At 42.5% G+C, this 115,419-nt stretch overlaps 1 protein-coding gene across 1 annotated transcript; it reads right to left on the reverse strand.

The window, feature by feature from the left end:
* Nucleotides 1-16,585: 16,585 nt before the first annotated feature.
* On the reverse strand, nt 16,586-102,877 carry LOC308244174 (maestro heat-like repeat-containing protein family member 1; the record flags this gene model as incomplete). Its single annotated transcript, XM_080660160.1, has 41 exons — nt 16,586-16,857; nt 21,800-21,865; nt 24,369-24,474; nt 25,353-25,475; nt 25,829-25,987; nt 38,012-38,185; nt 38,500-38,640; nt 39,401-39,548; nt 39,742-39,879; nt 40,697-40,881; nt 41,558-41,690; nt 41,945-42,099; nt 43,188-43,337; nt 43,903-44,000; nt 44,444-44,579; nt 45,331-45,435; nt 48,602-48,691; nt 50,151-50,286; nt 50,839-50,918; nt 51,278-51,403; nt 52,123-52,275; nt 52,601-52,723; nt 56,352-56,468; nt 59,737-59,844; nt 60,427-60,479; nt 60,964-61,123; nt 61,857-61,900; nt 62,579-62,723; nt 63,583-63,627; nt 63,855-63,971; nt 66,559-66,632; nt 67,826-67,936; nt 68,480-68,558; nt 69,110-69,208; nt 77,898-78,038; nt 78,411-78,559; nt 79,004-79,096; nt 80,206-80,368; nt 81,298-81,420; nt 81,769-81,881; nt 102,571-102,877. 41 exons carry the CDS (start codon nt 102,875-102,877, stop codon nt 16,586-16,588), a joined length of 5,238 nt encoding a protein of 1,745 aa, XP_080516286.1.
* Between the last annotated feature and the right edge of the window lie 12,542 nt (nt 102,878-115,419).

The following is a 115,419-nucleotide window of genomic DNA, read 5'->3' on the forward strand; positions in this document are numbered from 1 at the left end:
ATATTTCATTTTTGTTTATGTGGTGTATCATATTAATTGATTTGCAGATATTAAAACAGCCTGATGGATTAAATCCCACTTGATCATGTTGTATGAACTTTTTAATGTATTGCTGAATTCTGTTTGCTAATATTTTGTTGAGAATTTTTGTATCTATGCTCATCAGGGATATTAGCCTTTAATTTTCTTTTCTTTTCTTTTTTTGTAATGTTTTTGTCTGGTTTTGGTATCAGGGTAATGCTGTCCTCATAAAATGAGTTTAGACGCCTTCCCTGCTCTTTGAGTTTTTGGAATAGTTTATGAGGGATAGGTATTAATTCTTCTTTGAATATTTGGTAAAATTTATCTGTGAAGCCATCTGGTCCAGGGCTTTTGTTTGTTGGAAATTTTTGGTTACTGATTTGATTTTGTAGTTATCAGTCTGTTAAGATTTTCTGTTTCTTCCTGATTCAGCCTTGGAAGATTGTATGTGTCTAGGAATTTGTAATTTCTTCCAGGTTGTCCAATTTGTTGACATAAAATTGTTCATAGTATTTCCTTATATTACTTTATTTCTCTGTGGTGTGGATTATCACTTCGCTTTCATTTCTAATTTTACTTATTTGGGCCCTCTTTTTTTCTTGATGAGTCTGGCAAAGGTTTATCAATTTTATTTATCTTTTCAAAGAACCAACTCTTGGTATTATTGATATTTTCTTTTTTTTTTTAGACTTTATTTCCACTCTGATCTTTATTATTTCTATTCTTCTATTTACTTTGGGCTTTGTTTCTTCTTGTTTTTCTAGTTCCTTTAGATGTAATGTTAGATTGTTTTATTGAGATTTTTCTTGTTTCTTGAGATAGGCTTGTATTGCTGTAAGTTTCCCTGTTAGAACTGCTTTGGCTATGTCCCATAGATTTTAGGTTGTTTTGTTTTCATTTTCACTTGTCTTAAGGTCTCTTCTGATTTCTTCTTGGGTCTCATTGTTAACCCATTCATTGTTTAGTATCATATTATTTAGTCTCTACATGTTTATATTTTTCAGTTTTCGTCTTGTAATTGATTTCAGTTTCATACCATTGTAATTGGAGAAGATGGTTGATATGATTTCAGTCTTCTCAGATTTATTGAGACTTGTTTTGTTACCTAACATGTGATCTATTCTGGAAAATGTGCACTTGAAAAGAATGTATATTCTGCTGCTTGGGGTAAACTGTCCTAAAAATATCAACTAAGTCCATCTGGTCTAATGTGTCATTTAAAGACACTCTTTCCTTTTTTATTTTCTGACTGATTGATCTATCCACTGATTTCAATGGGGTGTTAAAGTCCCCTCCTGTTACTGTATTACTGTCGATATCTTCCTTAATGTCTGTCAATATTTGCTTTATATATTCAGGTGCTCCCACATTGGGTATACATAGTTACAAGAATTTTGTCCTCTTGTTGGATTGATCCCTTTATCATTATGAAATGCCTTAGTCACTTGTTACAGCCCTTGGATCAAAGTCTGTTTTATCTGACATAAGTATTACTAATCCATCTTTTTTTCATTTCATTTCCACTTTTATGAAATACCATTTTCCCCTACCCCTTTATCTTTAGTCTGTGTGTATCTTTCAATCTAAAGTGGATCTCCTGTAGACAATATATATGAGTCATTTTTTTTGTTCATTCAGTCACCCTATCTCTTTGATTGGAGCATTTAGTCCATTTACATTTAGAGTAATTACTGATAGGTACGTAGTTATTGCCATTTTATTCATTGTTTTCTAATTGTTTTTGTTGTTCTTCTCTGTTTGCTTTTATGCCCTTGCTTTCTCTCTTGCATGTTGTTGACTTTCAATAGTGTCCTACTTGGATTTCTTTATTATTTTTCATATCTCTTCTCAATTTTTGGTTTGTGGTTCGTATGTGCTATACCAAGCTATGTTTATAGCAGTCTAGCAGTCTATTTTAAGGTGATAGTAACTTAAGTTCAAACACATTTTAGAATCACTACAATTTTTACTCATGCTCTTTACATTTATGTTTTTGTCATTATTTTTAGTTCTTGTATGTCTTTTAATTTATTGTTGTAATTATACATGATCTTCCTACGTTTACCTTTTAACCTTTGTACTAGCTGTATAGTTGATTGATCCACTGCTTTTACTGTTTGCCTTTGTCAGCTTTTTCTTATCTATATTTTCTTTTTTTAAATTTTTTATTTTATCCTCACCTGAGGACATGTTTTTGTTGTTTGTTGTTTTGTTTGTGGAGTGTTTTTTTTGTTTATTTGTTTTGTTTTGTTTTTTAGAGCGAGAAGGAGAGAGAGAAACATCAATTGGTTGCCTCCTGAACAGGGCTGGGACTGAACCCACAACCTAGGTACTAGTATGTGCCCTGACTGGGAATCAAAGCCATGACCTTTTGGTGTATGGGACATTGCTCTAACCAACTGAGTCATACCAGCCAGGGCTTCCCTATATTTTCTCATTCATATTTTTGATCTTTTCTTTTCTTCTTAAAGAAGTCCCTTTAGCCCAGCCAGTGTGACTATAGAAGAAATGGGCTCAGGAAAAAAAAAAATAGGCAATAGACAGGCTCAATTAAGGGAAAGACTGACTTTTGTCAGGGAAGATTCTAGCCTAAGACATGACTACCTGCCATGAATTGCTTTTGCTTAGAGTTTTAATTTCAGACCATCCTATGTGATTACTTCAGGTCTCTGAGTTTGTAAGGCCTCCCCGAAGGCTTCCCCTGCGCTTGTCAGGTTTAGATGTGGCTCCTTTTTGTCCACATAATGTACAAATATGCTTTCTATAACTCAACAGTGAGAGCTGTTTAACCCTGTTATATATTCCTCTCTGCCTTTTTTGCTAGTAATCACAGAGCTAAATATTGTGTGTTGTTTAAGTTATTCATTGGCCAGCATTTTTTTTTTATGCTTTTTTTTTTTCCTGTTCTCATTACTTCTTGCTAATTTTAAGTATATGCCCTAGTAAAGTCACACTGCTTGGATGCAGATCCCTCCTCTACTATTAACTAGTTGGGTGGCCTTGGAATGTTGTTTAAAGCCTCTGAGCCTCAGTTTTCTTAGTTATGAAATGGAGATAATGACAGGACCTATCCTGGAGATCTCCCTCCTGGGAGCACACCTGTGGCTTTCCCCGCCCCTTCCCTCCTCCCTCTTCTTCCCCCCAGGCCGGTTCTCCTTGCCTCTCTCTTTCTCCTAAGTTCGAAGGGTCCTTTTCTTTTGCCCCTGTAACTTGTTTCTGGAGCCCATTTCTTCTATTGCTCATTTCTTCTACCTCTGCGACTTTTGAAATAAATTTCCTTTTACAGTTTTGGGGGGAAAGGACCTATCCTATGGGCTTTTTGTGAGATCATTGAAATCCTCTTGGTAACATAAAGGGCTTAGCACCTTGCATGCTGCATTATACAAGCCTAAAAAAGTTTAACCATTACTAATATTAATTGGAGTTAATTTAGTTACTGGACAGAGAGAGGGCCCACAGCAGTCTGCCTCAGGCAGGCCAGTAGTGTGTGGGTTCTTGACTTCCTGCAGGAAAGATTTCACAACACAAGTCCAGGTAATTTCAAGAGTATGTTTATTAACACTGGGGAAAGTGAAACAGGAAGGGCTTAGGATAGAAGAAGCAACAGGAGACCTAGGTGGTCTGCTTTGGCCTCTGGAAATGTTATAGGAAAGAAATTAGCTGAGGCAGGGCTACTTTGGCTCAGAGAACAGGGGCCTTGGAGACAGATTCAGGGGTTAGCCCAGGATGAGCTGCCGCTGTCCATTGCTCCCCTGGTTGCAAGTCTCATGGGGGCCCCTTAGAGTTTGGGATTTGCACGCCTGTGGGGAATGAAGGGAAAGGCACAGCACACTCCCTGGGAGCTGGGTCCTTGTCTTGAGGGTTTTAAAGGCTGGGAGTTTAGGGGAGTTCTTAGAAAAGGATCTCAATAGAATATTCATCAGCTTTTCCAGGTATATCCTTTCAGGGTCATGGTCTCCACTGATTGGTCAATGCCAGGGAAGGGGGTCATTAGGTAGCTGGTCCTGGCTTGCCCCCCACCCCCACCCTTGTTTTGCTGCTTTTCTGCCTGTAATTGAAATAAAACTGAGGCCTAGATGTTTTGTCTAGAGAGGAAAGGGCAGGGTATCTAAACCACATGACCAGCTATAGGAAAGGTCATTAACTGAGCATCAGTCCAGAAACTGAATTATCTTAGTAACTCAGAAAGTATCAGGCTCACTACAGATACATAATCACTGAATTTACATTTGCTAATGGATGTGTATTTATAAAGGAGCCCTTTCCAGTGAGCAAAAGCTAATTTTCTATTTGGGAAGTGGATGTGAATTGGAATTGCTTGGTGATCATAGACTCAAAACCAGGAAAACGTAGGGATTTGAGTGAGACATATTACCTAGGCACCAAGAAAGTCCCATGAAATGCGCCTGTCTTATAAGAGAAAACACCTTTCTAGAGACCAGTTGTTCCCAATCCCATGTGCCTCTCCCTGGAACAGTACAACGTGTACCCTAATAATACTTGTTTCTCTCAACCTCAGTTTATTTGATAACTGTCCAGTGTACATCTAATTATACTACTTTTGCTCATTAAGCCACACTGTAGTGGGCATGGGACATATTCTCTTTCCTCATCTAATAGTCAGTAATTAATCAAACTGAATTTCCTGGCTGCCCCACTTTCACTGACTCCAAGAGGTATTCCATAGTTTTGAAAATGGGGGACTAGAATTCAGGAAAGAGGCAGTCTGGATGTATGGATTTGATCACCCCTGGGAAAAGAACTAAACCTATGGTAAGTGATAGAATTTCTGAAGGAGTGAATAGTTAAAAAAAAAAAGGGGGGGGAGGTGATATCCACATGCAAAAGAATGAAGTTGGACCTTACACTATTTATAAAACTTAACTTAAAATGAATTTAAACATAACTATAAATTATAAAAATCTTAGAAGAAAAGGGGGGGAAACTTCATGATAGTGGGTGGCAATAATTTCTTGGATATAACAAACACAAAGGCTGAAAAAATAAAAATAGGTAAGTTGAACTACAACAAAATTTAAAACTTCTGCACATCAAAATAAACAACAGAGTGAAAAGACAACATATGGAATAGGAGAAAATATTTACAAATCATATATCCAATAAAAGGCTACTACCTAGAAAATATACAGAACTTCTACAACTCAACAACAAAATCAGATAACCCACTTAAAAAATGGGCAAAGTAGTTGAATAGATAATTCTCCAAAGGAGATATACAAATGGCCAACAAGCACATAAAAATGTGTTCAACATTACTAATCATAGGGCAGTGATCAGCAAACCGCGGCTCGCGAGCCACATGCGGTTCATTGGCCCCCTGACTGTGGCTCTTCCACAAAATACCACAGCCTGGGCGAGTCTATTTTGAAGAAGTGGTGTTAGAAGAAGTTTAAGTTTAAAAAATTCGGCTCTCAAAAGAAATTTCAATCGTACTGTTGATATTTGGCTCTGTTGACTAATGAGTTTGTTGACCACTGTCATAGGTGAATGGAAATCAAAACCATAATGAGATACCACCTCATGCTCATTAGGATGGCGAAAGAAAGAGAGAGAGAGAGAGAGAGAAAGAGAGAGAGAGAGAGAGAGAGAGAGAGAGAGAAGGAAGGATGGAAGGAAGGAAGGAAGGAAGGAAGGAAGGAAGGAAGGAAGGAAGGAAGGGGGAAAGGAAGGAAGGAGTGAGGAAGAAAAACAAGGGTAAGCAAGGATGTGGAGAAATTGGAACCTTTGTGTCTACTGGTGGGAATATAAAATGGTGCAGCCACTATGGGAAACAGCATGGAAGTTCCTCAAAAAATTAAAAATGGAATTACCATATGATCCAGCAATTCCACTTCTGGGTATATACTCAAAAGATGTGAAAGCAGGGAATTGAGCAGATATTTGAATCTCCCTGTTTTTAGATAAATTATTCACAATAGCTGAAAGGTGGAGGCAACCCAAGAGTCCATCAGTGGATGAATGAATAAACAAAATGTGGTATCTGCAAAGAGCCTTAAAATTGAAGGAAATTCTGACACATACTACAGCATGGATGAACCTTGAGGACATCATATGCATTCGTTAAGGTTCTTCAGAGGAACCGAACCAACAGGATATATATCCTGACAGATTTATTTTAAGAAATTGGCTCATACAATTATGGAGGCTTGGTTAGTCCAAAATCTGATGGGGTAGACTGGCATGCTGGAGACTCTAGGAACAGTTGCAGTTCAAGTACAAAAGCTTTCTCCTTGCAGAATCTCCTCTTGCTCTGGGGAGATCAGTCTTTGTTTTGTTCAGGCCTTCAACCGACTGAATGAGGCCCACTCAAGTTATCCTATCTAATAAAGAGGCAATATGCTAATTGACCATCACACCCTCACAAAGATGGTGGTGCCCACAGCCAAAAAGGAGGGAATATACTAATTGACTGCCATGCCCTCAATGATGGCGGGGCCCTCAGCCACAAGATGGCAGCGCCGAGTTCCCTCAGCCCCACCAGGGTGGCAGGCACGCGGCATGGCTGGGCCCACCCTGCGTGCCTGCCTCCGGAGTCCACCAGTTACCTCAGCCCCCCAGACACCCAGGGCCGGCCCGAGGCACAGGCAAGCCTCAGATGGTGGCTGCCCAGCTGCCCAGGGCTGGCCCAAGGCACAGGCAAGCCTCGGATGTTCACTGCCCAGCCGACGCCTGAGGCGCAGGCAAGCCTTGGATGTCAGCTGCCCAGCCACCCAGGGCTGGCCTGAGGGATGACCAAACGACTGAACAAGCAGGCTGCATGGGGCGACCAGGCCAGCAGGGGGGTTAGTGAGGGATGACCAAACGACTGAAAAATCAGGTTGTATGGGGCGACCAGGCCAGCAGGGGGGTTAGTGAGGGATGACCAAATGACTGAACAAGCAGGCTGTGTGGGGCGACCAGGCTGGCAGGAGGGCAGTTGGGGGGCGACCAGGCCGGAGGGGGGGGAAGTTGGGGGTGACCAGGCCAGCAGGGGGGGTGCAGTTGGGGGCAACCAGGCTGGCAGGGGCGGCAGTTGGGGGCAATTAGGCTGGCAATGGGGGCAGTGAGGGGTGACTAGGCCAGCAGAGGGGGCAGTTGGGGGTGACCAGGCCAGCGGGAGGGGGGGCAGTTAGAGGCAATCAGGCCAGCAAGGGGGGGCAATTAGGGGCAACCAGGCAGGCAAGCAGGTGAGCGATTAGAAGCCAGCGGTCCAGGATTGTAAGAGGGATCCTGGATTGGAGAGGGTGTTGGCTGGGTTGAGGGGACCCCCCCCCACCAATGCATGAATTTCATGCACCAGGCCCCTAGTAGAGAATAATCTGCTCTACTGAAAGTCCACTGATTTAAATGTTAATCTGATCCAAAAACCCTCACAGAAACATTTAGAATAGTGTTTGATCAAATATCTGGCACCATGGCCCAGCTGAGTTCACACATAAAATTAACCATCACACCTGGGTAATAACTATAGCCATTTATTTAGCACTTAGATATATCTAGTATATAGCACTATTTTGTTTAATTCTTTTTTTTTTTTTTTTTTTTTTTTTTTTTTTTTTTTTTTTTTACAGGCATACCTCATTTTATTGCGCTTTGCTTTTTTTTTTTTTTTTTTTTTTTTTTTTTTTTTTTTCAAATTTTTATTAAGGTATTATATGTGTACATATCTTACCATTGCCCCCCACCCCCACCCCACTCCCATACATGCCCTCACCCCCCAATGTTTTGTATCCGTTGCTTACTCTTATATACATGCATATAAGTCCTTCAGTTGATCTCTTATTTCCCCCACCTCTCCCTAACCTTACCACTGTAATTTGACAGTCTGTTTGATGCTTTACTGCCTCTGTAACTATTTTTTTGTTCATCAGTTTATAATGTTTTTCATTATCCCCAAATGAGTGGGATCATGTGGTATTTTTCTTTCATTGACTGGCTTATTTCACTTAGCATAATGTTCTCTAATTCCATCCAAGTGCCTACAAATGGTAGTAATTCCTTCTTTTTTACGGCAGCATAGTATTCCATTGTGTAGATGTACCATAGTTTTCTGATCCAGTCATCTGCTGATGGGCACCTAGGCTGTTTCCAAATCTTAGCTATTGTAGATTGTGCTGCTATGAACATAGGGGTGCATATATCCTTTCTGATTGGTGTTTCTGGTTTCTTAGGATATATTCCTAGGAGTGGGATTACTGGGTCAAATGGGAGTTCCATTTTCAGTTTTTTGAGGAAACTCCATACTGTTCTCCACAGTGGCTGCACCAGTCTGCATTCCCACCAGCAGTGCACGAGGGTTCCTTTTTCTCCGCATCCTCGCCAACACTTGTCGTTTGTTGATTTGTTGATGATAGCCATTCTGACAGGTGTGAGATGGTATCGCATTGTTGTTTTGATTTGCATCTCTCGGATAATTAGTGACTTTGAGCATGTTTTCATGTGTCTCTTGGCCTTCCTTCTGTCTTCTTTCGAAAAGATTCTATTTAGGTCCGTTGCCCATTTTTTTATTGGATCCTTTATCTTCCTTTTATTAAGTTGTATAAGCTGCCTGTAGATGTTGGAAATTAAACCTTTATCAGTGATACCATTTGCAAATATGTTCTCCCATACAGTGGGGTTTCTTGTTGTTTTGTTGATGGTTTCTTTTGCTGTGCAAAAGCTTTTTATTTTGATGTAGTCCCATTTGTTTATTTTCTGTTTGGCTTCCATTGCCCTAGGGGCAGTATCACTGAAAAAGTTCTTTTGGCATATGTCTGAGATTTTGCTGCCTGTGGATTCCTCTAGTATTTTTATGGTTTCCCGTCTTATATTTAAGTCCTGTACCCATTTTGAGTTTATTTTTGTGTATGGTGTAAGTTGGTGATCTAGTTTCATTTTTTTGCATGTATCTGTCCAATTTTCCCAACACCATTTATTAAAGAGACTGTCTTGACTCCATTGTATGCTCATGCCTCCTTTGTCAAATATTAAATGCGCATATTGGTTTGGGTCGATATCTGGATTCTCTATTCTGTTCCATTGATCTATATGTCTGTTCTTGTGCCAGTACCAGGCTGTTTTGAGGACAGTGGCTTTGTAATACAGCTTGATATCTGGTATTGAGATCCCTCCTACTTTATTCTTCTTTCTCAGGATTGCTGTGGCTATTCGGGGTCTTTTTTTATTCCAGATGAATTTTTGGAGAGTTCTTTCTAGGTCTGTGAAATACGCCGTTGGTATTTTAATGGGGAGTGCATTGAATCTATAGATTGCTTTGGGTAGTATGGACATTTTAATGATGTTGATTCTACCAATCCATGAACATGGTATGTTCTTCCATCTGTTTACATCTTCCTCTATCTCTTTTTTCAGGGTCCTGTAGTTTTCCGCATATAGGTCTTTTACCTCCTTGGTTAGGTTTATTCCTAAGTATCTTAATTTTTTTGGTGCAATGGAAAATGGGATTGCTTTTTTAGTCTCTCTTTCTGTAAGTTCATTGTTGGTGTATAGAAATGCCATAGATTTCTTGGCATTAATTTTGTATCCTGCTACATTGCCGAATTCATTTATTAAGTCTGTTAGTTTTTTGATGGAGTCTTTCGGGTTTTTTATGTACAATATCATGTCATCTGCAAATAAGGACAGCTTTACTTCTTCTTTTCCAATTTGGATGCCTTTTATTTCTTCTTCTTGTCTAATTGCAGTGGCTAATACTTCCAGTACTATGTCAAACAGGAGTGGTGAGAGTGGGCATCCCTGTCTTGTTCCTGTTCTTAGGGGAAATGGTTTTAGTTTTTGCCCATTGAGTATGATGTTAGCTGTGGGTTTATCATATATAGCTTTTATGATGTTGAGGTATGATCCTTCTATTCCCACCTTGTTGAGAGTTTTTATCAAGAAAGGGTGTTGGATTTTGTCAAATGCTTTTTCTGCATCAATTGATATGACTATGTGATTTTTATCTCTCAATTTGTTTATGTGATGTATCACATTTATTGATTTGCGGATATTGAACCATCCTTGCATTCCTGGGATAAATCCTACTTGGTCATGGTGTATGATCTTTCTGATGTACTGCTGGATCCTATTTGCTAGAATTTTATTGAGGATTTTGGCATCTACATTCATGAGGGATATTGGCCTGTAATTCTCCTTCATTGTGTTGTCTTTATCTGGTTTTGGTATTAGGGTGATGCTGGCTTCATAGAAGGAGCATGGAAGTGTTCCTTCCTCTTGAATTTTTTGGAATAGTCTGTGGAGGATAGGTTTTAGTTCTTCCTTGAATGTTTGGTAGAACTCTCCTGTGAAGCCGTCTGGCCCCGGGCTTTTGTTTGCCGGAAGCTCTTTGATGACTGCTTCAATTTCTTCCATAGTTACTGGCATGTTGAGCTGTTTAGATTCTTCCTGATTGAGTTTTGGAAGGTTATATTTTTCTAGGAATATGTCCATTTCCTCCAGGTTGTCCAGTTTGTTGGAATAGAGTTGTTCGTAGTATTTTTTAACAATCCTTTGTATTTCGGCGGGATCTGTTGTTATTTCACCTCTTTCATTTCTGATCTTGTTTATTTGGGTCCTCTCTCTTTGCTTCTTGGTGAGCCTGGCTAGAGGTTCATCAATCTTGTTTATCCTTTCAAAGAACCAGCTCTTGGTCTTGTTGATCTTTTGAATTGTTTCTTTGGTCTCTATGTCGTTTATCTGTGCTCTGATCTTTATTATTTCCTTCCTTCTGCTTACACTGGGCTTTTCTTGTTGCTCTTTTTCTAACTCTTTGAGTTGTTGGGTTAGGTAATTTATTACCCCTGTTTCTTGTTTTTTGCAGTAGGCTTGTAGAGCTATGAACTTCCCTCTCAAGACTGCTTTCGCTGTGTCCCATAGATTTTGGATTGTAGTGTTTTCATTGTCATTTGTTGTCATGATGTTTTTTATTTCTTCTTTGATCTCTCTGGTAACCCAGTCATGGTTTAATAGCATGCTGTTTAGTCTCCATGTGTTTGATTTCTTTGGGTTGTTTTTATTGTAGTTGATTTCCAGTTTTATGCCACTGTGGTCTGAGAAGATGCTTGATATGATTTCTATCTTCTTGAATTTGAAGAGACTTTGCCTGTGTCCCAACATATGGTCTATCTTTGAAAATGACCCATGTGCACTTGAGAAGAATGTATATTCTGTGGCTTTGGGGTGAAATGTTCTGAAGATGTCAATTAATTCCATCTGGTCTAGTGAGTCATTTAGGATTGATGTTTCTTTGCTGATTTTTTGTTTAGAGGATTTGTCCAATGGTGATAGTGGGGTATTAAAGTCTCCTACTATGATTGTATTGCTGTCAATCTCTCCCTTGATATCCTCCAGGAGTTTTTTTATGTATTTGGGTGCTCCTGTATTGGGTGCATATATGTTTACCAGAGTTATTTCTTCTTGTTGGATTGCTCCCTTTAGTATTATGAAATGGCCTTCCTTATCTCTTGTTATGTCCTTCAGTTTGAGATCTAATTTGTCAGAAATAAGTATTGCTACCCCAGCTTTTTTTTCAGTTCCATTTGCCTGGAAAACCTTTTTCCATCCCTTCACCCTCAGTCTGTGTGCGTCTTTTTTTCTGAGGTGGGTTTCTTGTAGACAGCAGATATATGGGTCGTGTTTTCTTATCCAATCCGTTACCCTATGTCTTTTGATTGGGGCATTTAATCCATTTACATTTAAAGTTATTATTGATAGGTACTTATTTGTCGCCATTCCTATTCTTTACCCCTGTGTTACTTCTTCACTTCCTATTTCTTTTTTTTTTACAGCAGACCCTTTAGCATTTCTTGCATTGCTGGTTTGGTGGTAATAAATTCCCTTAGTCCTTTTTTGTCTGTGAAGCTCCTGATTTCACCTTCAATTTTGATTGACAGCCTTGCTGGGTACAGTATTCTTGGATTCAGCCCCTTCCTTTGCATGACTTTGTATATTTCATTCCATTCCCTTCTGGCTTGATGAGTTTCTGTTGAGAAATCAGTTGCTAGTCTGATGGGGGTTCCTTTGTATGTAACTTTCTGTCTCTCTCTTGCTGCTTTTAAGATTCTTACTTTGTCGTTGTTGTTTGCCAATTTAATTATAATGTGCCTTGGCGTCGGTCTTTTGGGGTTCATTTTGCTTGGGACTCTGTGAGCTTCTTGGATTTGTGTGTGTTTTTTCTTCCCTATATCTGGGAAATTTTCTGTCATTATTTCTTCAAAGAGGTTTTCTATTCCTTGCTCAGCTTCCTTTCCTTCTGGAACCCCTATTATGCGGATGTTGTTTTGTTTCGTGTTGTCCCAAAGTTCCCTTAGACTCTCCTCTTGCCTTTTAATTTTTTTTTCTAGAAGTTGCTTTTCTTGGGTATTTTTTTCCATCTTGTCTTCTAGCTCACTGATGCGGTCCTCTGCTTCTTCTAGTCTACTCTTGATGCTTTCTATTGAGTTCTTTACAGCAGCGATGTCATTTTTCATTTCTTCTTGGTTCTTCTTCATTTCCTCTTGGTTCTTGCTCATATTGTCGAATTTGTCTTCCATTCTTTTCAGCCACCTTATGACCATTTCTCTGAATTCTTTTTCTGGAAGGTTGCCTGCCTCCATTTCGTTTACTTCCTTTTCTGGTGATGCCTGCTTTTCTTTCATATGCGGGCTGCCTCTTTGTCTCCCCATGGTCTCTCTTCTCTGGGTGTCTGGTTATGTAGTTCTCTCTCTCCTGGGTTGATTTAAAGGCACAAAATACAGCACTACCAGGTACAACTCACAAGGCACTGAACAGGAATGTATTCACGATATTAATAACCTCCAATAAAGGTGACCACCAGAAAAAGGCAAATTAGGTGATAGGAGAGAAAGAAGAAGAGGAAAAAAGAAAGAAAGAAAGAAAAAAAGAAAAAAGGAGTGTGAAAATGAAATTGGGAAAAGGGAAAGTAAAGAGAAGAAAAAAAAGAAAAAAAAAAAAAGTAAGAGAGACAAGAAAGTGACTAAGAGAGAAAGGGGAACAGACTATATATATTGGGGATAAAACTCCAATAGAACAATCACTAATCCCAGCAAATGCCAGCAACAAGTGCCTGGGGATTAGTACAAACTACAACACCAACTAATATGGAGTGAGGCAAGGGAAAGCTGAAGCACAAAACAAACAAAAAAATAAACAAAAGAAGAATAAGCAAAACAATCTCACAAAAAAGCATAAAAATTGGATATAATCTACATTCAAGCAAACAACAACAAAAGGACAGAGAGAAGGACAAGTTTATGGATAGCTCAGACAGCGAAGGGAGAGGTGTATGTGGACTTGGAGCAGGGGATTGGAGATTAGATATGTAAGTAGGGTGAAATTTTAACAAGGGGTAAACAGAAAGAATAGGGAGAATCTAAAGCAGTAAAAGGGTAAGATAAACAGGACACTGAAAAGGGGGAGGTTAGGAGGGGAGTGATGGCCTAAAGGTAGAGTTGAGATAGAGTAAAACGATGCTAAAGGAAAGATAGAAATAGAATGTAGAACCCTAATCCCAAAATAAAATGAAGAGAAAATAAAATGACACTTAAAAAAAAAAAAAAAAAAAAAAAAAAAAAAAAAAAAAAAAGATAAAATAGCAGTAGTAATAATACGGATTGAAAATAAAAATGTAATAATTAAAAAGGTAAAATCAAGTGATGAAAAAAGAGAAAAAAAAGTTTCTTGATTAAAAGATGCAAAAAATGAAAATAAAAAAGAATAAAAAAATAAAAGGTAAAAATAAAATGTGAAGTAGTGAAGGTCATTCACTTCCTCTGTTTTTCTGTTTGGCACGCCTGTTTCTCAGTCCAGACAGTATTGCAGTTCCCTGCGATCCACTGCTCTTCGGTGTTGTAAGCCAGTCCTGATTTTAAGCAGGCGGTGTGTCTTAATTTCTCGTATTCCTTTATTTTTGATTACACAAGAGTCAATTTGTGATTCAGCCCCTGGGTGGCAGTGTTTCTGGATTAACTTCCGGGTCTATCTATGGCCTCTCTAGGCAGTGTTAGAGCCTTCTTTCCCGCACTCGCCACTGGCCTGTGGGAGTGGTCTGCCTCAGAGCTGACTCTCTGATGGTCACGCCCAGCTCCGATCCCCAGGTTCCAGAAAAACAACCTTCCCCTGCAGTCTCCCAGGGTGTCCCCAACTGGGTGATTCTATGTATTGGGCTTAGTAATCAGAGGCCAGAATTTCAAGAGGAAAAAGCTCAGTTGTGCGAACTCCGGGACTCCGCGTAAGCCCAGGCACCCAGGGAACGCAGGGGCTGCGCGTAAGTCTGGACTGCCTGAAATTCTTAGGGTGTCCCTGCACTTCAGATCAAAATGGGTTGCTTTTTAGAGTGCCCTTCTCTTAGCAGCTCTGAGGACCCCTTTCCACAATCACAGATCACGCCAGCCCCTACAGCCACGGATTTTTCTAGGCACAGACTTCCCTGGTCCTCCAGCTCCCGCAAAACGCGCGTTCCTCTCTCCCTCCGGGACCAGAGACCTCACCTTATCCCAGGCGAAATCTGACCTTTCCGTGGTGGAGTGTAGAGCTCCTCTGAACCCGTGTGCTTGCGCCAGTTGGGGAGCGTTGTTCTGGGGCTCGCAGCTGTTCCTGGGGTGCCGCAGTTGTGGATTCTCAGGCTTCAGATAAGCTCCACTTTCCGGATCAAGATGGCGCAGACTCCGCGTCCAACCCCGCAGCTCCGGGAGGGGGCCCAGCCGCAGTTGGTGCTGCCAGGTCAGGGGAACCCCGTTCAGCAGTCCCCCACCTCCTTCTGGAATTCAGCTGTCTCCCAACCGGCCAACAAACACTCCTTGTGCGACCCTCAGCTGTTCTTTCTTTCTGCTCCGGGACAAGGCTCGGAACACGTCTGTCTATTCCGCCGCCATTATTCCCTTCTATCTATTTTGTTTAATTCTGTAAAGCCCATGAAGAAAGTTTTATTATTATCATTTTTATATGAGGAAACCAAGTTTCAAAAAGATTTTATCTAAAAGTTCATAAAATTTAGAAGCAATCAAAATCATTCTGATCACTGCTAACTTCAAAGAAGTAAAATTAGTGAATTTGACCAAAGTGGGAACTAGTTCTCTGGTCTTTTCACCCCTTTCAAAGTTCTCAGAACTAAGTTCCAATAGCCTAATAGTTTCATGACTTTGGAAAAAAAGTATTGCCTTCTTACTTCATGCCAGACAAACAGCTAAGCTCTTTATAGTCATTATCTCTTTTAATCCTTACAGCAATGTTGAAAGATTAAATCCATCAGGATTGGGTTTGGTGGTGACAGAAAACTCAAGATTGGTTAAAATAGATAAAATTTTATCTCTACCACATCCCCCAGATAAACAAAGTCTTCAGGGTAAGCTATCCAAACTGTAAAAGAGCTCTATTCTCATAACTGATCTAGGTTCTATCGTATCTTTTGGCTCTGCTATAACTTCCAATATATCACTTCCTCCTGATGGTCCAAGGCAGATGCTTAGTTCCAACCATGTCTACAGTCTACGCACCAGGAAAACAGGTGGTACAACAATGGATGTGCCCCTGCCCTTTAAGAACACTTCTTGGAAGTTGCATATGCCATTTTCCCTTACACCCACTTGGTCAGAACTTAGTTATATGGCCACGCCTAGCTGCAAGGGAGGATGGGATACATATTCTTTGTTCTGGGCAAACAAATGCACAGTTTTAAAAACAAACAAACAGGGAAGAAGGGAAGAATGGATACTGGAGGACAATACCCAGGAGGTATTATAATATCATGTTGTAGATGAAAAGTCAGGCACAAGGAATAATGAAACAGTATAGAGAACTAGTCAGTAACAATTGGTATGTGGTAGAGGGAGCAAGCATTCAAATCTAAGTTCTAGAATAATTTGAAAAATAAATTAGAATGGATTCAAAGTTATCTCAACAATAATGTGCTTTCGTGGCAATCTGATGTGCTTTTTGAATGAGAGAGTTATTGCTGCTCCACTGTATGTAACCCGAAGCCCACCTTTTATCTCTAACCTGAAATCTGAATACACCCGTGGAAATGTGTCAAGCATGTGAATTTCATGCAACCTTTGTAGAGGTGGGGGCGGGGGCGAAGATTGAAAACGAGGTACCGTGTGATTCTACCACCCTACTCCTCCCTTTTGTCATTTGAAACTTTACCTGAAGGTAGAAGGAACTGCTTCCAGAGCTGTTGCTGTCACTCAGGTTTACCCCCTAACCCCAAAAACTAGGAAGGAAGCCATTTTGTTTTAGGATGGAAAAACAACGTTTATTTACAAATGTATAGACTGATAGCTAACAATAGCCTAGGGGAGACAAAGAACAAGGAATATACTATATCGTCTAAGATCAAAACTACCTATTTGGGGTTAAACCAAAGTAGCCCATCCAGTTGGACAAAAGGTGGCAGAGACTACGGTAGAGTCAAGCACTGACATCTGGATAAACAGCTGGAAAAGACTTTAGCCACCAGTTCTAAATGTTCACAGTGACTCAGGAGCAACTTGTTTTTGGATCAATTCAGTTTCTTCAGGGGGGCTTTCAGACTTTGGTGCTTGTGACTGTGTTGACTTTTTTAAGTTGCCTATTATAAGGGGAGTATTTTTTACCCTCCCTTGCACCAGGTGCACAGTAAATTTAGAGGGCCTAGGAGCCAATTCCTCTGCCTATCGGTATCATTGTCTCCTTCCCGTCTGACAGTCTTAAATAGGTGCTTCTTTCTTTTTCGGGCTTTCCTGCCAGATAATCTGAAGAAGCGAGTAGTTATAATGGAAGTAGAGCTGTCCTCAGGATTAACATATTCCTCAATATTTTGCAGAAGAGTATTCACCAATATCTGGTTAGATTCCACAGGATCATTCTTCATACTTTCAAGAGCTGAAACCAGAAAGGAAGTCAACTCAGATTCTCACTCTCCAAAGACTGTTTACACAAACACCATTGTTTTCCACCCCACATGTCACATTATAACTTCATTTAGAATACTTTTTTGTCACTGTAAAAGTAATATTGTTTTATTGTAGAAAATGTTCAAATACAAATTGTTTTTTAAAAAGGAAAGGAAAAGAAAGCACTCAAACCCAGAAAAAAATGGTATTTTCATACCTGTCCTTGCAATATTTCTTAAATATCTAATATAGACACTTTTTTTTTACAAAAATAGGATTAACATTTTTTCTTCCCATAAAATATTACCCCATATAACATAATATCCAATCACATGATTCTACCATAATTTCTTTGATGAACACCTTATTAGTGAACAATAAGGCTGTTTGCCATTTTTCACTGTTATAAACTATAATCAACAACTATTAATTGAGATTTACTATCATCAAGCACTGTGCTATGTGCTGGAGATACAGTGGTGAATACGAAAGACAGATTCCCCACGGTCAAGAACTTAACATTCTAGCCCAGCTGGTGTAGCTCGGTAGTTGAGCATCAACTTATGAACCTGGAGGTCACGGTTCGGTTCCTGGTCAGGGCACCTGCTAGGGTTGCAGGCTGGATCCCCAGTGTGGGGTGTGCAGGAGGCAGTTGATCAATGATTCTCATCATTGATGTTTCTATCTCTCTCTCCCTCTCTCTTCCCCTTCCTCTCTGAAATCAATAAAAAATATATTTTTTAAAATAGAACTTAATATTCTAGTGGAGGAAAAAACAACAAGTAAACATAAATTAAGTGCAAAGAAGGAAATTTAACAGAATGATGAGAACAACTAACTGGGAAGGACCCCTTTAGATAGGCCAGTCAGGGAATGCCTCTCTGAGAAGGTGACATTTGAGCTGAGATGCAAAGAATGAGAGCCAGCCTCTAAGTCAGCCCCATGAAGATAAGGGCAGAAACTCTCCCAGTGGGAGGCAGGGATCCAGTCATAGTGCAGAAAATGGCCAGTGTGGCTGCCCCTTCTACTGAGGGGGGACATGATGTAGGGTAAGGGTGGAGGAAAGTCAGAAGCCAGATTTTTCAGGGCCTGTGGCCCAGGGTAAGGGACCAGACTTTGACCCAGAGAGCATTGGAAAGCCACTGAAGGAGTTTAAGCAACAGCGTGATATGATCCAGTGTACAGGTTTCAAGGGGAACTTGGCTGCTGCATGGAGAGTAGTGTAGAAAGAGTAATAGGATGTCGGGCTGCCAAAGTGGTGTAGTTAAGGAATGGGGGTGCATAGTTTAGAGTTGAGTGGGAACAGAGGGATGGAGACAGGAAATTACTTAGTGCAAAGGATAAAAGGGCAGGAAGAATGTTGGCTCAACAAATCTAAAAGCCAACCAGGCCCATCAAAGTCTATAGCTTCATGTTGATCGCATTTAGAACAGAAAAAAAGAGTTGGGCTTACACTATACAGAAAAACATACAATCCTTTAAAGAACCACTTCTCAGCCACAGGTTTGTTCGGCATTAGATATGGGTGAAAGTGTAATTAGAATTATTTTCATTGGGAAAAATTTCCTCCTATCTAGGTATTTGGGCATCTTTCTAGGAGGCTGGGTGGGAAGAGGAAGGCAAGGTGAGTTCTCTGATAGACGGAGGGGTCTAGGATTTCCATTCTGGATATGCTTTCCCTGAAATTGCCCTATGGTGGCTGGAATTGGTGTCTACTATACAGTAGAGACCTTAACTGTAAAACCTAAGAGAAGGTAGCCGACATACAAAATGTCAGAGTCGGAACTGAAGCCAGGGTTCAAGCCCTCAGAGGGCAGATGCTACTAGCTCATCGCTAATGTACTGGCAGTAGCATGGCTACTCTCTGGGAAGCAACAAACAAACCAATTTTTCCTTGACCATAGCGACAAGTATACTCCCTACCTGCCCTACCAAATACCGCCCCCTTCCCTGGCCCAGAAGCCTGAGTCAGTTCAGCACAGATGTTTTGTGGGACATCTATGTGCCCAGCAAAGCTCAGTGCTTCCCATGTTTTGTGTTCAATCTTCAAAACAATGTTTAAGATTAGCACCATTATCCTCATGATGCAAATGGAGAAACTGAGGCACAGAGGCAAAGTAACTGGCCCAAGTTCACATGGCTCATTAGCAAGAGATCTAGTATTTGAAACTGGTCTGCGTAAGGCTGACTTTGAGGAAGAAAGTACCCTTAGAAGTCATTTACCATTTTACTCTCTGGACAAAGAGCTGTAAAGACAACAAGGACTTGTTTATCTCCAGTTGTGTGCTAGGCATTTCCTCTGAGACAGGATTGCACCCTTTCTTCAAAAACAGCATTCCCAAAGTATTACCTCACACCAGGCACCAGGAAACTCTAATTGGGCTCAAACCAGAGGGCAAACCCCCTGAGGATAGGCATCTGCAACACCAGAACAGCAAACCTGTGGCATTCATGTCAGGACTTTCAGACAAACACATAACACTCTTAACTACAAAAGGGCTGAGGCATAGGAACAGGAGGTATAAAGGCAAACATTCTCTTCATCTTGTCTCTACACCAAGGAAGGAAACTGTGGTAAGAAAAATAGTGAAGAATAAATAATTCAAAAATCATTTCCATTTGGTACTGGAATGAATTATACCACCCACCATTGATCACAAGCAACCTAAACTCTTCTCACCGCCCATTAGCAGAGTTAAGAACTGTGTTCAATGCTGCACCCCTACACTCAAGTAAAACCCTAAATCTTTACCACGGCTAAAGGCCGCATGAATCTGGCCCCACTGCTGTTCTCTGATCTCCTCACCTCCTGCCATTCCTTTTGCTCACTCCATGCCATCACATTGATCTTCTTGTTCTTCCTTGAACATGCCAAGTGCTTTTCCCTCAGATAGTCATATGGCTGACTCCCTCATTTCCTCTGGCTCTCTGCTTAAATGTCCCATAGCGGAGGGGTACCCCTGTCCCCTCTCCGGCCCTTCTTACCCTTTGCCTATGGAGATAGTGACCTCCACAGTACTTATCTAACACCTATGTATTTGTGGAGGGTGTATTCCTCCCTTCCCCACTAGAATGAAGGCAAGGTTATCAGTTTTGTTCACTGCAGTATCCCATGCTTAGAATAGTGCATAGCATACAGTAGGTTTTCAATAATTAACATGTAATTACTAGAGAGCAATGGCAGGGAGTCAGCAGAAGTACATCCTCTATAAAACATAGGTGTGGCTATTCAGGGACTGAAGGAGACAAAGGGTATTGAAAGGTGAGGTAAAACTTTCTCTTCTGATAGACATTGGGAATAGCAGATCCTCTTTCTCCACACCACCAACTCCCATTCCCTACCTCTTTTTTAGGACTCTGGTAAGATTAAGAATAATGGAGCCCTGACCAGCATGGCTCAGTAGTTGAGCATTGACTCATGAACCAGGGGGTCACTGTTCCATTCCTGGTCAGGGCACATGCCTGCTTGTGAGCTCAATCCTCAGTAGGGAGCGTGCAGGAGGCAGCCTATTGATAATTCTCATCACTGATGTTTCTATCTCCCTACCCCTCTCCCTTCCTCTTTCTGAAAAATAAAACAACAACAGACCACATATTTTTAAAAAAAGAAAAGGTGACCGTGAGTTGCTACTTGTTGAAATTGGGGTATGGGTACCTGGTTATTATATTGTTCTCTATACTTTTAAATAACAAAAAATCTTAAAACAGCCAGAGGAAAAGGACAGATTACCTACAAAGGAAGAAAAACTAGAATAGCAGGCTTCTAGTTAGCCACAAAGAAAGCCAGGAAATGATAGTACAATGTCTTCAAAGTGCTGAGAGAAAATGACCGTTGGTCTAGAATTATGTAACTAGTAAAGCTATCTTGCAAGGATGAGGGTAACAAGAAATTCTTACAAACAAAACAAAATCCAAGAGAGTATATTACCAAGATACCAGCACTAGCCCTGGCCAGGTGGCTCAGTTGATTGGAGTGTCATTCCCAACACCAAAAGGTTGCAGGTTCCATCCCCTATAGGGGCATGTACAGGAGGCAACCGATGGATGTTTCTCTCTCCTCTCTCTCTCTCTCTCCCTTTGTCCCTCTGAAATCAATAAACATAGCCTCTAGTGAGGATTTTTAAAAAGGATACCAGCACTAAAGAAACCTCTAAAAGATTTACTTCTAGAAGGATGGAGAAAAATGACTCCTGAGGGATGGTCAGAGATACAAAAAGGAATGGTGAGCATGTAACACTTCATAAATCTATGGTTTGTATAAAATAACAATAATAATCATAGCCTATAAATTATGGGTTAAAAAAGAAACTAACCTATTGCCTAATAAAAGCCTGTAAATTGGGAGAGGTGGTGATTGAAATTCATGTCAACATAGTAGGAAAGGTTAAAATGTTGTTGTACTTTAAACTCCGTTAAGTTCAACATGCGTGATAAAAGTCTACTTTTGTAGTATCTAGTCTGGAGTAAAAATTACACTTGCATATAAGGAGGCATATATAGGATTGTTCATGGTAGCATTGTTTGAATAGCAAATAATTGGAAATAATATTAATATATCAAGTGTTCTATAAGTATAAATTAATTTTAAAATATTTTAAGGCAGTAAAACAGAACACAAAACTGCATGTTCTTCAGGTGGGAAGGAACCATGTCTGCCTTACACACCACTGCAGGGTCAGCCCAGAGCACGGGACGAAGGGACAGTGATGGGAACGTGTTGTTAGCAGTGCTTTTATCTAACTGGTATGATGATAAATAATGTTACCTTTCTCTTCTCTTCACTTAAACTTTTATATGTAACATTTATACTGATAAGAGTAAACTTTATTTAAAATAATGTGACATGTCCTTAAGGAATTCCCCCTTCCTCCTTTCTATCCTGCCCCATCCCCTAATGTAACCCAGAACCCAGGTGCGAGGCACAGACTCACCATTTCGTAACAGCTGCACATCATCCTCATGTATGTAATGCAGGTTTATCTTCTCAGCTATTAATCCTAAAGACAGAACAGATGTAAAGTCCTTCCAGAATTCCTGGGCCTTTGGGCCATCCCTTTCCCCAGGCTCAGTAGTGAACAAGGATTTATAAACCAATTTTAGCAAGGAATGCATGTGAGAGATGCCTTGCTGGCTACATGTCAGGGTCCTAGTGAAAGAACAACCCTCAGAGCAGCTGTGACCCAGGTGATAAGTGGAGCTTGCGCCAAGGATGTTAGACTTCATGGGGCTTCCACATCAATGGAAAGATGGACAGAGGGCACAAGGCAATAATTTACAAAAATAAAATATGGATTACCAATAAACAGGAAAAGATACAAAACCTAGCTGCTGATTAAAAAAAAATTAACCAAAACAACAAGCTTCTTTTTTTTTTTCACCTATCAATTGGTAATGATTTTAAAACCATATTACCTAGGGTTGTCAAATGTTTGGTGAAATGGATACTCATATACATACTGGTGACAAGAGAAAATGAATCTAACTTTTTAGAGGGCAGTTCCAACATCCTTAAAATTCTGCATATCCTTTGGGCCCAGCAATTCTACTTTTAAGAAATGTATCTTAACAAAATAATCATGATGACATGCAGAGATGTAACCACTGTGTCCCTGCCTATAAAAACAAAAGATGACACAGTCCCAATATTCAAAAATAAGAACTGGTTTCATAAATCCATCTATACAATAGTATTAATGTTATGCAGTCATTAAAAACAATGTTGATGAGTATGTAATGCATGTATTTGTGATACAGATGTGGACCAAAGTTTATTTTTTAAAAGTTTGCCCTAACTGGTTTGGCTCAGTGGATAGAGCATCGGCCTGTGGACTGAAGGGTTCCAGGTTCAATTCTGGTTAAGGGCATGTACCTTGGTTGTGGGCACACCCCCATAAGGGGGTGTGCAGGAGGCAGATGATCGATGTTTCTAACTCTCTATCCCTCTCCCATCCTCTCTGTAAAAAATCAATTATTATTAAAATATAATAAATATATTAAAATCAATCAATAAATAAAAGTTCTATAGCTCCGCTGGACTAAGTGTCCAGTGATTGAATGTCGACCCAGGAACCATAAGATCATGGTTCAATTCCCAGTCAAGGCACCTGCCTGGGTTGTGGGCTCAATCCCCAGTAAGGGACATGCAGGAGATAGCCAATCAAAGATTCTCTTTCTCCCTTCTTATCTCTCTAAAATCAATTAAAAACATATATATTTTTAAAGTGCTATATATATGTGAGTACATATAAGTGTGTGTGTGTGTGTGTGTGTGTGTGTGTGTCTGTGTCTGTGTAGCATATTTTTAAGAAAAAAAATTCTAGGGTGTTAGTAGTGGTTAAATCCAAATGACGTAAGTTCTGGCATTACTTATTGTCTTCTTTCAGGCAGTCTGAATATTTTATGCTTTCTAACATTAACACATACTGTTATCTATATACTTTATATAAAGGCCTAAGCAACCATCGCAACTGAACAGAAGACCAAATAGGCCGGCAGGGGGGTTAGTGAGGGGCGACCAAACAACTGAGCAGCAGGCTGCATGGGGCGACCAGGCCGGCAGGGGGGTTATTGAGGGGCGACAAAACAACTGAGCAGCAGGGGGCGCAGTTGGGAGCATCTAGGCTGGCAGGGGTGGGCAGTGAGGAGCAACCAGGCTGGCAGAAGAGGACAGTGAGGCGTGACCAGGCCAGTGGGGGGGAAGTTGGGGGTGACCAGGCCGGCATGGAGGCAGTAAGGAGAGACCAGGCCGGCAGTAGGGCAGTTAGGGGCAACCAGGCCGGGGGAGGGGGGGGCCAGTTAGGGGCGACCAGGCTGGCAGAGGGGGTAGTAAAGGGCAACCAGGATGGCGGGGGGGGGGGGGCGCAGTAAGGGGTGACCAGGCCAGTGTGGGGTGGGTAGTTTGGAGCAGCTGGGGGTGACCAGGCCAGCATCAGGGCAGTTAAGGGCAATCAGGCAGGCAGGCAGGTGAGCAGTTAGGAGCCAGTGGTCCCGGATTGTGAGAGGGATGTCTGACTGCTGGTTTAGGCCCGATCAGGATCAGACCTAAACTGGCAATCGGACATCCCCTGAGGGGTCCCGGATTGGAGAGGGTGCAGGCTGGGCTGAGGGGGATCCCCGCCCCCCCATGCATGAATTTCATGCACCGGGCCTGTAGTTATAGTTTAAAACAAATTATTTTGGGAAATCCATGGGGATTCAGTTGAAGCAATAGTTTTTTCCTTCCAAATGCATACATTTCTCTTCCTCACACAGCAGCATGCTGACAAAGTGGGTAGATGCACACAGAGCCAGGACAAAGGCAGATAGCTTCCTCTTCCTCCCTAGGCCTTTCTAACACAAAATCTGGGGTCTAACAGCCCAACATCTCTAATCAGGTCAGAGCTAGGAAAGGATGTGACTGACTTCATCATACCATGGTTCTGGCTTAGCCCTTTAGCAAAAGGTCAAGGAGAGCTTTCCTGCTGGAGAGAAGGGAGGAATCAACAGGAGGGACCACCTTACCTATGAAATGGACTGCAGCTGTCCGTAGGAAGGACTGCGAGCTCTTCAGGAAGCTGAAGCTCTGAAACAGTAACTCCCCCACTAATTGTCTTTTGCATGTGCTCACCTGTGAAGTCAAAGAGGAGTAATGCTGACAAGGAGAGGGGGGCTGCTGGGAACTCTACTGGAGACCTTCTTGCAGCCATGGCCCTTTCACCTTGCCCACAAGCAGCAGCATTTTCTATCTTCAATCAGCTTACACTATTTGAACCTGTACACTCAGAAAGCCCCACCCCAGCAAAAGTGCACACTCAGCAGGAAGTTCATAAAGAGAATTTTGCTCTTTGGTACCAACATGATAAAGGAGAAAACAAATGATGTGGAGCCAGGAGACCCAGGTTTGAATACTGGCCCTGATGCTGGCCTCAGTTTTTGCATCTGAAGTGTTGAAATAAAACCTGCCTAACCTACCAATGGCTCCAATGGGATAACGGATGTAAAAGTGTAAACTGTAAAGTGCTCTGTCTATGTAAGGCATTCCAATTCACAATACTAGAATTACTCATTTAGTTCCCAACCTACTTGCGCAGCCCTTAAATGTTTACTTTCAACAAGGATTCCTGTCTATGGCTTGTTCTTGACTTCACTGAGGTCACTGAAGCCACAGACCTTTACCACCATGACTGCTGATCTCAAGCCCTGAGGACTCCTGTCTATATCTCTCCCTCTAATCAGAAGGCTTCTATCCCATTGGCATTTACTAACCTTGCATGACGTCCCTAGCCACTGAAGGCAGAGTTTGGGATGCTAAGAGGATCAAATATGGAGAACCAGGGACTGGCATCCCAAATGTGGGTTCTCAGAGTTTGCTGATGAGAAAGAATGAGAATCAAGGAAAAGAAAGAATACATCTTCTGTCAGCCCTCTCCTCTTTACCCACCTAGCCTGCCAGTGAGTCCAAAGCATGCATATTGTAACCCGGCTTCCTCAGAGACTCTCACTCACCAGGTACTTGCATGTTTCTTCCAACACCTGGATGTGATCACTGAGGGTGGTATGCTGAAACATCTGTGTGAAGGATGACCAGCCAATCGCATTAGTCCACTCAGTAAGGGCTGCTCCACAGGCCTATGGGATGGAGACAAGGAAATCCTAAGTCTCCTACAACTCTGCAGAGCCAGGCCAGACCATGAAACTAGCCCATAAGGGGTTTGGTTGAGATTAGTAGCTGGGATCAGGGGCCTTGATCATGTCAAAGTACATAAATAGCTTCAGGGAGCAAAACCATATCAGCCTAAGACTGATGGCACCAAATAGAGGGTAAAAGTGCTCAGATTCAGCACAGAAGATGACAGCAATGAGGTGTAGAGTGAATGCAGACCCCAGACCAGGCTCATGAAAGAGGACTAAAGGGAAGGGGCTGTGCTCTAGCAGAAAGGGTTGAATCAAGCTGAAGTTGGCAGGACAGAGGTCACCAGTACCTTGACCACCTCGGTGTTGTTGTCCTGAAAGCTAAGCAGCAGCGGCACTAAAAAACTGTACAGATGTTTCTGGATGGCGTATCCAGGCTTGAATTGGTTGACTCTATGTAACATGTGCCCAAGGGCAGAGATGGCTGTGATCCTCACCTGGTCCCTCTCCTGCCATGAAGAGCAAAATGGAGATGAGGAGGCTATGGTTTCCCTCTGGCCCTGCCTGGCTTGGCTTTCATACACCCACATTTCATTTTTCATGTCCAAAGGACACTGTTTTTACATACTGTAAAGGCAACATGATTTGTGTAGCTGAGTAATTCTCTTTAGCCCCCTAGAGCTAATAAGCCTCCTAGAGATATGGCACTGTGCTCAGGAAACTAAGATTATAATTTCAGTTCTGCCATGGATCATATCTACAACATATCACTTTATTCTATTCCGGGGATTTAGCTCAAGAATGCCAAATTTAAAAAAAATTAATTGTTCTAGTTATGCTGTAATTGTTTAAATCTGTATTAGCTTGTGTCAATTAGCAATGATCACAAACAGCTAAACTTTACACACTTTCAAGAGTATAGTATTTATATATATATATTTTTAAAAAATATATTTTATTGATATTTTACAGAGAGGAAGGGAGAGGGATAGAGAGCTAGAAACATTGATGAGAGAGAAACATCGTTCAGCTGCCTCCTGCACACCTCCCACCAGGGATGTGCCCGCAACCAATGTACATGCCCTTGACCGGAATCGAACCCGGGACCCTTGAGTCCGCAGGCCGACGCTCTATCCACTGAGCCAAACCGGTTTCGGCGAGTATAGTATATATTAATTGTACTAATATTTATTGAGCATCTATCATGAGCTAGGCACAGTACTAAATAGAGGGATGATGGGACAAGACAGTTCCTGAATTTGTAGGATATGGAAAACAGATATTTTAACAAGTTGAATTATTTTTTGCACAAAACACATAATGGCTAAAAGAGAGATGATTCAATGTTAGTACTTTAATTAAAAAAAACAGGATCCAATACAGTGGTGGAGTAGGTGGAAGTTACACTCACCTCCTCCCAGGATCAAACCAGAACTAACTACAACTACAACTAAATTTTAGAACAATCAACCTAAATAACCAACTGAAGTCCAGCTGAACAGAAGTCTTATGACCAAGGATTTACAGAAGAAGCCACATGGAGACTGGCAGGAAGGACTGAGGCACAAAAAGAGCTGGCCCCACACGTGCAACAGTTAAGAATCTGGAGAGATATTTCACCTACAAAGGTCCACTCTCAGGAGCAACGGGCTCAACTCCACACAGGCTCCCCAGCCTGGAGCACCAGAACAGGAAGAGAAACCCACCTAAGACCTGGCTGTGAAATTCAGTGAAGATTCCATCTACTAGGGAGTGAAGGGAGTCTGCCAGAAACCCAGGAGTCCTCTTAAAAAGTCAGTGCAGAAAATGTCATTTGCAGCCACTCACCTTGGGCTCCAGTGGAGGGAAGGTGGCTCAGAGCAGACTGGAGTCATACAGGGAAAGACTGGGTTGTGTGGCTTCAGGGAGAGAGCTAAAGGGACAGCCACCAAGGTCCTTGTGTTGAATCCCTCTCCCACCACAGTCCACAGATGCCATACTCTTTTAGCCCTGACTGGGTTCTTGGGTTGAGCATTCCCCTCCACAGGGCATCAGCCTGTGGAATGCATTAGTACTGCCCTCCCAAATACCTGTATCCCTGCCCTGCCAAGCTGGCACCAGCCAGCCTGAGTTGGCAGTGCAGGCTTTCTTGGAGGGATCTTTAGGATGTCTAGGCAGACAAACAGGATGTCATAGACTGAGTTCTGTGGCTCTAGGGTGAGGGTCTTTTTCCCCTCACATGCGTGACTGGAGCCACCATTCCTGTGCAAAGCTGTCCATCCACATGACCAAATATTGGTCTGTTTTAGCCTGATAAACTCTGCTGGCCTTACCCTGATGACGCCTTCAGACCCCACCCCACCACAAATGTCTGCAGGCCCCATGCAGGTGGCAGCTGGCAGCTGGCAGCTGGTCTTGGTGTACCATGAGACCTTTGCTGAGTGGCCTCAGAGGCAGCACTGGCTCCAAGTCTGTACATGTATCAACCTGGTGAATACCACTTGCCCCTACCTGGTGACTCACTGAGAACCTACTTCAATTTGCATATTGCCAGAGGCAGTTTCAGTAATTGGGCCTAACAAGTAGCCAGCAGGCATTTTGGCTCCTCCCACATTCACCCTTTTCCTGCAGAGGCTGTCACAAAAGGTGGATTGTTTGTAGCTCCTAACAGGTAGCCCAGGGCCAGTCACAGGTAGCATGTGATATTCACCAGCACCAGAGTCCCTCCCAAGAGGCCTCAGAACCTGGTGGCAGGCTTCAGACCACATCAGAGCACAACCCTATTAGCTCCACAAGTGGCATATCGAAAGGGAGCTTTTGGCAGATACCAGACCTTGCTGGGGTGAATTCTACTTCATGGAGTTAGACATTGAAGTCAGGGTCAATCCTCACAGTCAGCCAGCCTGAAGGTTAACCCCACCCATGGATGGGCCATCAACAATGAAGACTCAAGACAACCCTGGCTAGTGTGCTTCAGTAGGATGGGTGTCATTCCGTGCGCTGAAAGATTGCCAGTTCAATTCTTGGTCAGGTCACATGCCCAGAATGTGGGCTCAGTCCCTATTAGGGGAGCATGCAGGAGGCAGCTGATCAATGCTGCTCTCATACTGATATTTCTCCCTCTCTTTCTCCCTTCATCTCTCTCTGTAAGAAGAAGTAAAAAATCTTTTTAAAAAAGACTCACCTACAACAGGAGGGCTCACGTAACACATTCCCGGAACACCTTGCTCGAGTGATGAGGGAGACAGCACTACCGAAACCCACAAGACACCTACTAAATAAAGCCACCATACCAAGATTGGGAGACATAGCAGATCTACCTAATACACTGAAACAAATACAGAGAGGTAGCCACCATGAGAATACAAGGAAATATGCCCCAAATAAAATAACAGAAGAAATCCCCAGAAAAAGAACTAAAAACAATAAAGGCAAGCAATATACCAAATATAGAGTTCAAAACAATGGTTATAAGGATGCTCAATAAACATACGGAAGAAAGATTGAACTCAGTGAAAAAAAAAAAAGAAAAGATAGTAATAGGACACAGAAACTATAAAAAAGAACTAGTCAAAAATAAAGAGTACTCTAGAAGGAACCAACAACAGACTAAATGAAGCAAAGGATTGAGTTATCAATTTGGATGATAAGGTAGCACAAAACAGCCAATCAGAGCACTGAAAAAAAAAAGAGAATTTTTGTTGTTAATCTTCACCAGAGGATATTTTTCCCTTTAATTTTTAGAGAGAGTGGAAGGGAGTGGGAGAGACAGAGGGAGAGAAACAACGATTAGTTGCTTCCCGCACACTCCCCAACCAGGGCCAGGGATTGAATCTTTGACCAGAATTGACCCTGTGACCCTTCAGTCCATGGGCCGATGCTCTAACCACTGAGTAAATCAGTCAGGGCTAAAGAAAATTTTAAAAAATGAGAATAGCAAAATTGGTCTCTCGGACAACATCAAGTATACCAATGTCTGCATTATCGGGGGCACCAGAAGGAGCAGAAAGAAAGCAAGGGATTAAAAACCTATTTGAGCCGAAACCGGTTTGGCTCAGTGGATAGAGCGTCGGCCTGCGGACTGAAAGGTCCCGGGTTCGATTCCGGTCAAGGGCATGTACCTTGGTTGCGGGCACATCCTCAGTGGGAGGTGTGCAGGAGGCAGCTGGTCGATGTTTCTCTCTCATCGATGTTTCTGGCTCTCTATCCCTCTCCCTTCCTCTCTGTGAAATATCAATAAAATATATTAAAAAAAAAAAGTAGGAAAAAAAAACCTATTTGAAGAAATAATGATGGAAAACTTCCCTAATTTTGTGAAGGAAAAAGACACACAAGTCCAGGAAGTGCAGAGAATCCTATACAAGATAATCCCAAAGAGAACCACGCCAAGACACATCAAAATTATGATTAAAAAAAAAAAAAACCTCTCAGCAATGTAGAAATAGAGTGAACATACCATAACATAATAAAGGCCATATATCACAAACATGCAACTAACATCAAACTCAACAGGGAAAAACTAAAAGATCAGAAACAAGACAGAGATGTCCACTTCCACCACTCTTACACAACATACTACTGGAAGTCATAGCCATAGCAATCAGACAAGACGATGAAATAAAAGGCATCCAAACTGGAAAGGAATAAAGCTGTCATTATTTGCTGATGACATGATACTCTATATTGAGAACCCTAAAGATTCCACCAAAAAAACTACTAGAATTTATAAATTAATTCAGTAAAGTATCAGGATACAAAATAAGTATTAGAAATTGATTGCTTTTTTTCTTTTCTTTTTGGTTGCAATTGTATACACCAATAATAACTATCGGAAAGGAAACCTTAGAGAACAATCCCATTTAAAACTGCGTGAAAATAAAATAAAATAAAATAAAATACATAGGAATAAATTTAATAGAGATAAAAGAACCATACTCAGAAAACTATGGAAGGCATTAAAGAAACACACTGAAGAAGGTACAAATAAATGGAAGCATATACTGTGTTCATGGAAAGAAAAAATTAATATAGTTAAAATGTCCATATTACCTAAAACAATCTATAAATTTAATGCAATTCCTATCATAATATCAATGGTTTATTTCACAGAACTAGAATAATCCAAAAATTTATATAGAACCAAAAAGACACCAAATAGCCAAAAACAATCTTGAGAAAGAAGAACAAAGTTGGAGGCATCACGCTACCTGATATCAAACTACTACAAGGCCATAGTAATCAAAACATCATGGTACTGGTAAAAAAATAAACAAAACAAACAAACAAACAAAAAACAACAACAACATAAAAATCAATGGAACAAAATGGAGAGCCCAGAAATAAATCCTTGCCTATATGGTCAAAGGAGTCAAGAACATACAATAGCGTAAAGACAGTCCATTCAATAAATGATGCTGAAAAAATTGGACAGACACATTAAAAAAAATGAAACTAGACCCTTCTTACACCATACATAAAAATAAATGGAAAGTGGATTAAAGACTTAAACCCATAAAACTTCTAGAAGAAAACATAGTAAAATCTCTGACACTTTTCTTAGCAATATTACTTTCCTGATATATCTCTTTGGGCAAAGGAAACAAGAAAAAATAAACAAATGAGACTACATCACTCTAAACAATTTTTGTACAGCAAAGAAAACCATCAAAAAAGTAAAAAGTCAGTCCAGCTGGCATGGCTCAGTGGTTGAGCATCAACCTCTGAACCAGGAGGTCACAGTTCGATTCCCATTCAGAGCACATGCGTGGGGTGCAGCCATGTGGACATGCAGGAGGCAGCCTAACAATGATTCTCTCATCATTGATGTTTCTATTTCTCTCTCCCTCTCCCTTCCTCTCTTTAGTCAATAAAAAATATTTTTTAAAAACACAACCTACTGGAAAGAGAGGAAGAAAAGATGGCGGCTGGCAGGACAGAGGTGAGGGAAAGAAAGTGAGTGAATGAGGGTATGAAAGGAGAGTGTGTGGATGTGTGTGGTGTGTGTGTGAGTGAGTAAGGGACAGTTAAATCTTGCAGGAACAGCACGGGCTGGCAGACCAGGCTCTCTCAGACAAGGAGAGACTACCACCGCTGCAGGCACTCCCTGGACTTCAGGACTCGGGCACGGAGCCCACGCCATCTTGAAGGGGACAGAGGCTTTTTCTAGGAACTCATCAGAACCACCACCCAGACAGGATTTTGACACTTCCCGCAACCCAGCAGCCACTCCAGCCAAAATCCTGCTACCCCAGCTGCAGACCCAGGGACCCTGGGACTGCCACCTCCAAAGGTGAACCTCTTGGCAGCCGTAAGTGCATCTTTCCCCTCCCCAGCTGCAGAACTCCGGACACCACTTTTGCACATTTCTAGCTGCCCTCAGGCATCCAGGGCACACCACTCCTTAGGCAGCCCCTCAGAGCCACGGGGAGCCCCTGCTGGGTGTGATTCTGTACAGACAAGGGTGTGCTGCCCCGCAGTAGAAATTCTGAACTCCCTTCTCCTGAATAACTGCCCCCATACACCCCAGATGCTTAACTTCAGCACCAGGGCCCCTCGAAGTGCATCAGAGCTCTGCGCCAAATGCACCATCAGCCCGCACATGCATTTCCAACGGGCAGGCAAGCAGAGCCCATCTATCCACAGGGCACTTGTGGGAGCTGCTGTGAGTCCTTGCTGGGTGTGATCTTGGACAAACAGGGACACACTCCCCTGGCAGTAGAAATTCTGAATTCACTCATCCTGGATACCTGCACACTGACACCTCAATTACGTGGCTTCAGTGCCAGGGCCTTTCAGAGTACTTCAGCGCCACTTGCTGGCAAACGCAATACGGGTGCCCCTGTGAACCTCCACTGGGAGCGTGCGCATATCCACCACAGGTGCAGCAGCAAAATCTGAGTCTGCCCACTCCACAACTACAGAACTCTGGACACCACAGTCATGCCTTTCCAGAACATAGGTCTCCTGAGACCCATCATCACAACAGACGGTTCCTGGGTGCCATTATGAGTCCCCGCTGGACACGCTTGATTTCAATCAAGGGCGCAAGACAGCAAAAATTGCGACACCCCTTTCCATTGCTGCTGACTTCTAGACACCACAATTGTACCTTTCCAGCTCACAGACCTACATCAAGAGAACCCAAATAGCTCAAGTAGGGAGCTACACTAGATTACCAGGCCAGGAGACCTGAGAGATCACACCAGTAGCACCATCTCCAAAAGAACCTGAGTATCAAACCAATCGGACCTACAATTAAAACGTTACAGCAAAACATGGGAAGACAAAAAAGCAATCCCCAAAGGAAAGAAAAAGAGGAATCACCAGAAAGGGAGTTAAATGAAATTGAGGCTAGCAGCATATCAGAGAAAGAAATCAGAGTAATGGTTATAAGGATGTTTAAATGGCTGGATGACAAATACATGCAACTTAATGACAAATACACACAACTCAATGAGAACTATAAGGAGCTGAATGAGAATGTCACCAACATGAAAAGGAACCAAGAGTAGATGAAGAACGACATAGCTGCAATAAAGAACACAATGGAAGGCTTAAACAGTAGACTAGAAGAGTCTGAGGACCGCATCAGCATATTAGAAGACAAGGTAGGAAAAAACACACAAACACATCAGCAACTGGAAAGAAGACTTAAAAAGCAAGAGGAGAGCCTAAGGGAGCTTTGGGACAACACAAAACAAAACAACATTTGCATAATAGGGGTAGCAGAAGGAGGGGAAGAGAAGCAAGGAATAGAAAACCTGTTTGAAGAAATAATGACAGAAAACTTCCCTGATATTGGCAAGAAAAAAACTATGCAAGTCCAAGAAGTACATAGAGTCCCAAACAAGTTGAACCCCAAAAGACCGACACCACGACACATCATAATTAAATTGGCGAACACCAACGACAAAGTAAAAATCTTAAAGGCTGCCAGAAAGGGACAGAAAGTTACCTACAAAGGATCTCAACAGAAACACACCAGGCCAGAAGGGAATGGGATGAAATATACAAAGTCATGCAAAGCAAGGGACTGAATCCAAGAATACTATACCCAGCAAGGCTAGCATTCAAAATTGAAGGTGGAATCAGGAGCTTCACAGACAAAAAGGACTAAGGGAGTTTATTACCACTAAACCAGCAATGAAAGAAATGCTAAAGGGGAGAAGGAAAAAATGGCGGCGGAATAGACAGACATGTCCCGAGCCTTGTCCTGGAGCAGATAGAAATAACAGCTGAGGTTCGCACGGGGAGTGTTTGTTGGTGAATTGAGAGACAGCTATACTCCAGGAGACGGTGCAGGACTGCTGGAAGAAGCTCCCCTGACCGGGCAGCCCCCACTGCTGCTGGGTTCCCTCCTGGAGCAACCGGTCAGACGCGGAGACCATGCCATCTTGAAGGGGAAAGTGGATGTTATCGGAAGCCTGAAAATCTACAACTGCGGCACCCACCGAACAGCTGTGAACCTCAGAGCACCGGTCCCCAATTGGCGTGAACACGCAGATTCAGAGGAGCTCTACTCTCCACGATGGAAAGGTCAGAACTCGTCTGGGATACGGTGAGGTCTCTGCTCTTGTACCATCTGAGTCTGCCCTTTGAGAGTGTCATTTGTGGGTGTAGTTGGGTGCTGTTCTGGTGTAGTCTGAGGCTGAACACTGGGTGTGTTGGTTCTGGGACCTATTGAGAGGTGCAGGTCAAGGTTATCTGCTGCTTGTGACGTGTCTGGGGTCACCTGGTATTAGCTACAAAGTGATCTGCAGATGTTTGCCACTTGTGGTGGACTTGGAGGTGCCTGGGAGAGGATAAGATGCAAACTGAGGCCAGATGCTGCTGGTGCGAGGCTTGGAGATGCTTGGTAAGCGGGACAGGGCATGCCAGGGCCAGATGCTGCTTGTTTGGGGTTTGTGAACCTTTGAGATATTTTTAGAAATGTTGCCATATGCCAAAACAAGCTCTTTGTATGAAACAGTGTTAACCAGGTTGAGGGAGACTCAGATCTGATGCTTGCCTACACATGCAGGGGGAGGAGGGCTTAGCAAAGGAACAGTAGCTTCTGCCAGCACTTCCTCTGGGAGACAGCTGCCCTTCTAGCTTTTCCCTGAAGCCAGATAAGTCAGTTCTACCTTTGGCACCTTTTGAGGTGCTGCCCCAGTGCTGGAGATCAGAGCAAGTGATCCATCAGCGAGTAATTCCATGCAAAGGCCTTTTAAGAGGAATGCCTGTGATTCCAGAAGCACCCTCCCTCCCCTTACTGAGCCACCATCTCTACTGGTTTTCATAGTCATAATTTATGGGGACTTCTCTTGTCAGCACTGGAACCCTGGGCTGGAGGGCCTGGTGTGGGGCTGGGACTCCTCACTCCACAGTGGGAGACCTCACAGCTGAGATATCTCTCTCCATCTTTAACCAGTACATGTGGGTGTGGGACCAGCCCATTCCATACCTCTGCCCCTCCTACTAGCCTTGATGTGGCTTCTTCTGTATATCCTTAGCTTTAGGGCTCTGTTCAGCTCGAATTCAGGCAGGTATCAATGATGGTTGCTCTGTAGCTTAGTGGGAATGTGGTCATGGGAGAAGGGGAGTACAGTGTTTACCTATGCTGCCATCTTGACTGGGAGTGAAAACTACAGAGTTTTAACTAAGTCAATTTATATGACTAGGTGAATGGGAAAGCAGCACCTAGAACCCAAATTTCACAGCCCTTGCCTGCGTCAGTGTTCTTTTCACTTTCTAGGATGCCATTGTGTAGATAATGACCACTTACTATTTCTCAGTTATACCATAAATCTTGATTTACCATTCCAGCAATATGGACGATAACCTGACAACCTTCCCGTTATAGACGTCTTAAAATGCAAAATAAAATATACCAAAAAAATTTAAATAACTACAATTTCAAGAAAGAGAAATTCCCAGTGCCAAAGATAAAGAGGCTGCTGACACTGCAGCTTCCATGGGGTAGGGGGATATCACTGGTTTCTATAGCCTAGGGGTCTGGCTTTTCATATCTATTGGTCTCCCCAACCTGCCCAGAAGGCAACCAGAACCTGTGAAGCAAGCACCATAGGCCGACAGAATGCTCCAAGAGAAGTCGTCTAGTTAACCTCAAAGAGCCAGAAAGGGAACTCACACTGCTCAAAGAGAGTGGGGAAATCCCTCAGTTTTTTTTCTCCTCCTGTTCTCTCATGCCACAGCCCCCACACAAACCCTAGTGGGAATCTATAGGAGCCAAAACTTGGAGGGAGGGAAACCTTACTCTCCATTTGAAGGAGCTGAGACCCCAAGAGGATGGACAAACCTCCATTTCTTCATTTCCTCTCTCTGCCTTCATGCCAGTTGGCCCAAATGTAGGCACAGTCACAGACGTCCCTGGCATTGCAGGGTAACTAAAGCCTCAGCTTTCTGGCCAAACAACTGGAAAAAGGGAGCCCCAGGGAACTGTAAAATCAGGGAGGTTATGGTGAGGGAGGAACTTGGGAAAGTGAACATTCAAAGGGGCAATGGCTCGATATTCAGACTCACATTGAAATTACACTGTGCACACAGAAGGCTAGTCAGAACTTGCAGCCTGAACTTAAGTAGGCCAGTTGCCTTCTAAAGCAAAACTATGAGCATCCTCCATAGGACTTCAATGAGACTCAGAGTCACATAACTTAATATTTATAAAGATGCAATCAAAAATCACTCTGGCCAGTTTTTCTCAATGGTTAGAGCATCAGCCTGTGGACTGAAGGGTCACAGGTTGAATTCCTGGTCAAGGGCATGTACCTCCGTTGCAGGTTCGGTCCTCTGCACGAGCAGGAGGCAACCAATCAATGTGTCTTACTCACATCCATATATCTCTCTCTCTTTTTCTCTTTCTCCCTTCTCCCCCTTCCACTCTCTTTAAAAAAATTATCAATAGAAAAAATATCCTCCGGTGAGGATTTAAAAAAAAATCACTCTATATGTGAAGAGCCTGGAAAATTTGACTCACATGGGAAAAGACAACTGATATGCCAGTTAAGATGAAACAGATGTTGGAATTATCTGTTATAAATCTTAAAGGAGTTATGATACAAAATACTCCAACAACAACACTGAATAGCCTTGTAATGAATACAGAAATAAAAGCCTCAGCAAAGGAATAGACAAGATAAAGAAAAATGGGAAATTTTTAAACTGATAAATACAAATTAGCAAAACAGAGATGTCAGAGGAAAGACTCAGTGAACTTGAAGACAGATCAATAAAAATTATCCAATCTGAACAACAATGAGGAAAATTATTGGAAATGAACTGAATCTTGGGACTGATGGGACAAGAGCAAAAGGTCCAACATTTCTGTCATCAGATTTCTAAAAGGAGAGGCAAAAGAATGTGCTGAAAACTTTTTGAAGAAATAATGGCTACAAACTTTTAAAGTATGGTAAAAGACATAAATATAGAGATTTCAAGAAATTCAGGCTAAACCTAAAAAAATTCATGCCAACACATCCTAAACTGCTGAAAACTAAAGACAAATGTGAGACAAAATAAAGACATTTTCAGACAAAGACTGAAAACTTTTGCTATTAACAGACCCTCACTGAAGAAGCCACAAAGAAAAAAGAAGAAAATCAATCTAGAAGGGAGGAGAGAGCTATAAGAAGGAAAGGTAAATGAAGAAATGTGTAAACAACATCTGGGTAAATCCCAATAAGTATTGACTGTATAAAATAACAACAATGGTGGTGATTATGTTAAACACCAAATTTGGGGATTTTAAAAGAATGTGAAACTAAAATACCAGACAATATTAATTAATAAAATGGGGGCAGTGTAATCAAGCTTCTAAGGTTCTTATATTGTTTGGATGAAGGGTAAAGGTTATCTTTTTGCTTTGTCAAGTCAAATATACATGTTGGACTTTAAAAGTAACAGAAAAATAGATGAATCATGGAGTGTTCAGGCTCTTAGAGATTATAAGACTGATACAAAAATAATTCAAATCCAAGGTTCAAATATTAAAAATTGATAGATGCCAGAACAGGAATACTGTAAGTAAGCATACATCTCTGATGTGAAGTCCCTTCAATTCAAAATGTCTCTGATCTGTAAAGAGGGTGAGAGATAGAGTGGGCTGTTATTGGCCTGGGAAATTCAGATTTCTGAGCCTTTGGGTTCTTGTAACAAGGCTCCTAGCATTCTAGGGTCCCTGTGTTGTTTGGAAGGAGGGTAGAAGTTATGAGTTCTTCCCCCACTCTTCAAGTCTGCAGGGGAAGATCATTGGAGTCAGAACCAATTTTACATCAGTATGTCACATTTTGCCCTTCAGTGGCTCTTTCAGGGAATATGTGGTAAAAGAGCAAGTGGATGAGTGCTACACCTGTATGTAATAGGGAGTGAATTTTGGACCTGTCTAATGTACTGCTTCAAGTAGCCAAGTCTCCTTTTATCTGCCCCTCAGTGATTTTACCCTTCCACCAAGTCCCATAGCCCTGCCCCAGTACCCTTAATTCAGCTTCCAGGGTTCACCTTCAGCCCCAGCCCATACTATACTGTTTCCAACTAATCCTAGGGATTTAGACCCATACATCATTGATGAGTGGACGCAGATGCTTCGAAATGCTGCAGAACACCGCCTTGACCTCCCCTCCTTGCCCATGGTAGATGATGTTCCGTAGGGCCTTCACTGCCTGAACTGTCACTCGCGCCTCACTCTTCAAGAAGTCACGCAAGAATGGAACCAGGCTCTTCAGAGACTCTGACTATTTGGAAGAAGGCAGAGATCACTTATCCTCTGGGGATCATGCAACACTTTAGGGATAGGGTTTTGAGAAAACAGGTGGTGCGTAAAAAAACACAGACCTAGGGAATCTAGGGGCTGGATGTGCAGAGGAAGTGGAAGGCTGGTGCTCAGGGTGTTTGGGAGGTTAGATGGCCAGGCTATGTAAGCCTATAAACTGGATGTTGTACTGCCTTAGGATGTGGGGTTGAGAAATATACTAAGCTCTGGGTAATTAAGAGACCCTAAGTGGTTCAGAGACTAACATTTGATTCCCATTGGGACCCCCACTTTTACTTGTCTTGGATGCAGTGCCAGGTTACTGATTCCACGGAGTCCAATTTCTTTCATGATGAGGTTGGGCTCCTTAATCCACTTGACTAGATTGCCCACAAAGTCTTGCCCCAGAGTCTGAGCCACTGATCGATGCCAGAGGAGCTGTGGAAGCAAGGATACTACAATGATGGATGGAGAAAAGGTCATGGGTACCTGATGTCTCTCTAGCTCCCCTCAGGCCCTATACTCAGGTAAGAACTGTGACCAGTTGAGAGCAGTGGTAGATCTGTGCACATGGGGTAGAGTCTAAGGCAGTGGTTCTCAACCTTTTTAATGCCGCGACCCTTTAATACAGTTCCTCATGTTGTGGTGACCCCCAACCATAAAATTATTTTCGTTGCTACTTCATAACTGTAATTTTGCTACTGTTATGAATTGTAATGTAAATATCTGTGTTTTCCGATGGTCTTAGGCAACCCACAGGTTGAGAGCCACTGCTATAGAGCCTAAGACCATTGGAAAACACAGATATTTACATTATGATTCATTAGCAGTAGCAAAATTACAGTTATGAAGTAGCAACAAAAATAACTTTATGGTTGGGGGTCACCACAACATGAGGAACTGTATTAAAGGGTCGCGGCATTAAAAAGGTTGAGAACCACAGGCAATGGATAACGCTGATAATGTTAGCATTTTGGGCCCAATCCTGGGATCCTAAAATCATTCTGGGGGGACTAATGTTGCTGTTCCCCTCCCAGGCAGGCTTTTTTTAACCAGGCTCTGAAATGGCAGGGAAGCAATCCACACTCAATTCTATTCTTTCCACTTTCTGGGGCAAGTTATTTAACATTTCTGTTAAATGTTCCTCAGCTACAGGAAATGAATGGCTAGGGCTGCGGTCCTCTCCCCAGGCTTTCACCTGTGCATAGATGGTCCTGGCCAAGATCTTCCGACGATAATCTACGCTGTCGAGGAGGTTCTTGGCAAGGTTCAGAATTCGGTGCAGCATGACTGGTTCACAGTTCTTCACAATGCCGCTGGGGTGGGGCAGAGGAAGCCAAGAGTTGCTGGGTGGGGAGTGGGCAGTGGTGGAGGGGAGGTGGCAAGGGAACAGTATGCACAGAACAGGGAAAATGTGAAGGCTGAGGTCTGGGAGATGAGGAAGGGAGGGTTAAAGGCTGCTATAGTTGAGTGCTGTGCCCTGGAAAATTGGGACTGGGGGCTAGAGTGGTATTAGGCATGCTGGGGAAATGGTCCCACCTTGTCAGTTCCATGATCCCTATGTAGTAAAATTTAGGGCAGGACAGAAGATCCCAGCACTTATGCTCATCTGCATAGACCACCACTCCATCATATGCAGCTGCGAACAACACCAGCTTCACCACCTCCAGGGCACAACTGAAGGCCAATCATCACAAGGTGTGTGAAAAGAAGGAACAGAAGGATGGACAAGGTGTTATGCCGTAGTTTGCATCCTTATCCTGGCAAGCCAGGAGTCAGTTCTCTAATCTGGTAGCTAGCTGGATCCTGCTTTCCAGCTGATGATAAACCATGGCAATATGAAACCCATCTCCAATTGTTTGTCTGCTCACCGCTTCAACCTTGGTGCTCATCCAACCACAGAGTCTTGTAAAGAGACTATAAAGATATGCTAGTGCCTCAGCTTTCAAATTCTGCTCTCCAGGTGTAAAAGGGTTAGGATATCTCTTCACCTCCACACCAACCTAACCACAATGTCTCTGGTTACTGGTTTTCTTTATTTTCTTACTGTAAGATTTCACTTGAGTAGAATATCCTGACTTTTAAAAAAAAGTCTGACAACCACTTATTTAGTAGTTCAACACCCATCTTACTGCAGAAAACTGCAGTAGTGACTTGCATGAGATGTCACAGCTAGTGACAAAGCTAAGCCAGAGATCATCCAGATTCGAATGGCTCAGCTGCATGGAGAGAATTCAATCTTTCATGTGCCGAGTCATGAACAGAGACGTGAACCGCTGAGTGAAGCAGAAGAGTGCATGCAGGGAAAAGAGTAATGAGAAACTTGAAAATATGTGCGAACATTCCAGCACATGATGCTGCAGCACCCACACCGACATTCTAGCTCTACTGCTGTCAGTCTCTTCTTCAGTATCCCTAGGGATTGGCATTTAGTTGTCCAGGGCCCTCTGGAGTTCACTAGTCTCATTTTCCATCACACCAGGGTTAGGCTTACCTAGTAGGGTCAAAGGTCTTGCCTGAGCCCCCATCCTTCCTGTAGACCACCATCTTCTGGGAGGCATTTTGCTCAATCACCCAGTAGAGATGACATAGCACAGCCAGCAATAGCCGGGGGTAGAGCTCCTGGATGGCCTCCCGGCACAGGGACCCGGATAGCATCTCACACAAGGCACACGCCGCCTGGGGAGGACACATGGAAAGGCGGAATCAGAATTGACTTGGTCTGGTAAAGACATAAATGGTCCCACAATCCCACACACTGAGTCCATCCCTCCATCCCCTCCCCGCCACCCCCCCCCCCCCGCCGCCGTCACTGTCCAAAGGTCACAGTTCACTCTGACTGAGGTTTTTAAGCAGCACCCAAAGACTGAAAGCCCACAGCTCATCCCTGGGGGAAATGAGGGGCCATACACATGTAATCTGCTCTCTCTTTATTCCCAAACATTAAAAACAAAAAGGGAACCAAGTCTAAATTTTCAGCAGAAAATAAATGGTCCACCCAATTTCAGGCAACCAAACTTCATCCTCTGCCCTCACCAGCCCATGCCCCTGGCCAGGCCCCAGGAAAATGGGTGCCAGACCCAAACACAGGAGACAGAAAAAGCTGATTAACTCTGAACATCAGTTTCCTTATCCATGAAATGGGATTGATTCCTGCACTTTCTACATCATGCAGTTCTTGGACGTACACGGTTAAAGTGCTAACCATATGTGCAGTATTAGTGAGTCCAGTGTTAACCATCTTCTCTTCACTGCTCCCTAATACCTGCTCGCACCCTCCAGGTGCCCTTTAATCTTCAGCTCTGCATGCAAGTCCCAGACATAAGTCCTCAGCCCCACCCCTCCCCATGCTCACCTCCACGGGCTGCAGGGCTATCTCAGTCATTCCCTCTGTGGAGTGGTTTTCCAGGATGCCTATTAGCAGCTGCAGGATGTTGATTGTGGTCTCTCGCTCAGTGCCGAACACTTTCCACAGGGCCAGAATAGTTCTGCAGGACCCAGGGACAGCTATGTCATGGGCCCTGGTAATCATATTCTAGTGCCCATCTGGTCTTGAGCCCATGAAGTGCCTGTTCTCAGGTTCTAGAGGGAGGGAGGCCCAAGAGGACTTGGCCAAAGAACATGAAGTTTGATTGGCATCAAGAAGAAAGCATCCTTGTGCAGTGATTTTTAACATGGGCTTGGGGTGGAGCAGGGGAGGGTTTACTGGGATGGAGTGTGCTCCTGGGTATGGGAGTGGTACCTATCCCAAGGGAGGGGCCTGTTGAGCAGCAGGGGCACAACACTGTGGGTGCTGTTGCCTGCCAGCAAGCACAGGGCCCGAAGGATCTCCTCCTTTGTGTTGGGCTCCAGCTGCAATTTGAGCCGTTCCAGGATGCCCGCCACAATTTCCTCAACCTGCAGGGGAGAGCCAGAAAAACCCCAGTCATTCCTTCTTTACTTCCTTCCTTCCTCCTCCCTCTCTACTAAGTCTTCAAACTCAAGGGGCCTAGTTGCAATCCTGTCAGTGACTCTTCTGAAGGCAGAGTTCTGGGGTGCGAAAGGCCAGACCAGCTGGGCCCACCAAAGGAAACTCGTGCCAAGGCCCACTAGAGCAAATGCCTGCCCACAGCCCCAACATCCAGAGAGGAGGTCTGAGGTTGCCCAGGAGACACAAGGCCCTCCAAAAGGAAGGCAAAAGCCCTGGACGCACTTCAGGGCTTTCCCTTCCAGCTAAGGTCAACTTCCACCCCTGAAACTGCAGGGACAGTGGCACTGGATGTGGAAAGACCATAGGGCTCTCATCTGGTGCTCAGCACTCTAAACTATGGACCTCTGGGAAGCCCATTTCACTGCAATGTCTCAAGGACACCATCATGGTGCCCTTCCATCTCTGGTACCTAAGCCAGGCCAGTCACATAAATGAGTGGAGGCAATGGGTGTCTGGGGATTCAGAGAGAGAAGGGGGTGGACAGCTTGTGACACATATAAAGAGGATGGTGGCCACTCAGAGAGTTGTCCTATGTGACACCATTTTAAAGTTGTTTTATTTTCTTAGTGAAGTGAGAAACACATTTTTAAATGCTAGGCCTTCCCATTTTTATGTTAGCTTAAAAGAAAATTTATGCAAAGTTCAGTCATTCTGTGATCTTCCTTGTTTGCAATTCACAGCCTTACCCCCTCACAGAGGTCTAAGCTCCTGACACCCCATGGGGTCGGGGTGAGTCCCCCAACAATGCCTACACCCCTGCACATGGCTGTCATTAACGGAGGAATCAGCCACCCAGATAGGAGGCACTGCAGTTACAAGCTCAGGATTACAAAGGTCAGAGCTCATGGGACCACAGAGGGAATCTAGTGCAAGCCTACATTTTAGAAGTGAAGGAATTAAAGCCAGCTGAGGAGAGGGATTTGGCTAAGGCCCTTTGGCTGGTTGGTAACAGAGCCAGGACAAGAGCCAGGGCTCCTGACATTCCAGGCAGAGCTCCCACCCAGCACCACACTACCTTTATCAAATCTGTGCCCCGCTTTTTCATGACAGCGCTCATCAACTGGGCTGCAGCCAGAGACACCTTTGCCCTGCTGCCAGTCAGCTCCTCCATGGCCGTCAGCACCAGGTTGGTGAGCTGGTTCTGGGTGAAGTACTCTGCAAAGGCCTGCAACAGGGTGGGATTAGATGGTGCTATCAGTCTGGACCCAGGGTCCCCCCTGCCTGAGACAGCCTGTGCCTTTCTTCTTGGTGAGGGAGGACTTCTCTTGGGAGCTTATGTGCTTCTGTCCTAGGCTTGTGCTGTCTGCCTAACTCCTAGAAGACCCTTTCACTGGGGACAGAGTCCTGGGGATGGAAGGGAGGAAACACTGGTCTCAAGTGCAATGTGGGGCTCAGAGGTCAGTGGGTGCAGAGGCAGAACCCCGGGAGAGGAGAACCGGGGCTAAGATCCTCAGTGACATCCCTTTGAGTCTACACATTGCTCACAAAGCAGCATTAGCATGAAGCAAATGCTTCTGGGGGGACGGGAAAAAGAAGGATTAGGACCCATGATGCTCAAGGGGGAACAAATCGTAGCATGTGATGGGAAAATTTCCCCCAAAGGAGAAGTTCACATCTAGTAATGGAATGGGAAGGGAGACAGGATAAGAGTCCCACCCCAGGAGTCTATAATAGAGTGTAAATGAGTGGCCCAGGCTTTCCCCACTTTGTCTCTGGTCCTGCTCTCTCACCTCGGCAATCTCAAAGGTGTTGTTATAGAACACATTGGCACTATATGCTTCATTCATGTCCCCTTCTTCCCACAAGCCCTGCATTTTCTTCTTCATCTCTGAAACAAAGACACACCACCCCACCCCTCAGACACTCAGAAGGCATGTCAAGCTCCCCCTTTGCCACCTTCTAGACCAAAACTCCCACTGAACTAAGTCAGCTTGGGGCTATGTATGTCCTGTGGGGCTGAGAGTAGAGGAATGGGCATTAAGATACGAAATGGTGGGAGCTGAGGTAAAAAACAAACAAACAATCTTGCCTGTCTCACAGGAGAGATAGAATTGGGTAAAAATATGGGGCTCAGCCAGAGGAGCAGAAACTAATTCAAAAGAAGTATTTCCTATGTAGGTATTTTGTCCCAAGAGATTATCTGTAGATGTTTGGGGGTCGGTTCCTCAATGGAAATGAGGTACTCAAGCAACTTCTTGGGACGAGTGTGTGGGGATGGCCAGGCCTAAGTGGGTGGTTGGAGGGGGAGTGGTAAGAGAAGGTTCCTCATACGTTTTTTCTTCAAGAGGATACAGTAGAGGTTGTATACAGCCTGGGAAGATAGGAAGCAGATGTTGTCCACTGGGTCCTGGCAGCGCATGGCCAGCAGCTTTACCAAGTGCCCCAGCCGGGTGAATTCAATTTCCATCTGGGGAAGGAAGCTGGAAGTCACAAGTTATCCCGGCCATTCCCTTAGGCTGAGTTATCACAGGAAGAACTCAGAGGAGGAAATGCATATGCCAGAGACATGAAAGGTGAGACTATGTGAGGTTAATGGGAATGGAATTAGATAGATGAATTGTGGCCATAAAGGACATAAGAGGTCATAGTTTTATAATTACCTTACTCTATCCCTCTTCTTTGCCCCTTGACACCCCACTCATCTGTCAAGTCTAGTTCAATGCCTTCTTCTTTATGAAGCTTTCCCTGCCCCCTCACTTGTAATCGTTTTGCTCTTTTAGTCCCACTATATTTGGCTTATATATTCATTATCACCTTCTACTTAAGTTTGTTCTATGCATGCCTCTCTCCCCAGTGGTCTGTAAGATTCATGAAGTCAGAAACTATCTTGGTCATCTGTGTATTCGCTATAGCACCTAACACAGTGCTTGGCACAAGGTGAGTATTTAGCAATTGCTTGTTCAGACAAATAGCATCAAACTGAACCAAGTGGGATGAAATAAAACTGATGGATGGAGAAAAAGAGCAAGTACTAGTAGAAGATGTCAGATGGAGAAAGGAGAGAACAGGACGGGATGTACAAGAGAAAACAGCATGGGCCAGGGAGAAGGAGGATGAGATTGAGTGAGTGAAGCTAGGTAATATATATGATGAAGGTAGGGATAAGGGCAACCAGACAGGGTATGAGGACTCAGACTCCAGGGCAGGCTGCCACTCACTTTGAAGTCCTCCATTTTTGCCGTAAATCCAAGAATCCGTGCAGTACACCACATGGCCCGTTCACGCTCATTGTCCTTCTGGGAATTAAGCCATGTGTCCATAAGCTGGAGGAAGAAGATAGTAAAAGGAGAGGCCCATTCATCTGTGTCCCAGAGAACAGGAAGATATTCTTGAACCTGGCTTTTACAAAGTATTAGGGCAAGAGTTCTGACAGCAGGACCTCTTTTGCCAAGAGGCAGGTTATATGTGGGTCTGGCACCAGAGGTTTCATTCTCTCCTCTCTCCTATCAAGTTTACAAGATATTATATCCTCCAGCCCCCAATTTTCCCTTCATCTAGGTGCTAGGAATCGCCTCAATTCCTACCCCTTTCAGGTTAAGCAGTGGCTCTCAAAATATATCAACTCTGATTCACTTCAGTGCTTCAACATAACCCCCGAGTTCCCCTACCCTCCTCTTCCCATTCTTCAGTAGAAAAAGAACTTGGTGATAAAAAGTAAGAGTCACCCTATTCACAGATTCCAGAGTAAAGTGTGTGTAAATCTACTTGAAAAATATAATTATAAATGGTTTCACTTGAAACACAATGTAAAAGTGTCTCACCTTTGGTAAATTATGGGTCCCAAATATGGGTCCTGCTACTTGTCAATCTACACTCATCAATCTGACAATGATGCAACCACACAGACAGTGATATATAATTGAAAAAGAAGAAGAGTAGCAGATGAAAAATCCACAGCCAACTCAAAAGAACACTGATGCTTCACTGATCAGAAGAAACACTTCCTGCCCTAGTCAGTTTGGCTCAGTGGATAGAGCGTCGGCCTGAGGAGGGTCCTGGGTTTGATTCTGGTCAAGGACACATGCCCAGGTTGCAGGCTTGATCCCCAGAAGGGGGTGTGCAGGAGGCAGCCAATTAATGATTCTCTCCCATCTTTGATGTTTCCATCTCTACTCTCTCCCTTCCACTCTGAAATCAATTTTAAAATATTGTTGAAAATTGAATAAAGTCTATGTCTTACAATAGTGTGTCAACATCAATTCCTCATTTTTTGTGTGTTTTTTTAAATATGATTGTATTGATTTTAGAGAGAGAGGAAAGGAGAGGGAGAGAGATAGAAACGTCCATCAGAGAGAAACATTGATCATCTGCCTCCTGCACATTGTCCCCCTGCCACACACACACACACACACACACACACACACACACACACACTGGGGATCAAGCCTGCAACCCAGGCATGTGGCCTGATCAGGAATTGAACCAGTGACCTCTTGGTGCATGGGCCAATGCTCAGCCACTGAGCCACACCAGCCAGGAAATTCCCTGGTTTTAATAGAGGCTCTATGTACTATTTATGCAACTCCCAGTGAATCTACAATCCTTTCAAATTTAAAAGTTAAGAAGAAAACCAGTAGCAAAATGATTACAAGCAGTCAAAATGTCCATCCATAGAGGACTGATTGAATAAACTATATTACATGCACAGCATATATGAAACCATAAAAAAATAAGGAGTATACCTGTGAAGTGATGTGGAAAAATGAAAAAAGCAAGGCCAAGAGCACTGAATAGAATGTGCTAACTACTGTGTAAAACAGAAAGGGAAATAAGAATATACCATAAAAAGAGATTTGCTTATTTTCAGAAAAGAAAAACAGGAATGACAAACCAGAAGTTAATGAAAATGGTTGTTGGGTAAGTGGGAATGAGGTTAAGAGGATCAGTTTGGAGCAAAAATTCTCCGAGTAAAACTTTACATGGTTTTGCTAGTAAGTTTTAAATTATGTAAATCTTTATATAATCAAGCGGGACTGGAGGAAGTTCCGTGCAGCCCCGGCCCCGTGGGGTGGGACTCCGGGACTCAGGGCAGTCCCACGCTGCGACAGCAGGGTACCGGGTCTCGCACAATTTTGCGTGCTGGGCCCCTAGTATTTTAATAACAACAGGAACTGCAAAGAAATCTTGAACTTCCTGTGGTAATTGGGGAATAGCAATTTCAGGAGAAAGCCAAAGTATCACAATGACATTAGCATAGAGTAAATCAAGTCCATAAAAAGACAATTTTAAAATGGACAAATCATTTGCACCTGCACCTCACTTCTTTGAGCCAAGCAGTTTGTGAACATCTCATTGGATTACCAAATGACTGTATTAACTAGGTACTATCTGTCATTCCATTTTCCGGGATAAACTGAGGCAAACAGAAGTTAAATAACTTCCCAAGACCATACAGCAAACATCAGAGCCACGATCTGGAACCATCGTGTATGGAAGTCCAAAGCCTGTGTTTTAAACTTTTAACTGCTATGAGGGAGCAGTGGGCAGCTGAGAGAGAAGCTGGCCACAGCTATGGCTGAAGGGGGAGAAGGAGGAAGTTCTCTCCTCTAAAGCCAAGACCAATATTAGCTATTAGATCTTAGCCCTTATTATCCTTTCCCTAAAACCTTTGCACCCAATCTTCATCAGCAGTTCTACCTCTTAGTTTTTCTTACTGTGAAAATAAACAGTCCCTAGCCTAGACTGTTTTCCTGGTCTGTTCCCAACTGTACTAGGTTGATGGTGTTCCCCCCACCCCAAATTCATGTCCATTCAGAACCTCAGACTGTGACCTTGTTTGAAAATAGGGTCTTTGCAGATGATTCAAATTAAGGTGAGTTCATACTGGATTTGTGGGTCCTACCCCAATGACTGCTGTCCTTATTAAGACCCCTAGCTGGTTGGGCTCAGTGGATAGACTGTGGCCTGCGGACTGAAGGGTGCAGGTTCGATTCCAGTTAAGGACACATGCCCGGGTTGTGGGATAAGTCCCCAGTGGGGGTTGTGCAGGAGGCAGTGGATCAATAATTCTCTCTCATCATTGGATGTTTCTATCTCTCTCTCCCTCTCCCTTCATCTCTGAAATCAATAAAAACATGTTTTTAAAAAGCACACACACATACACACACACACACACACACACACACACACACACACGTAAGAATGCCCTGTGAAAATAAATGGAGGCACAGATTAGAATGCTATGTCGACAAGCCAAGCAATACCATGGGTTGCCAGGAATTACCAGAAGCTAGGAGAGATGCATAAATCAGATTCTCCTTCACAGCTTCCAGTAGGAACCAAACCAGCCAATACTTTGATTTAGGACTTCTGTCCTTTATGACTGAGAGAGAATGTATTTCTGTTGTTTGAAGTCACTTCATGTGGTATTTATTTATGACAGTCCTAGGAAATGAATACACCAACGTTCGGGGGCTTCTTCCCACTGACCTGCAAGCAGTTCTGGATCCGGGTGGGCATCTCAACAATAAGTGTCTCCATTAGTCTTAGGAGGGATTGCATGGTCTCCTTAAACAGATCCTGAGGGGGGAAATGGAACTTAAACAAATGCCAACCTGTCAGCCCCAACCCTCCTTCTAAACTGTTCAGCATTCTGGCTCTCCCAGCCGTCCTTGAGAAAGCCTGCTCCAAAAACTTCCCCTACATTTCAAGCACTCCTGGCTCTTCATTCATTTGAATAAATCCCTCTGTCATTTCTGCAGAGCACAAATGTCTGCCTGGTTTGTAGTGTGTCCTGGAGTTCCCCTGCAACATAGCTACCCTGCCTTCTCCATCCCCACTCCCTGAACCCCTGGGATACAGCTTCAGTAAGCAGCCAAGACTGACAGGCTGGCTGGCTCCAGGTGGGAGGAGGACTGGCCTAGCTTTCTGTCTGCAGAGCAACTGATTCACAAAAGCTAGGACAGTGGGTTTCTCCCTCTGACCCTTTAATGAACCAAGTGGCCTTGCCCAAAGCCTTATAAAGAGAGTAGGTGATCTGCCAAGGAGGGCTTCTAAACGTAGGTCCTGCTGGGAGAACCAGAGCAACATTGTCGTAGATCTCAGCCACTAAAACCGAAAAGTAGGGGAAAGAAAAAGAAAGGCAGCTCTCACTGGAATAAAGTACTCAGAAGAAACCTACAAAGGTGTAAAGCTATTCTTCCTGGGCAGCTGGAATTCCCAGCTTGCTCCAAACACAAGGAAATCCTGTCAAAATACCCTCCTCATCCGAATCAGATTTACACCGAGGAAGGCCAGAGAAAACCCACCTCCACCTTTTCTATATGTACCAGTCTTTCCTACATAAAATAACTATGAACTAAAAAATAAGGATTACCAGAAATCTGATGAAAAGGATGCCCAAGGTGAACAAACCAACTGACCTTAAAGAAAATCAAGCTAATTCAGTAAATAGTAGAAACTTGTATTTTTAAATTCTTTTTAATAGCTTCAAAAAAAATTCAAGAGCCTAAGGCATCAATAAAAGAAGAACAACCAGGCAAGATAAAGGTGTAATCAGAACTCATGAAAGAATTCCTAGGAATTAAACATGTGAATGTAAATAAAAAAATTGAATCCCTCTTTTCTTGCTCAAGGAAACACTGCAGGCCCTATAAGAAATAGACTCTGATTTCTTGCTCCTGGGATTCCCTGGCTTTATTTACCTATAAAACTTTAGTCAAATCATATCTGAACCTTCTAGTGTGGTTTCAATCACATAGCAGTTACAAAGGGAAGGATCAAGTGTCTGCCTTTGGGCCAGAGTGTTAAAGTGGAGGCAGTGGTAATCAATGGGTAGAAGAAGGAAGTTAGATCTCAGGAGTAGAGTTCAGACTACATGATCCAGGAACCTCTTCTTCACAGGAGGGCTTCCAATGATTTCTTCTTTTTATTAAGGAAGGCAGAAGACTCTTACATAAAACTGCCAAACCTATCCTTCCCATCTTCTTAAAAAATTAAAAAATAAAACCAAAGAGACAAACATTGAAGAGTTACTTACCACATTGGCTTGGCCCTCCTTGGGACTAGATGCCTCCTTTTGCAAAACTTCTATGGAGGGCAGGCAGAACACACTCTTGAAGCATGTGCTGAGTAGCTCTACTCTTTCTTCTATCTCTAAGAGGGGCCTGAGCATCCTAAGATCCAGGGAGAAGAAGTGTAACCAGTGTTGTCAGGAATAACAACTGAGAAGGTTATAGAAAGAGAAGGTGGAGACAGAGGAATAAGTGGGAGCAAGAAAGAGGTAGATATCAGAAGGAAGGGTATTAAAAGAAGAAAGGGAGGAAACGTAAGTAAGGGTGAAAAGAGCCAGGAAGATGGAAAGAAAAGAACTAAGGGAAAGAGAAGAGGCATGACTATTGCAGGAAAGGGTACTGATATTTTGAGAGAATGGGACATCAGTGATGGAGATGGAGGTGCCTATCAGAGACAGCACTGAAAGCAAAGGACGCCTGGGGCAGAATTAACAGCAAGTGCCTATAGAGATAGGAGAGGCCATCTCTACCAGGTGCTTTGAAAATCCCATTAGAAATATTGGCAAAAAGAAGTGGCAGATATTGTCCAGTAAATGTCTACTATTCCCTTATGCTAGAAGATGAAGCAGAAAATAAGAGGAGGGGATCAACTAGGGAATAACGAGCTGCAATAGAACCAGGTCAAGGAAGACAGAGTGGGTGGTATGTTGTTACCTGAAGTTATTGATGATGTTCATTGCCTTCTGTCTAATAGGGCTGGAAATGGAGTTCAATGGCTCCTCCTTGATTAGATCCTGACACACACACACACACACACACACACACACACACACACACACGAGGGTGGTGAACATATTTTTCTTGTCTGCCTCTGCCTCCTCCCACTCCAGGCTATGTTCATAAGAAGGTGGAATTTAGAATTTTTAGTGACTTCCAAAGACTCTGAGGACAGCACCTCTCTCCTACTCCCAACCACACCTTCCCTACAGTACTCACCCCCGCCTTGAGGATGGGAAAGGGAACACTGAGGCAGGAAAAGGACACTGGACTTCTACCTTCAGGCCTAGCCTAGGAGTGCTACCAGTGCTTTCGATGTGGACCCATCCTCCCTCCTCTCTGCATTCCCTCCTCCATCCTCCTGCAAGATACTTACCGCCATGAAGGTTACAATTGCTAGCTTGTGGGGGAACTTGAATTGAAAGGCCACGTGCTGCTGACTGCCCAGGATTTTTGTCAGTATGATGAGGGCATTCAGGTAATCCAGCTTCAGGTCCTTATCCTGAATGAACCAGTATGCTCAGGGATCTCCAAGGTGGGAATGGATCTGGGCCAGGGCACACTATCTACACAGTCTGGGGGGTTAGGACCTAAGCCTTCTTTAGCCTTCCTTAGGCTGATGCTCTGCATCTTCCCTCTGATGGTAGACCAGTGCATCCCTGCGGTGGAGAGAGCCACCCCTCTCACCAACCCCCTTCTGAAGCCACCCTCATATAACTCTTAAATTAGCATAGATCAAGCTTCCTGGTCTCTCAAGGTATTGTCTTTCCCTTGAACAAGGTCTACCGAAGGATGTCTGAGTTGGGAATGGAAAGGTATCCTTCTCTGACCCTGGGGACCCATGTTTTGCACAAATAGCAAATGCAGGAAAACAGTATGGGGCTCCTCTGCCTCTCCTGAATGCTTCTTCCTATGAATACTAGGGAATTGAGGTTTTACTCATCCCTTCATCAGAGAGGGCAGTGAAGAGCTCAATGGCACGTTACGTAGCTATGTCAGCAGGGAAGGAGACACATTTCAACAGGCCTAAAGTTACTGTGGTCTCCTCCTTGGGCCAATTAGAGTCTCAGAGTAGGAGGATTAAGTGAAAGGATTAATATGTGGGAGAAGTCACTGCACTAGCCCCTGACTCCTATTTAAGGCCAGGCATCTTTTTCTTGGGCGGTAAGAGAGGAGATGGTAGAAATGGGATGTTGGAGAAGTAGAGTAAGCAGGAAGTACCTTTTCCAAAATGCAGTTGTGGTAGTGTTGCAGGATCAAGGCCAGGATGGCATCTAAATGCACGAAAATAGCTCCCTTGCTCCCTAAAATAATCTTGCTATAGCTTAAGTAGATGGTGTTACAGACAAGTACCCATTCCCTTTGCTGATGTTCCTGTAGGGGAAGGGGAAACCGAGGTTCAGGGAGGAAAAGGTTGCTCAGAGGATGTGGGGAAGAAGATGGGACTGTGGAATGGTGAGCATCTTGGGGGACAGGGTGGGCATGTAGCTGGTGATACCAGGGCCTGAAGTGCGGACACAAGGGAGCAAGAGAAAGGGAGCGAGAATGCAACTTTCCCACAGTTGTTTAAAGGGAAAGAGAAGCATTTACGGGTATAGATGACTCACAGGGCCTCAGAGAAATTGTAGGCTGGGGTGATGGGGATGCCTTGGAAGGCTTTGTATGGGAGGCTGGTAGAGCCCCCTGGGAGTGACATCACCTTTGCCAGTTTGAGGATGGACGATGAGTCCCTGTCAGTGAGTATAGCACTATACACTTGCAGTTGCTCCAGGACTGTCTTCAGATGTTTCCTGGACACGATGCTGAACGCCACAGCAATGCCCTGTAACATAGAGAGCCACAACCCCATGCCACAGGTCAGGGTGAGCCAGACTCCTGCTCTGTTCCCCCACGAGCAAGATATACAGTGAGGAAGGGGGAGGAAAAGGAGAGGAAAGAAATGGAAGGCAGATTTGGTCCTCCACATTTGAACTATTTAAAATCCAGGTGGAAAGGAACCCTCGTGCACTGCTGGTGGGAATGCAGACTGGTGCAGCCACTGTGGAGAACAGTATGGAGTTTCCTCAAAAAACTAAAAATGGAACTCCCATTTGACCCAGTGATCCCACTTCTAGGAATATATCCCAAGAAACTAGAAACACCAATCAGAAAGGATATATGCACCCCTATGTTCATAGCAGCACAATTCACCATAGCTAAGATTTGGAAACAGCCTAAATGCCCATCAGCAGATGAGTGGATTAGAAAACTATGGTACATCTATACAATGGAATACTACACTGCTATACAAAAGAAGGAATTCTTACCATTTACAGCAGCATGGATGGACCTGGAGAGCATTATGCTAAGTGAAATAAGCCAAACAATGAAAGAAAAATACCACATGATCTCACTCATTTATGGAAAATAAAGAACATTATAACCTGATGAACAAAAAGATAGATACAGAGGCAGTAAAGCATCAAACAGATGGTCAAATTACTGTGGGAAGGCTGGGGAGTGTTGGGGAAGGGGGGAAAGAGATCAGCCGAAGGACTTGTATGCATGCATACAAGCACAACCAATGGACACAAGACACTGGGCGGGGGGTGGGGTGGGATGAGGGCATGCGACAGGGGGTAGGGGAGGCTTGGGGAAGGTCAATGGGGGAAAAAAGGAGATATATGTACTACTATGTGTAATACTTTAAACAAAAAAAAATTAAAAAGAGTAAAAACTTCAAAAAAATCCAGGTGGAGAACCAAATATCTATGCAAGAAGTAATTCAAGAAGCAAATTATTAAGAAAAATCAGAGTCACAGATTTACAAAGTCTTGGTAATATCAAACCTAACTTTGCACAATAGAGAATACTTTACATGCACTACGAATTCAGAGAATGGTTGTGCTGAGGAGGGAACAGAGGAAAGAACAAATCCCAGGCACCTTACCAACAGGATTGGATAGCTAGTCAGAGAGGAGATGGAAGACAGGGAAGACTTATAGACAATGCCAATATTTCTAGTTTAGGAGAACAGGAAACAGCAGTAACTCTGACCAAAACAGGCAGGAGAAAAAGAGGCCTGTCTAAGTTGGCGAGAGAGAAAGGAGTGAGTTCCTGGATGTGATGAAGGGGAGGTCATGGCAAAACAACTAAGTGGAAATGTTCTCAGTGCCAGTGGGTCTTAACGTTGACGCTGGAAGCATAGATCTGGGAATCACAACCTAGAGAGAGTCAAAAGCATGAAGACTTGGGGATGCTGTGGTTCCTGCCAGTAACAGTTTTAACTTAACCCCTCTGCCTCATAGCAGGCCCTTTTGACTTCATTGTCAGCTGAGTTTCTCCCTAGAGCTTACTCAACAAGGATGGCTGGGCACAGAGCTAAGGAAACTCAAACAGACATGCAGGTGCCAGCTGTAGGCTAATTGGCTCATCTGTGCTGGAAGGGCCACCATTAAGTCTTTGCAGCAAGGTAAGACAGAGTGGAGGGAGCCTCAGGACAGTGACAGCCTCCAGGACACAGATCCTCGAGAGGGATGACATTTTAGTGGGACTTGTAGACTTTTAAACACCAAGTAGATAAAGGGAAAAGTTTACCTCTTCAGAAAAGAGGGACTAGTGGAGCATCAGAAGGGGGTTCTATTCTGTCCCTCTCCTTATGTCCTCCCTTAGCCATGCCTTCCACTCATTCTGGTCATCATCATCATCATCGTCATAACTGACAGCATCAGAACATTAGTGCTTAATGTTTACCAGCCTTATACATGTTACTTCATTAATCCTCACCCTAATGCACTGAGGTAAATATTATCATCCCCATTTTACAGACAGGGAAAATACGTTTCCCAAATCTAGACACCCAGCCCAGATTTGAGTTCCAGGTCTACATGCTACTGTACATCTCCATCTGACACTCCAACCCTTCCCAATCAAAAACTAAGTACATCTACTTCCTCACCCTTTTGTCCTGGGTTCCTGGTCTTAGGGAAGGATACCATTCTCCTCCCCCTTGGGCCAGAAACCCAAGAACCATCCCAGATGCCCTTTCCTCTCTTATCTTTATTTTCTGTATTCAATCTGTTCCCAAGTGCTAGCAAGAGGTCACTTTTACTTCCTTGTCAAAGAACTCTGTACTCTAGTCCCACTAGACCACTGACTGTTCTCTAGATGTGCTCCCCAACGTCTTGATCCTGAATCTTGACTCAAAATGTTATGTCAACTGGGAATACCTGCCTCCCACCTTCTCCTAAACTCTCCCCAACAAACCCAAGTCCCAGCACGCCCACACAGCCACGATGCCACAATGATTGCTCATGTAGCCTTTAGGAAGGCCATTGTGTATAGTTAGCTGTTTCCTTCCTGTACATGTCTTTCTCCTCATTGATACTGTTTGCCACTCAGGCTTAGTAAGTACCTGTTGCTCACCGTGGTGCTGATGGATGCTCTGAGAATCTGGCAGGAGAAGGGTCTTGGGGAGGGAGGCCTGAGGGCATGGACACCAGCACTACCAGTAATCAGCACTTAGAGAGTGCTTATGCACCAGCATTGCTCTAAGTGATTTTACATTTTAATCCTCAAAACCATCCTACAACACACATCACTTCTGTGGTATTCCACCAACAATGCACACTCTGAATCTAATCATGGGGAAATATGAGACAAACCAAAACCGAGGGACATTGTACAACATGAATGATCTGTACATTTTTTAAATGTCCAGGTCATGAAAGATAAAGATGAGGAATTTATTCCAGATTAAAGAAGAATAAAGAGAAATGACAACAAAATGCACAGTTTGATTCTGAATCAGATTCTGGACAAAAAAAAAAAAAAAAAAAAAAAGAAGAAGAATATTTTTCTTTTGCTCTAAAACACCTTGTTGGGACAATTGATGATTTTCAAACTGGGTCTATAAATAGATATCAGTGGTATAGCAATGTTAATTTCCTGATTTTGATCATTGCTCTGTGCTTATGTAAGAGAATATCTTTATTTTTAGCTAATAGACAGTGAAGTATTTAGTGGTAAATGAGCTTCATGACTGCAGCTTTCATTTCAGATTCAAAAAATAGAGTAATAATGTTAGTAAATAAATGAATTATGTAATTTATGTGTGAGAAGGAGAATGATAAAGCAAACATGGAAAAACATTAAGATGTTGGGGATCTGGGAGAAGTATCAATAGGAATTCTTTCGGATTTTTTTTTGCAACTTTTCTCTAACTATAAAATTATTTAAAATTAAAAAAAACTTTTAAAGAAATATTCTATTCAAAAGGTACCATAGCCTCATCTTAAAGAGGAGGAAACTGAGGCACAGAGAGGTTCAGTAACTTGCTCAAGGACACATAGTTAGTAAGTGGCTGAGCTGGAATTCTAACCCAGGTGCTCTGGTTTGCCAGGCCCAGGCTTTTAGCCACCTTGCCATCCTGACTCAACCTGAAAATGCTTTGCCAACGCACTCTGCCTCACCTCCCTCTCCTGCAGGTTTTCATGGGAAGTTTGAAGGATGGAGGAGAGCATCATCTTCACCAGTTTCTCGCTTCTTGAGGTCCACAGGGCGAAGCCAAAGAATTTATAGAGAAAAGCCTAGGAAAGGTAAGAGGCAGGGTCATGCATAGCTTGAAACGAGGTTAGGGCAGCATTTCCAATACTAGCTACCACCATTGCCCACAGCCCCATCCTCCACCCTGGCCCTTGCTGTCTAGAGGCATCTGGATAAGGCAGTGATCCTATGGAGCAGGGGTTCAAGTTAGAGGGAAGAGAAAGCTGCCTTTCCAATGTCCTAGCCTCTTAGGGATCATCCTTCAGGAACTTTCTCTGACCCACATACCTCCCAATAACAGCTAGGAAATAAAAAAGTTCCTTAAATTTGCATAATTTTAAAATCAAAATTGCATAATTGAAGAAGTACTTTCATGTAATTCTTCTTTCTCCCTCCTCTGAATTTCAGTGGCCTTTCTGCTTGCTTACTGCACACTGTCCTGTCTACCTTGCAATACCAGTCTGTGTGGACTCACCCACTCCCTACCTCAGGGTCTCTGCAGTCCCCATTTTCTCTGTCTAGAACCCTCTTCTCCAGGCTCTTCAAAATGTCTCATTCTCATCTTTCAGCTCTCACCTCAGTGAGCCTGCTCTGACCTCCTCAGTCCCTCTCCAGCTCATCACCCTGTTTCCTTCCTTCAGAGCTTCATCATAATCACTCATCCTGTCTGTGGATTTGTTCCGTTAGTTCCTAACTTGCCCCAATCCCACATCTCAGGTGAGAATGGAGTTCAGGAGTAGTGTCTACCCAGTTCATTGCTCTGCCCCATTGCTCTCAGTGCCTCAGGCAGTAGGCAAACAGGACATTCCAGCTGAATGCCTTAACTCCCCCTCCTATGGGTATCTTTTCCCCTCTAGCAGATGCTCAAGGTGCCTTGCCCAGACCTTAGGGTTCCTCCCCTTCAACTGGCTGCAGGAACTTTTCTGAACAGCTACTCACTGCAGCCTTTGGGGGAGAACTGTCCTGAGGTGACTGGGGCCTCCTTACCCCAGATGCCCGGGAGCTACATTGTTCTCTCTCCCCTCCCTGCACCGGACCAATGTTGGAAACCTGGAGCCAATGACAAACAAGCTGGGGGGCAGAGGGTACAAAAGCCCCCCTCACTTGTCTCCAGGCAGGATAGACTCTGCAGTGCAGTTTCCATCCAGGGCTCCCATGGGATCAGGCCACGTCCTTGTTTGGCTTCTCCTCTCCCCTATCCTGTGTCCTTCACTCTATCACAACTTCTGCGCAGAGCATTTCCTTGCTAAGCCACTGGACAAGAATCCTCACCTTAGGCTCTGCATCAGTTAAACCTGACCTAAGGCACCTACTTTTCTGCTTAACTGGCAAAGACTACTCATCTTCCCAGACTTATCCACTCCTCTGCAGGAGACTCATCTTCCCAGGCTGCCCAGGACTCAGGCAGTTCCCCGGACACTGAACTTTCAGCACTAAAATCAAAGCAGTCTTGAGCAAACCTAAACAGTGGATCGCCTCTGACAAAGCTTCTCTGCCCAGCCCCCTCAAGCCTCCTCCATGCTCCCAAGCACACAGTGCATATTTCCATCCTGACACTTACAACGCTTAGAATAATTGCCCATTTTCTTGGCTGTCCACTCAAGCAGATGATGGTTTCCTGAAGGCAGAGTCTGTTTTCACATGGATACCCTGTGCCCAGTCCAGTGTGTGTTCTGCTCTAGGCATTTAGTGCACTTTTTTTTAAATCCTCTCCTGAGGATATTTTTCCATTGATTTTTTAAAGAGAGAGTGGAAGAGAGAGGGAAAGACAGAGAGAAGTATCGATGTGAGAGAAACACATCAATTGTTGCCTCCTGCAGCGCCCTGACCAGGGCCCAGGCCAGGGTGGAGCCTGCCACCAAGGAATGTGGCCTTGACTGGAATCAAACCCCGGACCCCTTCGGTCTGCAAGTCGACACTCTATCCACTGAGCCAAACCGGCTAGGGCTAGTGCACATTTTAAATAACTGAGTTAATAAGATCAGAATTCTAGCTGCTTCATCTTGTACTCCTAATCTACCAACCACAAAGATGTACATACAGTAGGTGCTTCATAAGTACTGTTATTAATTAGAGAGCAAACAGTCTTGGAAATAAGGCCTCTTTCCTGGAAACCTCAAGAGCCCAAATAAAGTATTGCTCGGTGACAGGAAAGCAGGAATCTAAATCAAGAAACCTGGAACAGACCCTAGCCAGTTTTGCTCAGTGGATAGAGTGTCGGCCCGCGGACTGAAGGGTTCCGGGTATGATTCTAGTCAAGGCCACGTACCTCGGTAACAGGCTCCTCCCTGGCCTGGGCCCTAGTCAGGCCACATGCAGGAGGCAACCAATTGATGTGTTTCTCTCTCCCAGATATTTCTGTCTTTCTCTCTCTCTTCCACTCTCTCTGAAAAATCAATATAAAAATATCCTTGGGTGAGGAGAAAAAAAGAAAGGAAGGAAAGAAGGATGGAAGGAAGGAAGGAAAAGAAGGAAGGAAGGAAGGAAGGAAGGAAGGAAGGAAGGAAGGAAGGAAGGAAGGAAAGAAAGAAAGGAAGAAAGAAAGAAAGAGACAGAAAGAAAGAAAGAAAGAAAGAAAGAAAGAAAGAAAGAAAGAAAGAAAGAAAGAAAGAAAGAGAAAGAAACAAGGAAGGAAAGAAACCTGGATTCAGGTGCCAGTTTTCCCAATAATTTGCTTAAGATTCTAAATCCTCCTGGATTGTGTTTCTTCAGCTTCAAGGTAGAGATGACGACAGCTATAGGTTATTTAGGCTTTTTTAAAAAAAACCTTTATTGTTGACACTTTATCAAGACTAAACCAGGAGCATGTGGAAAAGCCAGGGCAGGACCCCAGGCCTTCACCACCACCAACCTTGCACTCTGTGAGGAAAGGAGCCCATATTTCTTCCTCAACTCTGTATCCCCAGCATGAAGCACAGTCCCTAATCTATGGGATGCCCTCAAATATTACTTGAATTAAGTGCTTAAATATGAGTCTAAAATCAATAGTCTTTCCACTGCACCAAGTACAAGCTCCATTCTGTTACAGAATACTGGGAGGTTCCGTGAAGACTACAGATGGCAAAGTTCTTGATAAAGCCTAACACGCTAAGCAAATGTAAGACCCTTTGATATTTTTGTCATGCCAGTGTGACCCAGTTTGTGGTCCTCTCCACCCCTTGATTCTCAGGACGCAGGAACACTGGTTTGTTCTTTCCCCAAGGCCTGTACTCAGACACATTTCTGCAGCCACCTGTGTGAGCCCCAGATTTCCTCCACACCACCCTCCACCCTGAACTTCCCCCCTTGCAACCACCACACACCCAGACACACCTTCTCATCACCATCATCAGTGAAATAACGTATCCTCTCCAAGATGACTCTGATGAGTTGTTCCTGCCAGCTGTCATCATCAATAGCCACTAATGACTGACTTAAAAACTGAGGAAGAAGAAGGGAGAAGAGGACCACAAAGGACAGTGGCAGGCTTTTCTGCCCCACAAAAATGTGGTCAAGAAGAAGCAAGAGACAGGGGTTATGGTCTGTAAATATGGAAAAAGAGGTGAAACACATGGTTGGAGTTGGGACTGAAGAATGAAAATACAGTGAAAATGATGGTAATGCCAATTACATGTGTGAAGCCCTTTCCAATTTACAAGGTCCTCTCCTATAGCATCCTTTTTAATTCTGGAAGGCAGGATTTACTTCCATTTTACAGATGAAGAACCTGAGGCATGCAAAGGCTAAATAACTTGCCCAAGGACATAGAACTAGCGCCCTTTCCCTTACTCCCCCTTGATATAGGGTTGTAAGGTATGGAAGGTGACTCAAGGCTTAGGACATAGTCAGATACTCTGATGCAAGGGCCAGGAGGCAAGGGGACCACAGAAAGAGGTTTGATTGAGCAGGGAGGCCCTTGATCATGGCCTCATTCTCTGGGGTCGTGGGGCTATCTTCCCTCAAGATCCTGAAGATGGGAAAGAAGGCAAATGTGGAGGAAGGGAGGTCTTGGGGGGTGCTTACCTGGAATAGCCTGTCCTCCCAGTCCTCCTGATTCAGGCTTTTCTCAGTATGATCTAGGAAAGGAGAGAGCATGGGGACCCACTCAACCGGAAGGTGCCAGCCAGGGAGAAGAAAACATTTAAGTACTATGTGGCGCTGAGCCTACAAGGTAACTGCTCTCCCACTTTACAGAGGCTCCAGAAGACAACTGACTTTCCAAAGGTCAAATATACACAGCTGTCCAGTGTCAGAGCAAGGATATAAAACTGGTCTGTCTGTTTCCAAAGCCCACAGTCTTCCCTGATCTTCTGCCCATAAGAAAGTGCAGGAGTCATTCTGGGAACCCTGAAGCCACAGAACTTTGGACTGTGTTTCTGCTCAGTTCAGAACATTGCCCCCAAAAGCAGACCCATCCATTAGCATCTCAAAGGGACAGAGAGACTGGCTCCAGTTCTCCTCACCCCAAGAAAGGTCCATCCTGCACCTCGGGACACCATCTTTTTTGGAGTCTGCCCACTGCCCCAGCTTCATTCCTCCCCCTCCTAACCAACCCCTTACCATCTAGTATCTGCAACATCTGTGGGATCACCTTCATCCACAGCTGGCCAACATTGTAGTGAATAACAGGATGCAAAGAAGTGATAGGATGCAGGGCAGATAGTAGCCTCAGAGAGCTTGTACCAAACTCCTTTTCCCTGTAGGGCTTCCGGGAAAACATCTGAGAAGCAAGCAGGAGGCAGAGAAAATATTTAAAAGAAGAGAAGAAAGACAATGAAAGCAAATCCATAGAATGGTAGAGCTGGAGCTTAGGGCCTGCCCATTCTTTGCCACCCGTTGAACTGCTACATCCTCCAAGATGCTCTCGAAACATCACCTCTTCTGTGATGCCTTCCTGACTCCTGGAGACCATGTCAGCCCGTTGCTCTTCTAAGATCCCATTGCACCTTATGTATTCATCTATTAGTACATTTGTCACACTGGAATATAGATAGCTGTTCCCAGACTTGTCTTTCCCACTAAGACTGCGAACACCTCAAGGGCAGGTCTACCTTTGTCATTCCAAGTGTTGATAATGTCTAGCACATAATGTCTGGGCTAAAAGAGAAAAACTCAAAACAGAGATCCAGAAAGGTGTGTGGGCTTGTCCAAGGTCAACAGAGAGCAGCTCACAATAAGGCCACATAGGAGACAGGCTAAGCCTTTCGCATGGCCACTTCCCATCTCCAGGCCTCACCACTATGCTCCCAGGTCCCTCCTCCATACTCTTTGGCCCCTGCGATCCTGGGCCCTATCTCATTATTCCATAGCCAGCATAATGCCTGAGTCAAAGTAGTAACCAGCTATTTGTGAAATGAGTGGATGGATGGATGGATGGATGGATGGATGGATGGATGGGCTAATGAGTGGATGGAAGAATGTATGACTATAGTACTCATTCTGGCATCACTTACCACAAGATGGGTCAGGAGTCTCTGTGGTGAAATGAACTGGGTAGCTAAGTTAAAGAGAGGATAAAAGAAGAGGACAGAGTCAGTGCACACTTCAGGATGCTCAACCCCCTGCCTCCACTGGCAGCTCCCCATCAGTACTTCAGAGGAGGAGAAAGAGCAAAGAGGACAGGGAACATCAGTGCCAATGCCATGGGAGCTGTGACATTTTGATTGATACTAAAACACAAACCATTACATTTTCAGCCTTTAAACACACACACACATACCATGTGATATGCTGAACAGACATCCTAACTCTAACCCTGACTCCCACTGGGGTTAGAGGTCAGGGATGGGGTAAGCACAGAGTGAGGCTCAGAGTTAGGGCAAAGGAAGAACTAAGGGTCAGGAATGTGTGTGTATTCATTACTTTGTAATTAACAATGTTTGTACATCTTGACTCGAGTGTTTTATAATGAGGAGTAAAGGCAAGAAGGAACTGTGACTTTGAGAGGCAAGCGCTTTTCATTCAAGAGGCCAAATGGCCTTAAGCTGCTTCCTTAACCCTTTGCCTTACTCTTCCCATCATGGCCCAAGCTTGGGACCTAAAACCCCCCACCTCTCCAGCATCCTCTGCACCCGCTCCCCAGCGATGTCTCAGCCAGCCCCCAACTCCAACACTCCATGCCCACAAACAGACTGAATGTTCACCTCTCCACAGGCTGCCCCACCCTTGTACTTACGATTGAAGTGAAAGCTGCTGAGGTAAGGAACCTGGCCCAGGGAACGGGCCTTCAGAGCCATTTGTGTGGCTGCCTTACACAGAGGCACGAAGGCCAAGGTGTTGTTGGGCTCACACACCAAATTGACCAGTTTGGGCAAAGATACCTGGCAGGAGATGTGGCAAGAATTTCAATGCCAAGCCCCAAATCAGCCCCAGTCATAAGTCTCCAACCCCATGACCTTGTCTCCCTTTCCTGGAGGGGTATTTGAGGCCGGTATACAGAGCCCCCTTAACCCATTCATATTCATTCTCTCCCTCCTCTCTCTCTCTCTCTCTCTCTTTCTCTCTCTCTCTCTCTCTCTCGCTCTCTCTCTCTCTCCCCGCCGCCCACCCCCACCCCTCACACCATGTTGGAAAAGTATAACCAAGGTCCTGATTAAAATTAGAGCAGGAAGAAGTTGACTTGATAGATGAGGGCTGCTTGAAATTTGGAATGTGTGACTTGTAATCACCTTCATTGAGGAACCTTCCAGAGTCAGAGACATGCTGAAAGTCAGGAGGCAGAGCTTACTGGGAGGGAGAATAAATCTTAAGTCCTTTTCCTCCCACAGCCCTTTCCTCAGCTTTGATGCAAATCAGTTCATATGAGCCTCCAAGAGTCCCTAGAGGTTGCTGAGAATAGTCAGGGAATATAATCACCCCCTCTTTTATCAAAGAAGAAACTGCAGCTGGGAGAACAAGTTATTCAAGATTTTACAGCTAGAAAACTGGCTGATCAGGACTCAGATTCTGGCTTCCAGATCCACAGCCAGTGACCCTCTTTTGCAGCACTGAGCACTTCTCAGTGGAACCCCAGGCACTTGTGTGGAATGAAATGGAGGTGGGTTGAGGTGAAAGACACAGCACAAGGCATTAGATGGAGGGGGAAGGTGGGATGCAGTCGGGGTGGGGGGTCAGGGTAGTGATCAGGGGAGCCAGGGGAGGAGGAAAGGGAGAGGCCTGTTTGGCCCTAGCTGTTTATACCATTTGTAGGATTCTGGAACACATTATTTGGATGTCCTCTTCATTCTAGAATAAGAAAAGGAAAGATTTAAATCCAAAACCAATGCTAGCTAGGTCTCTGGGTTCAAGGCTTTCCCTGGCTCACTGCTCAGGGTTTTAGAGGCCAAAGACCCTTCACATGTGCCAGGCGGACCCTTCTCTTTCCCTCCTGCTCCCAACCCTGCCTTCCTCTTGTTCCATCCCCTGAGGTGTGCTCCCATCCTTGGTCCCCTCCCTGCCCAGCCCCTGCTCACTGATGGGTCAGACTCCACGAGCTTGATGATATAGCTGATTATAGTGTTCCCCTGGGGCAAGGCCAAGTAGTTATGCTGGCCCAGCATCTCAATGAAGTGCACCAGGACCTTCGGCACCTGTGGAGTCACAGACCATCACATGACAAGACAGGAAGGAATGTCAGGGACTGTCAGTATGACCCTTCATATTCCAGGGGAGGACACAGAGGACCAAGGCAGGTGAGGGGATCAGATCTCCTGACACCAAACCCAGTGTAACTCTACAGCAGGTTCTAGATAATGACACACCAGCAGCCACTAAACCTGACCACTTCTGTACTTTGCCCTGAAGTTCTAACCACTTCAGCTCCCACCACCTTCCTGGTGAACTCTAAGTACTTACCTTGCCCTCACCTTATTTCCCCAGAGATATAAATATTAGCAGGAGTGTTGGATTGGGGGAGAATCTGAATCCAGGAAAGTCCCATGGTCTGGCCTTCCTAGGAAAAGCCAGGAACAAATCGCACAAGTCCTGAGGGCCCTTCATATTCCAGGTGAGGACACAGAGGTTTTGGCACCCCAAACCAATGCTCCCCTCCTCCCCTGTTCCCCTATCCTGTGTGATCCAGAACTGAAGCAGTCTGTGCTGTCTCCAGTCCTGTCTGAAGAGCTTGTTAAAAAATATGGTTTCTCCCAAAGTATTGAATCAGCAATTTGAAAGATAAGGTAGCAGAAAACACCTAATTAGAACAGCAAAAAGAAAACAGAATCCAAAAAAAAAAAAAAATGAGGATAGTTTAAGGGGCCTCTGAGACAACATCAAGCATAGAAATATTCATATCATGGAGTGCCAGCAGGACAAGAGAAATAGGAAGGAATTGAAAACTTATTTGAAAAAATAATGACAGAAATCTTCCCTCACCTGGTCAAGGAAATAGACATACAAGTTTAGGAAGTGCAGAGAGTTCCAAACAAGATGAACCCAAAGAGGCCCACAGTGAAACACATCACAATTAAATGCAGAAGGCTAAAGACAAAGAGGGAATCTTAAAAGCAGCAAGAGAAAAAAGTTAGTTACCCATAAGGGAGCTCCCCTAGACTGTCAGCTGATTTCTCAACAGGAACTTCGCTGGCCAGAAGGAACTGGCAAGATATATTCAAAGTCATGAAAAACAAAGCCCTACAACCAAAGTCACTCTAACCAGCAAGGCTATCATTTAGAACCGAAGGAGAGATAACGAGCTTCCAAGACAAGAAAAAGCTAAAGGAGTTCATCACCACCAAACCAATATTACACGAAATGTTAAAGGGTCTTCTTTAAGGAGAAGACGAAAGGAATATAAAAAATATGAATAATAAAATGGCAATAACTACATATCTACCAACAAATACTTAAAATGCAAATAAATTAAGTGCTCCAATCCAAAGACATAGGATGGTTGAATGGATAAGAAAACAAGATGCTTACATATGCTATCTGCAAGAGAGTCACTTCATGTCAAAAGACACACAGACTGAAAATAAAGGGATGGAAAAGGTATTTCATGAAAATGGTAACAAAACAAAAAAAGCTGGAGTAGCAAAATAGACTTTAAAACAAAGGCTACAAGGAGAGACAAAGAAGGACCCAGCAATTAAACTTTGGATATTTATCTGAAGAAACCCAAAATGCTAAATTGAAAAGACATATACATCCGTATGTTTATTGCAGCATTATTTACAATAGCCAAGATATGGAAGCAACCTAAGTGTCCATCAATAGAGGAATGGATAAAGAAGAAGTGGTACATATATACAATGGAATATGACTCAACCATAAAAAAAGAATGAAATCTTGCCATCTGCAGCATGGATAGAGCTAGAGGGTGTGGTGCTGAGTCAAATAAGTCAAACTGAGAAAGACAAATGCAGTATTATTTCACTTAGTTGTGGAATCTAAAAAACAAAATAAATGAACAAGCAGAACTGAGACAGACTCATAGACACAGAGAACATTTTGGTAGTTGGCAGATGGGAGGGGAGTGGGGGGATGGATGAAAAGGTGAAGGAATTAAGAAGCACAAATTGGTAATTATAGAATAGTCATGGGATGTAAAGTACAGCACAGGGAACATAGTCAATAATACTGTAATAACTATGCGGGGTGTGTACTAGATTTATTGGGGTGATCACTTCATAAGTTACATAAATAAATGTCTAATTACCAGGATGTACACCTGAAACTAATATAATATTGTATATCAACTGTAATTGAATAAAATTTTTAAAGAAAAGAATTTACATATATATATATATATATATATATATATATATATATATATATAAAGAAAAAATAAGAAAATATATATATACATATTTATCTTCTCAGACTCCATGCAAGATGTGTTGTTTCAGGACTTCTCTCGCTAAGCAAACTGTGAATTCTCGCGGGGCAGAATTAATATCTTTCAGAGCTTCATGTCCCCACTGGGCTCACCACAGTACTGCCCACCGAAAAGGCTCAGAAAATATGAAGGAACCACCTGTCCACTTCTCAAACCTTTCTCAGGTTTTGACAAGCCCAAATGTAACCCATGGTCAGAAGTCTGAGGTCAGAAGTAGCTTGGCAAGGGTGCCTTACCTGTCTCCTCATTCCCCCAAACCTTCCCCTCTTCACTTTACCAGACCTCAGGTTCTCAAAACAGCAATTGCCCTCCCAGCCCGAACATTCTGCCATTCTGCTCACTGGTTTGAGGTCCTCCTGAATCACCATAATGGTTGAATTCAGCACCACGCGCTGCAGCTTCTCTGTCTGAGGCACTAGAGGAAAGACAGACATACATGCGGGGGGGTGGTGTGGGGGGGTGGTGGAAAGGGGGGAGGTGTCAGTCTCCTCCCTCCCCCTTTGTTGCTTTGGGGGACATGAGAAGACAGACAGGTAGGAGGAATTTTAGATACAGTCTTTCTCTTCAAGGCCAGATCAATCCCGAGAGACTATCTCCCCTGTCCCTCTGCTTCAAACCAGACTAAAAAGTGACCTAAAACAGTATTTCATCAAGCTAGCGCTTGCGCCTCAGCTCTTGCCAGGCTCCCACGGCTGAGCACACAAGTCTGCCTCACTGTCCATGCTGTTCTGCTCACCCTCTGCGATCTCAACCTTTAGAAATGCCAGCACTGCTCTTTGTCTGTGTGAATTCCTTCTGCTGACTCGCAGTCTCCTTTCTGCTCTCAGCACAGCTCCTACATAGAGTCTATCCCATCTCCTGCTGACACCTTCTCTGCATTCCTGTTGCCCATCGCCATGCTCACATTTAAGTAACTTATCACATATTATCCTGTATCTGTTGCTGTGTGAACAGTCTCATCTTCCCTACTTGACAGTGAGCTCCTCAGAACAGGGACCATGTCTTATTTATGTGTGTATTTTCTATGCCTCGTTCTGTGTTAGGCACACAGCAAAGTTTTGATGGACACTTGAGTAGAATTAAAACCTATACTCCAAGATATGTTTTGTCCTTTCATTCTCACTAAAAATGCCTAAAGGTAGGAATTAATGTTACCTACATTTTTGTTTTTTATAATCCTCACCCAAGGATATGTTGTTTTTTATTTTAGAGAAAGAGAGGGGAGAGAGAGAGAGAGAGCGATAAACATCAATGTGAGAGAGAAACATTGATCAGTCACCTCCCATATGCCCCCGATCGAGGAACATACCAGCGACCTAGGTATGTGCCCTGACCGGGAATCGAACCCACAGTCTTGTGGTGTATAGGGTGACACTCCATCCAACTGAGCCACCCAGCCAAAGTACCTCCATTTCTCAAATGAGGAAATAGACTAAAAGTAATCTGTCCCAGTTTGCACAGCTAATAAGAGTCAAAACCAGGATTTGAACCCATTGAGTTTATATTGAGTTTAAAACTGTGCTTTTAACTACTACATGGGAGTGTCTGCCCAGAAAGGAGATTTCCTGAGCAAGGAGATCCCTAGGACCAGGCTCAGTTCCTACTCACATTCCTGGAACACGTCTGTGAACGCTTGAAGGGCTGATTCTATCTTGGCTGGCTCACTGGACTCCATGGCCGATAGTATTAGGAATACCATCTGATCCTGGTATAACTTGGCTATCAGAGGGCATGAATACAAGGGAGTCAGGGGTATGTTTAAGTGGGAGGTGGTGTGTAGAAGAAAATCATGCTCACAGCAAACCACTGATGCCATGAGCTGGGTAAATTAGGGTCTATTAGGTTGGAGAAAAGAAGGAGGAAGAAAGAGAGCCAGTGTTTGTCTAGCATTTACCATGAGCCCAGCATGGGGCAGATGCTTTTCCTGAGCTAGGCCTGTCCCTCCCCTGCCCCACCATGTGCTCTGCCATTAGGTCAGAACCTCATCAGTGCTGTAATCACATTATCACCTTTCTGAGCTAAGGATCACCAAAGGAGAACGGAAGCCAACCCCAGGGGAAGGGAGTGGTAACAAAAGGGATAGGGAGGGGAGGATGCCTATGCCCTTTGAGATTCATTGAATTTCAGGCAAACTTTACATGGATTACTTTGCATCTTGTCTGAAGGACAGAAGCCCATCTTGGGAACCAGGCGCCCCAAGGAGTACAAAGTCTTGAGTACCCAGGGACACATACCTGGGGCTGGGAAAATGTGTTAACTTACCCAGGATGTAGAAAGCCCTCAGGGCGAGGCTGCAGTTCTCCACAGAGTGAGGATCTGATGGGTTGACTTTTTCACTCAGCTGTGGGAAGACCAAGGCCATCAGACCCGGGAGCACTGAAAAATCAGGGGCTCTGGGCATGGATGGAGAAACTGAGGTATGCAGCCAGAAAAAGTGTTGCACTTGCCCATAAGGAGAACGTGAAAATAGAACCCAGGAATACACCTACACAGCCCCAAAGGAAAGAAGACGTGGCCAGCAAATACATGGAAGGTAACACCTTTTTGCAAAATGTTCAATTGTCCTCTTCCTACTCTAGGCTGCAACACAGAAGGCCTGCCATTTCCCACAGGCATAATGGGTCGGTTTGGACTCTCTGCCCTTAACCAGTTTGGAGGGAGCAACAATGGCCTCCACCCCAAGAAACAAACAGAAATGTATCCAATTTACCTCATAGAGAATATCCACTCTGTGACCAGAATCCAGGCAGTGAACCTGAGGTGTGTGCAGTTAAGGTCACCATGAGAAAACCCCAGGGCCGAGTGGAGGTTGTGACCTGGGCTGGGGTAACCATCACCTCCACAGAAGAGGGGAAGACCAAGCCCGGGATACTTCCAGCCTCCAGCACTCACCTGCTGGAACAGCATGCCTGTAATGTTTCCCAGCTGGGATTCCAAGTTTATACCTCCGCAGCCGCTGAACGCCAGAGCATTCACCAGTTGGCAGATACACTGTGTGTGTAAGGACAGAGTCAGCCACTCAGCCAGCCCTTGCCACAGCCTCAAGGGAAAGCCTCTGTCCTCAGATCTCCTCTCAGAGGGGGCCCAATATCATAGTTCACACTGCCCCCTTGGACCTTTTCAGGAAGGCTGAGAGGCTCGTTTTTCCATAGCCAAATACAGCCATGACCTGCTCCTCCACCTCACCCAAGAAGCTACACTTACTTTCAAATAACCTCATTATTCCACGGTAACTTTTAGAGCAACTCAACATTGCAGGTGTTGGCCGACTTCAAAGAAGTAGGATAAAGAAGTCATGGCCAAAGAAAGAACTGGTTCTATTGTTCTGACTTGCAAAATTTGGAAAACCACATTTAAAAGCCCAAATATCTGCCCTTTACCTAGTGGATTGTATTGTTTTATGGGTTTTTCTTCCCACTTGTGTGAGAGGCTACAAATGGCCTCAGTTTTCACATGTGTAAACAGTCCATTTTATTTTTTAAAAAGACAGCTTTATTGATGTCTAATCGTATGTAATAAAAGGGTAATAGGCACACCGACCGAACAGCAGAAGGACTGGTCACTATGATGTGCTCAACGCAGGAGCTGCCCCCTGGTGGTCAGTGTGCTCCCACAGGGGAAGTGCCGCTCATCCCGAAGCAGGGCTCATGGCTGGTGAGCACAGTGGCAGTGGCAGGAGCCTCTCCCACCTCCAGGCAGCCCTAAAGATGTCCGACTGCCGCCTTAGGCCAGCAGGGAACGGCCCTAATCTGGCAGTAGGACAACCCCCAAGGGCTCCTGGACTGCAAGAGGGCACAGGTTGGGCTGAGGGACCCCGTCCCCCCCACCTCTCCCTGCGCCGAGTGAATGAATCTTGTGCACTGGGCCTCTAGTTGATATATAATACAGTGCACATATTTTAAGTATACTATTTAATAAATGTAAACATCCTTGAAACCATCTCCACAATGAGATAATAAGCATATCTATCACCCCCAAAAGTTCCCTCTTGTCTCTTTATAACCCCTCTTGCCCTCCCCTCGGAACACTGTTCCTTTCCCCAGGCAACCACTGATCTGCATTCTGTCACTATAAATCTCTCACTTACTTTTTAAAAAACTGCCAAACTGTTTTCCAAAATGGTTGTGCCAATTTACAGATGTATAGTGGCATCTCAATGTAATTTTAAATTTTTCTAAATGATTTTTATCAACTTTTCCTGTGCTAATTTGATATCCCCATATCTATTCAAATTTTTTGCCAATTTTTAAAATATTTTTAAATTTATTTTAGAGAGGATGGAGGTGGGGGGAGAGGGAGAGAGAGAGAGAAACATCAATGTGAGAGAGAAATATCAATCAGTTGTCTTCCACAAGTGCTCTGACCAAGCCTAGGATCAAACCAAAACCTGGATATGTACCCTGAATGGGAATCAAACCCACAACCTTTTGGTGTACAGGACAACGCTCCAACCAACTGAGCCACACAGGCCTGGGCAGTTTTTTAAATTTTTTAAATTGCATTTTGAGAGTTCTTTATATTTTCTGGATACATATATATGATTTGCAAATATTTTCTTCCAGTCTTTGACCTGTCTTTTCCTTCTCTGAACTAGTTTCAAAGACCAGAAATTATTCACTTTCGGAGGGTAGAGAGGGTGAAGGGGGTGGAGGGATTGAACAAAAAATTTAAAATAGAGCAAAAAACTCATGAAAGGGACAACAGAGAGAAACCAAGATGGCGGCATAGGTAAGCACCTAAACTGCTGCCTCGCACAACAATTTCAAAACTACAACTAAAAGACAAAACAGACACCATCCAGAACCACAGGAAAGCTGGCTGAGTGGAAATACTACAACTAGAAGGAAAGAAGAAAGCACATTGAGACTCAGAGGAGCTGCAAAAGGCTGAGGTACGGAGATGCGTGCGCGGTGAGGACAGGCGGCTGAATGCATGGGTGGCTGAGTGCGCGGCTGGCTTTATAAAGCGGGAGGGAGACGGAATGAAACAACAGTGTGGGGACTGCTGAGGGATGGGGGACAGGGAGGTTGCGGAGGGTATAGGGATGATAAATGGTGATGGATGGAGACTTGACTTGGGATGGTGAACACACAATACAATGTTCAGGCGATGTGTTGTAGAATTGTGCACCTGAAACCTGTATAATTTTCTTAACCAATGTCATCTCAATAAATTCAATAAAAAGGGAAAATTTTTAAAATTATATTAAAATTAAAAAAGAAATTATTCACTTCGATGAAGTCTAATTTACTTATCCATTTAAAAAAAATCATGTTTTATTTTTCGCCCTGGCCAATGTGGCATTGTCCCAGGCACTGAAAGGTTGCGGGTTTGATTCCCGGTCAGGGCACATACCCAGGTTTTGGTCTTGTTCCCTGTTGGGGGGCTTGCAGGAGGCAGCCCATTGAAGGATCAATGTTTCGCTCCCATTGATGTTTCTCTCTCTTCTCTCTCTCTCTCTCTCTCTCTCTCTCTCTCTCTCTCTCTCTCTTCCTCTTTTTAAATATTTTAAAAATAAATAAATAAAATCATGTTTTATTTTTCAATTACAGTTCACAACCCAGTAATTAGACATTAAATAACTTACAAAGTGGTCACCTCAATAAATCTCGTAGCCATCTGACACCATACATAGTTATCACAGTATTACTGACTATATTCCCTATACTGTACTTTACTTCCCATGACTATTCTGTAACTGCCAATTTGTACTTCTTAATCCTTTCATCTTTTTCACCCATCCTCCACCTGCCTCCTATCTAGCAATCATCAAAATGTTCTCTGTATCTATGAGTCTGTTTCAATTCTGCTTATTCATTTTATTTTTCAGATTCCACAAATAAATGAGCTCATATGGCATTTGTCTTTCTCTGACTGACTTACTTCACTCAGCACAATACCCTCTCGGTCCATCCATGTTGTTGCAGATGTCAAGACTTCATTCTTTTTTATGGCTGACAGTATTTTTCTTTCAGTGTTTCAAAGGTGTTATTCCACTACTAGAGGCCAGATGCACGAAATTTGTGCAAGAGTAGGCCTTCCTTCCCCTGGCTGCCAGCACTGGCTTCCCTCTGGAACACGGGACCTGGTCTTTGCTCTGGCCGCCGGCAGGCACTCGGGACCCAGGCTTCCTTCCAGCCCTGGCTTCGTCCGAGGGACGTCCAGAATGATGTCCGGAAGGATATCCCGTCTAATTAGCATATTACCCTTTTATTACAGATCATCTCAGTTCCATTGTTTCCACTGAGAAATCTATTATTGTTATCTTTATTCCTCCATATGAAACATCATTTTGTGTACTTAAGATTTTCTGTTTTTCAAAACCTATCCTTCTCAAACTCTTCCAAAAATTTGAAGAAGAGGCAATACTTCCTAACACATTTTATAAGGCTAATATTACCTTGATACCAATACCTGGCAAAGATAATACAAAGAAAGAAAACTACAGACCAATATCTCTGATGAACACAGATGCAAAAATCCTAAACAAATCACTAGCAAATCAAATACAACAGTACACCCCCCCCAAAAAAAAAAAAAAAAGAATGTATCACGGTCAAGTGGGGTTCATTCCAGAAGCACAAGGATGGCTCAACATATGCAAATCAATCAATGTAATACATCACATGAGCAAAAGAAAGGATAAAAATCATATGATCTTATCAATAGATGCAGAAAAAGCATTTGATGAGATACAACATCCATTTATGATTAAAATACTCAATAGGATAGGAATAGAAGGAAAGTACCTCAACATAATAAAGCCATCTATGATAAAGCCTCAGCTAATATCATACTCAATGGTGAAAAACGAAAACTTTTCCTCTAAGATCAGGAACAAAACAAGGAAGTCCACTCTCACCATTCTTACTCAACATAGTGCTAGAAATCCTAAGCAGAGCAATAAGGCAAGAGAAAGAAATAAAAGACATCCAAATAGGGAAGGAAGAAATAAAAGTATCACTTTTTGCAGATGACATTTTTCTGTATACAGAAAACACTAAAAACTCCACACACACAAAAAAAAAACACAAAAACTATTAGAAACTAAACAAATACAGTGAAGTTGCAGGTTACAAAAATCAATGTGCAAAAATCCATTGCCTTCCTGTATACCAACAACAAAACTTCAGAAAAAGAAATAAAAAAACAATTCCTTCTGGAATTGCAATCAAAAGAATAAAATACCTAGGAATAAACGTAACAAAGAATGTGGGAGACCTATATACTGAAAATTACAAGGCATTATTAAAAGACGTTGAAAAAGACACAACAAAATGGAAAAAATATTCCATGTTCATGGATTGGAAGAATCAACATAGTTAAAATGGTCGTATTATGCAAAGCAATATACAGATTCCAATGTCATTTTTTAAAAGAAACAGAATGAGAAGTCATCAGATTTGTATGGAACCACAAAGGACCCCAAATAGCAAAGGCAATACTGAGAAAAAAGAACAAAGTTGGAGGTATCACGCTACCTGACTTCAAATTATACTACAGAGCTATGATCTCCAGAACAGCATGGTACTGGCAGAGAAACAGACACACAGATCAATGGAACAGAATAGAGAGCCAGGCTATAAAACCACAGGTATATGGACAGATAATTTTCGACAAAGGAGCCAGAAACACACAACAGAGTAAAGATAGTTTCTTCAATAAATGGTGCTGGGAAAACTGGAAAGCCACATGCAAATGAATGAAAGTGGATTACAGTTTGTCCCCACATACAAAAATTAATTCAACATGGATCAAAGCGGGTGGGGAGAGAAGAGGGAACTAATATATGGTGACACGAGATCTGACTTTGGGTAGGAGCACATGGAGCAATATGCGGATCTTGTAATACTGAAACTCACACCTGAAACCTATATGTTCATGTGGACCAATGTCACTCCAATAAATTTAATTTTAAAGAAATCATTTTTTCTTTTTCACTGGTTTTGAGAAATTTGATTGTGACATGATTTGGAGTAGTTTTTTTTTTCTCGTATTGGGTTCATTGAGTGTGTTGGTTCTGTAGGTTTACGCTTCCGATTTAAAAATTTTTCAACCATTATTTCTTCAAATATATATATATTTTTTAATATATTTTATTGATTTTTTACAGAGAGGAAGGAAGAAGGATAGATAGTCAGAAACATCGATGAGAGAGAAACATCGATCAGCTGCCTCTTGCACACCTCCTACTGGGGATGTGCCCGCAACTAAGTTACATGCCCTTGACCGGAATCGAACTGGGACCTTTCAGTCCACAGGCTGACGCTCTATCCACTGAGCCAAACCGGTTTTGGCTCTTCAAATATATTTTCTGTCTCTCCCTTTATGAGGGGACTCGAATTGCACATAAATTAGGCTGCTTAAAGTCGTCGCATGCCTCACTGATGTTTTCTTTTTTTAATTTATGTCTTTATTGACTTCAGAGAGAAAAGGAGAGGGAGAGGGAGATAGAAACATCAATGATGGAAGAGAATCATTGATGGGCTGCCTCCTGCATGCCCCCCACTGGGGATCAAGCCTGCAACCTGCGCATATGCCCTGACCCGGAATCAAACTGTGACCTCCTGGCTCATAGGTTGACGCTCAACCACTGAGCCACTCTCGCCAGGCTGATGCTTTCTTCTTTATTTATTTTTTCTGTTTCATTGTGTGTAATTTCTATTGCTATGTTCAATTAACCAGTTTTTTCTTTTGCAATGTCTAATCTGTCATTAATACTATCCAGTGTTTCTCATCACAGATATTCTAGTCTTTAACTCTAGAAATTCAATTTGGGTCCTTCTAAAAAATATTTTTCCTGGTTTTTACTTATTTACTTAATCTTTCCACTAGTTTTTTAATCCAATAGAATCAGTTTTAATGTCCTAGTCTGCTACTTCTAACATCTGTGTGAGTTCTGGGTCAGTTTTTATTTCTTTTTTCTCCTTATTATAGGCCATATTGTCCTGCTTCTTTGCATGCCTGGTGATCTTTTAAAAAAAATTTAATGCGACTCATTGTAACCTTACCTTATTGGGTATTGGATATTTTAGTATTCCTATAAATATTCTTGCGTTTTTCCTGGAACACAGTTAAAGTTACTTGAAAATAATTTGATCCTTTTGGGTCTTGCTTTTAAGATTGGTTAGACAGGACCAGAAAAGCATTCAGCCTACTGTTAATTTTGCTCCCCAACCCACCCATCTACCTAATGTCCTGTGAATTGTGAGTTTTTAAGACTGTTTGGTGGGAACAGGTATAAATCTTGGCCCTGTGTGAGTTCTGGCTACTATTCTTCCAAGTCTGGGGGTTTTTCCTCACCTGAAGCCATTTCCTCATACACATGGACTATCAAGTATTCCACCCAGTAAACTCCAGCTATGTTGGTCTCCCTGGTCTCTCATTGCTATCTTCTCAACTCAGAAAGTTCATCAACTTTCCCTGGGGTTTCTTTCCCTCTGCCACTGACTGGAAATTCTCTCAAGGAAGTAAACAGGGGCAATAGTAGAGCTTATGCCATGTCTCTCCTGTCTCTCAGGGACACTATTCTTTGTTGCCTGCTGTTCAATAGTTTGAGAACCATTATTTCATATATTTTGCATAGTGTTTTAGTTGTTTCAGAGAAGAGAGTAATTGTGGCCTCAGTTACTCCTTCTTTGCCAGAGCAGAAATCCCTCCACTGGATTTTAAATATTTAACATTTCTTCCCCTTTGGTTTGCCTGATGGACCCCCAAATAGGGCCAGCCTCCGTAAGGAGAGCTGGCTAGTACTAGTTAATGTCCAAACAAATTATACTATAGACTGACAAACATCTCAATTCTTAATCACTATCCCCTGGAGTGATAGAGAAGGGGAGAGAAGGAGGAAGTAGCCAAAACATTTCCACTGTCCGCCAAAATGTAGGGTAGAATCTCTACCCGCACAATCTGCAGACTAGCAGTTAGGTTACAAATTTTATCCTCTAACTGGCTAATTGATTACACAGAGCAAACCTCTGTCCCAGGTTCACAGACCTTCCCAAAGGCAACAATGCAGACACGTGACAGAAGGGTAAGTACTAGTAAATAAGAGACTGGCTGCTCCACTAAAGGAGAAAGCTCAGAGCACATACATGAGGAAGGTCAAATCTTCATATACCAAGGAAAGTGAATTTGACTTGGTAGTGCAATGGTAGACCACAAACAGTGATCCCTGGAAACTTGGTGCTAATGGGTGTTGCACTAAAAAAAAAAAATTCCTCTTGGAAATTTACAAATGCATATTAACATGTTGCGCAACCATGAAAAATGTGCCTTTCAGATGCCTATTCTGGAGGGCATAATTGATTAACATCTCCAACTTCTTTTATTTTATTTTATTTTTTTTAATTGTTTGAAGTATTACAAATAGTAGTACATATATCTCCTTTTTTTTTTTTCCCATTGACCTCCCCCCGGCCTCCCCTACCCCCCAGTACATGCCTTTACCTGCCCCCCCCCCAAGTGTCTTGTATCCATTGGTTATGCTTATATGCATGCGTACAAGTCCTTCGGTTGATCTCTTACAGTCCCCCCCGCCCCCATAACCTCCCCTGCCTTCCCGCTGTAGTTTGACAGTCTGTTCAATGCTAAGATCTCCAACTTCTTTACTCTAAAATCCATCACTGTTTAAAACTGAGGCTAGATTCCCAACGGTTTCTCCTGGCCAATGACTGGGTATGGCAGGTCCACTGAAGCAGGCCTACATAAGCAAGAAGTAGGACTTTTCTGATGGGTAACATTGGCTCAATGACTCCCTGTTGGCATTGAACTTCCTTAGAACTACACTATAATCTAAGACTCTCCTTTCTTCTTCCCTTTTCCCCTTTAGTCTCTCCTTCCCCTTCTCCTTATCAATGGTCACACCTGCTACTCAGTCTGATGGCTCTCCCAGCCTCCTCTGGCCCCTTCCCTGTTTTGTTTTTTTTTTCCTCACAGGTGTTCCTCCAATAAATCCCTTGCACCTCAATTCCATGCTGGTATCTGCTTCTTAGAGGACCAGACTAACCCACATATTGAAGACTTGGAGAAGTCCTACAGTTAAGAAACTTGTTTAATTTTAAACTCAGCATTTCCCACCCATTTTACTAAATAACACACCTTCTTTTTGTGGAATACTCATTAGAAGTTGGGGGAACTCGGTTTGAGAAATGCCACTGAATTAGAAGGGAGACTGATTCCTAACAATCAGAAAATTTGGGTTCCGGTTCTTGATCCTCTGTTCACAAAAATATCTAATATGTGTGTAACTTTTCTATCACAGGCATAATCCTGAAATGGCCCTTAAAATCCCAGGTCCCTGGTGTACACACACCTTCTCCTGGTTTTTCAGTCAAGCACTAATCTAGGTGTTGATGTGAAGGTATTTTGCAGATATAAGTAAGGTCCCACACCAGTTGACTTTAAAATAGGGAGGCATTCCAGGTAGGCTTGACCTAACCTCATAGGCCCTTTAAATTTGGGTCTAAAGGTCAGAGACAGGGAAGTTAGAGAGTTTCAAAGCATGAGGTGAATTCAACAAATGGACATGGCTGAGTTCCAGTAAAACATTCGTTACGAAAATAAGCTTCACAATGGATTTGACCTATGGGCCAAGCTTTGCCAACTCCAGCATTAACTACTCAATAAATATGAAATACATGAACTAGTCAAATTTCCTTCTCACTCACAACCCAATCACCTGGGAAATGTAGAAAGGTGTCACTTCCATGGACATCAAAATCATTAACAATCGGGTTAACCGGTTCACTTGGTTCTTGAGTTTGGATGGTGGCATAAGGAAGAAAAGGTGGCCAATTATCAACAGAACCTGCTCTGTCACCTGTGCCTAAGGAGATAAAGAAACTTGCATCAGCAAAGGGATGAAGGCAGACAAACCCTCGGGGGTTTTGCTTTATTCATCTTTGTATGACCAGGGCCTAGCATCATGCCTGGAAAATGAGAGTAATCAATAAATGTCAATCACATACTTAATAAATAAGTGAATGGACAGTGCAGTGTTTTTTGTTTTTTTTTTTTTACTCTATATTTTTCAAGAGAATGGTAAGAGGAGACTGAGCAGAATCACCTGCTGTCCCAGAAGACCCTCGTGAGTCAGCCTTCTACCAGGAAGTGGACAAACTTGAGCCCACCTTTGGCTCAAGCCTTACTCCTTCAGCCCACCCACCCAGCCCCTGTTATCCCCGACTCCCACCTTGTCTTTGCTCTTCAAAGACCAACGGTTGAGGAAGACACGGAAGGTGGTATAGGCCTTCATGGACATTTCCCTTTGAGTAATGCCCATCCCTTTATCATCCCAAGAATCCAGGTGCTTCTGGGCACTGATGACCAATCCGTGGAATACTGTACGCAGAGAAGGGAGTCAGAGCTTCCCATCACCTTTCCCTTCCCACAAAGTAAAGCATACACACCTATAAGTACAGTCCTCTCCTTCCCAACCCAAAAAGGACTTTGGGGGTCCTGTGCTGGAAAAGACCAACCTGTCCACCACCTCCCCAACTATCATTGCTTTCTCACCATACCTAGCTCCAGTATAGGCAGGGAAAGTGAAAGAGAAAGGCTGTCAACACCTACAGCATCCCTGTCAAGTTTGCCCCTTGCCCCAAACCAGGCCAAGAAAGGTCAGATGGAGAAGAGTATCTACTCACACCTGGCCTGCTCTCAGCCATCACTGCCCCTTGCATAGACTTATGGGATCCAACTTCAGAGGGACCCAGTCTCTTCCTGGCCTTCTTTCCTCCCTCCCTGATTCCAATTAAGCCTTCCCCAGACCCTCCTGACCCTTACCATGACATATCGCCAACATGTCATTCTTCTCTTGGGCCAACCTCAGAAGGGGCAGGATATATCTCCATATAGAACCGATGTAGGAAACTGTATCTGGGAGGGAGAGTACAAGAAAAACATCCCTATCCCAGGGAAAGCAGCCTCCCACTTTAGTGTACAAAATCTTATGATTAGGGACCAGGAGGTTTGGGTTCTGATCCTAGCTCTACCTCCAAAGAGTCTGGACAGCCCAGGGTAAGATAGGGAATTTATCCCAGTTTCCGTGTCCTCAACTGTTAAATAGGACTACAGTTCCTAGTGTGCCCACCTCACAGGGCTGTTGGGAAAATTAAGCTCAATAATGGATGTTAGCACAACATATAGATGCAAGGTATTTCCATACCCTACACATGCACAATCCCCTCCAAGGACCCTTACAAAACAGAGCTGTGCTGCCTGAGGCTCTTCTCACTGTTCTAAAGCGAGAACATTTGCCCTGATTAGATCAAGAGACACATTTCCAGCTTCTGTGCCGTGTCCTCTGAGTTTGCTATGCAGCCCAACCCATAAGCCTTGTCATTTTGAACCTAATGCCCAGAAGGCCAGCTGACTTCCCACAACCTCTCTCTGGCCCAAACTCCAGGTGGTAAAGAAAGGGCAGGGTCTGTTATTTGCCTGGTGACTTGATTTTTTTTCCACACTTTGTGATTGAGGGAGGGGAATAGAATGGGTAAGAGAATTAATGCTGTCACCAACAGCCACCAGGATGGAGATTGTATGGTGATTCTCTGCCTCATCCTACTACACTATTACCTTCCAAACCTCTAATCAAATTCAAAACTTCAGGTTCCCCTAAGCAAAGCACTCTTCACTTCTCTTTTGCCCCTCCCCACCTCTGTTGAATGGGAGCTTTCTATTCAGCCTTCCCTCTAGTTCCTCAAGTCTTACCTCCAGCCACAGTCTCCTGTGCTTTAATATGCTCTCCTGTGCCACTCCTAGTCTCCAAGAACTCCCTCCTGAGTTCCCATCAGTCCCACAGGGATGCTAGTTTGCCCCCTCACCCCCCCCCCCCCCACACACACACCCATCACTAAACTAAGTGGAGATATACAGTGAAAGGAGTCAGGAGAATAATGCTATACTCTAAATTCCATGCAGCACCCCCACAGCCTGATGCCCCTGTTTTTTTCTCAGACTAACTCTTCCACCATGGGGAGCAATACCTTGGGAAAGGCTTATCTTCCCCACTGCAACCATGAGGCTCCTTGGGGGCAGACAGTATATATTCGGTCTGTCCCATAGCTTGACAATGATCATTTCTGGAAAATGGGACCCCAGAGCCATTAGGACCGCAGTGAACATCCTCTCCAGTTCTCCCTTTGTCTCCTGGAAAAAAAAAAAAAAAAAAGACTAACTGTTCCAAGGCTAATCTCCAAGACGAGTCCCTCAGCTTCTGAGAATTGGCTTTGGTCAGTAAGTGGTTCTCCTCTATCTAGAGGGCAGTAACTATCCTATCGAATCCTACAACCCTATCCAACATAAACCTTCCCCATGACAGAGGGCAAGAACTTCCTAGAGTGTGCAAGAGGGCAGGAAATCAAAAACTCTGCAAAGTCTCTGGGCTTGTGTGTTGGGGTGGGAATGGGGCTTGGCATTTCCAGAGCACAGAGCTTTCCCTGTAGCAGCAAGGAAAGGTGGGTAGATTATGGAGGAAACTTTGAAAAGTTCTTGAAGGGTCAAGGTCTTGATCAGGAAACAGGTGTGCCAAAGAAGGCAGGTAAACTGGAAGACACCTTGTATGTAGACAGTTAACCAAGAAAATCAGAAACCAGACTTACCCGGTACCAGGAAATTTAAGTACAAAAGTATCTGGATAGATGAATAGGTAGAGGTCATGAATGTTCAGTGCAAAGTTGGGCTAGCAGGCAAGTGGGTGGATTTAAATAGGTTAGTAAATAAATTGAAATGATTAGCTGAGTTGCAACAGCAACAGTGACTGCCTAAGATATCCCAGGAGGAGGATTAGGACAGGTTAGATTTTGAGGCCCAAAGCCTAAATCCTTTCCCTCTTTCCATCTCACTTCTTTCACCTTATCCCCTTACTTCATTACTCTATCTTCTAGGTCACAGTTCTTGAGACATGTTCAGGGTATAAGACATAGGCTCTAGTAAATTGTTTAGAAACTTGAGGTACTCATCTCCCAGATACCACTTAATTTCAAAATGTCATCATCCACCAGAAAGGAACTCCTGGCGTTAGGCCTAGAATCCTTTCTTCCCCCACAGCCCCCAACCCACAGGCATGGGCTCCTCACCATTCTCCTCAGGTAGTTGATAAGGACACCAGTAATTTTCTGGCATAATGTACTAGGCATCTTAGTATTTAGAATTTTGACTTCCAGTAATTTGAGGTTTGTTATGATATCATCTTCTGACATCTATAGGAGAGAAGGGATTCAAGAAGAAAGGAAGGTTGAAGGATGGAGATTTAAAAGAAAGAGAGAGAATAATGACCCATGGTAGAGAAAGGAAGAAGAAGACTGAGTCTAGAGAGAAGATTAAAGCTGGACCCAGGTTTGGGGGGAAGTAGGTGGAGAAGGTATGGGTTAAACTAGGGACATGGGAACCTGACCTGGAACTGAGAATGGACTGAGCCAAGTAGTGCTCTGCTGACTGGAAATTCTTCCCACTCTCCTGACACAATGGCTATGCACCCAACGAGCTACCTTTATAAAGGTGGTTCCACCCTGGGGCTGGAGCCAGGAAGATGTCTGAGATGTCCTCACCTGACCTCCACGTGGAAGTGCCATCAAAAATTTCTGGATGTTTTCTTTTGAGATATACTTGTTCAAGTCCCCCTTAAAGTTCTCTGAGGGGACTGCCATAGCTCTAAACATCTCTGTAAGGAATAAAGAGGGTTAGTCGAGGGGAACTGTTTCTCTCTCGCTAGAATTGGGTATGTTTTTCTTCAAAAGTGGGTAACATAGTATGATGAAAACATGCAAAAATAATGAAAAACCGGAAGACACAAGTTTGGTGGCCGATTATGACTTTGCCCCTCACAAGCAATATGTCCTTTGGCAATTCATTAAATCCTGGAGACTATTCTTTATATTTAAAATTATTATAATAAAAATCAACATGAGAATCCTAAGAGATGGGATACGTGCTATTAGGTATCAACTTTTAGGATCTCAGCCTGCCTTTTGGATCACAACTTTTCTTTTAATTTAAATATATTTTTATTGAGTTCAGAGATGAAGGGAGAGGGAGAGAGAGCTAGAAACATCAATGATAAGAGAGAATCACTGATAGGCTGCCTCCTGCACACCCCCTATTGGGAATCGAGCCCAAAACCCAGGCATATACCCTGACTGGGAATTGAACCTGGTGATTCCTGGGTCAGTGCTCAACAGTTGAGCCACACTCGGCTGGGCTGGATCACATCTTTTCTGTTGAGATAGTAAGTGCCTTCTATGACTGAGAGTATGAGAGTTGGGGAAGGGAGGGGATTATCCACAGGATAATAAAAAATTGGTTACTATAAACTAAAAACAAACAGAATGAAATAAGAATTTATAGATTGATATGAAGAAGAACCAATTGGAAATTTTAAAAGAGGCAAAGAAGCATCTAACAGACTGTCAAACTACAGCGGGAAGGTAGGGGAGGATTGGGGAAGTAAGAGATCAACCGAAGGACTTGTATGCATGCATATAGGCACAACCAACTGACACAAGACACTGGGGGCAGGGGACGAGGGCAAGTGCAGGCGGGGGACGGGGGTAGGGGTGACCGGGGGGAGGTCAGTGGGGGGAAAAAAGAGACATATGTACTACTATTTGTAATACCTTAAACAATAAAATTTTTAAAAATAGGCATTAAAAATTTAAATCTCTATAAATAGGATAGACTAGTAGTCAAGACTGAACACAGTTAAAGAGAGAATTAATAAGTTGGAAAATAGTTCTGAGGAATTCACCTAATAGGAAATGCAGAAAAATGAAATAATTTTTAAGCAAAGAACAATTGACATACTATAAGATAGACTGAGGAAAGCTCTAGAAGAAAGAAGGAAAGTAATTTGAAAAAAGGACAAGAATCCTCATATGGAAAGTGCACTCTAAGTACTCACCAGGATAAAAGATAAAATGATGCTTTAGTGAAACTGCAGAATATATGGATAAAAATGAAAATTCTCAATACACTGGAGTAAAATACCAATTACCTACAGAGGAATAACAATCACATTGAGAACTACTTTCTCAACAGCAACAACAGATGCCAGGAGATAATAAAGAAATAACATGATGTGGTTATACTTTCTACAGTTTCTGAAGGAATCCCTACAGGAAGTATAAAAGAATGTCTAACTACCCAAGTTATAGAAGGAAAAATAGAAAGATTTTAAAATAATTCCATCCGAAGACAGACAAGAAAATAAAGAAATTAGGAACACAGAAAGGTGGCATATTCAGAAAGTGCTTTTAAAAGGAAGGTAGATTTAAGCCCAAATATGTTAGCAATGACATTCAGTGTAAATTGGTTAAATGTTGCAGGTGAAAGAAAAAGATTGTTAAACTGGTATGTGAATCACCCCTTGGTCCAGTGCATCCAGGCTTTATAGCTCTCACCTGTTAGTCACTTAGTGGCTGTTTAGGGTATCAGATAGAGTGTCACAGTGCTTGTGTTCAAGTAATCCTTAATAATGGTCCCAAAGTGCGAAAGTAGTGATGCTGGCAATTCAGATATGCCAAAGCAGAGACAAAAAATGCTTCCTTTAAGTGAAAAGGGGAGTACAATCTGGCCAGTGCAGCTCAGTGGTTGATCGTAGACCCATGAACCAAGAGGTCACAGTTTGATTCCTGGTCAGGGCACATGCCTGGGTTTCAGGCTCGATCCCCAGTAGGGGGCATGCAGGAGGCAGCAGATCAATGATTCTTTCTCATCATTTATGTTCCAATCTCTCTCTCTCTCTTCCTTCCTCTCTCTGAAGTCAATAAAAATATAATAAAAAAGGTGTTAAGTACAGTACAATAAGATATTTTGAGAGACTTTTGTAAGTTCTATTGCAGTATATTGTTATAATTTATCTACTTTATTATTAGTCACTGTTTTTATAATCTCTTACTGAGCCTAAGAAACTAAACTTTATCATAGAGATATGTATAGAAAAAAATAGTATCTATAAGGTTCAATACTACCCACAGTTTCAGGCATCCACTGTGGGTCTTAAAACATATCCCCCATGGATAAGGGGTGACTATTTACCATGGAATACTACTCAGCAATTAAAAAGAAGCAAATATTGATCCATTCCATAAGCTGAATGGATCTCAAAGGCATTATGTTGAGTGAAAAAAGCACGCTCGCCCTGGCCGGTGCAGCTCAGTTGGTTGGAGCATCATCCCTTACACGGAAAGATGTCAGGTCCAATTCCAGGTCAGGGCATATACCCAGGTTGTGGGTTTGGTTCCTGGTGGGGGCACATGCAGGAGGCTGACAATCAATGTTTCTCTCTCAATCTCTCTCCTTCTTCCTCCCACTTCCCCTCCCCCTCCCTTTCCCCTTCCCCCACACCCTTTCCCTCTCTCTCTCCCTCTCCCTCCTCCTCCCCCTCTCCCTCTCCCTCTCTAAAAAATCAATTTTAAAAACATCATTGTCAAAAGGTTACAACTTGATGACAATAAATTTGAAGCTTTCAGACAAATTGGACAAATTCCTAGAAAAAAATAGTATCTGTTAAAATTGACATAAGTGGAAAAATATGAATAGTCATAATACACAAAAGATTGCATTCATAATTACTACCCCTTCTACAAAGAAGCTCCAAGCCTGAACAGCTTCATCAATAAATTCTACTAAACATTTTAAAAAAAATAATGCCATTTATACGTAAACTCTTCCAGAAAATGGAAAAAGCTGGAAGGGTACATTCTTCAATCCATTTTATGTGATTAGCATAATCTTTATACTAAAACTTTAAAAAGATAGTTCAAGAAAGGAAAGTTAAGGCCAATCTTCCTCATGATTGTAAATGTAACAATATTTTTTAAAAACAGAAAAATAACCCTAGCTGGTTTGGCTCAGTGGATAGTGTGTCGGCCTGCAGACTGAAGGGTCCCAGGTTCCATTCCAGTCAAGGGCACATGCCTCAGTTGCAGGCTCAATCCCCAGTAGGGGGCCTGTGGGAGGCAGCCAATCTATGATTCTCTTTCATCATGGATATTTCTATCTCTCTTTCCCTCTTCCTTCCTCTCTGAAATCAATAAAAATATATTTTAATAAAAAAAATAAATCCAGCAACAATATATAAAGACTGATAACCCCACCCTAGCTGGTTTGGCTCAGTGGAAAGAACATTGGCCTACAGACTGCTGGGTCCACTGTTCCATTCCTGTCAAGAGCACATGCTCGGGTTGGGGGCTCGATCCCCAGGAGGGGGCATGCAGGAGGCAACAGATCAATGATTCCCATCATTAATGTTTCTATTTCACCCTCTCCCTTCCTCTCTGAAATCAATAAAATTCTATTTTAAAAAGTATAATCGCCCTGGCCAGTTTGAGCATTGACCCTCAGACCAAAGGGTCTCAGGTTCGATTTCCAGTCAAGGGCAGGTACCTCAGTTGTAGGTTCTTCCCTGGCCCTGGTCAGGGCACATGTGGGAGGCAACCAATCTATGTGTCTCTCTCACATCAATGTCTCTCTCTCTCTCTCTCTCTCTCTCTCTCTCTCTCTCTCTCTCTCTCTCCTCCCTCCCTTCCACTCTCTTTGAAAATCAATGAGGGCAGGGGGAAGAATTCATTACAAGTTCTATACAAAAGAAACAATTTAAAACACACCATATTAGATTGACAAAATTTTTAAAGCATGCAAGGCTGGGAAAACAAGCTCTGCCACACAGGACTGGTGAGAACGCACACCAGCACGACCCCCTGGGGTGAAGTATCATAACATCTAACATCACATTTTATTCACTCTTCCCTCAGCAAACTCTCACTTCTAGAATTTACCCTGAAAAATTCCCCTCCATAAATATGAAACTATATTATGTGACTATAATGAGTAACTTTGGCCACATATTGTTCAATATTTGTAACAGCAAAATTTGAAAACAACCTAAATGCCTATGAATTGGAGACTGGATGAATATACTATGGCATATTTCCCGGTGGGGTATTATGCAACTAAAGTGTAAGTAAGATCTCTATGAAACAATGTGTAATTATGCTACCTTTTGAGTAATAAATAAAATAAGGATAAGTGTACATTTGTGTGCACATATACAGTATATTCCTATAAATGTGTATAGCTTTATTTAATTGGAGGGGAGGACCACAGAGAGAGAATAACCCAGAAATTAATGAAAATGATTGCTATTGGGGGGGGCGGTGTGAGAAGAGAAAGGAAGGGCTAAGGATGGGATTAAAACTCCTCTGGCTTTACCTTTCCATAAAGTTTTGACTTTTAAACCATGTAAATGCTGTTCGTACTCAAAAATAAACTAAATCCAATCGGATCAAAAAAGGAATACAACAGAAATAAATGAATCCCACTGCATACAAAACTGATTATATAGCTATGCAGAAAAAATAATTCAAGTAACTTTAAACACACTGCTCTAACTGTATATCCTTAGTGTGATATATTCTAAGGATAAAAATACCTGCAAAGAAGCCCTGAACCTAACTTAATGAGTTTGTTGTTGGTAGTGTTATTATAGTAGGAATGCTGCAACTATTGTGCATATTGTACTAAATGTAGTGATGCTTTTCAGGATCAGGATTCTTACCATGGAAGATGGGAGATGTAGATATGTAATGGGAGCCTTACGATGTTCCAATTTTAATTGGAAGTGTGGATAAAACTTCATCATTTATAGTTATCTCTGTTCACTGGAAAAGCCTAGAAGCAATGACACTCCAGTAGCAAAAAGCACATCTGCTACCCAAATGCTACTTTCCACATACCATTCAATACAACACTCTTTAAAAGGAAAGGACTCCTTGGAGAAATAGCTGACTACTGGTTGGGAGTAGGAAAGGTGTAATCTGAGTATCATTTTATGCCAGAACTAAGGAAGTGCTCAAAAACTAATGGGTGTACATTAAAAGGACAGAAGTTTCACATTCAAGGGTTCTCCCATTGGCCAAATGAGAAACAATTTGAACATCAAAAGGAATAATGATGGTGATAGATTAAAGCCCACTGAATAAAATACCAACCCATGAGTCCAAATTGGAACAAAAAATGCATGATGGTTGGAAGAGGGGATTCCACTCCAGAAGAAATGACAAAATTGCAACTACAAACGAAATAATTGATGCAGGCAAGAAGCATCAGTGAAACAAGAGATTCACATGGCCTCAAAGTATCACCATTCGTATTACTTACAAATTGCAAAAGGACAAAAGGTACTTTACAATGGAAAGCGCTGATGGACACCACCTTCACAAAGTGATCAAACTAGGCATCACCAATAATGGAACTTGCTGATATCATGTGCCTTCTGATGATGCAAAAGAAAATATACAACATCACCCGTGTAGCATTTTGGCTCAATACATTTAACCCGAATCTATAATGAGGAAACAATCACTCAAATCCAGATTGTGGGACAGTCTACAAGGCGACTAAAGATAAAAATTATTGGTGGACTGTTTTAGCTAAAAGGGGAATGCAATCCATGATCTTTGTTGGAACTTATGTGGGGAAAACATAGCTATAAAGAAAATTTTGAGGAGATTTGGGAAATTTGACCATAGGCTATATTATAATGATAATGTTATTGCATCAGTAAATTCCTGGAGTATAATAATTTTATTAGAATTTGCTTTTTTTCAAAGGGGATACATGCCAGAATATTTATAGTACCGTAATATACATCTGAACTTACTCTGAAATGATTCAGACCTGTGTGTGTGTGTGTGTGTGTGTGTGTGTGTGTGTGTGTGTGAGAGAGAGAGAGAGAGGGGGGGGGTGGGTGGATGGAGGGAGGGAGGGAGGGAGAGAGAGAGAGAGAGAGAGAGAGAGAGACTGGAAATGAAACAGAGAACACAAATATGGCAAAGTACTTTAGCAATTTGGTGAATGTAAGTTGAAGAATAATAGGTGCTCATTGTACTGTTCTTTCAACTTTTATATAAGCTTGGCATTTTTTTTCAAATAAAAAGTTGGGAGAGAAATTAAAATCCACTAGTCATCAAAAGACACCAATAGGTGAGTAAAAAATTGCAAACTGCAGCATGAAAAAAGGTAAATGTCACCATAAAATCAACAAAGAGTTCATATCCAAAATATATAACATTTTCCTGCATATCAAGGAAAAACACAAATAGAAAAGTGGGTAAGAGACTTGTGAGGAATTCATAAAGGAGGGTATACTAATGGTCCATAAACACTTAAAAAGTGTGGCTCTCCCTCACTGGGAATTAGGGAAGTGGAAATTAAAACCACAAAAATGTATCGCTACACACCCACCAGAATGGCTTAAATTTACAAGGTTTACAATGACAAATGTGGCAAGGATGTGGAACAATAGAAATTTTCTTACACTACTAGTGGAAGTGTAAAACAAAACAGTCACTTTGGAAAACAATTTGGTATTATCTACCTTATGATCATTTCCTAGGTATGCACCTAGCAAAAATGCATGTTTAAATACAGCAGCAGACACATATGACTGTTCATAGTGCCATTATCATAATAGCCCCAAACTGTGAGTCAAATATCATCATAACAGATAAATAAGTTGTGATATACTTATATATTATTCATCTGATGGAATACTCTACAGCAGTGAAAATGAATAAATGGCAATCTTATGCAATAATATGTATTAACCTAACAAATGTAAAATGAGTGAAAAACGCCATACACAAAATAACACAGACTTCATTATTGCATCTATAAAAAGCTCAAAACAGGCATATATAGACTACTGTGTTTAGGGATGCAAACTTGGGTAGTAAAACTTTCAAGAAAAGCAAGGGAGTGATTTTATAAAGTTTTCATGGGTTATGCTGGGAGGGAATTGTGACTAGAAAGGATCACAGTAGGGAATTCCAGGGTTCTGGTGATGTCACTTTTTTACCTAGATGGTAGTGACACCGATATCTTCTTTGTGATAAATCATTGAGGTCTACATACTTGGCTCATGCATGTTTTTCTGTGTTTATTTAACAACAAAAATATATATTTTTAATTTTTTATCCTCTTCTGAGGATATGTTTATTGATTTAGAGAAAAAGAAGAAGGGAGAGAGAGAAACATCAATGTGAGAGAGAAACATTGATCAGTTGCCTTCTGTACACACCCAACTGAGGAGTGCATTCCCAACCTAGGTATGTGCCCTAAATGGGAATCAATCGAACACCTTCTGGTGTACAGGATGATGCTCCAACCAACTGAGCCACCCAGCCAGGGCAGCAGTTACATTTTTACATGACAGATACAGAAAAGAAAAACCTAGAGATAAATTAAACACCTCAGTAGAAAGATTTCATAGTAGACTAGACACAGTTGAAGAGTGAATTCCTGAATTGGAAGGTAGACTATAAAGTGACTCAGAATATAGCACAGATATATATAGAGAGAGATGAAGAAAAATGTTTAGAGAGATGAAAGATAGCATGAAAAACTCCAATAGATGCTTAATGGGAATTTAAAAAAAATAGAGTGAATGGGCAGGAGGTAATAGTAATAATGGCTGAGAATCTTTCAGAATTAAAGATATGAATCCTCAGATTGAAAAAGCACACCAAGTCTTTCACAGGATAAAAATAAATTCATACCTAGATACATTGGAATAAGAGAAAAGATCAAGGAAAGTGAGAGGATCATAAAAAGTTCAGAGAAAAAAGATGAACTAAAGAGGAGACTATCAGAATAACGGCAGACTTCTCATCGGCAATAGTAGGTGAGACAATGCAATAGTAGCCTCCAAGTTTTGAAGGAATATATCTATCAATCTAGAAACTTATGCTGAGCTATAGCATTCAAGAGTGAAGGCAAAATGAATACATTTTCAGATACACTGAGACATATATTATTCATAAGCCCTCACTAAAAGAAATTCTAATATATTTTCTTCGCCAAGGAATAAAATAAACCTGGAAAGGAGTAGTAGGATGCAAGGAATTATGTACTAAGAATTAGTAAAAACACTTGGCATCCTGAGCATCTTCTGTTGTCTCTCCAAATCTTCCTTACACCCTGCTCCACTCTAAGTGTCTTGGAGGCTGGCCAGTATGGACTACATCAAGTAAGTTCCCTTATTTTCTTGCTTGCAATTGCGTTTTGCCAATGAATAGCCCTACTAGGACACTGCAGAAAAAGAGGATGGTCATGTCAGAGTGTATAGTCTCCTGGTTCCTCCTGGCATGACGATCCTTGGCTTGGGTGTAAACCTCTGAGGCCACTGCTTCTCTCAAGATAACCCCGTACACACATCCCTTCTTTCAGGTTTCTATGACTGCTCCTTTCCCAAATCCTTTCAGGCCTAGCAGTGCTAAAACTCTGGTTGTTACTAGGTCTGGCACATTACACTGCCTCTTGTGGGTTTCTTAATCTCTACCCATACATGCCCATCAGAAAGAGCTGCTTTAATTAATTAATTTATTCATTAAACTCTCCTGGAAATGTCCTAATTTGAGTATGTAATCTGTTTTCTGTTAGGACCCTGACTAAAGAAGTTGGAAAATCTAAATAAGTTATTAGAGGTTAAAATATAGTAGCAATCACCTAATTTGAGAGAATTAAAATCATGATAGAACTAAAACATTAGCCAACACAACAGAAAAGATGAGAAAGGTGAATTACAGGGCAATTAAGGAGTTGATGACCCTTAGCTTGCTCAGAATGAATATAGAGAATTAGTGAAACTTAACCTTTGCTAGAAAAATACAGTCAGAATGAATGTTTAAAATTTTTAGAGTAACAAAATAAATGTATGTATCTCCAGTCTTGTTTGAGTTGCAAACCCTTATCTCTGTTTTAGAATTCCTCATTTCTTACAGTACTTCAAACTCAATACATCCCACATTGAACTTAGTATCTGCTCTCCATCCAAACTTAATTTCTGTGTTTAGGCAGTGCTTGAGTCTTACTCCTTCTCTCTTGAACCACCCACAGCCCTTCAAGAACAGAAAATTGTACTTATGAAATACCCCTTGAATCCATCCCTTTCCTATTCTTACACAGCCACTGTCCAACTTTATTTCTCATACTGGAACTCACCTCCGCTCTAGGACTGAGCCTATTTCTATTCTCTCACCAACACCAAATGCTCAAGTAGCACTATGAGAAAGCAGGCACAGGACACAGAAATGTCTCCTGAGACTACTGCTCAGCTGTTGAGAAATAGTCGTATCTTAGCAACCAAGCCTAGAATGCCAACGTGTAACTGACCAATCAGCTCATATCTAAAGAACCTGAGGTGGAATGGAAAGCCCCTCCCCCCAATTTTGACTCCTGAGAGAAATGGCACAAAGCAGTTACTCAATAAATATTTGTTGAGAGAAAAAATGAGTAAATGAACTATTTTTTTTATCTTATGTTGAATCAAAATTATGCACAAGGATATACACAAATATATGTTCACGATGACATTATTTATCAATAAGTAAACTTCAAAATGCTCGACATTTCACAGTATATAGATACAGTTCAAATACATGATGCAATTTATTAAAATAATTTTTAGGTACTTTTTAATGACATAAGGAAATGTTCATACTACATTAAGTTTTAAAAAAGAGGTTTCATGCCCTGGCTGATGTGGCTCCGTTGCTTGACTGTTGTCCCAGGCTCTGAAAGGTCCCTGGTTTGATTCCCAGTCAGGGCACATGGTCAGGTTATGGGCTTGATCCCTAGTCGGGGTGGGTGTGCAGGAAGCAGCTGATCAGTGTTTCCCTCTCACATTCATGTTTCCCTCCCTCCCTCCCTCTCCCTTGCCTCTCTCCCTCCCTCCATCCCTCCCTCCCTGTCTGTTAAATCAACAACAACAAAAATTTTTTAAAAGAGGTTACATTTGAAACCTATATATTATTAACCAATATCACCACAATATATTCAATACAATTTAAAAAAGCAAATTAAGGCCCATTTTGCTTAATGATTAGAGCGTTGGCTCATGGACCAGAAGGGTCTGGGTTTCATTAACGGTCAAGGGCATGTATCTGGGTTGCAGGCCTCCCCAACCTGGGTCGGGACCTGTGCAGGAGGTAACTGATCCATGTATCTCTCTCTCATATCAATGTTTCTTTCTCTTGCCCCCTTCCTCCCTTCCACACTCTCCAAAAATCAATGGGGACCTAGCTGTTTTGACTCATTGGATAGAGCGTTGGCCTGTGGACCTAAGGGTGTCAGGTTTGATTCTGGGTCAGGGCACATGCCTGAGTGTGTATTTGTGAGTGAGGGACAGCTATATTCCAAGCCTGGGTTGTGGGGGTAGGCCGGAGGCAGCCAATCAGTGATTCTCATCATTGCTGTTTCTCTCTCTCTCTCCCTCTCCCTGCCTCTCTGAAATCAATAAAAATATATTTATTTAGCCCTAGCTGGTTTGGCTTAGTGGATAGAGCATCGGCCTGTGGACTGAAGGGTCTCTGTTTAATTCTGGTAAAAGGCACATGTCCTGGGTACATATTAAAAACTATGTATAGATTTATTTTTTAAAAATCAATGGGAAAATAATATCCTCGGGTGATGTTTAACCAAAAAATAAATAAATAAAGTAAAAAAATATATAAAAGAGGTTACAGGGGCTTTGGTCAAGATGGCAGCACAGGTAAACACGGTACTCGCAGCCTCCCACAATCACATCAAAATTACAACTCAACTACAAGACAATCATCATTCAGAAATGCATGAAAAAGCTGGAAGGATATACATCAACATGGTAACATATCCGCATGGTACAGTATTTACACCAAGTAGTACATATACTATTCTGGACATTTCATATAAATGAAATTTTGGAATATGTGTTCTTTTGTGTCTGGCTTCTTTCATGGAACATACATTTTCAAGGTCCATCATTATTGTAGTATGTATTAGTACTTCCTTTTTAAGGTTGAATAGTATTTCATTATATAGGCATACTACACTTGGGTTATCCTTCCATCAGTTGAAGGGTGTTTGTTGCCACAGTTTGGCTCTTGCGGTTAGTGCTTCTATGAATATTTAATACAATTCTTAACACAGCTATAAAAAGCCAATTGACTATAAATATAAGGTTAAAAATTTTTAAATTTATTTATTTGAGAGAAAGAAATATCAATTTGTTGTTCCATTTATGTATGCATTCATTGATTGATTCTTGTATGTGCCCTGATGGGGAATCAAAGACACAACCTGTGGCATATTGGGGCAACGCTCTAACCAATTGAGATACTCAACCAGGGCTCTAAATATAAGGTTTATTTCTGGATTTTCAATTATATTGCATTGACCTGTATATCTATCTTTATGCCAGTACTGCACTGTCTTGATTATTTTTGTAGTCAGCTTTGATATCAGAACGTGTAAGTCCTCCAACCTTATTCTTTTCCAGGATTGTTTTGGCTATTCTGGGTCCTTTGCATTTCCACATGAATTTTAGGATCAGCTTGCCAATTTTTGCCAAAAAAAAAAAAAAAAAAAAAAAGGCAGCAGGGATTGTGTTGAATCTCTAGACCAATTTGGGGAGTCTTGCCATCTTAATAATATTTAGTCTTCTGAACGATGAATGTGTGATGTGTTCCCCTTTGTTTAGGTCTTCTTTAACTTCTTTCAGCAACGTTTTATAGTTTTTAGTGTATAAGTTTTGGTATGTAAATTATACCTCAATAAAGCTGTTAATTTTTTAAATGTTTTAAAATGGTAATATCTACCCCTAGCATCAAGATTGTGGCCTCCAAATCCCACTTCCCACTAACAGAAACCAGGTCTTCTTAGAGAAATAGTTGATTCCAGATCTGGAGCCAAAAATATGTGAGATGAGCCTGGAACATAGTGCCACTCTAGAGAGCAAGGAATCTCCCAAAGATTATTAGGGTGATGTCAACAAGTCTCAAGAGCAAATTTGAAGAGACTCCTGGCCAAAAATGAGACATTTTGCACAATAAGGAAAATAACTGCAATCAATTGAAATACATCAGATATGTTTAAATTTCACCCTTGCTGGTTTGACTCAGTGAATAGAGTGTCAGCCTGCGGACCAAAGGGTTCTGGGTTCGGTTCTGGTCAAGGGTACATACCTTGGATGCAGGCTCCTCTCTGGCCCGAGACCTGGTCAGGGCTGGTGCAGGAAGCAACCAATCAATGTGTTTCTTTCACATTGATGTTTCTCTCTGTCTTTCCATCTCTCCTCCACTCTCCCTAAAAATCAATGGGAAAATATCCTTGGGTAAGGATTAACAGAAAACAAAACAAAACAAAATGCTTAAATCTGTAAGTTCATAATGATTCTTAAGAAAAAATAAAATTGGTTGCAATTGAAGGGTATGAAACAACCAATTATTTTGAAAAATCGTAAATAAAAGAGTAAATCAAGTTATATCCAGACTTTTCTTTTTTTTTTTTGACATTTATTTATTTATTTTTTTTAAATAAATCTTTATTCAGATTATTACAATTATTTCTCCTTTTTCCCCCCATAGCTCCCCTCCACCCATTTCCCACCCCACCTTCTGCCCTTACCTCCCCGCCTCTGACCTCATCCATAGGTGTATGATTTTTGTCCATTCTTTTCATGAACCCCCCTTACCCCTTTCCCCCTGAGAATTATCAGTCCACTCCCTTTCTATGCCCCTGATTCTATTATATTCACCAGATTATTCTGTTCCTCAGGTTTTTAATTCACTTGATTTTTAGGTTCGCTTGTTGATAGATATGTATTTGTTGTTCATATTTTTTCTCTTTACTTTTTTCTTCTTCCTCTTCTTTAAGAATACCTTTCAGCATTTCATATAATACTGGTTTGGTGGTGATGAACTCCTTCAGCTTTTTCTTATCTGTGAAACTCTTTATCTGCCCTTCAATTCTGAATGATAGCTTTGCTGGGTAGAGTAATCTTGGTTGTAGGTTCTTGCTATTCATCACATTGAAAATTTCTTGCCACTCCCGTCTGGCCTGCATAGTTTCTGTTGAGAAGTCAGCTGACAGTCGTATGGGTGCTCCCTTGTAGGTAATTAACTGTTTTTCTCTTGCTGCTTTTAAGATTCTCTCTTTGTCTTTTGCTCTTGGCATTTTAATTATGATGTGTCTTGGTGTGGTCCTCTTTGGATTCCTTTTGTTTGGGGTTCTGTGGGTTTCCTGGACTTGTAAGTCTATTTCTTTCACCAGGTGGGGGAAGTTTTCGGTCATTATTTCTTCAAATAGGTTTTCAGTATCTTGCTCTCTCTCTTCTTCTGGCACCTCCATAATTCTGATGTTGGTACGCTTGAAGTTGTCCCAGAGTCTTCTTACATTATCTTCAACTTTTTGGATTTTTTTTTTTTGCTTTTTGCTTTTTCGGTTGAGTGTTTTTTGCTTCTTTGTATTTCAATTCTTTGACTTGATTCTTGTGTTCCTCTATTCTGTTTCTGGGTCTCTGTATAATATTTTTTATTTCAGTCAGTGTATGTTTAATTTCTAGTTGGTCCTTTTTCATATCTTCGAGGGTCTGGTTATATTTATCGGCCTTTTCTAGGATATTCTTAAAAAGTCTTATAACCGTGGTTTTGAATTCTATATCCAGTCGTTTGTTTTCCTCCATTTCTTTCGTTTGTGATCTGATTCAATGACGTAGCATTTTCACTGCTTCCCTGAGTTGGTAAGGTAGATTTGTGTGCTAGGTTTCTAATATGGCCCAGTGGGTCTGCCTCCCCAGTTAACCTGAGGTGGACACTCTTGGTGCACCCCTTTGTGGACTGTGTGTACAGCCTTGTTGTAATTAAGTCTTTATTGTTGTTGGTATCACTGGGAAGAATTGACCTCCGGGCCAGTTGGCTGTAAGGATCAGCTGTGTCTATGCTGGGAGAAGTTCGGTGCTGGAGACAGCCTTATAGGATTAGACTTGCCAAATTGCAATAGCCTCTGTGCTCAGCTTGGATGGGGTGGAGTCTCAGTCTTGGCTTCCTGTCAGCCTTGCCCTTGCGCGCATGTGCGCTTTCAGTCCTCCGCCTTCCCCAGCTCCCGAGTCTCCGCCCGAGAGTCCAGACTCCCCCCACAAGAGCGTGGGTCCCCAGGGGCTCGCCTGGAACTGGGGTTCACTGCAGTCAGAACTGGGGCTCAGTGCAGTCAGGGTCCTCTGACTCCCTTCCACTAGGGAAAGCCTGTGGCAACCTCCACAGCCTTTGTGCGCACTTCAGACTTCTGCCTTTCCCAGCTCGAGTCTCCGCCCGAGAGTCCAGACTCCCCCCCGTAAGAGCGTGGGTCCCCAGGGATTTGCCCGGAACTGGGGTTCAGTGCAGTCAGAACTGGGGTTCAGTGCGGTCGGAGGCTTCCTTCCCCCTTCCGCCAGAGAAAGTCAGCCAGGCTCTCAGCCACCCTTCCTCTCTCTGCGCACAAAGACCCTTTGCCGTACCTCCAATTCTCTGTGAGCTTTTCTCTTTCCTTCTAGTTGTAGAATTTTCACTCAGCCAGCTTTCCTGTGGTTCTGGATGGTGTCCGTTCTGTCTTTTAGTTGTAGTTTTGAAATTGTTGTGCGAGGCAGCAGTTTAGGTGTTTACCTATGCCGCCATCTTGGTTTCTCCTATATCCAGACTTTTCTATAGAAATTGGACCACTGGGTAACAAAACAGTTTCTAAGGGACAGTATCACTTTATAGAAGTATGCCAGCTAATAAATGAAGAAGAAATAATATAATAATACCACCATTTTTCAACCCACAATGGATCAACAGCTAATATCACCGAAAAAAATAGGCAACCAGACATTGTGTACCTCCTGATAGAAGAACTTAGCAAAATATTTGTTGTCCCTCCATATTTAACCTGAATCTGATCAAGCCTTTATTTATATTAAAAATTATTTATAATATGTTTTCATTGATTTCAGAGAGAGGAAGGGTGACGGAGAGAGGGACAGAAACATCAATGATGAGAGATAATCATTGATCAGCTGCCTCCTGCATGCCCCCCACTGAGGAAGGAACCCACAACCCGGGCATGTGCCCTGACCAGGAATCAAACTGTGACCTCACGGTTCATGGGTTGACACTCAATCAGTGAGCCACACTGGCTGGGCTGATCAAGCCTTTAGATCAAGCTACTAATTTACAGTAAGTACAAAGAACAGAGAGACATGTTAGACAACTCCATGAAGACATCATTAGCAAAATCCAAAATATCGGAAAATTACATCGTTTATTCAATAAATAAATTGCAAGGGAGGAAAAAAAGAGATAAAAGTAGAAACCAGGATTTGGAATGGAAGATGGCTTCCGATGGGAAGGCTGGCTGCAAGATAGTGTGTGAGTGAGAGAACAAAAGGAGAGTGTGTGGACATATGGGGAGTGTCTATTTGTGAGTGAGGGACAGCTATATTCCAAGGGACTGTTGGGGACTGCCAGACCTGGCTCCCCTGACCTGGCAGCCCCTACTGCTGCTGAAATCTCTCCCAAGCGACCAGCTGTGCCGCAGAGACCACACCATCTTGAAGGGGAGAGTGGCTATGATAGGAAGCCTAGCCTTACCTTCAACCAGGAAGAATTGAATACCTGCCGGGACCCTACAACCACAACATCAAAGGACCAGCAGAGAACCCACGAACACCGGGTCTCAAGCCATGTGAATACTTGGACCCGGATGAGCTCTGCACCTTCTCATGGAAAGGTCAGATTTTGCCCAGAGAAAGGTGAGGTCTGTGATCCAGGCTGAAGGGAGAAATGTGTGCAGTGGATTCTAGAGGTTCAGAGGAAGTCTGCGCCCCACAAAATCTGTAGACGTTGGGGCCATCGTACTCTGCAAATGTGAAAGGGGGTCCATAGGGCTGCTGACAGAAGGGAACTCTAGAAATCAACCCATAAAAATCCTACAAAACTCCATAGGCAGCAAAATTGTAGACATATGTCGTAGCAATATCTTTACAGACACAGATCCTAGGGCAAAAGAAAATAAGGAGAAAATAAACAAATAGGACTACCTCAAAATAAAAAGCTTCTGCACAGCAAAAGAAACCATCAACAAAACAACAAGAAAGCCCACTGCATGGGAGAACATATTTGCCAATGTTATCACTGATAAGGGTTTAATCTCCAACATTTACTGGGAACTCATGCAACTTAACAAAAGGAAAATAAACAACCCAATCAAAAAATGGGCAAAGGATCTAAATAGACACTTTTTGAAAGAAAACATTCAGAAAGTCAATAGACATATGAAAACATGCTCAAAGTCACTAATCATCTAAGAGATGCAAATCCAAACAACAATGAGGTACCACCTCACACCTGTCAGAATGGCTATCATTAACAAATGAACAAATGACAAGAGCTGGAGAGGATCAGGAGAAAAAGGAACCCACCTTCACTGTTGGTGGGAATACAGACTGGTGTAACCATTGTGGAAAACAGTATGGTGTTTCCTCAAAATTTAAAAATGGAACTGCCATTTGACCCAGTAATACCACTTCTAGGGATATATCCCAAGAAAACAGAAACACCAATCAGAAAGGATATATGCACCCCTATGTTCATAGCAGCACAATTTACAATAGCTAAGATTTGGAAACAGCCTAAATACCCATCAGCAGATGAGTGAATTAGAAAACTATGGTACATCTACACAATAGAATACCATGCTGCTATAGAAAAGAAGGAATTCTTACCATTTGCAGCAGCATGGATGGAGCTGGAGAGCATTATGTTAAGTGAAATAAGCCAGGCAATGAAAGAAAAATACCACATGATCTCACTCATTTATGGATAATAAAGAACATTATAACCTGATGAATGAAAAGATAGATACAGAGGCAGAGAAGCATCAAACAGACAGTCAAATTACAGCGGGAAGGCTGGGGAAGTTTGGGGGTGGGGCGGTAAGAGATCAACCAAAGGACTTGTATGCATGCATATAAGCATAACCAATGGACGCAAGACACTGGACGGGGGGGAGGGGATGAGGAGGTGAGGGCATGTGCCGGGGGGTAGAGGAGACTGGGGGAAGGTCAATGGAGAAATAAAGGATACATATGTACTACTATTTGTAACTCTTTAAACAATAATAAAAATATATATATATAAAAAAAGTAGAAACCAAAGTTCAAAAATATCCAAGAATCCCAGGCAGTATGGTTCAGTGATTGAGCATCAACCCATGTACCAGGAGGTCGAAGTTCGATTCCCAGTCAGGACACATGCCTGGGTTGTGGGCTTGGTCCCAGGGTGAGGCATGCAGGAGGCAGCTGATCTATGATTCTCTCTCATCATTGATGTTTCTATCTCTCTCTCCCCCGCTCCCTCTCTCTAAAATCAATAAAACCATATTTTAAAAGTTTTTTAAATTAAAAATAAATAAAACAATTGTTTAAAAAATGCCAGAAAACAAATTTAAAAATCATAAAGTAGGACTTTATTTGGATCCTGGTTCAAAAAACACATTGTAAGAAATATGTGAGGAGAAACCAAGATGGCGGCATAGGTAAGCACCTAAACTGCTGCCTCGCACAACAATTTCAAAACTACAACTAAAAGACAGAATGGACACCATCCAGAACCACAGGAAAGCTGGCTGAGTGAAAATTCTACAACTAGAAGGAAAGAGAAAAGCTCACAGAGAATTGGAGGTACGGCAAAGGGTCTTTGTGCGCGCAGAGAGGAAGGGCGGCTGAGAGCCTGGCTGACTTTCTCTGGCAGAAGGGGGAAGGAAGCCCCCGACCGCACTGAACCCCAGTTCTGACTGCACTGAACCCCAGTTCTGGGCGAGCCCCTGGGGACCCACTCTTTTACGGGGGGGAGTCTGGATTTTCGTGCGGAGACTCGGGATCTGGGGAAGGCAGAAGTCTGAAGGCGCGAGCGTGCCAGTGCGCACAAAGGCTGCGGAGGTTGCCACAGGCTTTCCCTAGTGGAAGGGAGTCAGAGGACCCTGACTGCACTGAGCCCCAGTTCTGACTGCACTGGACCCCAGTTCCAGGTGAGCCCCTGGGGACCCACGCTCTTGTGGGGGGAGTCTGGACTCTCGGGCGGAGACTCGGGAGCTGGGGAAGGCGGAGGACTGAAGGCGCGTGCATGCCAGTGCGCACAAAGGCTGTGGAGGTTGCCACAGGCTTTCCCTAGTGGAAGGGAGTTGGAGGCTCCTGACTGCACTGGGCCCCAGTTCTGACTGCACTGAACCCCAGTTCCAGGCGAGCCCCAGGGGTCCCACGCTCTTGTGGGGGGAGTCTGGACTCTCGGGCGGAGACTCGGGAGCCGGGGAAGGCAGAGGTCTGAAGGCGTGCACGTGCGCGCAAGGGCAAGGCTGATGGGAAGCCAAAACTGAGACTCCACCCCATCCAAGCTGAGCACAGAGGCTATTGCAATTTGGCAAGTCTAATCCTATAAGGCTGTCTCCAGCACCGAACTTCTCCCAGCATAGACACAGCTGATCCTTACAGCCAACTGGCCTGGAGGTCAATTCTTCCCAGTGATACCAACAACAATCAAGACTTAATTACAACAAGGCTGTACACACAGTCCACAAAGGGGTGCACCAAGAGTGTCCACCTCAGGTTAACTGGGGAGGCAGACCCACTGGGCCATATTAGAAACCTAGCACACAAATCTACCTTACCAACTCAGGGAAGCAGTGAAAATGCTACGTCATTGAATCAGATCACAAACGAAAGAAATGGAGGAAAACAAACGACTGGATATAGAATTCAAAACCATGGTTATAAGGCTGTTCAAGAATATCCTAGAAAAGGCCGATAAATATAACCAGACCCTCGAAGATATGAAAAAGGACCAACTAGAAATTAAACATACACTGACTAAAATAAAAAATATTATACAGAGACCCAAAAACAGACTAGAGGAACATAAGAATCAAGTCAAAGAATTGAAATACAAAGAAGTAAAAAACACTCAACCGAAAAAGCAAAAAGCAAAAAAACAAATCCAAAAAGTTGAAGATAGTGTAAGAAGACTCTGGGACAACTTTAAGCGTACCAACATCAGAATTATGGGGGTGCCAGAAGAAGAGAGAGAGCAAGATACTGAAAACCTATTTGAAGAAATAATGACCGAAAACTTCCCCCACCTGGTGAAAGAAATAGACTTACAAGTCCAGGAAGCGCACAGAACCCCAAACAAAAGGAATCCAAAGAGGACCACACCAAGACACATCATAATTAAAATGCCAAGAGCTAAAGACAAAGAGAGAATCTTAAAAGCAGCAAGAGAAAAACAGTTAGTTACCTACAAGGGAGCACCCATAAGACTGTCAGCTGATTTCTCAACAGAAACTATGCAGGCCAGATGGGAGTGGCAAGAAATTTTTAATGTGATGAATAGCAAGAACCTACAACCAAGATTACTCTACCCAGCAAAGCTATCATTCAGAATTGAAGGGCAGATAAAGAGTTTCACAGATAAGAAAAAGCTGAAGGAGTTCATCACCACCAAACCAGTATTATATGAAATGCTGAAAGGTATTCTTAAAGAAGAGGAAGAAGAACAAAGTAAAGATAAAAATTATGAACAACAAATACATATCTATCAACAAGTGAACCTAAAAATCAAGTGAATTAAAAACCTGAGGAACAGAATAATCTGGTGAATATAATAGAATCAGGGGCATAGAAAGGGAGTGGACTGATAATTTTCAGGGGGAAAGGGGTTTGGGGGGTTCATGAAGAGACTGGAATAAAATCATACACCTATGGATGAGGACAGTGGGGGGGAGGTAAGGGCAGAAGGTGGGGTGGGAACCGGGTGGAGGGGAGCTATGGGGGGAAAAAGGAGAAACAATTGTAATAATCTGAATAAAGATTTATTAAAATAAAAGAAAAGAAAAGAAAAGAAAGAAATATGTGAGATCATTGGAAATTTGGGATACTAGAGTATTTGAAGATATCCTATATAATAAAATCATAATATGCAAATTGTCCCCTCCACTGGGAGTTCAACCACTCGCTATGATGTGCACTGACCACCAGGGGGTGGCATGGAACATGGCGGCTGCAGCAATGCAGCGCTGGCAGAGGGCAGCAGTAGAGGCGCTGCTGGCCCTGATGGGTCTATAAGAGAGGACCCCTGCGGGATGGTGGAGCAGGTGAGAGGGCGGTGCCAGGCCAAGGTGGGTGGGAAGTGGAATTTGGAGTCCCCAATCTTGATGCTAGGGGTGACCAGCTGCACCGGCAGGGGGCAGGGCCACCATCCAGCTTTCAGGCATTGAGAGAGCCAGGCGGAGGAGAGGTCCCTCCTCCTCCCCTTCCCCCGACTCCCACCCCCCACACATCCACACACCCCACCAACCCCCCATCCCACCCCCTGCCCCAACCTATTGTTCAGCAGACAGGGACCAGGGGCCAGCAGGCCCTGATTGCCCAATCAGGGCCGGCCCTGGACTGAGATGGGAAACTGGGGGTGGGTGGCGGCGACCAACTTCCCACAGTGCCCGGGTGGGGGCTACAACCTCTTACAGGCTACCTGGGGACAGGGGTGACAGCGACAGAGGTGCTGTGAGAATGCGGGGTGTCCGCAGCACCGAGGAAGCCGCCACGCTCAGGTGCCCGGTGCAGGTGAGGAGCCGGGCTGCACCCATGCGGCCTCTTCCAGGCACCTGTTCGGCCTCTTCCGGGTAAGCCTGGATGCAGCCGCAGGGACCACTGGGGTCGGTCAGGCTCCCTGTGTTTTCCTGCAGGAACCATATGTGAGGCCGGCCAGGAGAGAGTGTGCTGCCCGCCTGGCTTCTGCGTGGCGCAGCTGGGCGGCCCAGAGGCCCACACTGTGCCATGGCCCCCAAGCTCAGCGCAACTCCCTGTTGGGACTCGTGCTGGGTGACTCAGCAGAGGCGGGTGGAGGGGCTCGGGGCCCCAGGAGACCCAGGTGCTGCCCAGGGCCCAGAGGTCAACTGGGACCTGTCCTTCCATGCCAGAGGCTTGCACTTGGATCATCAGCCAGGCCTAAGGACCGCACCCATGCATGAATTTCATGCCCCGGGCTTCTAGTTAAAGATAATTGTGTGATCATGACATTGTGTTATGTTTTTTTAAAGCGACTTTATCTTTTACAGATATATACTGAAGTGTTTATGAATTAAATTATATGAGACCTAGGATTTGCTTCTAAATAGTAAGAAGGGGGGGGGTGGTGTATATGTGACACATGATTGATCCTGAGTTAATAGACCGTGAAATTTGGTGATGAGTACAGAAGGCTGATTATGCTATTCTCTTGACTTCTGCATATGTTTAAAATTTTCCACAAAAGAAAATTTTCCTAAAAATGTACTTCATAGATTTGTAATGAGTATTGTAAGAAAATGTATAGAATGTTTATCACCATGGCTGACAGTCCCCATTGTGTTTTATTTTTATACTAGAGGCCCGATGCACAAAATTCGTGCAAGGGGCTCAACCCCTGCCGCCTCAGTGGCTGCCTCTGCCTCGGCCCCCGCCACTGTGGCTTCGTCTGGAAGGACGTCTGGTCTAATTAGCATATTACGCTTTTATTATTACAGATTTTCTTTCAATTAATCACACCTAGAAGAAGTACATTATTTAGACCAAGAGCCATGGCCCACATGACTTTGTCCACCTAGTACGAATTTATTAAAACTTCAAGGTTAGAATTAGGAAATGCCAGCCTATCATGCAACAGCAATCAACAGTCCCAAATGCCTCCCTACCACTTCTAGTAAATATGATTGTCTTCTTATCACCTTGTAGAAATACTTGAGATCATTTATTCATTATTTTTCATTTATTTATCATAAGTAGGTTCTGAGGATGCAAATATTAACATAGTGGACCCTTGACTGATCGAATGCATTTCAAGCGCCAAATGAATTCAATAAAAAGCGCTAAGCATCTATCATTGATACATAATTCAGTAATCACTAACTCCCCTCCTAAAAGCTAGCTCTACTGGGCATATAAAATGGAGTGGAGATATGGTACTTACCCTTACATGTAGATTAAAAACTGATAGAGCACAAAAACCCAAATAACCAAGAACAGGAAGCTGAATGTAAAAGAGATCCCAAATGACTCAGTCACCACGGTGGAGAAAGTATGCTTGGGGTATGATGAATAGTTAGTTTGGCTGAAGCAATTAATATATTTGAGTAGCCCTAGCTGGTTTGGCTCAGTGGAAAGAGCATCAGCATGTGGACTGAAGGGTCCCAGGTTTGATTCCAGTCAAGGGCACAAGCCCAGGTTGTGGGCTCGATCCCCAGTAGGGGAGTGCAGGAGGCAGCCAATCAATGATTCTCTCTCATCCTTGATGTTTCTATCTCTCTCTCCCTCTCCCTTCCTCTCTGAAATCAATAAATATATACAGGTTGGATAGAGTTGGAAAGTAAGGTTGGAAAGGTACACTAGAGCCACATGTAAAGAACTCTGAAGGTTAGATTAAGGCATCTTAATTGTATTAGGCAGCAATAGAGAGTCGCTTTATGTTTACTGAGCAGGAAATGACATGCTTATGACTGTCATTTGAAAAGATGTCTTTTGTAGCAAGTGGCAGAGCCCAAAGACACTCACAGAGATCAATTCAAGCCTAAACTACATCTTCCAGCTCATAGCATACTACTACATACATGTAAGCAAGCTTAATGACTAACAGATTTACAGCACCTGAGGTGGACTTTAACTTTTGTAGATCCAGTTGCAGAGTAAAGCTTACCTTCTCGGTACCTATGCACCAGGCCTGAATCACCTCTGAGAAAATTGCCTGCCAGAGCCAAGGACAGGTCTTAGAAAACCTTTTCTGTAAAGAGTCAGATGCTATTTCAGGCTTTGCAGGCCATATTGCCTCTGTTGAAACTGTTCAACTGGCTAAAGCAACCATTGACATACATAAATGAAGGAGCACGGCTGTGTTCTAATAATATAGGAATTGGCCGTTGGGCCATAAGTTTGGAGCCTCTTGCCAGAGCCCAAGTGATCAATCCACAAACAGACCAGCTCTAACTCCTTCCAGAAACCCAAGCCTCATCTGTCAAAGACTAAGAAGGCTTCTTCAGAAGTATAATACCTCCAGGCCTGGGGTTCATCCAATGATCCCCCCGATAAAGAAAACAACTCCAAGACCATGTGGATTCCTGCAACAGAGAGGAATTGACAGGTCTGCTCCAACCAGGAAGACAAGAGGAGAAACAGCCCAGGGATGGAAGACACTGACGACGCCTTGCCACGCTAGCAGTCAGCAGCTGTGCATTGCAGCAGGTTGCCTAGGACCAAACCAGACAGGGTCGGACCTGCATTGATACCATGTGCCCACCATCCAGATATCATTGCTGACATGTACACATAAGGAACTGTTTGACATTGAAACAGGGACTCAGAACTGTTGGACATTGAAATTGGGACTCAAACATTTTTTGTTATTATATGTTTATTTCAGGTCTGCAGAGGCAAGATTTTTTAAAGGAAAGAAATGGGGAAAAAATAGATACAGAGGCAAAGAAGCACTGAACAGACTGTCAAACTACAGCAGGAAGGCAGGGGATGTTGGGGCGGGGGGCTGTAAGAGATCAACCGAAGGACTTGTACGCATGCATATAAGCATAACCAATGGATACAAGACACTGGGGGTGGGGGGCAGGTAAAGGCATGTACTGGGAGGTAGGGGAGGCCAGGGGGAGGTCAATGGGGAAAAAAAAAGGAGACATATGTACTACTATTTGTAATACTTTAAACAATAAATAAATAAAACAAAGTAATTAAAAAAAATTAATGTAGTATGAACATTTCCTTATGTCATTAAAAAGTACCTAAAAATTATTTTAATAAATTGCATCATGTATTTGAACTGTATCTATATACTGTGAAATGTCGAGCATTTTGAAGTTTACTTATTGATAAATAATGTCATCGTGAACATATATTTGTGTATATCCTTGTGCATAATTTTGATTCAACATAAGATAAAAAAATAGTTCATTTACTCATTTTTTCTCTCAACAAATATTTATTGAGTAACTGCTTTGTGCCATTTCTCTCAGGAGTCAAAATTGGGGGGAGGGGCTTTCCATTCCACCTCAGGTTCTTTAGATATGAGCTGATTGGTCAGTTACACGTTGGCATTCTAGGCTTGGTTGCTAAGATACGACTATTTCTCAACAGCTGAGCAGTAGTCTCAGGAGACATTTCTGTGTCCTGTGCCTGCTTTCTCATAGTGCTACTTGAGCATTTGGTGTTGGTGAGAGAATAGAAATAGGCTCAGTCCTAGAGCGGAGGTGAGTTCCAGTATGAGAAATAAAGTTGGACAGTGGCTGTGTAAGAATAGGAAAGGGATGGATTCAAGGGGTATTTCATAAGTACAATTTTCTGTTCTTGAAGGGCTGTGGGTGGTTCAAGAGAGAAGGAGTAAGACTCAAGCACTGCCTAAACACAGAAATTAAGTTTGGATGGAGAGCAGATACTAAGTTCAATGTGGGATGTATTGAGTTTGAAGTACTGTAAGAAATGAGGAATTCTAAAACAGAGATAAGGGTTTGCAACTCAAACAAGACTGGAGATACATACATTTATTTTGTTACTCTAAAAATTTTAAACATTCATTCTGACTGTATTTTTCTAGCAAAGGTTAAGTTTCACTAATTCTCTATATTCATTCTGAGCAAGCTAAGGGTCATCAACTCCTTAATTGCCCTGTAATTCACCTTTCTCATCTTTTCTGTTGTGTTGGCTAATGTTTTAGTTCTATCATGATTTTAATTCTCTCAAATTAGGTGATTGCTACTATATTTTAACCTCTAATAACTTATTTAGATTTTCCAACTTCTTTAGTCAGGGTCCTAACAGAAAACAGATTACATACTCAAATTAGGACATTTCCAGGAGAGTTTAATGAATAAATTAATTAATTAAAGCAGCTCTTTCTGATGGGCATGTATGGGTAGAGATTAAGAAACCCACAAGAGGCAGTGTAATGTGCCAGACCTAGTAACAACCAGAGTTTTAGCACTGCTAGGCCTGAAAGGATTTGGGAAAGGAGCAGTCATAGAAACCTGAAAGAAGGGATGTGTGTACGGGGTTATCTTGAGAGAAGCAGTGGCCTCAGAGGTTTACACCCAAGCCAAGGATCGTCATGCCAGGAGGAACCAGGAGACTATACACTCTGACATGACCATCCTCTTTTTCTGCAGTGTCCTAGTAGGGCTATTCATTGGCAAAACGCAATTGCAAGCAAGAAAATAAGGGAACTTACTTGATGTAGTCCATACTGGCCAGCCTCCAAGACACTTAGAGTGGAGCAGGGTGTAAGGAAGATTTGGAGAGACAACAGAAGATGCTCAGGATGCCAAGTGTTTTTACTAATTCTTAGTACATAATTCCTTGCATCCTACTACTCCTTTCCAGGTTTATTTTATTCCTTGGCGAAGAAAATATATTAGAATTTCTTTTAGTGAGGGCTTATGAATAATATATGTCTCAGTGTATCTGAAAATGTATTCATTTTGCCTTCACTCTTGAATGCTATAGCTCAGCATAAGTTTCTAGATTGATAGATATATTCCTTCAAAACTTGGAGGCTACTATTGCATTGTCTCACCTACTATTGCCGATGAGAAGTCTGCCGTTATTCTGATAGTCTCCTCTTTAGTTCATCTTTTTTCTCTGAACTTTTTATGATCCTCTCACTTTCCTTGATCTTTTCTCTTATTCCAATGTATCTAGGTATGAATTTATTTTTATCCTGTGAAAGACTTGGTGTGCTTTTTCAATCTGAGGATTCATATCTTTAATTCTGAAAGATTCTCAGCCATTATTACTATTACCTCCTGCCCATTCACTCTATTTTTTTTAAATTCCCATTAAGCATCTATTGGAGTTTTTCATGCTATCTTTCATCTCTCTAAACATTTTTCTTCATCTCTCTCTATATATATCTGTGCTATATTCTGAGTCACTTTATAGTCTACCTTCCAATTCAGGAATTCACTCTTCAACTGTGTCTAGTCTACTATGAAATCTTTCTACTGAGGTGTTTAATTTATCTCTAGGTTTTTCTTTTCTGTATCTGTCATGTAAAAATGTAACTGCTGCCCTGGCTGGGTGGCTCAGTTGGTTGGAGCATCATCCTGTACACCAGAAGGTGTTCGATTGATTCCCATTTAGGGCACATACCTAGGTTGGGAATGCACTCCTCAGTTGGGTGTGTACAGAAGGCAACTGATCAATGTTTCTCTCTCACATTGATGTTTCTCTCTCTCCCTTCTTCTTTTTCTCTAAATCAATAAACATATCCTCAGAAGAGGATAAAAAATTAAAAATATATATTTTTGTTGTTAAATAAACACAGAAAAACATGCATGAGCCAAGTATGTAGACCTCAATGATTTATCACAAAGAAGATATCGGTGTCACTACCATCTAGGTAAAAAAGTGACATCACCAGAACCCTGGAATTCCCTACTGTGATCCTTTCTAGTCACAATTCCCTCCCAGCATAACCCATGAAAACTTTATAAAATCACTCCCTTGCTTTTCTTGAAAGTTTTACTACCCAAGTTTGCATCCCTAAACACAGTAGTCTATATATGCCTGTTTTGAGCTTTTTATAGATGCAATAATGAAGTCTGTGTTATTTTGTGTATGGCGTTTTTCACTCATTTTACATTTGTTAGGTTAATACATATTATTGCATAAGATTGCCATTTATTCATTTTCACTGCTGTAGAGTATTCCATCAGATGAATAATATATAAGTATATCACAACTTATTTATCTGTTATGATGATATTTGACTCACAGTTTGGGGCTATTATGATAATGGCACTATGAACAGTCATATGTGTCTGCTGCTGTATTTAAACATGCATTTTTGCTAGGTGCATACCTAGGAAATGATCATAAGGTAGATAATACCAAATTGTTTTCCAAAGTGACTGTTTTGTTTTACACTTCCACTAGTAGTGTAAGAAAATTTCTATTGTTCCACATCCTTGCCACATTTGTCATTGTAAACCTTGTAAATTTAAGCCATTCTGGTGGGTGTGTAGCGATACATTTTTGTGGTTTTAATTTCCACTTCCCTAATTCCCAGTGAGGGAGAGCCACACTTTTTAAGTGTTTATGGACCATTAGTATACCCTCCTTTATGAATTCCTCACAAGTCTCTTACCCACTTTTCTATTTGTGTTTTTCCTTGATATGCAGGAAAATGTTATATATTTTGGATATGAACTCTTTGTTGATTTTATGGTGACATTTACCTTTTTTCATGCTGCAGTTTGCAATTTTTTACTCACCTATTGGTGTCTTTTGATGACTAGTGGATTTTAATTTCTCTCCCAACTTTTTATTTGAAAAAAAATGCCAAGCTTATATAAAAGTTGAAAGAACAGTACAATGAGCACCTATTATTCTTCAACTTACATTCACCAAATTGCTAAAGTACTTTGCCATATTTGTGTTCTCTGTTTCATTTCCAGTCTCTCTCTCTCTCTCTCTCTCTCCCTCCCTCCCTCCCTCCCTCCATCCACCCACCCCCCCCCTCTCTCTCTCTCTCTCTCACACACACACACACACACACACACACACACACACAGGTCTGAATCATTTCAGAGTAAGTTCAGATATATATTACGGTACTATAAATATTCTGGCATGTATCCCCTTTGAAAAAAAGCAAATTCTAATAAAATTATTATACTCCAGGAATTTACTGATGCAATAACATTATCATTATAATATAGCCTATGGTCAAATTTCCCAAATCTCCTCAAAATTTTCTTTATAGCTATGTTTTCCCCACATAAGTTCCAACAAAGATCATGGATTGCATTCCCCTTTTAGCTAAAACAGTCCACCAATAATTTTTATCTTTAGTCGCCTTGTAGACTGTCCCACAATCTGGATTTGAGTGATTGTTTCCTCATTATAGATTCGGGTTAAATGTATTGAGCCAAAATGCTACACGGGTGATGTTGTATATTTTCTTTTGCATCATCAGAAGGCACATGATATCAGCAAGTTCCATTATTGGTGATGCCTAGTTTGATCACTTTGTGAAGGTGGTGTCCATCAGCGCTTTCCATTGTAAAGTACCTTTTGTCCTTTTGCAATTTGTAAGTAATACGAATGGTGATACTTTGAGGCCATGTGAATCTCTTGTTTCACTGATGCTTCTTGCCTGCATCAATTATTTCGTTTGTAGTTGCAATTTTGTCATTTCTTCTGGAGTGGAATCCCCTCTTCCAACCATCATGCATTTTTTGTTCCAATTTGGACTCATGGGTTGGTATTTTATTCAGTGGGCTTTAATCTATCACCATCATTATTCCTTTTGATGTTCAAATTGTTTCTCATTTGGCCAATGGGAGAACCCTTGAATGTGAAACTTCTGTCCTTTTAATGTACACCCATTAGTTTTTGAGCACTTCCTTAGTTCTGGCATAAAATGATACTCAGATTACACCTTTCCTACTCCCAACCAGTAGTCAGCTATTTCTCCAAGGAGTCCTTTCCTTTTAAAGAGTGTTGTATTGAATGGTATGTGGAAAGTAGCATTTGGGTAGCAGATGTGCTTTTTGCTACTGGAGTGTCATTGCTTCTAGGCTTTTCCAGTGAACAGAGATAACTATAAATGATGAAGTTTTATCCACACTTCCAATTAAAATTGGAACATCGTAAGGCTCCCATTACATATCTACATCTCCCATCTTCCATGGTAAGAATCCTGATCCTGAAAAGCATCACTACATTTAGTACAATATGCACAATAGTTGCAGCATTCCTACTATAATAACACTACCAACAACAAACTCATTAAGTTAGGTTCAGGGCTTCTTTGCAGGTATTTTTATCCTTAGAATATATCACACTAAGGATATACAGTTAGAGCAGTGTGTTTAAAGTTACTTGAATTATTTTTTCTGCATAGCTATATAATCAGTTTTGTATGCAGTGGGATTCATTTATTTCTGTTGTATTCCTTTTTTGATCCGATTGGATTTAGTTTATTTTTGAGTACGAACAGCATTTACATGGTTTAAAAGTCAAAACTTTATGGAAAGGTAAAGCCAGAGGAGTTTTAATCCCATCCTTAGCCCTTCCTTTCTCTTCTCACACCGCCCCCCCCAATAGCAATCATTTTCATTAATTTCTGGGTTATTCTCTCTCTGTGGTCCTCCCCTCCAATTAAATAAAGCTATACACATTTATAGGAATATACTGTATATGTGCACACAAATGTACACTTATCCTTATTTTATTTATTACTCAAAAGGTAGCATAATTACACATTGTTTCATAGAGATCTTACTTACACTTTAGTTGCATAATACCCCACCGGGAAATATGCCATAGTATATTCATCCAGTCTCCAATTCATAGGCATTTAGGTTGTTTTCAAATTTTGCTGTTACAAATATTGAACAATATGTGGCCAAAGTTACTCATTATAGTCACATAATATAGTTTCATATTTATGGAGGGGAATTTTTCAGGGTAAATTCTAGAAGTGAGAGTTTGCTGAGGGAAGAGTGAATAAAATGTGATGTTAGATGTTATGATACTTCACCCCAGGGGGTCGTGCTGGTGTGCGTTCTCACCAGTCCTGTGTGGCAGAGCTTGTTTTCCCAGCCTTGCATGCTTTAAAAATTTTGTCAATCTAATATGGTGTGTTTTAAATTGTTTCTTTTGTATAGAACTTGTAATGAATTCTTCCCCCTGCCCTCATTGATTTTCAAAGAGAGTGGAAGGGAGGGAGGAGAGAGAGAGAGAGAGAGAGAGAGAGAGAGAGAGAGAGAGAGACATTGATGTGAGAGAGACACATAGATTGGTTGCCTCCCACATGTGCCCTGACCAGGGCCAGGGAAGAACCTACAACTGAGGTACCTGCCCTTGACTGGAAATCGAACCTGAGACCCTTTGGTCTGAGGGTCAATGCTCAAACTGGCCAGGGCGATTATACTTTTTAAAATAGAATTTTATTGATTTCAGAGAAGAAGGGAGAGGGTGAAATAGAAACATTAATGATGGGAATCATTGATCTGTTGCCTCCTGCATGCCCCCTCCTGGGGATCGAGCCCCCAACCCGAGCATGTGCTCTTGACAGGAATGGAACAGTGGACCCAGCAGTCTGTAGGCCAATGTTCTTTCCACTGAGCCAAACCAGCTAGGGTGGGGTTGTCAGTCTTTATATATTGTTGCTGGATTTATTTTTTTTATTAAAATATATTTTTATTGATTTCAGAGAGGAAGGAAGAGGGAAAGAGAGATAGAAATATCCATGATGAAAGAGAATCATAGATTGGCTGCCTCCCACAGGCCCCCTACTGGGGATTGAGCCTGCAACTGAGGCATGTGCCCTTGACTGGAATGGAACCTGGGACCCTTCAGTCTGCAGGCCGACACACTATCCACTGAGCCAAACCAGCTAGGGTTATTTTTCTGTTTTTAAAAAATATTGTTACATTTACAATCATGAGGAAGATTGGCCTTAACTTTCCTTTCTTGAACTATCTTTTTAAAGTTTTAGTATAAAGATTATGCTAATCACATAAAATGGATTGAAGAATGTACCCTTCCAGCTTTTTCCATTTTCTGGAAGAGTTTACGTATAAATGGCATTATTTTTTTTAAAATGTTTAGTAGAATTTATTGATGAAGCTGTTCAGGCTTGGAGCTTCTTTGTAGAAGGGGTAGTAATTATGAATGCAATCTTTTGTGTATTATGACTATTCATATTTTTCCACTTATGTCAATTTTAACAGATACTATTTTTTTCTAGGAATTTGTCCAATTTGTCTGAAAGCTTCAAATTTATTGTCATCAAGTTGTAACCTTTTGACAATGATGTTTTTAAAATTGATTTTTTAGAGAGGGAGAGGGAGAGGGGGAGGAGGAGGGAGAGGGAGAGAGAGAGGGAAAGGGTGTGGGGGAAGGGGAAAGGGAGGGGGAGGGGAAGGGGGAGGAAGAAGGAGAGAGATTGAGAGAGAAACATTGATTGTCAGCCTCCTGCATGTGCCCCCACCAGGAACCAAACCCACAACCTGGGTATATGCCCTGACCTGGAATTGGACCTGACATCTTTCCGTGTAAGGGATGATGCTCCAACCAACTGAGCTGCACCGGCCAGGGCGAGCGTGCTTTTTTCACTCAACATAATGCCTTTGAGATCCATTCAGCTTATGGAATGGATCAATATTTGCTTCTTTTTAATTGCTGAGTAGTATTCCATGGTAAATAGTCACCCCTTATCCATGGGGGATATGTTTTAAGACCCACAGTGGATGCCTGAAACTGTGGGTAGTATTGAACCTTATAGATACTATTTTTTTCTATACATATCTCTATGATAAAGTTTAGTTTCTTAGGCTCAGTAAGAGATTATAAAAACAGTGACTAATAATAAAGTAGATAAATTATAACAATATACTGCAATAGAACTTACAAAAGTCTCTCAAAATATCTTATTGTACTGTACTTACACCTTTTTTATTATATTTTTATTGACTTCAGAGAGAGGAAGGAAGAGGGAGAGAGAGATTGGAACATAAATGATGAGAAAGAATCATTGATCTGCTGCCTCCTGCATGCCCCCTACTGGGGATCGAGCCTGAAACCCAGGCATGTGCCCTGACCAGGAATCAAACTGTGACCTCTTGGTTCATGGGTCTACGATCAACCACTGAGCTGCACTGGCCAGATTGTACTCCCCTTTTCACTTAAAGGAAGCATTTTTTGTCTCTGCTTTGGCATATCTGAATTGCCAGCATCACTACTTTCGCACTTTGGGACCATTATTAAGGATTACTTGAACACAAGCACTGTGACACTCTATCTGATACCCTAAACAGCCACTAAGTGACTAACAGGTGAGAGCTATAAAGCCTGGATGCACTGGACCAAGGGGTGATTCACATACCAGTTTAACAATCTTTTTCTTTCACCTGCAACATTTAACCAATTTACACTGAATGTCATTGCTAACATATTTGGGCTTAAATCTACCTTCCTTTTAAAAGCACTTTCTGAATATGCCACCTTTCTGTGTTCCTAATTTCTTTATTTTCTTGTCTGTCTTCGGATGGAATTATTTTAAAATCTTTCTATTTTTCCTTCTATAACTTGGGTAGTTAGACATTCTTTTATACTTCCTGTAGGGATTCCTTCAGAAACTGTAGAAAGTATAACCACATCATGTTATTTCTTTATTATCTCCTGGCATCTGTTGTTGCTGTTGAGAAAGTAGTTCTCAATGTGATTGTTATTCCTCTGTAGGTAATTGGTATTTTACTCCAGTGTATTGAGAATTTTCATTTTTATCCATATATTCTGCAGTTTCACTAAAGCATCATTTTATCTTTTATCCTGGTGAGTACTTAGAGTGCACTTTCCATATGAGGATTCTTGTCCTTTTTTCAAATTACTTTCCTTCTTTCTTCTAGAGCTTTCCTCAGTCTATCTTATAGTATGTCAATTGTTCTTTGCTTAAAAATTATTTCATTTTTCTGCATTTCCTATTAGGTGAATTCCTCAGAACTATTTTCCAACTTATTAATTCTCTCTTTAACTGTGTTCAGTCTTGACTACTAGTCTATCCTATTTATAGAGATTTAAATTTTTAATGCCTATTTTTAAAAATTTTATTGTTTAAGGTATTACAAATAGTAGTACATATGTCTCTTTTTTCCCCCCACTGACCTCCCCCCGGTCACCCCTACCCCCGTCCCCCGCCTGCACTTGCCCTCGTCCCCTGCCCCCAGTGTCTTGTGTCAGTTGGTTGTGCCTATATGCATGCATACAAGTCCTTCGGTTGATCTCTTACTTCCCCAATCCTCCCCTACCTTCCCGCTGTAGTTTGACAGTCTGTTAGATGCTTCTTTGCCTCTTTTAAAATTTCCAATTGGTTCTTCTTCATATCAATCTATAAATTCTTATTTCATTCTGTTTGTTTTTAGTTTATAGTAACCAATTTTTTATTATCCTGTGGATAATCCCCTCCCTTCCCCAACTCTCATACTCTCAGTCATAGAAGGCACTTACTATCTCAACAGAAAAGATGTGATCCAGCCCAGCCGAGTGTGGCTCAACTGTTGAGCATTGACCCAGGAATCACCAGGTTCAATTCCCAGTCAGGGTATATGCCTGGGTTTTGGGCTCGATTCCCAATAGGGGGTGTGCAGGAGGCAGCCTATCAGTGATTCTCTCTTATCATTGATGTTTCTAGCTCTCTCTCCCTCTCCCTTCATCTCTGAACTCAATAAAAATATATTTAAATTAAAAGAAAAGTTGTGATCCAAAAGGCAGGCTGAGATCCTAAAAGTTGATACCTAATAGCACGTATCCCATCTCTTAGGATTCTCATGTTGATTTTTAT

This window comes from Plecotus auritus, assembly GCF_963455305.1.
Source record: "Plecotus auritus genome assembly, chromosome: 3".
NCBI classification, from domain to species: Eukaryota; Metazoa; Chordata; class Mammalia; order Chiroptera; family Vespertilionidae; genus Plecotus; species Plecotus auritus.